General features: G+C 41.2%; 2 protein-coding genes across 6 annotated transcripts; one reads left to right on the top strand and one right to left on the bottom strand.

Moving 5' to 3' along the window:
- Window positions 1-38,904: 38,904 nt before the first annotated feature.
- Window positions 38,905-86,609, top strand: HEATR1 (HEAT repeat containing 1). 3 transcript variants are annotated; one of them, XM_004271557.4, is made up of 45 exons: window positions 38,905-39,032; window positions 39,334-39,507; window positions 40,075-40,291; window positions 42,140-42,281; window positions 43,799-43,900; window positions 44,339-44,479; window positions 45,269-45,480; window positions 45,636-45,769; window positions 47,014-47,116; window positions 48,018-48,128; window positions 48,534-48,651; window positions 49,745-49,852; window positions 52,429-52,524; window positions 52,965-53,053; window positions 54,137-54,348; window positions 54,688-54,809; window positions 55,387-55,578; window positions 57,230-57,413; window positions 57,564-57,700; window positions 58,455-58,647; window positions 63,136-63,305; window positions 63,895-64,053; window positions 65,408-65,650; window positions 65,909-66,040; window positions 67,173-67,276; window positions 67,448-67,591; window positions 68,693-68,811; window positions 68,907-69,028; window positions 70,563-70,691; window positions 72,145-72,375; window positions 73,138-73,264; window positions 74,687-74,847; window positions 77,466-77,512; window positions 77,618-77,741; window positions 78,332-78,472; window positions 78,987-79,276; window positions 79,930-80,080; window positions 81,044-81,202; window positions 81,364-81,498; window positions 81,625-81,729; window positions 81,815-81,983; window positions 82,712-82,866; window positions 83,408-83,566; window positions 85,225-85,333; window positions 86,310-86,609. In XM_004271557.4, exons 2-45 carry the CDS (start codon window positions 39,366-39,368, stop codon window positions 86,396-86,398), a joined length of 6,429 nt encoding a protein of 2,142 aa, XP_004271605.2. In that variant the 5' UTR covers window positions 38,905-39,032; window positions 39,334-39,365; the 3' UTR covers window positions 86,399-86,609. The 3 variants fall into 3 exon arrangements, with proteins under 3 accessions (XP_004271605.2, XP_033287195.2, XP_049553297.1); XM_033431304.2 differs by lacking the exons at window positions 38,905-39,032; window positions 39,334-39,507; window positions 40,075-40,291; ... (1 more) ...; window positions 43,799-43,900; window positions 44,339-44,479 and adding an exon at window positions 45,136-45,153; XM_049697340.1 differs by lacking the exons at window positions 38,905-39,032; window positions 39,334-39,507; window positions 40,075-40,291; ... (10 more) ...; window positions 52,965-53,053; window positions 54,137-54,348 and having other exon boundaries at window positions 54,688-54,813.
- Window positions 84,097-114,850, bottom strand: LGALS8 (galectin 8). 3 transcript variants are annotated; one of them, XM_049697346.1, is made up of 11 exons: window positions 114,685-114,838; window positions 107,884-108,046; window positions 97,735-97,823; window positions 96,944-97,062; window positions 96,616-96,826; window positions 95,565-95,684; window positions 94,677-94,733; window positions 93,879-93,905; window positions 93,061-93,149; window positions 92,162-92,327; window positions 84,097-89,416 (listed from the first exon to the last, which is right to left on the bottom strand). In XM_049697346.1, coding segments are annotated over exons 4-11 (822 nt in total). In that variant the 5' UTR covers window positions 96,946-97,062; window positions 97,735-97,823; window positions 107,884-108,046; window positions 114,685-114,838; the 3' UTR covers window positions 84,097-89,266. The 3 variants fall into 3 exon arrangements, with proteins under 3 accessions (XP_049553303.1, XP_033287197.1, XP_004271604.1); XM_033431306.2 differs by lacking the exon at window positions 96,944-97,062 and having other exon boundaries at window positions 114,685-114,837; XM_004271556.4 differs by lacking the exons at window positions 96,944-97,062; window positions 107,884-108,046 and having other exon boundaries at window positions 114,685-114,850.
- Between the last annotated feature and the right edge of the window lie 21,420 nt (window positions 114,851-136,270).

Genomic DNA, 136,270 nt, shown 5'->3' with positions numbered 1-136,270 from the left:
TCCTGGACCAGGGCACGAACCCGTGTCCCCTGCATTGGCAGGCGGACTCTCAACCACTGCGCCACCAGGGAAGCCCTACCCAAGTTCTTAAGTGTGAAGAAAAGTAGGGGAAAAAAATAATTTGAAGTTGAGAGAATCCTATCCATTAAATTATCATTTTCTGAAAGTTAAGAAACAGTTACCATTCTTTGAATTTACCAGCAGGACATTTGAGTTCAGCATTGGAGCAACAGAGTTTTTGCAGGAGCATAGGTTGAGATCCACTTCAGAATGTGGGTCTTACATGATGTTTGTGGGGCACATAAGACATTTTCAGAAGAAGGTGACCAAAAATAGAACCCAGAATCAAAATTCAATCAAACCGAGTTATAAGAGGATTAACATTTATATCAGCATGCTGGTACCTGGGGTAAGATTTATCTTCCAAAGCAACAAGATATTATTTAGGTTCCAGCAAAGAGTTGGCTTTTATTCTGGAGCACAGGGTTAATTGAACATACCACTCACCTCTGAAACTTTGTGCTTTTCAAAATGTATCTAAGCATACTGAACGCTACCATAACATTGCTTGTGCCAAAAATATACATACTCCAGGAGGGGAAATCTGGCCACAAGAGTCAATTCTGAATCCTCCCGTCCTGTAACAGTTTTGTCTCCTCTAAGTCTGAACTGAGTGCAATTCTCACATGAAGAGTTCTTAGACTCACACAGGTACCCAACTCAAAGGCAGCCCTCTGCACATGGAGGATAAAATGGCCTCCACCACTGCCAGAGATTTCTCACAAATTGTGCCTATTGCCAAAAGGGCCATGCTAAATTCAGATCAAAGCAATGTCTGCTATTTTCAGAGGGATTGAAACCAGACTCTAAATCCTCAAATCACATTGCTTGGGTGGATCACATCTTAGATGACTGCTTAGGGACTAAATAGAATTTTAATTTCTTAATCCCTTTGATACCAATGATAATTGACATCCGAAAGCACATCTTCCTTGTGCCAGTCATTATAATGATGTTTTAAAATATCAGAGAATTAATTGCTGTCTTATTGTGTCACCTGCTGATTTTACACTGTGCTTACATTCAGGCTCAAAGGGTTAGCTCAGGCTACTTGAAGAATATCGAGTTTGTTCCGGGTTGCCTCTGTGCCAACCTGCTTCTGCCCTTGTCTCCACCAGCTAAGCCGAAAAGAGAACAACCATATTTTGCATACAGCTTTTCAGGAGATGCTTCTCTCATCCTAACATACTGCTGGACTTGAAAGGAAAATTACAATTCTATCTTTCTATGTGAAAGAACCGCTAATGAATGCTTTTGTTTTGTTTTCAAAAACAAACATCAAAAATCTGGCTGTGACATGGAGAAAGGAAAGGAAGAGTGGAAAAAGAAGCCAGATAAAAGGCAGCGTGAAGGATGCTTCTGCACCATGATCACCATCCACAATCACTTATTCATAGAGTGACCAGAAAATTTGTTGTCCAAACTGGGATACATCTGAAAATGAAAGGGGAGGCTGTTGTTATGGTAGGGACAAGTACCCTATTGATGGAGCATTCCTTGCATGCAGAGATTGTGTTACGTGTTGGGATTTACAAAGAGGACACAGTGTATTTTCTTCCATACAAGGCTAAAATTTAGTTGGGAAAGAGAAGATATTTACAAAAAATAAATACACCATGAAGCAGCTGAATCAGGTACATTGACCATAAGAAAGTGATTATTAAAAGCTGAGAAATTTTTGGTTGAAGACACTTTTATTAGTTTATTAGATTTCATATCTTACAATTGTTATTTATACTTTTTAAAACCCCTGCATTTTTATTAGTTATTAAATATTACATTTGTATTGTTCTTTACACTACAGACATAGCTCAATTGCTCCTCATTTTCTTATTAGTCTGCCTTTTTATTAGTTATTAAATCTTACCACTGTATTGTTATTTACACTTTCTAAAACCCCTGCAGACATAGCTCAATTACTCCTCATAGCAACCTGGAGAGGTTGGCAAGGTGAAAATCTTCTGTCTGTCTCACAGGTGAGACAGTAGAATCCAAGGACTTGGATTTGCCGGCCAACATCACTGCTAGTAAATGACAGAATGGAGAACAGAGACCAGATGCTCTGAAACGGGGTCTAATGCCCTCTTACAGCACTCAACAGGGAGGAGGGCAGCATGGTCCCTAGAATCCCAGGAACGAGAGTGGACTGTTGGGAGCAAAACCTAATAGAGTTTGTCTAGAAAACAACTCAAGTACATAGTGGGAGATAATATTAAAACCCCAGTTTAGGTAGCAGTGAAATTATTCAAAGTCTTGACTGCTGGCTAAACCTGTTAAATGCAGGCTTCTGAAAAAAAATATGGGTGGGTGAAGGATGATACATGTGAAGTCACATCTTAGGAAGACCCACCATGGAATAGCAGAACAGGAAGAAACTAGAAACCAACAGACTGTAGTACTTCAACGTGAGTGCTGTGCTATGGATTGGAATTAAGATGGCAGATCTTGAAGAAAGGACTACGTGACTCTAGATGTGAGGAGACAAAGGGAGGTGAGAGGCTTCCCTGGTGGCGCAGTGGTTGAGAGCCCGCCTGCCAATGCAGGGGACACGGGTTTGTGCCCCGGTCCGGGAAGATCCTACATGCCGCGGAGCGGCTGGGCCCGTGAGCCATGGCCGCTGAGCCTGCTTGTCCAGAGCCTGTGCTCCGCAACGGGAGAGGCCGCAGCAGTGAGAAGACCGCGTACCGGAAAAAAAAAAGGGAGGTGAGCCTGTGTTACTAGAAGAGTGGACTACTGTGAACACGAAGAGGGACGCTTAGAAGGAGCATTGCTTAATGGCATGTCTTAGAGGTCTTTTACACGAGGCCATGTAGATATTCTGCATTCTTTTCTAATTGCTGTATTGTTATTCCATGGTATAATGTACCAAAGTTTGTTGTTGTTTTTTTAATTGAAGTATAGTTTATTTACAATGTTGTGTTAGTTTCAGGTGTACAGCAAAGTGATTCATTTATATATATATATATTCTTTATATGTATTCTTTTTCAGATTCTTTTCCATTATATGTTCTTACAAGATATTGGATATAGCTCACTGTGCTATAGAGTGGGTCCTTGTTTATCTATTTTATATATAGTAGTTTGTATCTGTTAATCCCAAACACCTAATTTATCCCTCCCCACCAAAATTTTTTTTAAACTTAATTCAATCGTGATCTCACCCTTTTGTCAAGATTTACACTTTCAACTATAAATGAAAATCTTGCACTTGTGTATCCTTACCTTATGAATAAGTATCAGAAGAAAACTTGTAATTTGGTAACTATATTCTTTTTTTTAAAATTTTATTTATTTATTTATTTATGGCTGAGTTGGGTCTTCGTTTCTGCGCGAGGGCTTTCTCCAGTTGCGGCAAGCGGGGGCCGCTGTTCATCGCGGTGCATGGGCCTCTCACTATCGTGGCCTCTCTTGTTGCCGAGCACAGGCTCCAGGCGCGCAGGCTCAGCAATTGTGGCTCACGGGCCTAGTTGCTCCGCGGCATGTGGGATCCTCCCAGACCAGATCTCGAACCCGTGTCCCCTGCATTGGCAGGCAGACTGTCAACCACTGCGCCACCAGGGAAGCCCGGTAGCTATATTCTTTTAGGACATTGTACATGTGGCGTGAAAAAAACATATCAAAAGTCATCTATAAAGTTTGACTCTGTAAATCAAATTTTTATATTCAAAAAACATTTATTGAGTTATTCCTATGTGCAAATCACAGGTAATGGTACTGTATGCTTGACTTCAAGGAATTTAGATTCAAATAAAGGAGATACACATGCAAAAAAATATAATACAAAAATAAGAATGAAAAACCACACTAGAGGTATAAGCAAAATGCTACAAGAACATTGAAGATGAAGGAATCACTTCTAAAAGCAGAAGGTAGATTGTAAATAACTTTGTAGGGCTTCCCTTGTGGCACAGAATCTGCCTGCCAATGCAGGGGACATGGGTTTGAGCCCTGGTCCGGGAAGATCCCAAATGCCACAGAGCAACTAAACCCGTGCAGCACAACTACTAAAGCCTGTGTGCCACAACTACTGAAGCCTGCGTGCCTAGAGCCCGTGCTCCACAACAAGAGAAGCCACCACAATGAGGAGCCTGCACACCACAATCAAGAGTAGCCCCCGCTCGCCGCAACTAGAGAAAGCCCGTGCGCAGCAACGAAGACCCAACACAGCCAAAAATAAAATAAATAAAATAAGTAAATTAAAAAAATAATAATAACCTTATAGATTATGAATTGGCTTTTTCGTCCTCCAAATCTGAAGTGTACAATAGTAACTGAGCCATTCAGGAAATGCATATTGATCGGTTAATCCCAAGATTAGAACATAAACAGCTAAAGTTTATGAAGCATGTACTATGTGCCAACACAATGCAGTGTGCATTGCTTATGTCACCTCATTTAATCAAATGATGAAAAGCAGATTGGAAAGAGAAAACATTCACTTTGCTTAGTCACGCATTCATGTGCATTCCAATAGTATGCTGAAACGACATCTCTGTATAATTGCATTTCTTAGTAATTCCATAAATTCAGGAAAGCTATTAATTTATATATGTAATTATACATATTATAATTAAATATTTTCTAATTAGACATAAATGGCAAATGATCTAGGAAATTATATTTATAATTACATACTGATTGTGAATGTACATATATATAGCATATTACCATATATTACTAGTTATATTTAAAATGTAATTTTACTACACATTAGATGCATCATTTCTGCTTCTGCTTGTTGCTTCCTCTTACCCTTTTCTTCTTGTTCTTCTTACTCTTTTTCTTCTCTTCCTCCTCCTCTTCGCCTTCCTCCTTCTCCTTCAGTGCTGTCTTTAACTACAATAAAATAAGTATTCAAGTTCCATTTTTCCTGTTACTTATGGTAATCCTTATGGACAAAAGAATATTCCCATAGCTTTGAGAATTAGCTTTTAGTCTGTCTCTTATTATTAACCTAAAAGAAACCCCTTAATCTTCTTTCTTTGTCCAGTGATTTTTTTCTTTCTAACACATTTCCTTTTTCCAATACCAAATTACATGGAAACGTCAGTTCTACCTAGCACCTAGATTTTTTTTTTTTTTTAGGCCGTGCCATGCAGCATGCGGGATCTTGCACGTTGAGCAGCCAGTTTTCCTGTGTGCGGCCCCTCACAGTTGCAATACAGCTGCCTCAGCCCAGGCATTCCAGGCAAGAGGGAGAGGACAGGGTCATGTCAGCATGTCCTTGTCTCTTACCTGGACCTTTTGGGAGGAAGCAGAAGCTTTCTCAGAAACAACTTTCACCTACTTTTAGGTCTCATTGGTGAGAACTCAGACACATGGCCACTGGATGCAAGGATGCTGGATGCAAGGTAAGTCAGGAAAGCAAATATCTATTTCCTGTTTGTTTTCCCCACTTTCTATAGTGGAACCATAATGAGCTTTTATTTCTGTGGCTTATATCTCTCAATATTTACCATAGCAGATATAAAAACTGAGAAATTCTGTGATATGTACTTACACGGGTATATTATTCAGCCTTAAAAAGGAATGAAATTCTGATGCAACACAGATGAATCTTGAAGACGTTAAATGATGGAAGCCAGACAGAAAATGACAAACACTGTATGATTCCACTTACATGAGGTACCTGGTATAGTCAAATTGATGGAAACAAAGTTGAATAGTGGTTACCAGGGACTGGGAGAAAGGGACATTGGCAAGTTATTGTTTCATGGGGACAGAGTTTATTTTGGGATAATGAAAAAGTTCTGAATATGGATAGTGGTGACGGTTGTACAATAATATGAATGTACTTAATGCCACTGAACTTGCACACTTAAAATAGTTAAAATGTTAAATTGTGATGTATATTTTATACATAATAATAATTTTAAAAAGAAAGCTCAGAAATGTTAAGAATATTTCTTAATTCATTTTAGAATAACAATAACAAACCCATAATATAGGTTTCACACAAAGAATATATTTTTATGGATTTCCCTGGTGGCGCAGTGGTTGAGAATCTGCCTGCTAATGCAGGGGACACGGGTTCGAGCCCTGATCTGGGAGGATCCCACATGCCGTGGAGCAACTGGGCCTGTGAGCCACAACGACTGAGCCTGCGCGTCTGGAGCCTGTGCTCCACAACAAGAGAGGCCGCGATAGTGAGAGGCCCATGCACCGCGATGAAGAGTGGCCCCCGCTTGCCACAACTAGAGAAAGCCCTCACGCAGAAACGAAGACCCAACACAGCAAAAATAAATAAATATATTAATAAACTCCTACCCCCAACATCTTAAAAATATATATATATTTTTATGAAACATAACTTTTTTTAAATGACTTTTTTCTTTTAATTAATTTATTTGTTTTTATTTTTGGCTGTTTTGGGTCTTTGTTGCTGTGTGCGGGCTTTCTCTAGTTGCGGTGAGCTGGGGCTACTCTTTGTTGTGGTGCGCGGGCTTCTCATTGCAGTGGCTTCTCTTGTTGTGGAGCGCGGGCTCTAGGCGCGCAGGCTTCAGTAGTTGTGGCACGCGAGCTCAGTAGTTGTGGCTCGCAGGCTTTAGAGTACAGGTCAGTAGTTGTGGCACACGGGCTTAGTTGCTCCGTGGCATGTGGGATTTTCACAAGCCAGGGCTTGAACCTGTGTCCCTTGCATTGGCAGGCAGATTCTTAACCACTGAGCCACCAGGGAAGCCCCATAACTGTATTTTCCAAAAAAACTGAAAAAAAATGGGTGGGCACAGTAGCATTGTTTTGCCTTTTTTGCACATCTCTTTATTATGTATCTTTTTTTTTTTTTTTTGCGGTACGCGGGCCTCTCACTGTTGTGGCCTCTCCCGTTGCGCAGCACAGGCTCCGGACGCGCAGGCTCAGCGGCCATGGCTCACGGGTCTAGCTGCTCTGCGGCATTTGGGATCTTCCTGGACCGGGGCATGAACCCGTGTCCCCTGGATCGGCAGGCGGACTCTCAACCACTGCGCCACCAGGGAAACCCTATTACGTATCTTAATAGAAGACAGCTGGATTCTTCTATTGGCTCCTGCAATGTTTCATTATCACATGTCATATAACGTCAGGAAAATGTGACTGTACACTTGTGAAGGGATGGGAGTGGCAAAGGCAAGTATTGTCTTCGTGTTGGAAGAAATAGTTCCAGCTTCACAGACCCCCTGAAAGGGTTCCAGGACCACTTTGAGAACCAGTGCAGCATAAATGTGGTCTTTAGTTGGGAAGCCCTGGGTTAGCCATCGAGGGGTGTCTGCCATGGTCTCATTTTCCAATTTGCGGCTTTGCCTTTTATTTGCATAACTAAATGGTCAATTCAAGTGTTAACCTCAGAACCAAGGAACAGTCTTCCCCACGATTATGTGCAGCTCTTAACGGCTTACCAAACAGAAAACGACCGGCAGTTTTTTTTTTTTTTTTTTTTTTTTTTTTTGCGGTACGAGGGCCTCTCACTGTTGTGGCCTCTCCCGTTGCGGAGCACAGGCTCCGGACGCGCAGGCTCAGCGGCCATGGCTCACGGGCCCAGCTGCCCCGCGGCACGCGGGATCCTCCCGGACCGGGGCACGAACCCGTGTCCCCTGCATCGGCAGGCGGACTCTCAACCACTGCGCCACCAAGGGAGCCCCCCACGACCGGCAGTTTTGTAGTTACAGGCTCATTTTGGTTTCCCTAATATGCATTTGGATTCAGAAAGTCATAGGGTCTTTTCAGTCACGGGTCAAATAAATGTTGCCTGGGCTTTCCTTCTTCCCTTCTCTGCAAGAAGGAAGCTTCCCTCCCAAGCTCATGGCACGAGAGAAGGATATGGAGCAGGAAGATGTGCCTGAGATGGGACAGTAGAAGGATGCATCTGCCTCCACCGTCAGCCCTTCGCTTCAGGCTATGCAACCATCCGTGTTCTGTAGGGATTATGGAAGACGTGATTGATGACATCCAAATTTCCATTTGAAATCTTCGGCAGCTCCAAGGAATAAACCTAAGACATTCAGTCAGTTGTTGTCAATATTGAATTATACCCACCTCATTCTCTGTATGCTATTCAGCCTCCTTAGTTACGCTCTCCTAAGTGTGAGAAAGTTCACAGGGCAGCATTGGGGGAGGGAGGCTTAGGTCATCTTCCTTAAGTGCTTCAGAAGTTAACTCCGAAATGTCAGGAGCATTGTGGGCAAATTGCAGAAAAAGCTAGAGAGGCCCTCCACCAGCATCCAAGATCTGTGCCAGTGGTTTTCTGAAGAGGCATTGGGGTTTGCAGGTGGGATGCAGAGTCACCTGGGGAACTTTCTCAAAGTACACGTGCTGGTTCCTTCCCCCAACCCCCTGGAGATGGATCTTGTCTCACCACCAGCCCGGCTGAAAATCACTGATATGGGTTGTTAGGAAAGAGCTTCATTAAATTTAAATTTAGCATGTGAGGCTGTGGATAACCCCATCTCTGTTTCTGAGAAACAACTGTTTACCATTCTAGCACTCTGGAAACCTGGCAACCAGCTAAGGGAGTGCTGGCAACCCTGAGCTCCTGAAGCTTCTGTGCAGCTGCTCTGTAAGGGACCCCTGCCCTGAGGGCTCCCACCTGCCCAGCTTGGTGTTCAAGTTAGGAGGGGTACAAGACCGAGAACTTTGCAGGACCCAAAAGGGCAGCCGGGACCTATTTTTGATGATCCTGAGGATTATTAAGAAAGGAAATTCCACAAAGTCCATGTAACTCTCAGAAAGTATTTTGTTCCATTGCTTGCTTTCTTTGTCCCTCCGATTTTATTTCTGGATTTCCGTCTTTACGTTTCTGTGTCTGGAACTGAATAGCAATGAAGTGAAAGTGATTGTCCTAAAGAGATATTCCCGGGTGGAAAAATAGGTTACTAAAAATCCCTGCTGCTACCCATGGGATGGTAATCTTGATGGAATTTCAGGAGGACTTGAAGGACAGTTGGAGCCCTGGCTACTCAGAGGGGGACTTTTTATCCTACTGTCTCTTACTGTAGGGAAAAGGTGATGTGGGTTACAGCTACCTAGGTATTTGGACTGAATTTGTTGCTGAACACTGAGAAATTGCCTTGCTCACACTTCCTTTTTGTATTTTTTTTTTATTGAAGTATAGTTGATTTACAATGTTGTGTTAGTTTCAGGTGTACAGCACAGTGATTCAGTTATATATATATCTTATAACTATATACTTCCATTATAGTTTATTACAAGATATTGAATATAGTTCCCTGTGCTATACAGTAGGACCTTGTTGTTTATCTGTTTTATATTTAGTAGTGTATATCTGCTAATCCCACTCTCCTAATTTATCCCTCCCCCCTCTACCCCTTTGGTAACCATAAGTTTGTTCTCTATGTCTCACACTTCCTTTTTGAAAAGTTTGCTGCAGGCAAAGCCTTCTGCTCAGATGCCCTTCTGCTAAATCACACACACGGTACATGACACGGGGTGTTGGAGTGGGGGCACTGGACAGTAGACGCAAAACAGTCCTGGTATCTCTGCAAGTGACGTGATAGACACACTGCATGATCCCCGCAGCTAAAATGGGACTCCAGGCGCCGGAAGGAATGGAAAGTGATGACGCGGGTTGCCTGAACGGTATCTTAACCTCAGAGGACGTTCACAGCCAGTGCTATACAAGCTGAATGGACTGGAGCCCAGTGCGTATGACGCCATCGTGGACAGAGAATGTAATGACGTCGCCTGTTATTCCCTGCTTCAAGTGTCCTGTCTAACGAACCTACCCATTAAGGAGAAAATAAAGCTTTAGTTCATCACCATTTGATGTTGGAAATGCACTCTGGAAGAGGATAGAGTTTACTCATTTAAAGGGTATGTTTTAGCCAAACTTGTCCAAACCCAGCTTTTCTGTGGTCATCTTTACCACTTTTGTCCAGCAGGCAACAAACAACGAATTAGTCCTAACTATGGTCAAGGCAGTGTCCTAAAAAATCAGACAAATAACAAAGATAAAACAGACATGGAACCTGCCCTAAAGAGCATCACAAGCCAGCAGGAGAGGACATAGGCATAAAGTGTTATTCTGCATGTACACATATAAGTATATACTTACGTATCTGACGTCTCAGAGTAGTGGCCACAGCACCTTCCATCAAGTAGGTTGTACACAAACAAGTGAATCATACACATGTGAGCAGCGCTATTTTAATGGAGGATGCACAGAAATAACGCTTCTAGAAAAATTTTCCCCAAGAATTCTGGAAGCCAGGGCAAGATTCCAGAACCTTCTTTTTAATAGATATTGGTAGTATAACAAAACAAACCGTGAAATATAATGCTCAAAAAATTAATAAACCCTAGTTATAAGCTTATGTGTATTCCTTACATAATTGAATGGATGATATCTTTTATTTTTGAGGTTTTTGCTCTTTCTCCATCTGTCTTTTTTTAACCATTTTTTAAATTGAAGTATAGTTAATTTACAATGTTATGTTAGTTTCAGGTGTACAACAAAGTGATTATATATATGAATATATATTCATATATATGAATATATATTCATATATATGAATATATATTCAGCTTTAATGTTTCAATTCTATGAAAAAGTACTGGTATTGTATAACCACATAGTTCTTATACTTTGACTTTACAATATATATACGTATTATATTTATCTAAATACTGTTCATTTATGAGGTTTCAATAATTAAACTGACTCCATTAAAATTTAAGTTTAAACAGTTACTTCTAATAGTAATGGAATGAGGTCTTGGTGGAGAAGGCAACTTTTGAAATCCAAAATCTTTTTTGTGCTGTTTTAGGAAAACAGTGCATAGAAGTGGAACTAGTCTAGGAGTTTGGTGAAAAGGCTTAAAAGCAAATTTGTAATATGTCTTCTAAGCTTCTTAATTAAAAAAAAAAAAGCAATCTGACCAGCAAATGACTAGCATACTTTTCTCTAATTTACACCCTCTTGGTCCTGCCGTAGGGGAGCCAGTACCAGTTCTGTGGGAGTGCATCAAGAAGTTCTTGGCAAGAACCTCCGAAGCCACCGCAGTAGAACCACGGAGCCATTTCATGTGCCTTCCCATCTGCTAGGTGGCTCCGGCCCTGGGCTGCCGGTCCCTGACAGCATGACATTAATCTATGCTGCCCCTTGTACCTGCCTCTTTCCCTCCCACCCACCTCCCCAACTGGGTGATTCCAGAGATTCCCTCTCCCTCACTTCATAACCCTGGAGGTTCGCGTGCATGCGCGCACACACACACACGCTTTGCCTCTCTTTGCCCAGTTCCTTTGCCATTGCAGAATCATCGCTGCATCGCACCATGTCTGAGGTTAGCCATGTCTCCCGTGTGACGACCCCGCCCCCAACTCCTCTCCTTGGTTCTACTGTGAGTATCTGTTGAAAATAGGACCGGACATCCCTGGTGATGCAGTGGTTAAGAATCCGCCTGCCACTGCAGGGGACACGGGTTCGAGCCCTGGTTCAGGAAGATCCCACATGCCACGGAGCAACTAAGCCTGTGCGCCACAAGTACTGAGCCTGCGCTCTAGAACCCGCGAGCCACAACTACTGAGCCCACGTGCCACAACTACTGAAGCCCGCGTGCCTAGAGCCCGTGCTCCACAACAAGAGAAGCCACCGCAACGAGAAGCCCACGCACTGCATCGAAGAGTAGCCCCCGCTCGCCGCAACTAGAGAAAAGACCGCGCGCAGCAACAAAGACCCAACACAGCCAAAAATAGATAGATAGATAGATAGATAGATAGATAGAAATAGAAAATAGGACCTTTGGTGGAGGAAAGGGGGAGAGAGCTTCCCTCTCCACCTCCACCTCACCCCACTCCCTCTGTTCCTCTCTCCCCAACACTAGTCCCTGGTATTGAATGTGGAAAGGAAAGTCTCTCACCGACGTCCTGCCACTGCACCTCCCTCTCCTCCCCACCACCTCGTGCCTGCCACGTGTCCATGGTGAGAAGAACGAGAGGAAGATGTGAAAAGATTGACCCAAGGAGGTTGGGGCACAGTGCTGTCCCTCACGGCCCCTGACCCCCTGGACCACACCATTACTCAGCACCCACAGGGCCCTCTGCCCACCACCCTTGTCCAGTCTTCCCCCAGCCCTTCTTTGCTCCCACATCTCCTGCCATAGTCCCTTCCTCCTTAGGGTCCCCAATCCTTGTTCCCCACTTCTTCCCAGCTTCTGAGGCTCAGTAACTTCTGCCCTGGGCCATGAGATCCTTGCTAGTGGTGTACACCTGGGAGGTTCTCAATCCATTTCTAGGACTGCAGCGGAGGAGACGTAAGTTCCTGACATTCAGAATTAGGTCTCTGTCAAAGTGGGGTTTGCGGGCTTCCCTGGTGGCGCAGTGGTTGAGAGTCTGCCTGCCGATGCAGGGGACACGGGTTCGTGCCCTGGTCCGGGAAGATCCCACATGCTGTGGAGTGGCTGGGCCCGTGAGCCATGGCCGCTGAGCCTGTGTGTCCAGAGCCTGTGCTCCGCAACGGGAGAGGCCACAACAGTGAGAGGCCTGCGTACCGAAAAAAAAAAAAAAAAAAGTTCGACAGGGACTTCCCTAGTGGTCCAGTGGTAGAGAATGTGCCTTACAATGCAGGGGATGCGGGTTCGATCCCTGGTCAGGGAACTAAGATCCCACCTGCCGTGGGGCAACTAAGCCCATGCACCACACCTACTGAGCTTGTGCACCACAACTGCTCAGCTCCTGTGCCTCAACTAGAGGGCCTGCGTGCTGCAAGCTACAGAGCCCACGCACCCTGGAGCCTGCGTGCCACGACTGGAGAGAGAAAACCTGCAAGCCACAACTAGAGAGAAGCCCGCACACTGCAATGAAAGATCCCGCATACCTCAACAAAGATCCCGTGTGCCACAACTAAGATCCAATGCAGCCAAAAATAAATTAAATAAATAAATAATAAATCTTAAAAAAAAAAAAAAAGAAAAGTTCGACAATGTAGGTGTATTGTAGATTATTCATTAGATTAAAATTTACACCTACCACATGCTGGGAACTATTCCAGACATCAGAGAAACAGCCATAAAAGTGACAGGTAAGTTGCCCATCGTCGTGGTCATCACATGGGGGGAGATGGGCAAAGAAACAAGTAAACAAACAAATAGAATCATTTCAGAGAGATTTCAGTTCTGTGAATGAAACACTACAGGGTGATGTGGTGGAGTGGCCAGGAGGCATACTTTACAACTGGGTGGTCAGGGTAAGCCATGCTGAGGAAATATTAGTGACGTTTTCTCTGAGATGAATGATAAGAAGGAAACGGTGAAGGTCTGGGTGGCACAACATTTCAGACAGGGAACAGCAGTTACACAGCCCAAGGTAGGAATGAGTGTGTCATGTTTGAGAAACTGAAAACTTAGTGGTGATGGAGAAAAATGAGAGAGGGAGTGCTGTGGACTGAGTTACATCCTCCCAAGCTTCCTATGTTGAGGCCCTAACTCTCTTTATGATGGTATTTGGAGGTGGGGTCTTTGGGAGATAATTAGGGTTAGATGAGGTCATGAGAGTGGGGCCCTTGTGATGGCATCAGTGACCTCATAAGAAGAGACGGCAGAGAGCTCATGTGTTTTATCTCTTTGTCTTGTGAGGACACAGCGAGAAGGTGGCCATCTGCAAGCCAGGAAGCAGCCTCACTGGAAACTGAACCTTGACCTTGAACTTCCAGCCTCCGCAACTGTGAGAAAATTAATTTCTGTTGTTTAAGCCTCCCAGTCTGTGGTATTTTGTTATAGCAGCCCCAGCTAACTAGCACGGGGAGTAATACCAGAGGAAGTAAGAACAGCAGGCGGAGGAACAGATCTTTTAGGACCTTGTGCACTGGGGTAAGGAATATGAAAATGTCATACCATCTGTGTGCTGCCTAGGGCTAGGTATTTCAGCCATCTCTTTCTGCACGAAAACCAGCTGAACCCTTAGTGTCTTGAAGCAAACACCACCATTTATTTGCTCCTGATTTTGCAGTCTAGGCAGGGCTCCGTGGGGATGGCTTGGCTCTGTTCCATGAGGTATTGGCTGAGGTCCCGCATGCAGCTGTGCTCAGCTGGGGGCTCCCCTGGGGCTGGAACCACAAAGAAGTTAACTGTGTGTTAGGACCACACACTGCAACCAATGAAGCTGGATGGCTGGGGACTGGCTGGGCCTTTTGCTATCTATGTGGTTTCTCATCATTTAGTGGTCTATCTTGAACTCCTTTTTAGGTAACTGGATCCCAAGAGGGTGAAAGCAGAAACCACAATGCCTTTTTAAGTGCTGAGACGGGAAGTCCCAGAATGTCATTTCCTCCACATCTGCCAATATTCAAAGGGGCTGGAGATGCTGAAAATAAGAAATAGTTTTATTTTCCAACCCAACAAATCGAGAAATATCTCCTCTAACTTTTGCTTGAAAAGAGGACAGGTGTTTTTTGTTTGTTTGGTTGGTTGTTTTTTGGCCATGCTGTGTGGCATGTGGGATCTTAGCTCCCCAACCAGGAATCGAACCCACACCCCCTGCCGTGGAAGCTCAGAGTCTTAACCACTGGATCGCCAGGGAAGTGGTTCTCTCTCTCTCTCTTTTTTTTTAAATGGTTAGGATAGTCGAATTTATGTTATATGTTTTTTACCACAAGGAAAAAAGTGATACAGCTTATGCCTGGTTCTCTTGGGATCCTTAGCCATGTTGTGAGGAAGCCCAGACCAGCCCTGGCAGAGGGACCACGTGGAGAGATCTCCCCACGTATGGGGTCCAGCCCCACTGAGGTCCCAGCCACCAACCAGCATCATGAGTTAAGGCAACAGCAAGTCTCCCCTGCCTTCCAGGCTTCCCAGCCCTAACACTGCTGGAGCAGAGACTAGCCAATTCCCTTATTAACTATAGACACCATGCTGTACATTGCATCCCCAGGGCTTACTTATTTTATAACTGGAAGTTTGTACCTCTTGACTCCCTTCACCCATTTCTCCCATCCTCCCACCCTCTCACCCCCATCTCTGGCAACCACCAGTCTATCTATGAGTTCAGTTGTTTGTTTGTTTTCAGATTCCACATATAAGCAAGATCATATAGTATTTGTCTTCTCCGTCTGACTTACTTCACTTAGCATAACGCCCTCAGAATCCATCCATGCTGTTGCAAATGGCAAGATTTCCTTCTCTTTCTATGGCTGAGTAATCTTGCATAAGATTTTTATGAGTAATAAAATATAAATATATAAAATATACTTTACACCATAATATATAGCACATTTTTCTTTATCCACTTATCCATTAATGGACTTTTAGGTTGTTTCCTTACCTTGGCTGGTGTAAATCATGCTGCAATGAACATTGGGGTGCATGTATCTTTTCAGGTTAAGGTTTTTGTTTTCTTTGGGTAAATACCCAGAAGCGGATTTGCTAGATCATTTGGTAGTTCTATTTTTTATTTTTTGAGGAATGTCTATACTGTTTTCCATAGTGGCTGCACCAATTTACATTCCCATTGACAGCACACAAGTGTTCCATTTTCTCCACGTCCTTGCCAACACTTGTTATTTCTTGTCTTTTTTTAAATTTATTTTTTAAAGTAGAGTTGAATTACAATGTTGTGTTAATTACTGCTGTACAGCACAGTGACTCAGTTATGCACATATATACATTCTTTTTCATATTCTTTTCCATTATGGTTTATCACAGGATATTGAGTATAGGTCCCTGTGCTATACAGTAGGACCTGTTGTGTATCCATTCTCTCTATATATAACAGTTTGCATCTGCTAACCCCAAGCTCCCAGTCATTTCCTCCCCCACCCTCTCCCCCTTGGCAACCACCAGTCTATTCTCTATGTTCCTGCTTCTGTTTCTGTTTCATAGATAGGTTCATTTGTGTCATATTTTAGATTCCACATGTAAGTGATATCATATGTTATTTGCCTTTCTCTTTCTGACTCTGAGCACATTTTCATATACCTGTTGGCCATTTGTATGTCTTCTTTGGGAAAATGTCTATTTAGATCCTCTGACCATCTTTAACTTGGACTGTTTTTTTTTTTTTTTACTACTGAGTTGTGTGAGTTCTTTATCTCTTTTGGATATTAACCCCTTATCAGATATATACTTTGCAAATATTTTCTCCCATTTGGTAGGCTGCTTTTTCATTTTGTTGATGGATTCCTTTGCTGTGCAGAAATTTCTTAGTTTGATATAGTCCCACTTATTTATTTTTGCTTTTGTCACCTTTGCTTTTGGTGTCAAATCCAAAACATCATTGCCAAGGCTGATGTCAAGGAGCTTACTGACTATGTTTTCTTCTAGGAATTTTATAGTTTCAGGCCTTATGTCCAAGTCTTTAAACCATTTTGAGTTACTTTTTGTGTGTGGTGTAAGAGAGTGGTCCAGTTTTATTCTTCTGCGTGTAGCTGTACAGTTTTCCCAAGACCATTTATTGAAGAGACTACCCCTTCCCTATTGTACGTTCTTGTCTCTTTTGTCATAAATTAATTGATAATATATGTGTAGATCTGTTTCTGGGCTGTCAATTCTGTTCTGCCGTTCTTGTCTCTTTTGTCATAAATTAATTGATAATATATGTGTAGATCTGTTTCTGGGCTGTGAATTCTGTTCCGCCGATCTATGTATCTGTTTATTTTCCAATACCATTCTATTTCCAGTCTTCCCACTGTTAGCCATTCTGGGGGATATGTAGTAAAATCTCACCGTGGCTTTAGTTTGACTGTTTATAATCGATGCTAAGAACATATCCATATATTTATTACACATTTAGAGACTGTCTTTTTTGAAATGACTGTTAAAGACTTCTGCCCAGTTTTCTATTGGGTTGTCTATCTTTTCTTTTTGATTTGAAGCCGTTCCCTAAATATTCTGCATATGAGCCATTTGTCAGATATACATATGGCAAATGTTTTCTCTCTAATCTTTGGCCTGCCTTTGCACTATCTTAGTGGTGTTTTTCGAGAAACTTGTCTTTTAAGTATCACTACTCCTAGATGGCCAATTGCTAAACTCGACTTCCCAGTGGGGTCCCCCCATTTCTCTGGGTTCTCTCTAACCTAACTGCTGCCTGTGCCATTGCTTTCAGGACAATGTCTCCTGCTGGCTACGTTGAACACCCTGGGAGTGCAGTGCACCTGTTCCTGTCCTTTCGGGACCTGCCCCATCTCAGTGGGCAGATCTGGTTCCAAGTTCTGGTATTTTCCGGTCTTCTCAGACTCCCTGCAGTTAACTAGCTGTGCCCAATTGTGTTCTGAAAATAAGTTCAGGATGTCCAAACAATTGACTTATAAATGAACTTTGGAGCCCACGACTTTGTTCATTGGGGTAGCCCTAGATATTCTATTTCCTTCTGCCTTAGTCACTTAGGATCAAGTATCAATACTTCTAGCCAAAAGGAACTGAAATATTAAAACCATAATTGTGGATCATCAAGACACCTCTGCAACTTAGTACCAGCCTACCAATCTATGGGAGAAGTTACACTATGAGAAAATGAAACTTTTAAGCCAAGTTGAGAAATTCAACAAGTAATGATTGACATGTGTCAGTCACTGTTCCAAACTCTACAGAAGTAACAAAAGAAAAAAAACCAGACACCAATCCATGCATACACGACACATATTTTAGATGGAGCAACAGATAGCAAACAAGCTAAATAAGTAAAACATTTAGCACGTTAGGTAATAAGTGCTAAGGGGAGGTAGGTGTGTCATGACAGAGGAGTTGGGTTGATAGTTTTAGATGGAATTTCCAGGTAAGGGCTCACCAAAAGAGTGATATTTGAGCAAAGACCTGAAAAAAGGGAAAGAGCCATGGAGATATCTGGGGGAAGAACATTTAAGGCAGAGGAAACAGCAAGTACAGAGGCCCTGAGATGGAAGTGTATCTCTTGCATTGGAAAAGCAGCGAGCATCAAAGAAGCAAATGTGGCTGAAATCAAGAGAGAAAAGAAGAGAGAAATAGGAGAAGAAGCCAAAGAAATGTAAGGGGTAAGTAGGGCCTTATAGGTCATTGACTTACAATACGCATAAGACTACACCAATTTGGTATGGTGATGTTCAGAGGCCAAGTTCACCTCGTGTGTAGATAAGAAGGATGGTTGTAATTTGGGAGTCGTTAGGAAAAGCATGCTGCAGCCCTGACAGAAAAAGGAAAAATGAGCCATGGAAAGGGAAGGGCTAGAGGCTGCACTACTGGATCAAGGGTTTGGCTGGGGGTAAGTGAGGAACACTGAGATCCTGAGTCCACAGAGACAAGAAGATTCAAGGAAAGGCCAGGACATAGGGCAGAATTAACAAACTCCAGACACAGAGGTTCAGCAGTGCCTGGCTGGCTTCCTGCAGAGAATTAATAAATGAGGAAATGGGCTGAGGTCACATTAAGAGATCTTACTGGTACATGGCTCATTATTCAAGGATCAAGTTCTCTGCAGTGTCTGCCTGCTATGGGTCAGTCTCTAGTCCCTTAAATTATTAGGTTTTTAAAAAATACTTTGTGAAGATGTAATGATTTTTATCAGCAAAAAAATTAGTCCATCTTAGGTACTATACCAGTACTGGAAGTGAGACTTCTTTATTACTTTTTTTAAATTCAAGATGTTGGCTGTCATCTTCAGCAACATGTGTTTTGTTAGTTCTGACTTAAACTCCTCTTTTTGGTAATTCTTCTGAAATAAGATGTATTTTTCTTCGTTGGCTTATTGGGCTCTGGTCTGATATTAGATTGCCTAAGTTGATAGCTCCCTCTGTGTAATAAAAGCTGAAGCTGTCTCTCCTCCTATGGCCTGACAATACAGAACAAGGTAGGTAGACAGTCCCATTGAGGATCACAGACAAAATCTTTCTGTTCTCAGTTTCTTCTTATTTCCTAGCCTCAGGATCAGTGATGACTCAGGACATTATTGAACTGTGTATCAGTAATCGTTGCTAGGTACCAATATTACTGCAAACAGTGGTTTAAAACAACACATTTATTATCTCACACTTTCTGTGGGTCAGAAATCCAGGCACAGCCAGGCTGGGTCATCTGCTTCAGCATCTCACAAACCTGCAATTAAAGTGTCAGCAGGGGGGCTTCCCTGGTGGTGCAGTGGTTGAGAGTCCGCCTGCCGATGCAGGGGACACGGGTTCGTGCCCCGGTCCGGGAAGATCCCATATGCCGCGGAGCGGCTAGGCCCGTGAGCCATGGCCACTGAGCCTGCACGTCCAGAGCCTGTGCTCCGCAACGGGAGAGGCCACAACAGTGAGAGGCCTGCGTACCGGGGGAAAAAAAAAGAAAAGGATCAGCAGGGGCTTAGGGCTCATCTAAGGCTCAAGGGAAGGACCCATGTCCAAGCTCCTGTGGTTGTCGGCAGCATTCATTTCTTTGTGGGCTGTTGGACTGAAGGCCTCCATTTCTCTCTGGCTGTCAGCTGGAGGCTGCCCTAAGTTCCTTGCCAGGTGGGTCTTCCCAACAGTTCCTTGTTTCCTCAAAGCCAACAAGGAGGCGAGTCTCCTGGCAAGATTAATGTCACAATTGTATGCAATGTAATCACACATATCTTGTCACCATTGCCATATTCTGTTGGTTAGAAGCAAGTCATAGGTCTCATCTTCACTCAAAAGGAGAGTGTTATATAAAGGCATGAGGACAAGTACAGGGGCTATGGGGACCACTTTAGGACCTGTCTGCCTCTTGGGGCCAGGAAGACCAGACACACTCATGCATTCGAAGTCAACCTACCATAGGAAGTAACATCGATTTTAGCAGTACATGTTCTACCCAGGAGCCTCTCCTTTGTGGTCTTCACGTAAGAGTTTCCTGATATCTTAGCCTCCATGCTCTTCCCTGGTACCTGGAGAGCAGCTCACCCTCACACATGGCAAACGGTCTACTTCTCCTAGCTGCTGCTACAGCTACCTGGTCCAGGTGAGGCACAGAAAGTGAAGTTACAAGTGAGCCTCCCTCAGGTGGCACATACCCAGAATTCTCTCTTAAATATATTTTTTAGTAACATGGAATATTTTCCACAGCTTAAGTGTTTGGAAAATAGTTAAATAAATTTGACACCCATAAATTATAGTACACTCAAATTATGTCGCTATTAACAGAGATTTTACCATGGAAAAATGTTCCTGGAGAGGGGGGAACAGTTTGAAACAACAGTAGATATTTCAAACATGATTCCTTTTAAATATATGCATGTATGTGTCTATAAATGTTAAAAGTGGTTATCTCTAGGTGATAAGGATAATAGGTGATTTTATAGTTCTTCTTTTGACTTAGCTATATCAAAAAATACAGTGAAATGTATTACTTTTGTATTGAAAGTCCAAGCTTTAGAAGTTTTTGCTCATTTTTATTTGAGGGTGTGATCTACTGGAGATTGAGCACTGTGTTATGTATCTCTGTATTTCTAGCAAAACTCCCTTGGACATATTAAGCTCTTAATAAATGTTTTTTGACAAACATATGGGTTTCAGAAGATTTAAAACCAATGTCAAGATATTCTGTGGAGATATGCAGCAAGACTAATTTATATGCAGTGTTACAAACAAAAAAAATATCTCCAAAACTTGCACTCCACTTCTTCTAAGGAACCAACTCCACTCCACCTTCCCCAATGCAATCAACTATTATAGGAGGCAAAGGTGGCAGATGGCATGGTTCCTGGTTAAGGATAGTTTAGACAAGTGAAATTCACAGATAATCTAGTTTTTCTTGTTTTAATCTATAGTTTCAACCGTCTTCCTCGATATGACTTCTGAAATGAGTACTAAGAAGAAAAATGGAAGGAATTGTCATTACATTTCCTATTTCGGACCACCACTCTAGGAGTTGGTAATAAGTATACAATTGATTTTGAACTTTAGGATGAATGAGGAGGAAAAATAAGGAACCAAGTAAATAACCCTTGTAATATTGGGAACTTACTATAAATAATTCCTTGTTATTTTTTACTTCACCCAAAACAAACTGTTTTTCACCAGGAGTGAGTGGGCTAGAGAATTTTTCCCCAAGAGTACTAGATGGTAACATATCACGATATGTTTATAAGTTGTTATTTCAGCACTGAATTTTAATGCTTACACTATTTTTAAGGAATATGGGCAAGTATAACTTGGGTCCTATTTTACAGAGGGGAATATCAAAGCATGGAAAGAGGCTAAAAAATTTTTACAAGATGGAAAAGTCAATGGCCTATTAAATAATAGATATTAATATTTTTACTTTGAAAGTGGTCCATCAAATAATAGCTATTAATATCATTGATCAATCTGTCTTTAGTATGACTAAGACCTTTTTACCTCCTACTCAATGTTTTCTTTCTTTTTTTTTTTTTGCGGTACGTGGGCCTCTCACTGTTGTGGCCTCTCCCGTTGTGGACCACAGGCTCCGGACACGCAGGCTCAGCGGCCATGGCTCACGGGCCCAGCCGCTCCGCAGCATGTGGGATCTTCCCGGACCAAGGCACGAACCCGTGTCCCCTGCATCGGCAGGTGGACTCTCAACCACTGCGCCACCAGGGAAGCCCTCTTTTTTTAATGTATGAAAAAAAATTTTTAATTTTATTGAAGTATAGATGATTTACAATGTTGTGTTAATTTCTGCTGTACAGCAAAGTGATTGTTATACATATATATATTCTTTTCCATTATGGTTTACCCCAGGATATTGAATATAGTTCTTTGTGCTATACAGTAGGACCTTGTTGTTTATCCATCCTATATGTAATAGTTTGCATCTGCTAATCCCACACTCCCAATCCTTCTCTCTCCCCGTCGTTGGCAACAAGTCTGTTATCTATGTCTGTGAGTCTGTTTCCATTTCGTAAATAAGTTCGTTTGTGTCCTATTTTAGATGACACATATAAGTGATATCATATGGTATTTGTCTTCCTCTTTCTGACTTACCTCACTTAGTATGATAATCTCTAGGTCCATCCATGCTACTCAACGTTTTCTTGATTCCTAGGAAAATAAAACAACAAATCAATAATTAGATCATTGGTCTTTTCTTTTTCCTTCTACAATCCTAATATTTTATGATGATTAGCTCAGTTTCCCCTTTTTAGTCTACTCGTTGCCTAATCGTTTTCTCAGGACCCAAGACGGGGCTTTCAGTTACAGACTCTTCAGCCTTGGCTTAGTAACAGAGCTGTCCACCAACATCATGATCCCAGCAAGAGTTTGCTGGTGTGTTCCATCTTGGGTTTTCCCATATAATTGTAGCTACGACCTCAATCTCATCTAGGTTCGAACAGCTGCTGCACTTTCCTCATTTATCATCCCTAAAAAAAAAAAAAGACCCTGCCATGTACTAGACACTGTGTAAGGCCTGGCTGAAGGATGGGGTGAGGAAAGGAAAACCCAGTTACAGCTGCTGCTTTCCTGTGGCCAGAATTTTTTTCCTTTCCCTTTCACTCTATAACACACCTTCTTTCTCTACCATCTTCCACAAGTCCCTGCTTGCAAGTCCCCCGGCTTTGTACGTCCTATGTTTGAAATCTGAGCTCCACCCAGGCAAATCAACAGTCTGCTTACCTCTTTTCTCTCTTTCCTTGTCTTTTAGTCTCCTTTTCTCTCTCTCTATTGAAGTCCACTTTTTCTTTAAAAAGGTCAAACTTCAATTAGACCTTGCCTCATATTAACAAATTAATATGAGGTTATGTCATGCCCTTCCAGGAGTGCCTAAAGTTGACTATTGTTCTCAGAAATGACATTCAGGGGACTTCCCTGGTGGCGCAGTGGTTAAGACTCCACCTGCCAATGCAGGGGACACGGGTTCGAACCCTGGTCTGGGAAGATCCCACATGCCGCGGAGCAACTAAGCCCGTGCGCTGCAACTACTCACCCTGCATTCTTGAGCCCGTGAGCCACAACTACTGAGCCCATGTGCCACAACTACTGAAGCCCGTGCACCTAGAGCCCGTGCTCCACAACGAGAGAAGCCACAGCAATGAGAAGACCACGCACCACAGTGAAGAGTAGCCCATGCTCGCTGCAACTAGAGAAAGCCCACGTGCAGCAATGAAGACCCAACGCAGCCAAAAATAAATTAATTTTTTTAAAAAAGAAATGACATTCAGGAAGTATTGTTTTAAGTTAAATTGGCTTCCAGGTCTTCAAACATTTTTTTCTGATGTCAAAAGTAAACATTCTTTCAACAAAACCAGAAACTGCAAGGAACACAGAGAAGAAAACAGAGTTTCATCATCCTGAGTTAATGCTAATATTGGCATACATTTCTTTCAAGATCTTATTTTATGCATGTATGATTGCATATAAAAATATATGTTTACTGGGCTTCCCTGGTGGCGCAGTGGTTGAGAGTCCGCCTGCCGATACAGGGGACGCGGGTTCGTGCCCTGGTCCGGGAGGATCCCACATGTCGCGGAGCGGCTGGGCCCGTGAGCGATGGCCGCTGAGCCTACGCAGCCGGAGCCTGTGCTCTGCCACGGGAGAGACCACAACAGTGAGAGGCCCATCGTACCGCAAAAAAAAAAAAAAAACAAAAAAACATGTTTACTGAGTAGGGATAATTTGAGATACACACTTTTGGTATCTTTTTTTATTTAGCATAGAGACATTTTCCAACATAATTAACTGTTCAATTAAACAGGCAATTACCCTTGAATTACTTTCAGATGTTTCTCTTCATCTATTAATTGGGAAAAAGATCAGCTCAATAATTATGGCCATTCCTAAAGTTTGAAAATTCTAACTCCACACTGGGAAATTTTTAATCACTAAAAGTAACTTAAAACTTAAACATATGGAAAAAGCTACTATTACTATAGATTTTAAACAAAGATTTCATATATTTTATTTTACTTAATGCTGCCATTCATCATGAATACCAAAATGCAGCTAAAAATAACAACAATAGTAAGACTGCAGAAGATATTCTAAGGGCAGATGAGGAAGCATGATAGCAAATACCTCTGTAGTTTGAGAATAGACTTTTCAGCTCTGTTGGAAAGCCTGTGTCTTCTGTTCAACTATGAAATAATATCCAGGTTAATTTCGATCCTGTCTTTGTGGGCTAGTGGTTAGGGAAATGGTCAGAACTGGTCATCTGAGTAAAATATGGTAACCATCAATGAATATTTCCATGATGATTACAATAGTACATAGAGAAAAATTTTTTGAGAAGGATATATTGTTGTTTAAGAGACCCAAAAATTTATGTGCCTTGATAAAAGCAGGAAACCACACATTTTACCTACTTTCTTAAGAAATATGAGATCTGACTAGATCTGTGGGAAGCTAGATGTTCAGGTAGTCTCTCAAGGCCTTGCTGTAGGAGAAAAAGCATCTGATTGGGATTAGAAAACCTGGGTTCTCGTCCTGTCATCTTCACTAACCATTTGAGTGATTTGAACAAGTTACTTCACTTATCTGAGGCTCAGATTTTTTTTCCAAAAAAATAAAAAGGAAAAAGAAAAGACAAAAATAATGCATGCTTATTCTAAAATTTTAAGCAATATTTAAGTATGTAAAGTAAAAATGTACTTTGCCTCACTCTCTGAGTCTACTCCATGGTATAACCACTGTTTAAAATTTGGTGTACATCACTCTATACATTTCTTTATAAGCAGTTAAATATATTTTTAAAATAAAAATAGGATCAAACTCTATTCTTTTTTTTAACATCTTTATTGGAGTATAATTGCTTTACAATGGTGTGTTAGTTTCTGCTTTACAACAAAATGAATCAGTTATATATATATACATATGTTCCCATATCTCCTCCCTCTTGCGTCTCCCTCCCTCCCACCCTCCCTATCCCACCCCTCCAGGCGGTCACAAAGCACCGAGCTGATCTCCCTGTGCCATGCAGCTGCTTCCCACTAGCTATCTACCTTACGTTTGGTAGTGTATATATGTCCATGCCACTCTCTCACTTTGTCACAGCTCACCCTTCCCCCTCCCCATATCCTCAAGTCCATGCTCTAGTAGGTCTGTGTCTTTATTCCTGTCTTACCCCTAGGTTCTTCATGACATTTTTTTTCTTAAATTCTATATATATGTGTTAGCATACGGTATTTGTCTCTCTCTTTCTGACTTACTTCACTCTGTATGACAGACTCTAGGTCTATCCACCTCATTACAAATAGCTCAATTTCGTTTCTTTTTATGGCTGAGTAATATTCCATTGTATATATGTGCCACATCTTCTTTATCCATTCATCCGATGATGGACACTTAGGTTGTTTCCATCTCCGGGCTATTGTAAATAGAGCTGCAATGAACATTTTGGTACATGACTCTTTTTGAATTATGGTTTTCTCAGGGTATATGCCCAGTAGTGGGATTGCTGGGTAATATGGTAGTTCTATTTGTAGTTTTTTTTTTTTTTTTTTTTTTTTTTTTTTGCGGTACGCGGGCCTCTCACTGTTGTGACCTCTCCCGTTGCGGAGCAGGCTCCGGACGCGCAGGCTCAGTGGCCATGGCTCACGGGCCCCCCGCTCCACGGCATGTGGGATCTTCCCGGACCGGGGCACGAACCTGTGTCCCCTGCATTGGCAGGCGGACTCTCAACCACTGCACCACCAGGGAAGCCCTATTTGTAGTTTTTTAAGGAACTTCCATACTGTTCTCCACAGTGGCTGTATCAATTTACATTCCCACCAACAGTGCAAGAGGGTTCGTGGACATTCCAACTGCAGTCTTATATTTCGTGGTACAGAGATACCCTAATTGGTGAAACAATTTCCATTACTGATGGGCATTTACTTTGACCCCAATTTTTCACCATCTAAAAGTCATGAAACAGGGACTTCCCTGGAGGTCCAACGGTTAAGGCTCCATGCTTCCACTGCAGGGGGTGTGGGTTTGATCCCTGGTTGGGGAACTAGGATCTTGTGTGCCTAGCGGCATGGCCAAAAAGTAAAAAATAAAAAATCATGAAACAAGCACATTGGAACATATATTCTCATGTGTATGTATTAGGTTCCGTTAGGATAGCTTTTTAAAAATGAGCCAAAAGGTATATATATTTTAAGTTTGTGTAGGTGGTGAGAAACTGTGCTCCAAAATCATACCATTTGATGTTTCCCCTAATTCCCCCTGCACACTTTAACCAACATTAAATATCACATATCTTCTTATATTCTGCCAGTCTGATCAGTGAAAATGGAACCTTATTGAAACTTTCTTAATCTATAAAAGGAAGAGTTGGATTGCATGATCTCTAAGGACGTCTGGGTTCTAAAATGTTACATGTGGAATTATGTGGAAAACATAATTGCTTTCCCTAAAGACATAAATGTCTGTCATCATAATGGACTTTTCCGAGCCCTTCCTGACCTATCTGCAAAACTATAATGCACAGTCCTGAGAGTTTCTGCTGAGGGTTCCAGAGGAGGTTGGACATCTATTTAGAGATATGGAACCTGACAATCTCATCTGAAGTGAACGAAGACAATTGTTGCTATTTTCAGCAATTTTAACTAAAAGGGAGGAAACAGTACCAAAAAAAAAAAAAAGTAACAAAAAGGCTAAAAATATATAATCCTTCCTTCAATACTGTATGTTATAAATAAACCAAGGACAATAGCTCGGTACTTAAGATCTAGCATTTGACAGGGACTCTGTAACTATTGGTAATAATTCTACTGATGAAACTATCTCTGTTAATGTCTTCTTTCTGGCTAAACTTTAGATATATAGATATTAGGCTAATGCTAATAAAACTTTCAGTTAGCCCTAGGGGGAAAAAGATTATGACAGAGCAATGGAAAATCTACCCAGGGGAAGGTTAATTTGATTGATGTGCCCTTCTGGCTTTGGCACTCAATTGCTCTATTAAGAGTTACGAGAAACTAACACACCATTGTAAAGCAATTATACCCCAATAAAGATGTTTAAAAAAAAAAAAAAAAAAAAGTTACGTCTTGCAAGTAGCAGTTTGGAAGCTGTCTCCTAGATTTAAGGTACTCCTGAGTTTCCCTCCAGCTCCGAAAGTTGGTAAAGGCTTATGTCTTAATTACCATTGGTTTTTGTTTAATGCTTTCCTTTCAGGTAGCTCTTTTTTTTTTTTTTTTGCGGTACACGGGCCTCTCACTGCTGTGGCCTCTCCCGCTGCGGAGCACAGGCTCCAGACGCGCAGGCTCAGCGGCCATGGCTCACGGGCCTAGCCGCTCCGCGGCATGTGGGATCTTCCCGGACCGGGGCACGAACCCGTGTCCCCTGCATCTGCAGGCGGACTCTAAAGCATTGCGCCACCAGGGAAGCCCCAGGTAGCTCTTTTTATTTCATAAAATCCTTGTGCAGTTTTAAAACTTTTACCTTTCAAATTTTCAATCAATCATACTATAAAAATGGAGGAAATAATTTCTAAACGGCACCTGTAGGGATTTTTTAAAATATTTTATTTATTTATTTATTTTTGGCTGAGTTGGGTCTTAGTTGCGTTGCACAGGCTCCAGAGTGCGTGGGCTCTGTAGTTGCGGCACCTGGGCTCTCTAGCTGTGGCCCACGGGCTCAGTAGTTGCTGTGCGCGGGTTTCGTTGCCCCGCAGCATATGGGATCTGAGTTCCTAGACCAAGGATCGAACTTCAGTCCCCTGCACTGGAAGGTGATTCTTAACCACTGGACCACCAGGGAAGTCCCTGTAGGGAAATTTATTAAAATGTTAACATAACCCCAGGACTGAACCATTATAATCACGTCCTACTGGCCTCTCTGCCACCAGCCTTCGCTCCTTTGACCCAACCTACAACGTCCCTGCCTTATGGAAGATTTGGCTTAGAGCATCTTCCGTATCTGATCTTGGTCTCCCGATCCCACTTCCTTCCTTGCCTTTTTCCTTCTAGCATACCCCACGTTCTGGGCATGTCAGCCTGGCAGTTCTCCGAATTCTCTATTCTGTATCTCCATGCCTTTTCACAGGTGGACCCACTACCCAGAATGACTTGTCCCCCGGCATGTCATCCCCTTGTTTGTTTCTATTCAACGTTTCAAGATGCAGCTCAAATGTCACCTTCTCTGGGCAGATGACCTCCCCAGGGAAAGCTGACCCCTTTTGTGCCCTCAATGTCTGGTCTCGTGCCTGTTAAACAGATGGCAGAGGTTATTTTCAATGGCTGCTTTCTGTACTAGACTCTGCTAATGCCTCTTTCTGGGTAAATACAGGCTCTGTGTATTGGTCATCTTTCCAGCATTTATCAAAGTGCCGGGCATACTGTACGGACATAATTAGTGTTCATTGAATTGACTTGAATTGAATGACATAGTGGCAAATCTGAGTGTATTTGGAGACTCATTTTATTGGCGATCATGGAATAAGTTCCAAGAAAGCATTGTCATATAAACTACACTTATAAATCATGCAAACTCCGAACGAATCACATCTGTGGCACAGTGATCCTAGTCCCCTTATTATTGGGAGAAGGAGGTAAGAGAAAGATTTCATTCTGTTATTTTTAGTCTTCTTTGATGTACTTCTTGTACAATAGCCATGGTTCCCTAAAGATTCTGTGTCTTTTGAGCTGTTTGAAAGCACATTCAATGAAAACACAAGACTAACCACATGTGTGAAGTAAAATACAATTTGCTTTGTTAGTTTTCATCCAATTAATTTTTTAAAGGTATACCACCATCCCCAACCTTTAAAATGTTCAAAGAATTTTGACGTGACCAATTTTGGAGTTTTAATGGAATGGATTCCCCCTCTACCTATCTGACAGTCCAAAATAATAACTGCCTATACATAAATACCTCACCCTTTAATCTAAGGCCTTCAATTCCTTAATGTCTGCAATTATGCTGATAGCTTAACATTTTTGTAAGTATAATGACTTTTACAGAAAAGTCCTCTGAGATACATACTGAAAAATTTCTCAGTGTCTTTATAAGTATATTAAATGGAGTTAATTCATTTCATTACTCCGTCTGTAATAGAAACCTGATTCCCAGAATGGAATGTCTTTTTCAAAGTATGCTGTTTGTTCCCAGGCTAAAGAAAAGCCTTTAAAAAAGAATAGCATAAGGTGTAAACTTCCGGTTATAAAATAAATAAGTACTAAGGTTGTAATGTACAACATGGTGACTATAGTTAACACTGCTTTATGATATATAGGAAAATTAAGAGAATAAATCCTGAGTTCTCATCATAAGAAGAAAAATTTTTCCTTTTTTCTTTCCTTTTACTGTATCTATCTACACGAGAAGATGGATTTTAGCTGTACCTAATGTGGTGGTAGGTTAATTATTTCTCAATCAAACTGGAAAAAAATAGCATATCACAAAATGTCCATTTTTATTTAAATACTTGTTAATAGATATTCTCTAATCAATTATATGGAGTTATTTATGAAGAAAAATGTTAACTATATTAAGGTTTAAATATTAGAGGCTGACTTAAAATGGAAAATGACATGTAAAAATGGTTTGTATGCATAGATAAATTAGAAAAAGACCTTTGATTATATTTTTCATTTTTAGTTGATCTTTGATTATTTTTGTTTAAAACTATCAAATTATAGTTTTAAGTTTATAATTTAAATTTTATACTTATATTAACTGTATATTTAATTATATATAATTATGCTTTTTAAAATCTACCATTCCACACAATAAAGTGACAACAGTCTGTTTACAGCTGTGGAATGTTGGATTGTTACAGACTTCCAGATATGGAATTGGGAAGTTAACAGGTCCAAACATATTTTGAATTCCTGATGCATATTTCCGAATTGCTTCTGAAAGGGTGACACCACATTATAGTATCACTGGTAATGCATGAAAAGATAAATTAAAAATCTGCTTTTTCCAGGAATAAACAATATTACTTTGTAAAAAAAGTTTGCTAATTTAGTAGATATTTGGTGCATTATTTTAATCTACATTGTTTGCTTTCTAACAGAGTTCAACATTTTCCTGTAAATTTAATAATTGGATTTTGTGTGTGTGAATCATTTGTTTCTGATTTTTGGCTGTTTGTCTATTGAAATCTTAGTGTTTTTCTCATTATTATTATGAGCTATGTGTTATATGCATACATATATACATATATAATATCTTTTATCTTCTATATTTGCTGTTTTCTCACTCTGTTGATTGTCTTTTAAAAGTTGTTTAGTTTGTTTACATGTTATTTTAGAAAGCAGAACTACTTAAATTTGTAATTTATATGTAGTTATACCTGCTGACCTTCTCCTCAGTAATTGTTTTCTGAAACTTCTAGGAAGTCCTCTCTCATGACGTCCCCCAAATTGATAAATACGCAATTCCATTATTTTCTGGGTTTTCTAATATTTAAGTTTTTATATAAATTTTTGCCATGTGATTATGATGAGACTTGGTGTCATCTTCTTCTTGTTTCTTGTGTGGGTGTTTATTGAGCTTCCTAGATCTATGGATTCATCATGGTTCATCAATTTGGAAAATGTCCAGCCATTATCTCTTCAAATGTTTTTTCTGCCTGCTCCCTTCCTTTGGGGAGTCCAATTACAAACACATTGTCCAATTGAAGTTGTCCCATAGTTTACTGATGCTTTGTTCATTTTTTAAAATAATTTTCTTTGCCCTGGGTGTTTCATTTGAATAGTTTCTATTGCTATGCTTTCAAATTCACTAATCTTTTCTTCTGTGATATCTACTTTGCCATTATACCCATGCAGTGTATTTTTCATCTCACACATTGTAGTTTCCTTCTCGAGTAGTTCAATGTAGGTCTTTTTCTTTTCTTTCTAATATCCCATGTCTCTTTTAACTTATTGAACATACGGAATATAGTTATAACAATTGTTTATTGTCCTTGTCTGCTAATTCTAACACCTGTGTTAGTTCTGTGTCTGTTTCAATTGATGTTTCTCCTCACTGCATGTTGTGTTTTCTTCCTTTTTTTGCATGCCTCATAATTTTTTTTTATTGCATGTCTCAGACATTGTGAAATTTACCTCGTTGGGTGCTGGCTGTTTTTGTTTTCCTTTAGACATGCTTGAGTTTTGCTCTGGAATGTGGTTAGGTTACTTGGAAACAGTTTCATCTTCCATGTCTTGCTGTTAAGATGTTAGGTGGGATTGGAGCAGTGGTCAGTCAGGGGCAATTATTCCCCACTTCTGAGGCAAGATCTTTCCATGAATTCTACCCAGTCATGAGACTTTCATCTCGCTGGTGACATGAGTGAGATGAAAGCCTCATGATTGGATAGAATTTCATTCCTGGTGAATACAGATATTGTTCCCTCTGATCCTTTCAGATGACTCTTTCCTCAGCTTGAGATAGCTTCCTCACAAGCAAGTGCTGACCATTACCTGAGGCAGACCCTCTGCATATCTTCAGAGCCCTCTCTGAGGTTTTTTCTTCTTCATACTCTGACCCACAATCTCCAGCCACCTTGTCCTCCCTGGACTCTTAGCTCCATTTCTTCAACTCAGAGGGTCCGTTGTGTTCTGCCTGGGTTTCCTCTTCTTGGGCTGCAGCCAGGAGACTCTCCCAAGGCAGTAAACTGGGACAACCATGGGGCTCACTTCGTTTATGTCATGTCTTTCTAGGATCACTGGCAGCTTAGTTGCCTGATGTACAGTGTCTTGAAAACCATTGTTTCATATATTTTGTCCTCGTTTTGGTTGTTTCCAGTGAGAGTGTAAAAATGGTACCTGTTACTCCGTTCAGTTCAGAACTATAATTTCTTTAGGTATCTGGAATCCCTTCTTTCATATGGGTTGAAGTGCATATCTATTTTGATTTTTTTTTTTACTCCATCCAAATTATTTACCCCAACAGTAATTAGTGAAAATTTTCTTCCCTGATTGTTGTTGATATTTACATTGCACTATTTTAAACACGCACTTAAATTGGGGTTTATTTCTGGATCACCTCTTGGGTACTGGGGATCTATTTGTCTAATTTTGCCCCAGAGCTATGCTCTTTTACTGACAGGTGCTTTGTCATATATTTTTAATATGTGATAATGCTAATCTTCCCTATTATACTTTTCCATTAAGTGTTCCTCTGAGAATTTTTAATTTTATTCTGTTATTCTTTTATATCCGTTTAAGAGACATTTTGTCAAATTTAAAAAACCATTCTGGGATTTTTCTTAAGACTGAATTAAATATGGAAATTAACTTGAGGATGGCCCACAGACATTTTATATAATATTTGTCTTCCTATCCAGGAGCATAATATAGCTATCAATCTTCACCACTCATTCAAATCTTTCATTTTAATTTTCTAAAGGTTTTTATAGTTTCTTCACAAAGATCTTGTGAATATAAGTTTTCTCTCAGGTACTTCTGTGTATGTGTTTGCTATTGGAAATTGACCTTTATTTTTTTAAATTTTTTTAGAACATGTTGGGGGTAGGAGTTTATTAATTAATTTATTTATTTATTTATTTTTGCTGTGTTGGGTCTTCGTTTCTGTGTGAGGGCTTTCTCTAGTTGTGGCAAGCGGGGGCCACTCTTCATTGCGGTGCACGGGCCTCCCACTATCGCGGCCTCTCTTGTTGCGGAGCACAGGCTCCAGACGCGCAGGCTCAGCAGTTGTGGCTCACAGACCCAGTTGCTCTGCGGCATGTGGGATCTTCCCAGACCAGGGCTCGAACCCATGTCCCCTACATTAGCAGGCAGATTCTCAACCACTGCGCCACCAGGGAAGCCCGGAAATTGACCTTTATTTTGTCAATTTGTTTTGCTACAATTACAGATAAAATGTTCTTGACGCCGCATGTGTGCCTGTGCGTCTGTGTGTATATACTTGCACTGATCTGGCTTCCCATATTCCATACTATATCCAGTTGTTTTTAGAACTGAACCCTTGACTTTTCTAGGTATATAATCATGTCACTAGGAAATAATGGTATTTTTGTCACTTTATTTACAATACTTAAATAATTCCATAAAATGGGTCGTGAAACTGGCTACAACATAGAGTTACACTACAAGAAATATTAGTCTGGATCCCAAATTGAACTGAAAATAAATTGAAATCTTCATAGAATCCTTTTAAAAATACCAAAGGAAGAATCCAAATGTAACACAAAATGAAAGATTTTTATTTTTTCTATTTACTTCTTGTCTACCTAATATCATCTCACACAGGGAACTGCTCTTCAATTTATCCCCAAAACTCCTCTCTCTGCCCCACATTCTTCTTCAAATCCAGCTCACACAGAGCCAAGTCCTTCCCCCACCAGCACCACCCAAAGTTTCCTGGATTTTCTGATAACCCTATTAATTCCACTTCGCTGGCTTTCTTGGTTCTCTACATCACCATTACCCTACCCAACAAAAAAAAATCTTTCCAGTGGCAAATATTCAATGGAATTTAAGTTAGGATGGGCCTGGGGCAGGGGCAGGAGGTGGATTCAGGCTACCCACACCTACCGTTTAGTGTACTTATCAAACAGATGACTTTGAATGCTTCTCATTAGCTAAGAAACTATAAACATTTTAAAGTCCCGTGGTTCTCTAAAATAATGTTGAAAACATTATTTTTTATTACATGTTATAATATATGGAAGAGTTAATGAACCAATTTTTATATGATTGTACATAATTTTCAAATTTAAAAAGTTTGAAAACTGCTCCACAGAAGGTACCTGGAGGTATAGCTGAATGCACTCCGGGGTCAGGAAAATGCTCTGGTGCCATCTGCTGGTTCCTGAAATTATACCAGTTGCTCTGGTTGATTTCCAAACCACTTCTTTCAACTCCCAGCTCCCTACCAATGGCTTTCAAAATAACCAGAAAAATCATTGCAATTTTGGGTGGCAAGACCACAGTGCTCAACCTCATAATAACGTAGATTACTTTGTTTGGGACACAACATGAAGAAACAAATTCTTAACTTCTCAGTCATTGAACTAGTCATGTATCTGTTGGCCCTTGACTAAAATGTAGATTTCACATGCTGCATTTACAGTGCTAATTAGGTACATCTTACTTGGTTTGTCATCAATAGATACATTTTCAAGGAGACAGTATGCCATCAGTTGTAATATATGATGCAAATAATCTGCTAAAAATACAATTTTGAATTTTCTGAATGATTTACTTTTATTATAGTTAGAATAATTCTAAGTTATTCCTGTAACAATGCTACTCTTACTTGCATTCTGATACATATTTCCTGAACAGGAAGGAGATACAGATAGAGCTTACACACATTTACATTCATTCATTCATTTGTTCAGCTCATAAATATTTATTGTCAACCATACACCATGCACTTTACTGTGTAGCATGGATTCAGCCATAAACTTGAGGAAGCCCTGTCTTCAACACCATCCTTGGACCAGCATAAGGTCTGAACATGGATATCACAAATACATAAGAAATAATTTTTTTTTTAATGTGGAAGCCTGTCCCTCAAAAACTGCCACTTAGGTCTGCACATCCTATAACTCTGAATTTCCAGTCTCTGATTTTTGTATTTAAATTTCAGGGAAACATGTCTCTTAACCTGTGTCCTCAAATAAAAGAAAAAAGCCTGTTTGAATGTTCTGGTTTGTGGATTGTACTGTTTCTGGACACTGCTTCAGAGTAGGGGGAAGATTTGAATCTGGAAGTGCTTAGATAAGAGAAAGGATAAATTGATGAACTTGTCACAATCTTCCTTTCAGACTGCATGTACACATTAGATTTTTGTATAGTAAAGTATTATTCCTAAGTAGTTCCAAACATGTAGTTTCTTGTTTCCTTTTTTTTTTTTGCGGTAAGCGGGCCTCTCACTGCTGTGGCCTCTCCTGTTGCGGAGCAGAGGCTCCGGACGCGCAGGCTCAGCGGCCATGGCTCATGGGCCCAGCCACTCCGCATCATGTGGGATCTTACCAGACCGGGGTACGAACCTGTGTCCCCTGCATCGGCAGGCGGACACTCAACCACTGCGCCACCAGGGAAGCCCATCTTGTTTCCTTTTGTTTTCCAATTTATGGTTCTGGAGGTACTCAGGAATTACTGTACTACATGTTCTCAAAAATTGGATGTGGTAGCTGAGGATCCTTTAACCACATTAAACAATTCATAGGACTCTTACATTTAAAAATAGGTAGATATAGATATTACATGAATGAAGGGTGATACTGATTCTTTACACTGGCAACTAGAAGGACATGGATTAATAAACTTGTGAATAATTTTTTATGAAAATATTTTATTGAAATAAGGTTATAAAATTTTCCAAAAAATTAAAAAAAAACTTTAACTTAATTTAATTTAAAACGTTCTCATTATAATCTGTACTTTTGCATTCTTGAAGATAGTTCTCTTGAAAACAAGTGAAAAATAATGTGTTTATTTTTACATAATTTATATTTTATGAAAATATATTCAAATTTTGTACACTTTGAATGTAATTAAATTTTATTTTTAAATCTCTTTTATCATTTTTGCCAATAGAACACAAATAATACAAGTCTGGATTAAACAACATAATTGGTAATTTTGCTGAAATGAAGGCAAAATTTTATGGGCTAAATATATTGGATATGTATTAGCTCTACATATCTTTATTACTCATCCACAATCATCAGCCAATCAATATTGTACCCAGACACTTACAATGGTAATTAAATGCTGCCATCTTTTGTATTTTGCTGTCTTTCGGCCGTATGAAAACATTTTCATGTTATCATTACAATTGTTTACTTGTCAAAATTGGAGGTTATAACATATCCGAGGTAACAGTGTGTGAGGTTGATTTATAACTCTTAAGTATTTAGACTGACAGGTGTGTGCCCCTCTGTATCCTTGCCCTGGCTCCAATATCATAGGGGCAGGCTCCATGCCAGCCTATATGGAGACAGTATTCTAGTGAGGGGATACAAGAAATAAATAGATATGCAAACAAATCAGATCATTTCAGGTAGCCGTAAGTGACATGAGGAAAATACGAGCATGGTGTATTTGATGGGCAGAAATTAGCCCTCTTGTGATTGGAGTAAATGTCAAGATCAACCCTAGCTGAGATATCTCCACTTTATCAAGAATTGTCACTCAGGTCTTAGCATAAATGTTCCCTCCTCAGAGGGTACTTCTCCAACCACTCAGACTAATGATGCCCTCCCTCTGTGACCCCTATCATATGGCTTTGTATTATTGTCATCAGACCCCGTATTACATTGCCTGATGGTTTTCCGATTTATCTGTTTGCCTTTTATCTGTCTCTTCCTGGTGGGATGTAAGCTCCACAAGAGTAGAGAACTTACCTGTCTTGTTCACCACCATATGCCTAGCCTGGTATAAAGTACACATGGAATGAATCAAAGTATCCGTGCTCTGGATTAAAGGGGAGTGGAGTGAGGAAGGGCTTTTTAAAAGTCCTTTTTAAAAATCCTTTTAAAAAGAACTCATTCATTCAAATCACTTATGAATTTGCTTTTTGGGGGTAGAGTCCTTGCTATGAAGAGTGATTGAAATAAGGAGTAGAATCATCACTCTGCCATATGACATCCCCCATAAGATGTAAGAATGCATGGTTAAAATACCGTCTCTGAAAACAATGTTTACACTTGCATCAAGACATATGTATCATGGGCTTCCCTGGTGGCGCAGTGGTTGAGAGTCCGCCTGCCGATGCAGGTGACGCGGGTTCGTGCCCTGGTCCGGGAAGATCCCACATGCCGCGGAACGGCTGGGCCCGTGAGCCATGGCCGCTGACCCTGTGCGTCCGGAGCCTGTGCTCCGCAACGGGAGAAGCCACAAGAGGCCCGCGTACCGCAAAAAAAGAAAAAAAAGAAAAAAAAAGAAATATGTATCACTACGGCTAAAATTTTGGATTTAATGAATGTAAAATGGCACAAGGCATTAAAAGGATTATAAGATAGGAGGAATTGCAGAGCTACAGATGATCTATAACCAATATTTTAAATTCACATAACAACTGAGAAAGGACACTTGCTCTGGTCCTCGGCTGAATAATCAAACCAGGAGACAGGCTTATAATCACAAAAACTGAGGTGGTAATAATCAGAAAACAATTAGGACTATATCAAAAGAATTCTTTTTAAATTCTGGAGAAATTAGATGAGAATTCTAGAGAAATTCTGGAGAATAAGATGCAACTGAAGATCACGGCATATTTTTTTAAATCAAAGGTTTTTGAAATGAATATTACGTTTATGGATCTCTGACTTGTTCTTTTTACTTTGCTAGCTTACTTCTTTTTAAAAAAATATATTTATTTATTTTTGGCTGTGTTGGGTCTTTGTTGCTGTGCGTGGGCTTTCTCTAGTTGCGGCGAGCGGGGCTATTCTTTGTTGCGGTGCGTGGGCTTCTCATTGCGGTGGCTTCTCTTGTTGCAGAGCACGGGCTCTAGGCATGCGGGCTTCAGTAGTTGTGGAACGTGGGCTCAGAAGTTGTGGCTCGCGGGCTCTAGAGCACAGGCTCAGTAGTTGTGACGCACGGGCTTAGTTGCTCCGTGGCACACGGGATCTTCCCTGACCAGGGCTCGGGCCCGTGTCCCCTGCATTGGCAGGCGGATTCTTAACCACTGTGCCACCAGGGAAGCCCTGCTAGTTTGCTTCTAAAGTAAAATTCACACGGTACCATACACTATTGGAACTGACATAAAAATGGTTGAACCAAATACTTGCGGTAACTTTCCATTTATTTTCACTTTGATGAAGCTTTTAAAAATATGAGAATTTTTTTTTTTTAGGCAAAAAACCAAATATGTCTTTGTGGATAAAAATAGGCCTGATTTTCATTTCTCACTACTTTCACTTCTCCCCAAACTGACTGCTTTTGTAAAGAAAAAAAAATTCCTTTGAGAGATCTGTTGTTAAGGATGAAAGAGATACCACAAGAACTTGAAAAACCACACTACAAGGCAATCAACACCACATGCAAAAGGAGATTATTAACTCTGTAGAAATAACTGAAAAGATTTTTTTGGTTGTTTTAAATGCTGTTAAAGCAAAGCACAACAGAAGATTGTGTTCACAAAAGGGAGAGATCGGCACGGAGTATAGAAGTGAGCCCCCCAAACTGTAACTCTGTTTCCAACAGTCTCCAGGGAGGAATACTGACACCCTGGCATCGAAGAGCTCCACATCCTAAGAGAAACGAATGCATCCAAAAAAGATAGGTAGGATATCCAATTTCACTCCTGTGTCCTGTGCAGCTTCTTGGAGAGGCCAGTTCACTCCATTTGGGCACATACTGCTGCTTTGGGAACAGATTGTTGTATATCCATATGGGACACTCGTCAGCAACACCAATCTATAGTGACACCAAGAAGACCAATGGTTATCTGAGGCCGGCAGTGGGGTGGGCATCATAGCAAAGGGGCAAGAGGGAACTTTTTAGGGGCGATGGAAACTTTCTATGTCTTGAATGGGGAGATAGTGTTACCTGCTTATTCTTTTGTTAAAACTCATCGAATTGCTAAACTGAAGTGTGTGATTTCATTTGTAAATTACTTCTCACCAGGCTTAGTTTAAACCAACCAACCAACAAACAAAAAACAATGCGTGGCCTCCAAGAATGCAAAGTGGAGGAAGGGATGGCCCCCAAGCCCCTAAACGGGTGTGTCCAGAATGTGCGGAGCGGCTCGCACCGCAATCAGTAGCTCATCGGCTGAAATTCGTAGCTTCTTTTCGTTTTATAGAGGAGGTAAGAAACAGAGAGATGAGAATTCGGTGTAGCTCACACCGCCCAAAGGCGTTAGCGTGGGTATACGAACCCGGGCTGTGACATCACTGCGCGATGCTGCCGGTACCTAGTAAAAGCTGGATACGTATATGTTGAATGAATGATTCCGGCTACAGAACTTTAAAGCACACAAAAGACCCGCCCAGAAACTGAAACTTCCAGCCACAAGCCAAAAACGGACCACTAGCTCCCAGCTGGCGGACCGCAGATCCTGAGCCTGAAGTCCCGCGCGGCGGAGGGGCGGGGCTTCACTGCCTGGGGGCGGAGTCGCCTTTTTTCATTCCGGCAAGCTTGTACCTCTTCACTTGCCGTAGTGCCTGAAACCGGAAGTTCGCCCGAGGAGTGGTCCACATTTCCGGGCGAGAGCTGGACTTATTGGTACCACGTGGGAGCTGCTGAGAAGATTCGTTGGCCTCTGAGTCCTGCCCCAAGTCGAGCTCCGGGTGAGCAGGAGCTGTGGGTCGGAGTGGTATACAGGGGAGCGTAAGGTGCCCGCGGGTTTTCGAGTCTCCGTGGAGTCGGGGCTGAGAAACGTTCGGCGCGGCCCCGGGGCTGTAATTAGCTGTTAACGCTGTTGCTTTAGTGTTTCTACCTCCGGCGTCCGCGAGCCCCTGGGCAGCAGGTGATGTGCTCGCGACCGCGTTGAGTACGGAGGAAAGTTGCTTGTACGTGAGACATTTGCTGCTTACTGTTAAGCCACCTTCTTAATTTTGTAGCGGCTTCTCACGGGGTTATGTTTCTTAGCCTGTGTGTTTAGAAATCCGCTGGCCTGAAAGATGACGTCCTTAGCTCAGCAGCTCCAACGACTCGCCCTCCCTCAAAGTGATCCCAGCCTCTTATCTAGAGATGAAGTTGCCTCTTTGTTGTTTGACCCCAAGGAAGCGGCCACCATCGACAGGGACACCGCCTTTGCCATTGGTGAGCTACCCTTTAACTTAGGAAAGCTCTGGGAAGCGTGTGTTTCCAGGATGTTGGTGTATTTTCTTGTTTTCTTTTCTGACCCGCCCTCTTCCTTAGCGGTTTCTAACTTGCTAACCTCATTTACGTTGTTAAGGGGAAAGAGAATAACAAAAAGCCATGCGCTAGATGCGTGAAATGTATATAGGCAGCGGCATCTGAATGTCACAGGTGATAAACAAGGTTGGGGGGTCGTCTAAGCTGTAGAAAGGAGGAACAGTCAAAAGGGGCGGGAGGCTGTGGCTGGAGGGTTGGGGAGGAGCCTTCCTAGGACTGGCCTAATTATTGTATTGAAATTGTATTGAAAAAAGAAAAAAGGCCCCCTGCCAGAAGGTACTTTCTGTTCTCCTAGTTGGTGAGATGAGATTTATTCTCTATGTTGGAAACTAGAAATCTGTGTTTGGGACTGTATTACAGATTATATATGCTAAAAGAATTCAGAGAGTTTTAGGCGAAAGTAACACTGTAAAAGAGGGGTGAGATGAGTTTGCTCACAAAGAATTGTTAAATAAAGTGGCCTTTTCCTAGGATGCACTGGCCTGGAAGAGCTGCTTGGTATCGATCCTTCCTTTGAGCGTTTTGAAGCACCGTTGTTCAGCCAGCTAGCAAAAACCTTGGAGCGGAGCGTTCAGACCAAGGCAGTGAACAAACAGCTGGATGAAAACATTTCATTATTTCTTATCCACCTATCTCCTTACTTCCTGCTGAAGCCAGCACAGAAGTGTCTGGAGTGGTTGATCCACAGGTAGCAAATGGAATTACGGAAATAATTATGGGCTAATAACATTGATTTTTTTAAATTTAAAGTTTAAAGTTGAAAAATCAGGTGTATTAAGAGATTAACACAATTTGTATTGGGTGAGGTAAGCATGCCCTTCTACTGTTGAACTCATTTCTGTTGATACTAAGAAGTAGAACTACTGAAGATCTTGAGTAAATAGTTAGTCTAGCCTCATTAGTTCTGAGGGGCTTGTGTCAGTTTGCCGTTACAAATTGTTACTGCATATTTGGGGCAAAGAGTGTTGTTAAACTTCTTGCCAAAATAACAAAAAAAAAAAAGGTTTGGGAACAGGGTAAGAGTATTCTCTAAAATACCATAACTTAAGAAAAACAATAATAGCTAATATGTATTGAACATTTGTACACCAGGCCTTCTGGTAAGCACTATGTGTGCATTATCTCAGCGCTCACGACATTCCTGTGGGGAGATGCTTCTCTTATCCCCATTTTACAGTTGAGAAGACAGGTGTAGAAGAGTTAAGTTGGCTGAGTCACATGACTGGTAAGCAGAGATGCAAATTTTGTTTCCAAGGTCTGATCTTTACTTTGGAAATTGTCTCAGTAAGTTTATTCAGTTTATTTTCTCATTTATTTGTATTACATTGGTATTACATCATAGTTGACACATTTTAATTTTTTCTCCTATGTATGTTTTAAAAGTAGAAAGGCTTCCACTTCATTAATTAGAGGCATGGGGGTAAGGGAAGCCAGTGAATCATTGAGAAAACATAAGTGTAACCTGGGTCTTCTCATTATCGTATCATTAGATTCATCAGACAAAAAAAAATCAAACCTGTACTATTTTCCTCTGTCTTCTAGCATTTAATTTACCCCAAATAGATCGTTACTGTAAGGAGTACTTTTTGCGTTTGGTTTTGCATTTATTAATTCAGGTAACGTATTTATTTAGCAAACAGTAAGTTCAATACAAGGATGAATAGGCTGCCCTTTCTTACTCTTTTGAAAGAAATGCCACTATAAGGGTGTATACAAAGTTTGGGGCATGTGGTGCTGCCTGAAGTAGTTGAGGAAAGCTTCATGGAGAAAGTGATGTCTTGGCTAGTACTAAAGCCATATTATAGAACTAATAAAAGGCAAGGGGTGTGGTGCTGTAAGAAAGGTACAGGTGAAAGGATAGGAGAGTTTAGACAGATGTAAGAGGGATCACCTGGCTGGGAGAATTAAGAAAAGCATCTTGAAAAAGAATGCATTTGAGCTAGATCTTAAAGACTAGACAGGATGTAATGGATCTGACAGAGTTAATAAATCTGTTTTACATTATTAGGGTGGCGTGACCAATACCAAGTTTTGTAAAGTTCATGTACAAATTAAATATGGTTGTAATTTGATCTTTTTGTTTTATTCAGAGAAGATAATATGATTTTCTTTATAATTAGTCTTCTGGTTTTAGGATTATGATAGTTAGGTGAGGTGAGGAAACTAAGCTGTGGAAGGTGAACTTTGGAGCATGGAGAGAAGCTGAGTGTTGCTGCCTACTTGACCAGTTTGGTTTTCTGTTGGTTTGACTGCAATGATCCCAAAGTCACGTTAATGTAATAATGGATTTAAAAAAAAGTTGAGAGACAGTGAATGGATGTCAATTTTGATAGTGAATATTTTAAAATGCTACTGCATGAGAATTGGCAAACCCTGTTGAGTACTTTCATGCCTATGCTTTAAGTGAGCTATACCTTGCGTATAGTTGTATGGTTGCTTTAAGTGGGTTTAGCTCATTGATACACCATTTGGACATGTAAGGAAATACACGCTTGTAAGTTTTGTGTCAGTTAGAATTGTTTGCTTTTTCCCCCAGGTTCCACATCCATCTTTATAATCAGGATAGCCTCATTGCCTGTGTCCTCCCATACCACGAGACAAGAATATTTGTGCGGGTTATACAGCTTCTAAAAATCAATAATTCAAAGCACAAGTGGTTCTGGTTATTGCCAATTAAGGTATGATTGTTGAATGACATGTATCTATAATCATTGCAAACCTTCATTAAAGGTATAATTTGGAAAAAATTAAGTCTTTGGTGCTCCTGAGAGTAGACCAAGTATTACCTCCATCACTTTTATTTCCTAACTTCCAGTTGAAACTGTTATGAATAATAGCTGGCTTTCATTTAGTACCTGATATCAGGATAGGCAATTTGTATTATCTTGGATTCTCACAAAATTCTATTTTTACAGATGAGGACAGGTTCAGAGAATTAAGTTACTTGCCAAAGTTCATGTAACTCTAAAGTGGCAGAGTTGGGATTTGAATCCAGATCTGATTGTAAAGCTTGTCTTTCCACTATACTGTGCTGTCTGGCATTTTAAATTTTGGAACTGAGAAGCTTAAAACAAGTTAGAGGTGAAGAAAGGCATAAAATACTTACAAAAATTAAAGGGATAAGGATAACTTGAAGGACTTTGGAAATTATTAAAGTTGTGAAGAAGATGCTAGAAAATTAATTTATAGATGAATAATAGGATGGTTGTCTTACAGGATAGCTCTGGCTGAGATCAGATAGCATGATTTTGTAGTAAAACAACTGACTTGCCATTATCACTTTGTTTGCATCTATAGTAGAGGAAAGCAGATGTATGTTGTTAGCAAGAGTTTTACTGAATGTTGAGCACGGAGATTCAGGCCAGCAGGAGGGCAAATGGGGATGAAAGTAGGTTAACAGGCTGGGCCTGTGGAATGAGTTAACTTGATGGGTGATGACAGGAGGTCCATGGTCAGAATTAGTAAAAAGAAAGGGAATGGGAATTTTTAATTAGAAGAAAAATTTAAGTGTTTGAATGTAAAGCACTTGAACCTAAAGAATGTTCAAGAAGAGAAGTCCAACCTAAAATAAAGCTTCTTAATCCAACTACTCGACGTTCACTCTGCTAATAACATCAAAATTATTTTTCCCCTAGTCTACACACAGACCCTGCTGTTCTCTAGGCACACTTGTTTCAGGTATCCAAACCCCCCTTATCTATTAAAGTTCACTTCAAATTATTTTTTCATTGATTTATTCAAAATTTATTGAGCACTAGTACATGCCATGCACAGTGCTAGGCAGTGGGAAGAGCAGTATAAGTTGACCGTGTTCCTCTCTATTTCTATTACTAGTGTTATTGTGAAGCAGTGACAGAACCATAGCACATTGGCTCAAAAACCAAATTTAACCAGTAGAGTTACTAAGAATCTAGAGAATCCAGATTTAGATAAATACATATCAAAATGCAACACGTGATAAGTAAGCGTTTTTCACTGAGTACATCCACACTCATTGCTTGGCCTTCTCTTGAATTTCTAAAGTTTGCACAATTTTATGTGTTAATTTCATCTTTACCAACAGCGATAAGGAAAGACTATATTTCGTATTTATGAACTGCAGCAGTTTGAAGCTGTTACTTTGGTAGGAACTTTAAAAATAATGATGAGTTGATGAATGTCTTAAGTAATAGCTGGTCCTTTCTGTCTATAATAGCAATCTGGAGTGCCCTTAGCTAAAGGAACTTTGGTTACCCACTGCTACAAAGATCTCGGATTCATGGATTTCATTTGTAGTCTGGTGACAAAATCCGTGAAGGTGAGTAGTAAATTGTTTCATGAACATATAATTCCATTAGAAGGTTGCTTCCTCTTCATACAGAAAACAAATGAAGACCTTCTCTATAATGGTGGGACTTTGAAGAAGTGCCCTTTTTTTAAAGGATCTGCTGTTTTGGAGCATGAGCAGTGATCAGTCTTTCATCAGCAAAGCTGTTTTTCTACAAAAATAAATTATTCTCTTCCTGGCCAGATTCTATTTACAGTGACTAAACAAAGACACAGTCTAAAAATGTCAGGAAGGTTGTTCATGCTTGTCATATTTCATTGAACTGTTAGATATGTTTATGTAATGTTACATATGGTAAAATTAAAGTGTCAGCCTGAAGTAGTTGAGGAGAGCTGTAAATATTTTTATACTTTCATCTGATTGGCCTTTCACTCTTAAAACTGTGTGTGGTTTGTGGTTTTTTTCCAGGTTTTTGCTGAGTATCCTGGGAGCTCAGCTCAGTTGAGGGTGCTCTTAACTTTCTATGCTTCTACCATCGTGTCTGCCCTGGTGACCGCCGAGGACTTATCCGACAATATAGTCGCCAAGCTGTTCCCATATGTTCAAAAGGTTGGCCCTGCTCATGTGTAAAGTAGATTTTTTTGTACCTGAAGGAATTTTCTTGCTTTTGAAAATTTCACGTAGACATCAGTGTTTTCACATTGACAATTTATTTCAGGTGGTTAATGAGATTTAATTTATAGGTAAAAAATATGACTTCTTAAAAACTTACCAGAGTGGGATCTTAGGGCTCCTTAGGGATGAATGTTGGCTGTTTGGCCCTGCCATCTTCTCCCAGATCTGTTTTCTTAGCAGTCATGTTACCTCAGCGGAAAGAGAAAGGATTAGAAAATCTCTTCAGGGCAGAGGCTCTCTTACCATTCCGTGTGCATTGACTTCTGCTTCTCAGTGTTTCTTCTCCCCAAGTGCCTCATGGCCTCCCACCGTCCCGGATTCCCGATGGAGGAACTGCTTTGCTTCCCACCAGTGTCCCAAAATGATTGTCTTTAATTAGGCACTGTTTTGTTCCTGATTGAAGTCTCCCTTACACAGGTGGATGTTTTCATATAAAAGAAGACTCCTTGGCTCCTCTTAGGATGTGTTGTGGAGGTTTGAGTTGGGAGACCTTCTGAGATCCCTTCTGTCATTCAAGAGACTTGTCTCATTTCCATGTCCCCTCAGGAAAAGGGGCCAACATCTTGATTTTTCACTTCCGAGGAGTGTTGACTCTCAGTGTGTGTTAGGTTGTATTAATCTCTAATTTATGACGTTTCCAATTTGTCAAAGTAAAGTAACATTTTAAGTAGAATAAAATAACACAGTTTGTCATTTTTCCCTTATATTTTAAAATATATTTAGGGATTGAAATCATCTTTACCAGATTACAGAGCTGCAACGTACATGATAATATGTCAGATTTCGGTGAAAGTGACCATGGAAGATACCTTCGTCAATTCCTTGGCTTCACAGATCATCAAAACACTGACCAGAATTCCCTCTCTGATCAAGGATGGATTGGGGTGCTTGATAGTGCTCCTGCAGAGACAGAAGCCAGAGAGCCTGGGGAAAAAGTACGTATAATTGAATTGGCAATGATAATAATTACAAGTGAATGGAGTTATTTTGAATAGTTTTTTTTCATAAGACAAATTTTACACTATTTTTAAAAATTGCCATTCATTGTCTAACTTGTGCAGTCAACATCTTATGTCTTCCTTCTTCAAAGGCCATTTCCTCACTTATGTACTGTTCCTGATCTTGTTACACTACTTCACGGGATTTCTGAAACATACGACATCAGTCCTCTTCTGCGTTACATGCTTCCCCATCTGGTTGTCTCCATTGTTAATCATGTTACAGGTATGTGGTTTTACATGTTGTGTCCAGAAACTTCCTTTCTCAGATGCGATTCTCTTAAAATAGGAACCATATCCTTGTTAATATCGTTAAGATATTTAGAGTTTCTGCTAATTGTTTTTGTGTAATGTATCTATTTTTATGAATAGAGAAACATTTGAGGTGGGGAGCAGGTTTAAAGGAAATCCTTGTTAAATGAGTAATATGCTCTTTTTTTTTTTTTTTTTAATATGTGTTCTCACACAGTCTCTACATGAAAAAGACTGGAATTATTTTAAAACAGAACACTACTCAGTACAACTTTCCCTTCTCATTTAGGTATTTAATGAACTTTAGTGATTCATTTACAATAAATATCCAGTTGCCAAAACAGTTTTTCTCCCTTGAGTCATTGAAAATATAAAATCAAGAAAATCTCATGCATGAAAATTCAAATTTAAAAAAAGCCCAAAAGTTAATTAGAAGGTGATTATTTGCATTATACTTTTTTCACCCTTCAATAAATATAGAAAGACAAGGAAGAAATACTTGGTCCTGTTGCTCCTGGACTAAGAAAGACTACTAAGAAAGTCATTTCTAAAGTTATATCCATTTATTGGAAAATAAGATTTGCTTAACTCCATCTCAGTGTAAACGTGAGTTTCAGAAACATGACTAGCACGAATGAAAGTGTACTTTTCCTGTTCTGATGGTGATGAGTAATGAAGCCAGGGCTCACATTGATTCATAAATGTGGAATGGAAGATGACAGCTCTTGGTTCGGTAAGGAGGCTTTGAGATGAAGTTTAGCCTGTATTCAGGATAGTTTATTGAGATGTAGATTCAGATCCCAACTTCACTGCTTGTAGTGTGGCCTGGGGAAAGACTGTATTCTTTGGACTTCTGTTTCATTCACGAGAGAGGCAAGATAGTACTTGTTTTTTTTGTTTTTTATATTTTTATTTATTTATTTTTACATCTTTATTGGAGTATAATTGCTTTATGATGGATAGTACTTGTTTTGAAAAAATGTAGAGAATTTCAGGTAAAGGATAAATGAGGGTAATGTATACAAAAGTGGTTTGAAAAGATATAAATGACTAAACAGGTGAAGTACACTTTTGAAAATAGGTAAAAAGCTGGATGTCGTTATATATATGTTTTAAAGTTATTCCTGTAGAAAGATTTTCTGCTGTAAAAAAACTTAATAGCATACACATGTGGGAAAAGTTTTCCCCAATCAGTTTTAATTTGTTGTATATGCTTAGGGGAAGAAACTGAAGAGATGGATGGTCAAATCTATAGGAGACTCTTAGAAGCCATACTTACAAATATATACCTGAAGAACAACTTAGACCATTTGTTGGCTAGGTAAGCTGTTACTTTTGACATGCTTTTGATTTGTATTTTTGTGGCTTAGTATACTTTTGAGGGTCGGCTAACAGTTTTCCATTATCCCTTTATAATGTATTTCTTGCTTTGTCCATGCCATTTCATCTAATTATAAGTACTTAGTCCAATAATTGTGGCAACAGAAAATGTAATTTCTCTTGTTTGTCTTTAGTGCTTATATGTGGTCATGGAAAGTTAATAGTGAAACTAAATTTGGGTTATACTACATGTAATTTGTGGTTGTTTAAAGTTTCCTAGTACTAAGTGGACCAAAATGCCTGAAACAATACATCACAGTTGGTAATCAGTAAATATCCATTAGAAACTTAATATTGAGGGTTGGCATGAAGTAAAGATAGTTCAGCCTCCTGTTTTCTTTTCTTATTTGAAGGGCAACTCGATGCATTGAAAACAATGTAGTCATGGTGGTCAGATGTAGGTTTAAATCTTATCGCCTCCGGCTAGTAGAATAGTAAGTTCTGACAGTCAGGCTGCGTGGCTCTCGGTTTGCCCTTGGGCAGGTACCTATCTGGTGGGCGTGTCATTTGTGTCTCTTGCTCCCTTAGTTGGCTTGTGAATTCAATGAGGTTAAATATGCAAAGTACTGTTGAGAGCTTGGCTCTGGACTCAGACAGGGGTGGAAAACCTGCTCTACTTTTTATGGCTCAGTAGGGCTCACTGAGTATTGCCTCTTGTTGCTGTTCTTGTTTGACCTCAGGCAAATTATAAGACTTCTTAGTCTGAGTTTTTGTATCTGTAAAATGAGTCTAATTTCTATCTTGTAGATGTCTGACAGAGAATATTTCTAAAGTACCTAGAACGTAGTAGGTATTCAATAAATAGTAACTGTCATGTCTGCGTTATTTGTTTTGTTCTGCAGCCGCCTTTTTGAGGAGTATATTGCATATAGCTCACAGGAAGAAATCGATTCTAATAAAGTATCTTTGCTTAATGAGCAGTTTCTTCCACTTATCAGACTTGTAGAAAGCAGGTGAGTTGTGTGTGTGTTTGTGCCCTTCTTAACGTGTACCTCTTGTTTTATAAAGAGATGATTCACAAGTCACAACTTAATATGGTGAATGAATTGTAAAGATACTGTTCTCCTTTTCAGGAAGGGACAATTATAGGATTTAAATATATTTGAAATATAAGGGAAAATAGGGGTTGTGTGGGGACTATGCAGAGTATAATTTTTTTTATATAGACTTTCTGTTGTTGAAAGAGTCATAGTAACAAACTTGATCGATATCATTTAGTTTTATATGTTCCATTTGTCAAAAATTTAAGTCTCAATCTCAGTAATTTAAAAAATTATATATATTTTTTATACATATATGGTGTGTGTGGTTAATAACTTTGTTACGAATAATGAACTAACTCTTTAATTTCATCCCAGATATCCCAAAACATTAGATGCCGTATTAGAGGAACGCCTAAAGGAAATTACAGACCTAAAAAAACAGGAGCTTTTCCACCAATTTATCTCTCTTTCTGCAAGTGGTGGAAAGTATCAGGTAACTTTTTTCAGGGGAATTATGACACTTATGGGTATTTATGTGGTTGGTTGAAAAGCTCTGGAAGGAAATTTGCTACTTCACTTTTGTTTGGGAAGTTTCATAGAGAGAGAAGATTTTATACAATTTGCCTAGTTAGCTGAAGTAAGACTCTGAGGCAGGAATTAAATAATTGGAGAAGGGTACAGTGACTTTTAGATAACTGTGAACCTGATACTTATTTCTGGAAAAGCGTTGGGAAATTTTGTATATGATGCCCATCAGCAATCACCAAAAGATGGCCTAACGTAAGTCTCTAGTGTTCCTTATCCTTCTCCTGTACCCTTATCTTCCCAGTGCAGAACCCACCAGCCACGTGTGGCTTTTTAAGTCATTGATTAGGAAAAGAGAAGTGGATTTTGTTTCATGATTACGTTAGAACTTCAGAAATTTTCTGGTGATTCGCCCTAAGTCTTTATACTAGAAATTAGACATTTAAGTAGTTCTTATAATTAGCCTTGAAAATAAATGTTAGGAAGAGAAATATGATTGTTTGGGTTTTTCTCTTCCATAATTAGACTTTCGTCTTTCATGGTATTTCATTTCCAAAACCATATGTTGATAGACTTCCTTCGTAGTCTAATTATCAATACATAAATAAAGTAGTCACTAATTTGAGTGTCACTGTTACATCATTTAGATGAATTGCATTCTCTTCAGTGATCAATTTTTTTGATTTATATTTTCATTTAGGCGCTAATACAGTGATTTATCTTAGGTGCTTTTCACCTTGGAATCAGATATACGTAAAGAATACAAAATTACTTCATAGAATTACTTCACTAATTTAAATCTACATGTAGACACAAGTATACATGAAATCGCAACATTCACAAAACAAATTTTTATCTGCTGTTACTCATACTATGTTCTGGAGACAAAGATTTTTGCTTTACTTTTTACTTTCAGTTTGGTGTACTTTTTGGTTTCTGAAATTAGATGGTTGTTACTGAATAAGTTGGGCAGCTCGGGGTGGTTTTCTCTGGTTCTTCTTGATCATGTGCTGCTCAGATTGAATGGCGAGATCATGTGGTAATTGTGCTGAATCCTGTAGTTTTTAGCAGATTCTGATACCTCCTTGATGCTCAGTCTGAATCATCCACTTGCTCCTGTGAGACTTCTGGCCGTTAATCATCTGAAAAATGTCATGACAACATCAAAGGTTTGTGTCAGATAGCCTTCATTTGTGATGTTTTTACCCTTATGATGAGCAGTGTAATTCTAGAATAAGAAATTGAAGTTACCACCTAGAATCAATACTGTTTAATTATAGAGATAAGCCTAATAAAGAATATGGGCATTCACTGGACAAAGATTTAGGACCATACATGCCAGAAGCCACCATTTTAACCTGTATATGTTTCCACGTTGCAGATGATTAGGTTAGCTTTAGTTGAGAGTTTTTCAACCTGGGATTTATAGATTAATTTACAGAGGGTCATAAATTATCTGAGAATTTTTTAGTTTTGAAATTTGAATTTGATAGTCTTAAGTTTAACATGAGCGTGTTTGGGGACATCAGAATGATAGCTTTTGGAGCCCTGTTCATGATTTCGGTACCTGCCAGTTGCATTTGGCTTTAAAATTTTGGTGGCTCCTAATAGTAAGTACAGAAGCTGACTTAATTTGTAAATAAAGCCTTTAGAACAAAATGATATTTTACAAAGACTTTGCAGTGATTCAAATAGAGCAGTATTTTCCAAACTTTAGTCATTCAAGCAAATATTTTGCTGTATTAGCTGACCACTGATGTTATTTTTTTTAAAATTTTTCTTTAGTTTCTTTTAAATGGACTCATTTTTTCACATACCTTTCTTTTTTTTAAATTGAGTTATGGTTGATTTACAATATTATATTTCAAGTGTACAACGTAGTAATTCAATATTTTTATAGATTATATACTTCATACAAAGTAAATACAAAATTTTGACTATATTCCCTGTGCTATGCATTATATCCTTGTAACTTAATTTATACCTAGTAGTTTATACTTCTTTATCCTCTTCATCTTTTTCATAGCTTTTAAATCATGCGTTTGAAGTGCTAATTGTATGTACATTTTACTGTAGGTAATACAGTTTGAAATAAGAATGTTCATCTGTTAATATCTAAAATCATCTCATGTACTACCGTTTGCATATTTGGAAAATTTCTAGACTAGATAAAAATGCTACCAGAGTTTAGTTTCTCCATAGCACATAGTAGTATAAACACACTGAACTCTAAACTTGTGTCATGGCCATTAAAACCAGATTCATATTACAAGTAGAATTTAATTTCAGCTAATCATAATTACCATGTTAAGTTTATTTAATTTTAAATTTTACTGTTTTTTCTTTAGTTTTTTTACTTTTCAATTGGTAATTTTAAAAACATTTTTAAAATATTTTTGTTCTCTTATATTTTTAAAGAGTTATACATAATTTTTAAAATGGTAGACGTATTCAAATTTGAAAAATATTGCTTGGCTTGATTCATTTCTGATCTGGTACAAATTATGTTTCTTTCATAAATTGCTGGTAGGTTTGTCTCATTGATTTGTTGGATAATTAAACTCAGTGAATACTGTTCTTTGTTGTAATAGGAAGATTTCAGCGCCTAGAATAAAAAGCGAGATTCCTGGAATCTCTTAATATTCTTGAAGCCATTCTTATCCTTCCTGCTTTTACTCTTAATCCCGTCCTACCCTGTCCTCCTCTGGATTTGTTAGTTTTTTCAGTGAAGGGCAGTGTGTACATTCAACTTACAGACTTTAGTATTGTAATTGCAGTTAATGTCTGTCTTTGCATGCTTTGATTTCCTTTTCCCTTCACTGTTAATGTCTGGACATAGGTTCTGTTCTGTTCTCGAATTCCAGATTGAGCTATTTGGCTACTTGTTAGCTTTTGAGAAAATTTTGGCATTTGGCATTAAACTTTGACTTCAGTTTTATGAATTTTAGGGATTTTACTTTTTGTCTCCCAATGTTCCGACATAAATTATCTTTTGTGGGATTATTTACTTGTTTTTTTTTCTTTTCACCACCTACAGGTAGAGATATATTCAGTTTGGTTAGCAGTCTTATTTTTCTGTTATTGTGAATGATTTTATGCTTTATTTTCTTTTGTTACTTAAAAGAAAAATATGAACTTTTGGGGGCAGACTGCACTGTCATCAGCACTTGTCATCATCCTTGTAAAAACCTGGAAAATTAAAAGCTAACTTTTAACACTGCTTACTATGTCTAAAGTACTGTTTTAAGTATTGATATGTATTATTTGATCCTGTAACAACCCTTTGAGGTAGGTATTATTATTAGCCCTATTTTATAGATGAGAATAATGAGACCTAGGAAGGTTATGTAACTTGCTCAAGGTCGCACAGCTAGTAAGTGGTGGAACTGGGATTTAAACTTAGACATTCTGGTTCTTTAGTTTGTGCTCTCCCAAAATCTAGGTTCTCATTTTAACAAGATGAACTCTTTAATGCAAAATTGTATTTTAATTGCACATCTTATTATATTTTCAATGGAAACTGGAAAGAGTTTGTACCAACCAATTATTCATCTAAAAAGGACTTCTAGAGTTTGCCTAGTTCAACGCAAGTGTGCTTAGTTTTGAATTCGCATCTGGGGCAGCAGAACCTGTGTTCCTTAACTGGAATTTTGGAGTGCTTTTCACAAAACCATACTTTCTTTCTAATGTAAAGTCTTCAGAGGTTTTAGCAACAACTAAATTAATATTTTTTTCTATTGCTCAGGAGAGTATCGATGAGTCTTTCATTAAAGAAGCTATTTTAACCCGATTAGGTGATGATAGCATAGATGTTGTCTTGTCAGCTATAAGTGCATTTGAGGTGAGTGAATTTGTTGTTCATTGATGTGCATGTTTTGTTTGTAAATTTTTACTTACCCTTCTCACATGAATCTCTGCTCTAGGCAGCAGCGTATTTGGAAATTATTCTTTCACTGGAAATTTGTTCTGTTGAGAGCACAGACTTAAGCCTGGTTGGGGAAAGCACATGGGAGTAATTAGATCATACAACTTTATATATTTGGAAGTTCTTTTAAAAAGGAAAAGTGCTTGTGAGTTTTTACCAGTAGTAAACACGTAGGGATCCTGGGAAATTGGATCCTAAATGGCACTTTTGCAAAATTGCTCTCATAGAACTTTTAAATTATACTGGAATTCTTGGGAGATAAATTCTTTATAATTCATAATTTTTTTAACTTCGTTTAACAAGCACCATATTTGAAGCAAGCAAAAATTTACTTATGGGTATTTTTTTCTCTCTAGATTTTCAAACAACGGTTTAGTTCAGAAGTGACAGTTTCAACTCTCCTGAATCTCTTTCAAAGAGCAGAACTTTCAAAAAATAAGGGATGGTATGTATTTGTATCTCCTCATACAAATAAATTAATGAAATTCTTTTCTTTTTAATATATTTATTTATTTATTTATATTTGCCTGCATTGGGTCTTCGTTGATGGGCGCAGGCTTTCTCTAGTTTTAGCGAGTGGGCTTCTCATTGCGGTGGCTTGTTTTGTTGCAGAGCACGGGCTCTGGGCGCACGGACTCACTCGTTGTGGCTCGCGGGCTCTAGAGCGCAGGGTCAGTAGCTGTGGCGCACGGGCTTAGTTGCTTCACGGCACGTGGGATCTTCCCGGACCAGGGATTGAACCCGTGTCCCCTGCATTGGCAGGTGGATTCTTAACCACTGCGCCACCAGGGAAGTGCCTGAAATTCTTATATTAAGTTCACTTTTATTTGTGTTTGTATGGATTTGTTGTAATATTCTCTATGTTTGAAATTTTTCTTAATAAAATGGAAAAAGAAGTGTATAATGTATGATATAATACTGAGATCTGGGAAGTAGGATGGGAAGGAGCTTTAATTTTTTACTTCATATAATGTATTTCTATTTTACAAGGATAATATATTATACTTTATAATTAAAACAGTTACAAACATATTAAGTAAAAAATAAGCTCAGAATCACCTGATACCTTCTGTAATGTTTTGATGAGCTTTTGTTATTTCATTTTTGGCACCTAAGCTTTTTGCATGAAAAAGTGACTAAGCTCCTTAGAGGATGAGAGCATGTCTTACAGGTTTTTGTGTCCTATTTAGTTCTTAACATATAGTATGTGTTCAGATAATATTTTTTGAACTGATGAGTGAATCTCTGCTCTCTAGTGGAGTTGAGATGTATAGTGTGATACGTTTTATGTTATAGTTAACCTAATGATTTCTCAAAAAGAAAGATTTGACAGAGTTGGTTTAAAATTAATGTCCCAAATAACTCCTTTGTTAGCATGGATTTTAAGTGTTATCTTGATGTTTCTCAATAATGTGTTTGGTAAAGAGACTAGGATGGTGTCAGTTGAGCTGGAAAGATGTAACGATGATTTTTTGCTGAACTGAAGTCTCTAATGTGTCTCAACCAAATGTGTTTATGTATCTTTTAGGTACAATGTGCTTGAGATAGCAGCAGACATACTAATTAAAGCAGAGATACTGAGTGAAAATGATCAGTTGTCGAATCAGGTGGTGGTGCACCTGCTGCCATTTATGGTCATCAACAATGATGATATGGAATCTGCTGAGACGAAAATGGCTATATATTTATCAAAATCAGGAATTTGCTCTCTGCATCCTTTATTAAGAGGCTGGAAAGAAGGTAAGAAATTCAGTTGCTTTTTAGAAAAAGTGAACAGGTGACACTTTAAAAAAAGATAACCATAATTAAAAATTGGCAGTGATTGTTATTTGAAATTGTTCATTGTGTTACATGCCAGCAAGATACTTAAAAATTTTTGCTAATATGGAAAGTATACAGTGAAAAGGACACTGACCCACTGAAGAATTCGTAATTTTATGAAAAGAAAAATAAAAAGCAAACCTTCGTAGGAAAATTGTAAAACTTTTGCCTAAATTCATTACTTGACATGATATTTAGGTGAGTGTTAGTAACATAAGGGCCCTCTGGTGTTCAATTCCTTTTTTTTTTTTTAAACAGCTCTTGAAAATGTGATTAAAAGCACAAACTCCGGAGAACTAATTGGTGTAGCAAGTCAGAAGATGATTGAGTTGCTGGCTGACAATATAAATTCAGGGGATCCCTCTTCAATGTTAAAGATGGTAGGTATGTTGTCGAAGTCAACCCCCTGGGTTTCCTTCTCATAATCTTATTGGATCCTCAGTGTTTGCTTTACTAGATTCTTCTAGTTATTTTAAAATAACTTTTCCATTCTTGAGTACTTTGTTTTGTTTTAAAAACATAGTGTTTAGTATATTTTGCAGATTGTTTGAAATCCTTAACATTTTATGTAATTTATTTCATCCTGGTTGTATATTGGACCAGTAGGAATATAATGTCTACTTTTTAACCTTTTTTCCTCTCATTTAAAATATTGAAGTCATATTTTTTGTTAAAATAGCAAAATATCTAAAAGAGGAGAAATTTTCTTTTGCCTTAGTAAATCTTTTAAAGGCATAAAAACATCCAGTTGGCAAGTGCAGTTGTGTTTGTTATAATTTCTGAAATTATTTATTTTTATGGTTACCCAGAAATCAATGCTTACTACTTTTTTAAGGTTTTATATTTATCATCTCACTCTAAATATGAAATACATGATACCTAGATATGCAGAGGTAGAAAAAATTGTTTTTATGCAAACCAAGAGCTACCATTCACGGAGTCTGTCTATTTTTCAAGGTGGAGGATTTAATAAGTGTTGGAGAAAAGGAGTCCTTTAGCCTGAAGCAGAAAGTGACTTTTCACGTGATCATGGCTGTACTTGTCTCCTGCTGTTCGTCTTTAAAAGAAACTCATTTTCCATTTGCGACAAGAGTCTTCAGTTTGTTGCAGAAAAAAATAAAGAAGCTCGAAAGTGTCATTACTACAGTGGTAAGGAGTGCAAACTCTCTGGAAAGTTGAATGTTAGAAAAGTGACTGCCTGGCCTGTTAATCGCAGCAGAACTGAAAATCGGGGGCTGAGATGCTGAGTCTTTGGATTCTAGGGGTGAAATGTGAGTCAGCCTTGGGTAGTAGTAGATAGTGGATTAGGTGCTGTCTTCCTTTTGCAAGAAATTTAATTGAATCATGGAATTTCACGTTTGTGGTGTTTGTGTCTGATAGTTGACTCTCCCCTGTATCATCTTTATTGGGTAAGTATCCAAGCTATACTTAACTACGTCTAGTGGTGAGGAATTCACTAGATATATTAGTGCTTGAATAAAGTATTGTTTCATTCTGTTGTTTACTAGAATAGATCTTTTGTATTATTTTAATTTGGATTTTGCCAGCATACTATTATCTTTGACAGTCTTACTAAGGAACATGTTTCAGTTGTTGATATTTTTACGAAACACCACACCTTGGGGTTATAGATTATTTCTTTTAATACCTGCCATGGAATAGTGTCTTGTATTTAATAGTGTCTTGATTTTATTTGTTTTCCAGACTTCAGAGGGTTCCTTGTTGTAGGAGATGCTCAACAAATCCCATCTTTTTGACGTTCACTTATACTCTCAGGATTTTATAAGTTCTGGTCATAGCCATTATAGCTAAATTTATGTAAACTTTAAGAGACTGAATCTTCATATTTTAAAAAATAGCCCAGGGAATTCCCTGGCAGTCCAGGGGTTAGGACTCGGCACTCTTTTACTACCAGGGCCCAGGTTTGATCTCTGGTCGCGGAACTAAGATCCTGCAAGCCACGTAGCGTGGCAAATAAATACATACGTACACACCCACATACCCAGATGAGCCCTTCTTAACTTCTTTCTTTATTTTTTGAAAGTGTGGTGACCCGGACTGTATTTGTTCTCAGTGGTAAAGTGTGGACAAATCGAGTGTTTTATACACACGTAGATAACAGGTGGTTTTATATTTGATGCCCTTTCTGAGAGACCCGAGCATCTTTTCGGCAGTAGCAGCACTTTGAGCCAATGAAATCCCTCACTAGAGTTATTATCTTAAAAGTCTGGCTTTGGGTTATTTTACTACCAAGTTATTATTCTGCGCTCACCTACATGGAGTCTCGTTTGTTGTTTTCCTGCACCATTTCTCATGCTTCCTTTTGGCGCTTGTAGTGTAACATCTAAACACCTTAACGTTTTGCTTCTTGTTTAGAATCATCTGCAAGTTTGGGGATTTGACCATGTACCTTCTTCAGATAAGCAGGAAAAGTATGAAATGAGAAAAGTCCCTTTAAGGATCTCTTGGAAATCCAGTACCTTATTTTTCTGTTTAGAAACGTGCCTACCCTTTATTTGACAAGGATAAATTACATGAATAACATTTGTTTTTAGAGATGATGTTTTAAGAAAACATAGATAAAATGAAGCCATGATGAACTTATTTGTGTCTTGTGAATAGTGATGGTTAGATCTCTTTAAAAATCTGATTAAAACTATTATTCCTCTCCCCACCCAAATACACATATAGACAAAATTTTGCATATTACCCAGTCATATAGCCATTGCAGTCCATCTGTATAACCCATGTTCAGAACCCCTTTAAACTTGTGCTATTTTTGCTTCCTTTAACATTTCAGGAGATCCCCTCAGAATGGAATTTTGAGCTGATGATGGACAGAGGGATACCATTGGAGCTGTGGGCACATTATGTAGAACAGCTCAAGACTGCCCGGAGGATTGCTGTGGAGGACTCAGTTTTATTCGTGTTTTCACTGAAAAATTTTATTCATGCACTAAAGGCTCCTAAATCTTTTCCTAAAGGTAGAACAAGCTGTGAATCCTTTCAATGTGATACTATGGAAAACTGAGTTATTGATTCCACAACTTGTTCTTTGTCTTGAATGAGAAGTTCTCAGCGGTGTATTTGCATAAGTTTATGCACCGTTTCTCCTTCTCTTAACGTCCCCGTAGACGATACCTGGTGGAATCCTGAGCAGCTGAAAGAAGACAGCAGAGACTACTTGTGCTTGCTCATTGGGCTCTTCGAGCTGGTTCTCAGTGGTGCTGACACCGTCCATTTTCGGGTTCTGATGAAACTTTTCATGAAGGTACTAGCTCACCTTTTTCAGGCAGACTCTCCCCTTGAAGAAGATGTTGTAGATTCTTTGAGTTATGACAGTTTTTAATGAACGTGAAAGTAGACTTTTAGACAGTGACGAGCGTGTGGTGATGGATGCAGACCCTGTAAAGCAGTGCTGATTCGTGACACCTGTCGGTAGGTTGGATGGAGACTGACATTGCTGCCGGCCTCCTCATGCGTTAGGCCTGCTCAGGTGTTTAGTAATCGCAATGGCCAGATATGTTCGGTTGACTACTGTCATTACCAATGAGAAACTGCAGTTCAGAGAGGTGATTTAGGATATGCAGTCGCTTGGTGAAGAGATTTCATCACGGCACCGTGACCTCTGTGCTGCCACGCCCAGTGGTCAGTTCTTTGCTCTTGTCTTACCTGCCCTCTCGACAGCATTTGACACAGTTGACACTGCTCACTCCACCTCACGGTACTTTCTTAGTGAGGCTTCCCGACATCACTTTTGTCTTGGTTTTCTGCCTGGCAACCTCATGCTTTCCATTGTTGTTAAATGTGTTCAAGTGCAAAATTATAGTGAGTCGTCCGAATTCTTTCACACCCTTCCCAGTCGGTTAAAGTACCAAGCAGAGAATAATTTTAAGTGACTAGACAAAGCAAAACGTTGCGATAAATTGTTTTCTGTAATTGTACACTAGTGGAAAGAGGATTTGGAACCAGCTTATGTGAGTAAAAATTAAATTAAACTTCACTGTGTTTTGTTTTTAATTTAGGTACATCTAGAAGATGTTTTCCAGTTATTCAAGTTCTTTTCTGTTTTATGGACCTATGGTTCTAGCCTTTCAAATCCACTTAACTGCAGGGTGACAACAGTGCTGCAGACTCAAGCTCTTTATGTGGGCTTTGCAATGCTCTCTTCTCAGAAAGCTCAGTGTAAACATCAGCTGGCATCCGCATCTTCTCCAGGTACTACAAGTAGCATCGTTCCGTTCTGTCGTGACCAGATGGTAATTCTTTCTCCACGTGTGGTGTGTGAAGGTCGTAGTTTGGAGAATTTCTTTTTATTTTTTTATTAGTGTGGGTGGATACTCTTTCTGTCTGTGTATGTATGTATTTGTGTGCGTATCTATTTTTGTGTATTTGTAGACTGTTTTTGGTTACTTCTGAGTATTGCTTTTAAGTTCTAAACGTCAGTGGCAAAATCTCACCAAAACAGATAATAAAAATGGCAAGTGGTTAATCATGGGTTTTTAATATCCATCTGTTCATTTTTTGAATAGTAACTGGGCTGTCTAGGGAAGCCAAACCATCATAATACAATTCAGCATTCAACTGATTAATTATTAAATTGGTCTCCATTCAAGCAACCCTCCTGGATTTATCTCTTTTATCAGGTATCTCTTTTATCAGGTTGGACGCTCACTAATGAAACACCCAAAAATAAAACTTCTGTTTTTATAAAGTAAATTGTAAATTTTGCAAAAGATGCAGAATTTCATAAAGTTGATAAATATGCTGTTGAGAAGTGGATTGACTTGCAAAGCTATTGACAAATGAGAGGATCTGTCAGAATTAGACCCTATAGTGATTGACGATGAGAAAGTTGATGAGGATGATGGAATCATTTAAGTATCAGAGGAATGAGAGTGGCCTGTGGAGAATTTGAACATGCTCTTGATTAAGGTTTTTATTCCCAAATCACTTGTTATAAATTTTCTATGAAAGCAAAGTGAATGATCATACATTTTCCCCAGAACAATTTCTCAATATTTATCTTTTATTAGCTTCTTGAAAGAGCACATAATTAACAGTTGTAACCAAAATTTTGTTATATGTGAGATAGATATACAATTTTAAGTTTTACTTACACAATAAAATCCCACGAATGTAATTTTTTCTCCACTACTTACTGAAATATTGCAGTCCCTTTTTAAGGTGGATTTACTTTTAAGAAGGTTTATTCAGGTTTTTCGGATGTGAATTTCCTGGACTTTTTTTTTTTTAACATCTTTATTGGACTATAATTGCTTTACAGTGTTGTGTTAGTTTCTGCTGTAAAGCAAAGTGAATCAGCTATATGTATACATATATCCCCATATCCGCTCCCTCTTGCGTCTCTCTCCCACCCTCCTTATCCCACCTCTCTAGGTGGTTGCAAAGCACCGAGCTGATCTCCCTGTGCTATGCAGCCGCTTCCCACTAGCTATCTATTTTACATTTGGTAGTGTATATATGTCCAGGCTACTCTCGCTTTGTCCCAGCTTGCCCTTCCCCCTCCCTGTGTCCTCAAGTCCATTCTCTACATCTGTGTCTTTATTCCTGTCCTGCCCTTAGGTTCATCAGAACCTTTTCTTTTTGTTTTTTAGATTCCATATATATGTGTTAGCATACGGTATTTGTTTTTCTCTTTCTGACTTACTTCACTCTGTATGACAGACTCTAGGTCCATCCACCTCACTACAAATAACTCAATTTTGTTTCTTTTTATGGCTGAGTATTCCATTATATATATGTGCCATATCTTCTTTATCCGTTCATCTGTTGATGGACACTTAGGTTGCTTCCATGTCCTGGATATTGTAAATAGTGCTGCAGTGAACATTGTGGTACATGACTCTTTTTGAATTATGGTTTTCTCAGGGTATATGTCCTGGGCATTTTTTAAACTTTTTGAATGAATACATTGTAAGCATCTTTCTATATTAATAAATATAGAATTATATATATTTTTTAAATGTCTGCAGAATATTTTGTGTGAAGATACCATAGTTTATTAAAATAGTTATCTACTGTTAAACTTACGAGTTTTCAAAAAAACGAAGTCATAAGTAGTTAGATTTTCTAATTAGGTGTGAAATGTGCTATCCTTTGGCATCAAAGGCAGTGGCTTTTGAGGAATATATGCCTCTTTGTACATAGCATGACCAAAGGACCTAACTTTTCCTCTGGTATTGCTGCAAGATGGGCTCCCTTTCTACCCCTGCTGTTTTGCCTTCTGTCACCTCTCCACTTCCTGAAGTACTTTTGCATTTATGCTGCCTAGATATGTCACAGTTACTCCACTGAAAACAGGAGAGATGCACTCTGTTCTTCATGGAAGCTCAAGGACCACTAGAGTCCCCCAGGGCCTCAAGCAGAGGGCTGCTTCCTCATTGCACCTGTCCTCAGAGCACTCCACTGTGAATCCACAGTGAGCTTCTAGCCATACCTTTTCCCTTAGGAGTCTAGGAAGTGTTGGCTGGTATTTGTTTTCATATATTTACAAGAAAATGTTATGCTGTGCAAAAGAAAAAGGGTTTGCAATATTAATATAATTGTATGAGTTAACTTTTTGTCAGTGGCTTGGGAATCTAACCAGTTTTTTTACTTTCTTTGCAAATATGTATTCCAGCTCAGGCTTGCATAGAGCAAGTCTTTGCTAAATGAATAAGAGTTTAACGTTTGTAAGCTGGAGGCTGCTGTTGGTTTGTTATGCCTTATCAATATAGTAAGTTTATCTACATGTTTAAAAGCAAAACTCAAGTATTTTTTTCAGCTTTTATGTAAAATATGCTATTTCAAATCTGAAAAAAATTAGTTGGGAGAATGAAGTCACATAGACTTTTAAGTGGAAGGACATACTTAACAGCTGATTGCTTAAATAATGTAGTTTAACCCACCTTGGGTTCCAGTTACTTACTTGAACATAGTAACCATAGTAGTTAGTACTTTGTTTTTGAATTTGGCTTTTTCTGAAAGCTCTGCCCCACTCTACTGGGAATTTTAGCAAACAGATACCTTGGCCTGATGCTGCCCTTTGTATGAATTCAACTTCTCAGCTGTTCATATTTGGCTTTACTTTATAAATTAATGTCATGGAGACCAGGAAGGATTTCCAGCTTTCATAGGACCTTCTTGGAAGAGTATGAAAGCTTATCACACTCTTCCTTAGCATTCCAGAAGTAGTGTATGTAGAATGGATCATTTCCAGCAAGATAAAAATCACCAAAATTTGCCCCAGTAAGTAGTATGGAATAAAGCTTAAATAACTAATTACCATAAAAGGATTTTAGATGTCTCTTTATCCTGGAGACTTTTCTTCAAAAAACCCTGATTCACTTGATTTCTACCAGGTCCTTGAAGCCGGTTATTTCAGTGTTATTGAAGTGGGCAGGGCATAGAACCAAGGAAAACTTCCAGATTCTTTGTCTAAAACCAGCACAACATCCTTACAGATAAAAGGCGATCGCTGTATTTAATAATGATGCAAAAATTCTAAATAAAATACTTGCTGGGTCCAGCAACATTATTTTAGAAAATAAACATTTCCCCAGAGTTCATTCCAAAATACAAAGTTGGTTCAAAACAAGGTATTCTATTATATAACTGGCTAGAGAAAACCCATATAATCATGTCCAAAGATCTGAAAAGGCATGAGATAAAAATCAGTAATTACTCCTAATTAAGTGACAGCAGAGTAGGAGTAACATGATGAAAATACTTCTCAAATCAAAAGCTAGTATTTTTGCCACGTAATTGGCGAAACAGAAGCATTCCTGTTAAGTGCATCATTTTTACTGAACATGGTTCTAGAAGTATAGTTGGCAAAAATAGATACGTTTCAGATACTGATGAGATGTATGAATGGCAAAGCTGATATCCCAGGTCTGTGGGGTTCTTAGGTTGACTGTTACATAGGACATCTGCTAGCCATTTGCAAACATTAAAGAAGCTTGACTCCAACCTTATTCTTTAGACAAAAATTTCACCTGAACTAAAGATTTCACATTAAAAAACACTTAGTTTTAGTGTTAGAAGAAAATATGGAATACTAGAGGTAGATACTTTTAAAACTCTTTTAGAGTGGGGAGCACCTTTCAAAGCAGCATGTAAAACTGGAAGAAAAATTCTTCTATAAAGCTATAAAATTTCCACATCAAAAAGAAAGTGAAAACAAACATCTATTCAGGACAAAATATCTGCAAAGTGTCATGCACAGATGGGTTATTTCCTCTGCACTCTTGTGCAAGGATGTATGTACAGGGTGTTTGTTGCAGCAGTTTTAATGCCAAAAGACTAGAAACAATCTAAACTTTTACCAGTAAGGTAAAATCCAGTAACCAGTAAAGTAAAATACAATGGAGCATTTGTGTACGGTTTTAAAAGGATACTTAACGCAGATATGTATGTACTTACATGGAAAACCTTTCCAGTATACATTGAGATGTGATAGCAGTTGGTGCAGAACAGGGTATGTATGCTGTGGTCTCATTTGTGTGTTTTCAAAAGAATATAACAGAAAATGTCTAACACTTCTCTAGAATAGAAAACAAATAATTAAACAGTGACTGGTCTTCAGAGAGGGAGCTGGAGCTGAGAGGAAAACTTGCATCATGCACCCTTTGGTACTATTGAAGTTTTACACTGTTTCAGTGTTTTGAATCGTTACTTAAATTTTTTTCCCTTTGGTTTTAGTGGTGACATCTCTACTCGTTAATCTGGGAAGCCCCATAAAAGAAGTACGTAGGGCTGCCATTCATTGTCTCCAGGCCCTCAGCGGAGTGGCATCCCAGTTTCACCTGATCATAGATCACGTGGTTCCTAAAGCAGAGGAGATCACCTCAGATGCCACCTATGTCGCTCAGGTAAACTCAGTAGCAAAGAAGATTGAGAGTGTGTATGCCCGTGTGGACACATGAACCTTTTTCTCCTTTCTTGACATTCTGCTTTGCAGGGATTTTTTTTTTTTTGCGGTACGCGGGCCTCTCACTGTTGTGGCCTCTCCCGTTCAGGCTCCGGACGCGCAGGCTCAGCGGCCATGGCTCACGGGCCCAGCCGCTCCGCGGCATGTGGGATCCTCCCAGACCGGGGCATGAACCCGTGTCCCCTGCATCGGCAGGCGGACTCTCAACCACTGCGCCACCAGGGAAGCCCTGCAGGGATTTTTATTGACTAAGTCATTGAATTTAGAAATTGATACGTCAGTGTCTGCACGTCTTTCTTCCCCCATTTAAAAAAGATAGCAATGCCATGTTTCATTTCTGCTATCTTTTTACTGGCTAAAAGGCCAGTGTTTAGCTTTTGATAGTAAGCTACCTGATGGGTAGTGATACCCTTTCCTATTAAGGGTATTGAAAATCATGAGCAGTGTCGCATCATTTGGCAAAGAATCTTCCATAAGTAGTACATGTAACTTTTTTTTTTCCAATCTGGTTTTCTTTTTTTGTATACTAGGATTTGGCTACTTTATTTGAGGAACTACAGAGAGAAAAGAAGCTGAAATCTCATCAGAAGTTGTCTGAAACTTTGAAAAACCTACTTTATTGTGTATATAGTTGCCCATCTTATATTGCAAAAGATTTGATGAAAGTACTTCAGGACGTCAGCAGTGAGGTATGTGCAGTTTAAGTGGGCTGTCCAATCCATGTGATGTTACTAAAGATTATTGTAACTGCTCACATGTGCGTAAGACTTTGTGAGAGTTGCATGTATACACTCAGATGTGAACATTTTATTAATTTGGGAGGGGGAAGAGTTGAGGTGGAGAAAAGAGATACAGGATACAAAAAGCAAATATTAGTGAGTTTCTTTCCATTTTAAAATTGTGTGTTATCCCTGTCTCATCACTGATGTGATTTTAAATGAATTTTACAGTTTCACAGGGAAAAACACTGGCAATGCACTGCTGAAAAACTGTTAGTTTTTGTTTGTTCTTCAGGTGAAAATCCTCCACAAAATAATATATTTGAACATAAAAGTCTGTGCACATTCCAAAATCATTTACTCATTTTTAAAATGTATGTGGCTGTACATTTTTCTGTGGAGAGAATCCAAAGCTTTCATTATGTTGTCAAGGAAGCCTGTGATTCAAAAGAAAGAGGTTGTGAATCACATGTTTGTGTGGTGGTTTGTGCTGGTACAGAAAAACTGCTTCTCATCCTTGTGTTCCAAAAACGCCCATGGACCTTACCATTCTTGGACTGACTGCAACTTGAACTAAAAGAGGGATCAAATGGAGTAAAAGCCATTTGATTATATTGTCTTGTTGTAAGCAAACAGATGGCCTTTATCAGCTCTGTGTCGTCCCTGGTATAAACAAGGAATTGACAGTCTTGGTCTGTAAAAAACCAAGTAGTAAATATTTTAGGCTCTGTGGGCCATACAGAATGTGTTGCAGCCACTTAGTTCTGCCATTGTATTGCGAAAGCAGCCTCAGACAGTATGTAAACAAATGAGCATGCCTGTGTTTCAGTAAACAAAATTGACAAAAACAGATGGTCCTCTGGACTTGGCCTGCAAGCCGTAATTTGCTGACTCCTGGTTGAGTTATTAAAGACTTCAGATACATAATTTGAATTAATATTAATTACACAGCATTGGAAATGTAGTGTAGAAAAAGTACAATTTATTTTTATAGTCCAAAACTTGAGTTTGTATTTCCTATTTTCAGAAAGTGTTAGGATGCTCACAGATTATTTTTCTTGTCATCTCTAAAGGGTTTGGAGCTTTTGACTGTTACAGACTGAACTGTCAGAGGGGACCTGGGTGCCTTAGTTGGAGGCACTTAGGTGCCTTAGTGTCCCAGACACAGTACATCCCTGTGTCTTAAGAGGTCATTATTTTATTGGTTTTTTTTCTCCGGGCTAAGCTTCCAGTCTTGCAGCATATCTTCGGATATCTTTGTACAGCTAGCAAAAACTTGTATCCATATAGATAACTATTTACTAATAAATTTTCCAAACTTTAGATGGTACTTTCTCAGCTGTTGCCTGTGATTGAGCAACTGTTAGAAAAGATCCAGAAGGAGCCCACAGTTGTCCTGAAAGATGAGGTCATTGCTCTGCATCTCATTCTGGGAAAATATAATGAATATTCAGCTTCCCTTTTACATAAGGACCCGAAGAGTCTAGATATATTTATAAAAGCTGTGCACACAACAAAGGAACTTTGCACAGGAATGCCAACCATTCAGATTACAGCCCTCGAAAAGGTCAGTGATTTCTGTCAGAAACTAAAGCATGTTCAGGGTTTCAAAGATCTGTAATGTCTTACTTCAAGAAAATAGACTGGGCATATCTTAAAGGAATATGATATATTTGACCCATTTTGCAAAACTGAATGATGTACATGAGTCATTTAAACTGACAAAATGGAGACCAGTTTCACATTGTAAAAGAGAATGATAGAAAGATCATGTTTGGAATTGAAGTTTGTTCATTTATCTCAATTGCCTTTTTTCTGCCTCTAGATTACGAAGCCATTTTTTGCAGCTATTTCAGATGAAAGGGTTCAGCAGAAGCTTTTGTGCACATTGTTTGATTTATTGGTGAACTGTAAAAACTCACATTGTGCTCAGACTGTTAGCAGTGTTTTTAAAGGGGTAAGTTGCAAACTTCCTGCCATTTGTTTATTGATGTTTACTCTCTTCCAAGTAACACCATGTTTAAGTTTCCTCCATTTTATAATGCTTTTAGGAAGTCAGATGTTCCCATTAACCAGAATCATGGAAAAGGAAGTCATAGAGAAAGTGCAAAATCAACGTTATAAGTCTTCATCATTATTTTATTATTATTATTTTTTGCGGTACGTGGGCCTGTCACTGTTGTGGCCTCTCCTGTTGCGGAGCACAGGCTCCGGACGCGCAGGCTCAGCGGCCATGGCTCACAGGCCCAGCTGCTCCGCGGCATGTGGGATCTTCCCAGACCGGGGCACGAACCCGTGTCCCCTGCATCGGCAGGCGGACTCTCAACCACTGCGCCACCAGGGAAGCCCCATCATTATTTTTACTGTATGAAATAATTATAGTTTTGAACACGTAGGGTGTATGTTAGTTTGGATCTTACTCATATTAGGGAGGATCTCCCTCTTATGCAAGAACAGGAATGAATGGTGGCTTCATGTTCAGCTGGGTCGTGGATTATTCTGCTTGATTTAAATAGCTGTTTAATGACATATAGAATGGAATTGAGAATCTGCTCATTGGTTTATATGTATCTTGGAACCTAGCTGTAGATCAGAATAACCACCTAGTTACTTAGTGTTTTGTTTTGTTGTGCTTTTTTAGGAAAATACTTTCACAAAAATAGATAATAGTGTGGTAAAGTCTTAGTATCCAGATTCTGCAGTTTTCAGAATTTTAACATAATTACTTAGATTTCTAAGATGAGTTAAGTGGAACAAATTAAGGCACAGAGCAGTGTACATAATATGCTCCTCTGTGAGAGTGTGTGTGTGTGTGTGTGTGTGTGTGTGTGTGTGTGTGTGTCTGTCTGTCTGTTTGTCTGTCTGTCTGTGTTTAATCTTTATAGAGCTGTTGGTATATGGAAAATTTCCCAAACAATACATAAGAAATTGTCAGTGATATTTGCCTTTGGCCATTGGACTGGGCTGTAGGGTTGTAGGGGGACAAAGTGGACAGAAACATGTTCATTGTATCTGTTTGAATCAACGTAAACTGCTCTAATTTTAACCCATGGAATCCTGTCATCACCCATTCTTCCTTCATATTCCAGATTTCCGTTAATGCTGAACAAGTCAGAATAGAACTGGAGCCACCAGATAAAACTAAGTCCTTAGGCACAATTCAGCAAACAAGGAGGCAGAAAATGCAGCAGAAGTAAGAGCCATGAATGCAGTGAGAACACTGTTGTCCCCCAGGCCTTGGATGTTTTGGAACCATTGTGATTTTTTGATACCCATCAATTGGGCATAATAGGATACAATCATTTTTACTTATTAGCGTTGATAATGTTTACTCTTCTAACTTTTTGTCTTGTCTGTTTCCCAGAAAATCACAAGATCTAGAATCTGTTCAGGAAGTTGGAGGTTCTTACTGGCAAAGAGCAACCCTCATCCTAGAATTACTGCAGCACAAAAAGAAACTCAAAAGTCCTCAGATATTGATACCGACTCTTTTTAACCTGCTGTCAAGGTAATGACACTTGCCTTTGATCTGTGAGAGAATGAGATTCTAATTCTTGCCCATCTTATTTTATTTAACATTCTCTTTTCACATTCACTTCTTGCTTAGCTAGTCTGTAAAATAGAGCAAGTTGAATACTATAGTTGAAAGATTTAAAGAATGATTATAGGAACCCATTGCCAGGGCCCGAAACTAACCTTCATCCTGTATTACGTAATAAATGAGCGCTTTCTCCAGCTTACTTTCCTTCCTCACTTTCAACACCATGTCCCCGGGGGCATCATTACTTGTATTTAAGGATATAGTGTGACACCCACTATATTTTTTAGGTGTGCGTTATTAGATAGCTGTAGTGTATGCGTTGCATCGCGGATGTGTGCTCTCGTCCAAAAAGAAAGTAATTCCCAAGGTTGTCCTCTAAGGAGATTTAAAATAGGTTGATGGAAGGTGCGATAGAGAGGAGAGGTAATGTGACATAAGCGCCTGCCTGCACTAGAAGAATCAGAGTTAGAAATCTTACATCATGTTTATAGACTTGATGTTTTTTGGTTTTTTAAATGTTTATTTATTTATTTTTGGCTGCGTTTGGTGTTTGTTGCTCCTCGCAGGCTTTCTGTAGATGTGTCTAGCAGGGGCTCTAGGCACGTGAGCTTCAGTAGTTGTAGCATACGGGCTCAGTAGCTGTGGCTTGTGGGCTTTAGAGCGCAGGCTCTAGACTTGATTTTTTTTTGTTTTTTTTTTTTGCGGTCTGCGGGCCTCTCACTGTTGTGCCCTCTCCCTTTGCGGAGCACAGGCTCTGGACGCGTAGGCTCAGCGGCCATGGCTCACGGGCCCAGCCGCTCCGCAGCATGTGGAATCTTCCCGGACCGGGGCACGAACCCGTGTCCCCTGCATCGGCAGGCAGACTCTCAACCACTGCGCCACCAGGGAAGCCCTAGACTTGATGTTTAAATAATGTTAATATTTTATTAGCATTAAATGTTTAATGTTAATGTTTTATTTTAAATTAAATGTTTATTTAATATATGTTCTGGACAGTGGTCATTAATGCAGCACTGAAATTGTACAACTCTTTCATTTCCCATCACTTCTCTTCCGGGCATCCTGAAGGTGTTTAGAGCCTTTGCCACTGGAGCAGGGAAGTATGGAATACACCAAACAGTTAATTCTAAGTTGTTTGCTTAACATCTGCCAAAAACTCTCTCCAGATGGCGGCAAAATACCAAAAGGTGTGTAATTTGTTGGAAGGAAAGGGGGGAAGGATTATCTACTCTGAGTATGAATGTACCTACCACTTAGAGATTTTTTATTTCTCACTCTGTAGATGTTCTCGATGAGGAGAAGTTCAACGTGGAATTGATAGTTCAGTGCATCCGCGTTTCCGAGATGCCTCAGACCCATCACCATGCCCTTTTACTTTTGGGTACTGTTGCTGGAATATTTCCTGTAAGTGTTAATGATTTAAGACTTAAGCAGATATTTTTTTCCATGGAAATGCGTAGGCCTGCACTGTTCTGAATTCAGTGGACATTCTGGGTCTTACAGTGCTGATGGGACTCTTGGCCCTGCTTCTTTAATAGCTGAGACAGTAAGCTGGTTGATCTTACTAAGCTTTGGTTCCCCTTTTTGTGAAGTGGAGAATAATAGTAACCTTCTTCGTAGGATTGTTGTGAGAATGGGATTGGATAATTTATTGTTAGCACTTAGCACGGTGCTAGGTGCAACGTAGCTATCCAATAAGTGGTGGTATTAGTGTTATTTGGAAAAAATCCCGTGAATCCTCAGGTAATCCTCACACAGCTTTCAACCAGTGACTTAAAATTAATTTGATTATAAAGTACCTCAGTTAAAGAAATTGTGTTCCTTATAGAAATACGTCATTTAAAAAATTTTGAAGAGATTGAAAATATTTTCATGTAGGGGATTTAGGTCAGATGTACTAACCTGGAGTTGGTTCTCCATGACCTTTAGCGGGTCTCTTAATCTACTAAAATCATATACAAGATTTAATGTGTATGGGTTTTTTTTCCCCTTGGTGTAGAGTCAATAGATCTCAAAGGGGTAGATATTCCAGAAAAAATTAAGAATCATTGATATTTTTCTTTTGTTTTTATTGAAATATAGTTCGTATGCCATATGAATATATAGTTAAATGCCACCCATTTAAAGTATACGATTCAGTGGTTTTACTTTATTCACAGAATTGTACACTCATCACCATTATGTACTTCCTAAACGTTTTCATCAACCCCAGAAAGAAACCCCGTGTGCATTAGCATTCACTGCCTGTTTCCTTTACCACCAGCAACCCTGATCTACCTTCCCTATCCTAGACGTTTCCTGTAATGGAATCTTATAATACGTGGCCATTTTTGTGTCTGTTTTGCACTTCATGTAACGTTTCCAAGGTTCATCCGTTTTGAAGCTTGAATCAGTATTCTTTTTATGGCTGGATAATATACCATTGTACGTGTATACCATATTTTGTTTATCATTAGTTTACGGACATTTAAGTTGTTTCCACTTTTTGGCTGTTAACAGTTACGCTGCTGTGAACACTCGTATAGGAGATTTTATGTGAATATGTTTTCAGTATTTTCAATAGGAGTGGAATTGCTGGGTCATAGGCCAACTTAACTTTCTGAGAAACTGTCAGACTATTTGCCAGAGCAAATTGTACCCACCAAGTAGTGTCTGAGGTTCTATGTCCCCACTCCCTCACAGCTGTTATTGTCTTACTATAGTCATCCTAGTGGGTATGAAGTGGTGTCTTCTGATTTGGATTTTGCATTTTCTTAATAAGTGATATTGATCATCTTTTCATGTGCTTATTGACCGTTTGTTTATTTGTGGAGAAATGTCTTTGCGAATCCTTTGCCTATTTTTAATTTGAGTTATTTCTTTTTATTGCTGATTTTAATGAATCTTGATACTTGATGTGCTTAAAATGGAAAATATGGAAAAATGTGTTTTCTTTCAGGATAAAGTTCTACACAACATCATGTCTATTTTTACATTTATGGGAGCCAATGTGATGCGTCTAGATGATACTTACAGTTTTCAAGTTATTAACAAGACAGTGAAAATGGTAATTCCAGCACTTATGCAGGTAAGCTGTCTTTCCACCATTATGGGTGTTATTTTTCTGATTTTTAAGATTTTACATAGCATGAAATTCAAGTAGTGGTAAATACATGACATGAAAAGCCTTTCTGAAATGCTCAGTTATTTATGCCCCTTAAATTTTAAAGTGGTGAAGCTAAGGAGTACTCTTGGAAATAATGTCTTTTCCAGAAATACCTATAAACATGCCGAGCTGGTTCTGCTGTACTGCCAGTATAACTATACAAGTGCCTTAACATTCCTCTGACAAAGTGCATTTACATTTACCGTGTATCTCAGGATGTTGCGTCAGTTTGATAAGACCCCTGTGTAGGTCGATGAAATAGGAAGTTTTAGAGCAAATGTGTTAACATACAATTCAACAAACATTTACCAAGCATTCCCTTGAGAGCTCAGTACGCAAAGAGATGAGTGAGACCTGGTCTCTGCTGGACTAGTCTCAGCAAGGAGTGAAGACTTTGAAACTAAAAAGTAGCCTTGAACATGAATGGGCATGGCTGTCCGCTTGCGTTTTCTGTTTACCCCCACTGTTGTCACTGTCTTTCCTCATGCTATTGACCATTTCAGCGATGACCATATCCAGCACCTCCTCCTTTTAATCTTGGTACAAGGTTGGTATTCTCTGTCCAGCAAGTTAGCCACTACAGGAGACGTATATAAAAAGGAAAATAACGATATGCGTTAATATGGTATATGCCAGTGGTATTTGATAAACACTGAAGAGTTCAGGATAGGGGAAGGTCCACGTGGGCCAGGATGACCACACAGACTTTATTAAGAAGTGGACTTTGAATGGGTCTGAAGAGGAGATAGGATTTGCCCCCTGAAAGGGCAGGCAGTCCCGGCCTGGGGGTGGTGTGCGCAGTGTGTGTGAGGGACGTGGAGAGCCGAAGCGGGTGGAAGTAGGGGCACCGGGCTAGCCATTCGTGCAGGTGTCTGTTCCTTCATCCTTTCATCCATTAGGCTGTTACCTTCTGAGTACCCACACCAGGTGGTTTGAACTTTATTCTGAAAGCAGCAGGGAGCTGATGGCCTTGCCACACTCTGCTCTTCAGATGAAACCGTTCTCGAGGCACAACTCAAATCCTGCTTGGTTTTTGCAGGACGGCCCGAGAGCAGCCTTGCTCTCAGGGCCCGTCTTTGGCATCTGCCATCTAGTGCCTCCTGTTAACCTTTTCACAAGTGTGTTGTGTCTCGTGGAGATGATACATCTCCTTTGGGGACGTGCTCACGCCGTGCACTTTGTAGTCCCCTCAGGGCCACAGAGTGCCGAGGACATTATATATGCTCCTTGGATACTTACCGATTGGTCTTTGATTATTAGAATTCCTTTGATAACGTTTTGGGGGCACATCTGAAGGCCTTTTCGTGTCTGCTTATAGCTTGTCTCTCGGAGGGTTATTTGCTTCTACTCAGTGTCCCTGCTTGCTGTCCTGCAGTCTGATGGTGGCGACTCTGCAGAAGTCACGAGGAACGTGGAGGGCATCGTGGTCAAGATCATGAACGTGTTTGTGGACGCGCTGCCCCACGTGCCCGAGCACAGGCGCTTGCCTGTCCTCGTCCAGCTTGTTGGCACCCTGGGCGCAGAGAGATTCCTCTGGGTTCTCCTCCTCCTGCTGTTTGAACAGTATGTCACCAAAACAGTGCTGGTGGCTGCCTTCGGAGAAAAGGTCAGAGCGTAGGGTGCGGTGACAAGGAAAAACGGGGGGTGTTTCACACAGGTTTTGTGTTACTCTCCACTTTAAACGTGGGGCTGGTGGTGCTTAGTGTGCACTACTTAACGGTGTGTGCTCAGAAGGGCTTTTAAGGTGTTTCTAGCATTCTCTGAAATTGCTTCCAGAGCCTGAGGCACTGAATGCCCTCAGGAGCAACAGGGCTTCTCCTGAGGGCGACTTGACTTTTCTAAGAAACTAGGCTGGTGCCATGCTGGGTGGGTGTATTTTAATTAAGCCCCAAAGAGGACAGCTGTACAGGAATTAAGCTGTGTCCTGAACATGGTGTTGAAGGCCTTTTAGGGGGCAGGGGAGGAGGGTCGGTGTCACTGAAGTCAGTGACATGCAGGTGACAGTTTTGAAGAGCCCTGTTTTGAAGAGAGATGAAGTTACACGTCCAGGGCTGTTTTTAAATGGCTTCTTAGACGTGGGATCCAGGAATAGATCTAGAGCCTACTCCAAGTAAAGTAATATGTTCATTTCTGCCAGATATCATAATGCAGTTTATCCTGGAATTATGCCTCATAATTCTCATAAATTGGCTTTTTTATGTAAGAAGCTCAGTACCTGATTCCTCTGGTCATACACGTGCCATAAGGAACAGCGTGGAGTGGCTTTCTGTGCGAAGAAGTACTTTTAAAACGTTTCCCTTATTTGTACTTACTAAGTAACATAAATTGGAGAGGTACAGTTTACGACCTGTTTCTCTCCTCTACACAGGATGCTGTTTTAGAGGCAGACACTGAATTTTGGATTTCAGTCTGTTGTGAATTTACTGTGCAGCATCAGATCCAAAGCTTGATGAATATCCTTGAGTACTTAATGAAGCTGCCAGAGGAAAAAGAAGGTGGGCATTAAGTCCGATGTTAATTACTGTTTAATCTGGAAGCTTGAGAGAGGGAGAAGGTAATGCAGCTTGTCTTCAGAACCCATGGTGCGTCCTTAGAAGGATTTTTTAAAGTTAGTAATTTTTATTCGAGTATACGGTTGTTACCTTCTCAAATGTTTATGGAAAACACTAAGTGGGATTTCTGCTTGCTGTTCCTCACACGTTGACTTTCAGACCTCTGTGCCTCTGTGCCTCTGTGTGGGCTGTGGAGTTTTCCAAGTGTCTGGGATGAATTGATGGTAAAGTGACAGCAAGTTAGCAGCATCTTATTAGCTGTATCTTAGTTTCCCCTTAAAATGTGAAGCTTTTTTTTTTTGTTTTTTGTCCTCGCCGTGTGGCTTGAGGGATCTTAGTTCCCCAACCAGGGATTGAACCTGGGCCACGGCAGTGAAAGCGCGGAGTCCTAACCACTGGCCCGCCAGGGAGTTCCCGTGAAGACCTTTATAAGAAGAAAAATAAAGCAGGTACCACAGCAGTGGTAACTAAATATGAAAATTTTATCACGTAGGGGTCTTGAAGAAAATTCCGCTAATTACAGCACCGATGAGGTTGGCTTAAGAAAGGGCTGACGTGTTGACTGTTCTTAGTTCTCTGCCCTTTGGAGCAGAACAGTGAGGTACATTAGAAAGAAGGGTCTGAAGACTCCACAGGGACTGTTTGGGTGACCGGCCGTTTACCTTGTCTGCCCTGCTTGGCCGGGTTTGGGAGGGACAGAGCTGGGAGGCGCCGGTGAGCTGTGTGTGGTGACGTGCTGAGGACGAAGCCTTCATTCTGAGTCACTCTCTAGGACAGTGGTTTTTAAGTGGCCCACCACGGACCCCCAGCCATGGCACCCCAACCTCTTTCATATTTGATACATTTGAATGTGGGATTCTACAGAGTTTTAGGACAGACATCTGCAGCTTTTAGAGTTAAATGTTGAAGGCAGCTTTAGTCTGTTGTGGGCCATCAAAGTAAATGTCTCTGCAGCTTTGGAAATGGGGCATGGAGCCAGTTCAGACTCCTTTTGCAGTATCTTTGTCTTCTATTTATTTGTCTGTTACCTTATTTTTTGTTTGGTTGGTTTTGTCTTACATACTCTATTCTCAGGGCTGTTTGGGTACTTTCTTGGTAAATATACTCCTATCTTTCACTGATTTAGAAGAGGAAAAACTGGGTATAACAAATTATATATACACATGCATATGTATAATAATATACATATTGTATATTATGTGTATAACAGAGTAACAGATTTCTTTCTAAAAATTGTATGCATTTGAATGTGGGATTCAAATTTGAATTCAGATTCAAATTACCCTGCTCATTATGTCTGTATCTATATACCAAAGAATCAGGTCGAAGATGAGTGAGGTCACTTGTTTTGTTGCTCTTTTTCAGAAACCCTTCCCATATCAGTATCTTACAAGAGCGAATCACAGGAAGAAATGCTACAGGTTTTTAACATAGATGCTCACACTAGCAAGCAACTGCGGCATTTTAAATTTTTGTCAGTGTCCTTCATGTCTCAGCTCCTGGCTTCCAATAATTTTATCAGAAAGGTGAGATGTTCTTTAAATGTGTTTGCTTTTTCTGAAGGAACTGTGTTTTAGGCTAGTAAAAACAGCTCGGCAAGTCTCTCATGAAAACGTGAGGCATGCCTGTAATAGAAACAGGTAGTGCTCTTCACCTCAACATGAACACCCGTTGGGCACGATCTACTAAGACTGTATATACGTAAACCCTGTGGCTCAGCAGTTCTGTTCTCAAGTGGTATATACCCGCAGAAGTGTGTGAACATGCGCACCAAAAGACATCGACAAGAATGTTCGTGGTAGCATTGTTCATGGTGCCCAGAACTGGCCACAACCCAAGTGTCCATCATCATGGAGTGCACAGAGCGTCTCGTCATAGCTGGACGTGGGTGAACCTCAGTGACACACAGCATAACATCGAAGGAGAGAAGGCAGACCCACAGGAATGCATCCTGTGATTCCGGTCGTATGAAGTTCAGGAACAGGCAAAGCACACCTGTGGTTTTAGACGTGACAACAGTGTCTATCTTTGGGAAGGAGGAAAGGGCAGGGTCAAGTAGCGGAAGGATTCTGAGGTGCTGCTAACATGCTGTTCCTTCACCCAGATATAGTGAGCTCTACACATGACTCGTGCACCTTTCTGTTTGTGTGCTAAACTTTAAATTAGAGAGAAAGAAGGAAATACAGAAACAAAACGAAGAAATAAAGAAACAGAAAGGAGGATCCAGGGCCATGACCAGGAACGTAAGAATGGCTGAGCATTCAAATATCTGTATTCTGTTTCTGTTATAATGCATGAACAGATCCGGGGGGAAACCTATGATCATTGAAATATTTAGAGAAAGAATGTAGTGAATCCAGCGCTTATTCGTGATTTCAGAAAAATAATCCTCACCACTGTGAGATGGACAGAACTCCTCAGCCTGATAAAGACATCCGTCAGAAGCCTGTGGTTTACAGCACACTTCACGATGAGACATTAACATGTGCCTGTTAAAGTCTGGAACAAAAGTGCCCTCTGTCACTATTCCTACTCAGCAAAAGAAATGAAGTGTAAGAATCAGAAAAAAAGAGACTTGATGAACTTGTACAACTGGTAATTAGCTCAGCAAGCTCACTTGAGAGTGATCAGCGTAGACATTGCTCTGTGTCCAGCAGGCTTGCCGAGGACGGCGGTGCTTCCCAAGCACGCGGGCGGGTCAGTGTGATTGGACTTGAGAGTGATCAGCGTAGACATTGCTCTGTGTCCAGCAGGCTTGCCGAGGATGGCGGTGCTTCCCAAGCACGCAGGCGGGTCAGTGTGACTGGACATCAGGCGGACACACCCATGCGATATAAGAAACGTGCTCCATGGCTGGTAGCACCACATGGCAGTGGGGCGAGAAAAGGTCCAAGAACTAGAGCTGGCATGGTCTGTTTTCCAAGTGGGGGGAAGAAAGACTGATCTTACATATAAACAAAAGACAGTTTTAGGTGGATTAAAAACTTCAGTGTGAAAAGAATTACTTAGCACTTTGAGAAGAAAACCAAGGGAAAAACATCGTTGTACCTGGAGGGTGGAAAAGAATTTCTTAAGAACTTGAACCAAAAGCCACCATAAACAATGAAAAGAAAGCCACAGACTAAAAGAAGGGTATTGCTGTTATAAATCAAGAAGTATCCATTTCTGTTAGGACAACTGGCAAAGAATATGAATTCATTGAAGAGGAATCACAAATGGCCAATGTGACAAAACAACCTCCCTAGTAAGAAGGAAAATTCAGATTATAGAGGATATCACCATGATGTTATCAGGCTGGCGGGAAGTTTAAAGTTGTTAATACAAGAAGTGGCAAGGCTGGGGGACACGGTCATTTTTGTACAGTGGTGGGTAGCAGGAGTTGGTACAGCCACTTCAGAAAGTGCGGGGCAGTGTCCATTCAAAGTGAAGATGCTCACCCCTGCTATCTAGCAGTTTCCTTTCTCTATGAAAACTTGCCTAGATGCTCAAGGAGAAAGGTTCTTTTTTAGCACTGTTACTAAAGGGGGAAAAAAAGGGCCATAAAACTAAATATCTACCAAGAGAGGTGAATGAATAAATAAGTCGTGGTACATGGAGAGGAATACTGTGTGCAGTTAAAACGAATGAACTAGAACAACATAAGTTACCATAGATAGATCTCAAAAATCTAATATAATCAAGAAGGCATGTTGCCGGCTGATACGTACTCTTTGATAACATTCAGCCACAGATTCAAGTTTGTGGGGCTTGGGGTGGAAGGAGATCGGGATTAGGGAATGATACAGAGGGGACTACAGCCGTGTCCTTAAGCTTAATATCTTAAAATTAGATATGGGCTAACGAAAGATTAGCACTTCAGAAAACTAATAGGTGTTAATCGTTTGCTGTATTTTTCTGAATCTTTGTAGTACTTTACAGATAGTTTGAATATCTATAGAATGTAATCAAAATAAGTGAAAAGACTAATTAAATTAAGGGAAATGGAGTTATTACAGTATGACGGGGTGATCTGGACCTGATTAAATTGTAATGTCAGAAAACACTGGGGAGTGAGTTGGTCGGTCTCTGATGTTTCATTGCACTTCAAGTGATTTTTCATCATCGGCTGTCATATTGTTCTAACGATGCCTTCTTTAAAAATTAGGTAGTTGAAAGTGGCGGTCCTCAGGTGTTGACAGGCCTTGAACAGAGGTATGTTACTTTTTAAAATTCGTATTTGGAAATAATTTCAAATTTTTAATCAAAAAGCTGGAAGAATAGTACACAAGACTCTCTTACGAGTCTCCTGTGTTTCAGGTTGCTGGAAATGGTTCTCGGCTACATTAATGCTGTAGCACAGTCCATGGAAAGAAACGCAGACAAGCTCACCGGGAAGTTTTGGCGAGCACTCCTCAGTAAAGCTTACGACATGCTGGACAAGGTGGGTGTTTATTTCCCCCTGTCTTCTGTGTTTTGTTGCTGTTCTATGTCACCGTAAAGTTATTTAACAAAGTTTTACTTTAAGAGTAAACTTAGCAGTAGCTTAACAGAAGGCAGCCCAGATTTTTCTTGGAAAAGAATCTCTTGATGACTGGAGATCACTTTATCTGGAAAACAGTTGTTTCCCTACCAATTATGAGAACATGTGCCTCAATAAATATGATGCTTTAAATATTGATTCATGTCCCGCTGTATAATGTTCGCTTTATTCAAGTGGAATAAAAGATACCTATTCAGTGGAGTTTCTAGTTCATCAGTAAAATCACTGGCCAAGACCACTGTTTAAGGTCTAGCTGAATTGCTTAGCTCCACGGCATTGAGCAGTTCACTTAGTGTGAGCATCCTTTTGTTGTTGTTTGATAAATGTGGTTAGTAATGCCTCCCTAAAAGGTTAGTCTAACAACTAGATAGTGAGTGAAAATGCCTCGCACCTAGAAGGTGTGCAGCAAATGGAAGTCTGTCTTAAATGAGTCATCTTCCCTTTTGTATTTTTTATTTTCCTTTTTTGTTAAATGTAAAACTGCTGTGTAGGTCAATGCCTTGCTGCCCACAGAAACCTTCATCCCTGTGATCAGAGGGCTGCTGGAGAACCCACTGCCTTCTGTTCGCCGGAAAGCTTTGGATCTTTTGAACAACAAATTACAGCAGAAAACCTCCTGGAAGAAGAAAATTGTAAGTGAAGACTGTGCTACAGACCCACTTCCCATTCTTTGCTTTATCAGAGCTGCATTTAACTGCTTGAAGTTTCTCCAGCGGTACAATTTAAATAAGTGTATTATTATCCAAATACAATGCTGTGATGCATGTGTGTTTAAAATGTGATGCTAATTTTGATAGGAGCCACGTATATACGTGTTATAAGAGCTCTTAGAGTGGAATTGCACCCTAGCAGTATTCTTGCTTAATATGGACCATATGTTGCCTTAACTTTAGCACGATTCTAATCCTCTTTCACTCCACACGGGTAGGGTGCTTTATATAAATACAGAATCGGTCACAAGCACATGCGTCCATTTATCAGTAAATAAAGCAGATGGAGAAAAGGTCGCTTGTGTTTAATCGTGTGGCGCAGGACGTCTTGGTCTGATCTCCATTTAGGCAGAGTCTCAAGCAGTAAAACTGGAGAAAAGGACTAGCATTTTGTTTGTAGCTTTAGTTATGTGGGACGGTGGGCTGTCTTTTTCAGGTTTACCACTTCCTGGAACTGGTCCCAGTCCTTGTGGCCATGGTGAAGCATAAAAGAAAGACATTAGAAGAACAACCGATCAACAGACAGACAGCTTTATACACCTTAAAGCTTTTATGCAAGAATTTTGGTGCAGAAAATCCAGAGCCTTTTGTCCCTGTGCTGAACACTGCCGTGAGGCTGATTGCTCTAGGAACAAAGGAGGAGAAGAACGTCCTGGGGGGTGCCCTGCTGTGTGTGGCCGAGGTGGTCTCCACGCTGGAAGCCCTGGTCATCCCTCAGCTCCCCAGGTATGTCGAGGGGACCGGACACAAGACCACCGCACGAGGTTTCTGGTATCAGCTGGAAAATAAAACCTTAGTGACTTTTTCCCGAGTGTCAGTAGAAGTTTCATAAAATTAGATTTGTTAGAGAAGTGACCTTTTCTTCAAACTGGAAAATAATAACATTCTCGTTTACCTGATGTGTATTGTCCCCCAGTTTTTGCTCCCCTTTGACCAGCGTTCCTCGGAAGCAGTAGGTGACAACACTGCTTCGTAGAGGGGCCCAGCCGGTTGGGCCACAGCTGCCAGGTGCTGGCTCTCTCGTCGGCTCTGGTGTTTGCCAGCGTGCAGCCTCGCCAGCTGGCCAGGGTTACACAGCCTGTTAGAGCTTTGCCGTCTACAAATCGAGGCAGCACCAACCTCACAGGATGCCCGTGGGGCAGTGCGTGCAGGGCTTTTTTGCCCGACACACAGCAAGTGTTAAACTGCAAGGTGGTGGTGTTATTTAAGGTGATGTTGTGTCAGTCCTGTGGGCACTGGGAGAGCTCTCGCTCTCGGTCACGTAAACCGTGTAGACGTTTTGTGGGACGTCAGAGATGTAACGGACACAGTTATTTGGATTTTTTCAGAGTGACTTCTGCTCCGTTCTCCTCAAAGAAACTTGTGCCCTTTCTTTCCAGCCTGATGCCGCCATTACTGACAACCATGAGGCGCGCCCGCGACCTGGCCTCGGGCGAGGTCTACCTGCTCAGCGCCCTGGTGGCCTTGCAGAAGGTGGCTGGGACCCTGCCACACTTCATCAGCCCCTACCTGGAAGATGTCTTGTTGCAGGTGAGCTGGTGACCACAGGGGGGGAAGGGGAAAGCTTACAGATTTGATCGTTTTATTTGTGCTTGACGTCTTTCGTTTGGCAGGAGGATTCTTATTTCTGAAAAGAGGTGCTTGTTTTTAGTGAATGTGTCCCTTTTTCACTGCCATCATCCCTGTTTAGTCGTGATGTTGGTATGGGTGTCACTCTGTAATGAGGCTCTTCTCTTTTTTGACTTTGCAGGATGTATTTCATTGCTTTCCCCCCCGTGAGCTCCTTGGCCTTGGTCTGGTAGAGCTTCTTGTAGAAACAGGCATGCCCACTTAGTTCTTCACGACCCTAAGGCGTCTGTCAGGGCGGAATGCCTGTGTTGCAGTCCAGACGGTGGGCTAATGGCATTTCCAACTGAATGCAAATGCCGGAGAGTGGCCTCCCGCCCCGCCCCAAGCTGTTGCATTGATCACTGGCCGTTTATGAGGTTAGGAGCCTTAAGTGCCGTGATGCAGATGACTTAAAACCGAGTCACATACTCTCCAGCCAGGCCTTGAAGGTAGACTTCTTATAGAAAGGGGCCTCTGCATCTGAGGAGCTTTCTAGATTCTTCAGCAAAGGAGAACGTGACTGTCTCTCCTCACGGGCCCCGGATTCCTGTTCTCTGAGATGGTCGTTCTGAGAGCTCTGTGTCCTGCCTTCCACCATCTGCCTGCATCCCTGACTCCCTCTTCGAAAGAGGCATCCGTCCATTTTTATCTATTTAATTTATATTAAATACTACAAATAAATATTTATTTTTATTTATTTTATTTTAACATTCGGGGTTGGCATTAAAAGGAATCCTGTGTTGATGCTGAGTGCACTGAGCTTTCCCAGTCACCAGCGTTTGGACTGGCTTTTCCATCCTTACCAGGACTTTCTGTAAGTGTGTAGACAGATGCTCCCGGCGAGGACCCGTGGTGGCCTTGATCGTTGTTGTTATATTCCTACAGGTGATTCACTTGGAGAAAGTCACTAGTGAAATAGCTCCTGCCTCCCAGGCTAATGTCCATCTCATGTCCCTTAAAAAGACCCTGGCTACCACGCTGTCACCCCGAGTCTTACTGCCAGCCATCAACAAGACATACAAGCAGATTGAGAAGAACTGGAAGGTTAGACCGTACTGGGTATTAGACTTTGGAGGAGGGAGATGTGGTACTGGAATGTTTAGATTTTCACTTAAAGAAGAATATGGTGGTTTAATTCCATTATAAATGCATTAATGAACTAGAGGAATATTAACAACTGGCATGTCTCTTGACTGTGTTTTCAGAATCTCATGGGCCCATTTATGAGCATCTTGTGCGAGCACATCGGGGTGATGAGGAAGGAGGAGCTCGCCTCCCACCAGCCCCAGCTCACCACGTTCTTCCTGGAGGCCCTGGACTTCCGCGCCCAGCACTCTGAGGTAGGCGTGTTCCCCGCCCCCAGCCCCCCGACCTAAACTTCTCACCTGACTCAGACCTGTTGTACTTGTCAAAGTTAGGGCTAGATGTCACTACTCTGGCTAACAAATCAGCTTTTCTGTTTTCAGAATGATCCTGAGGAAATTGGAAAAACGGAAAATTACATCATTGACTGTCTCATGGCCATGGTTGTAAAACTTTCTGAGGTCACATTCAGACCCCTGTTCTTCAAGGTGAGCTCTTTTCCTCTACTTCTCCTTTTACTCACGTATCAGTTATAAGATCTGAAGAAGAAACTAATGCTACTTTGTCTTTTAGCTGTTTGATTGGGCTAAAACAGAGGACGCCCCAAAGGACAGACTGTTGACATTTTACAACTTGGCAGATTGCATTGCTGAAAAACTGAAAGGGCTTTTTACCCTGTTTGCTGGCCACTTAGTGAAGCCTTTCGCTGACACCTTGAACCAGGTGAACATCTCCAAAACAGGTAGGTAGCTGACTCCAGGTCAGCTGGTGCCCTTGCTCTGTGCACCTTAGCGGGATGCAGTAAGTGTAAGGAAGGTGAATTCTTCATAGTCAGTTGTCAGACACTGAAGTGTTTTAGCACTTTTCCTTTAGCAGTTAATTAATGTTATTAACTGACTCACTTGGGAGGAAGAATAAATGGGCAGTCCTGTGTTATTGGAAGTAACTCTAAAACATTAAGATTGGTTTATTTTTTAATGCTAATAAGCAGTCTACTTGCCAAACTAAACAATCTTAATAACCAAGAATCTTTTTTTTTTTTTTTTTTGCGGTACGTGGGCCTCTCACTGTTGTGGCCTCTCCCGTTGCGGAGCACAGGCTCCGGATGCGCAGGCTCAGCGGCCATGGCTCACGGGCCCAGCCGCTCCGCGGCATGTGGGATCTTCCCGGACCGGGGCACGAACCTGCGTCCCCCGCATCGGCAGGTGGACTCTCAACCGCTGCGCCTCCAGGGAAGCCCTTAATAACCAAAAATCTTAACAACTCTGAAAGAACAGATCACTCCCCCGAGAGACCGTCCATTTAATTTGTGCTCTGCCTTCATCCTGATTGTGATTTCTAGATCATTTTAGAAATAACCTTCTGGTTATAGTTGTTAATAGCGATTTGAAGTTAAACACTGGAGATCAAATTGTGAAATTCAGTTTTTTGTTATTTTTGTTTCCATTTGTTTCTCTCCCCTATCTACAGATGAAGCGTTTTTTGACTCTGAAAGTGACCCTGAAAAGTGCTGCTTGCTACTGCAGTTTATTCTGAACTGTTTATATAAAATCTTCCTCTTTGACACCCAGCATTTTCTAAGTAGAGAGAGAGCAGAAGCCTTGATGATGCCCCTGGTGGATCAGGTAACCAGTGGAATCATCTTTTGTTAAAAGATAAGGAAGCCATCAGTGTTACATGCCTGCAGGGTTTATATCAACCAGAACCACAGTTTGCTGGTGTTTTTTTCCTTTTCATGAAATTTTTATTTCAAAATTGATTTCTCATTTTTCATGGATATATTAATAACTTACCTTTGTAGTGGCATTTACCAAGTTTTACTTTAAATTTTTTCAAATAAGAGATATGATGTAAGGTGTATTAAGTTTTTAATTCTTAAAAACTGGGTTCATTGAGAATGTGTCAGGGTCTGGCTGCCCTCCTCTCAGAGGTTCTGCAGGGGGAAAGGGATGATGCTAAGGGCTGTGATTCCACTTGAGTTCTTATACGGTAGTAAATTTGCTCTCTTTCTCTTGAGAGCAAATAGTACCTGGTTTTTGAGACTAAACAGCACCTTGGTTTTTGAGCCTGCTGATACCAGGAAGGGTAGTAAAGTACTATATACATTGAGTATTTTCTCAAACAGCAATGAGACCCGTTGCTCAGTCCTTGTCTCACTGTTAACAGCTGGAAAACAGGCTTGGAGGAGAAGAGACGTTCCAGGAACGGGTGACGAAGCACCTGATCCCGTGCCTTGCACAGTTCGCAGTGGCCATGGCAGACGACTCGCTTTGGAAACCATTGAACTACCAGATCCTGCTGAAGATGAGGGACTCCTCACCAAAGGTTAGGAGGCGCAGGGCCAGCAGGGATGCTGTGCGCTCTCCCTGGGGCCTCACCGGTCTGCACTGCTGCGTGTCTTCTAGCACCAGGGTTTGGCTGTGTCAGGCAGAAGGTTGAGCCTGAGAAACTTGGTTTTCTCTTACAGGCCATTTATAAATAATGGCAGTCCTCCCCCACCCCCATGGTGTGCTAGGCACGAGCACTAAAATACTTTACACTTTTAAATATTGAAAAGACTTGAACTCCTCATGTTTCTTATGCACCATTTAAATGTCAGTGTGCTCCCAGAGACAGCATGCTTTGTCTACAGAACATTCCTTTGAGTTAGAGCAGAGTCCCTGTTGTGTATCAATCTCAGGCATAGGACTTGGTGGAGTAATGCACGGTAAGGGCTAGCGGTTGATGCCCATTAACGTGGGGGTGGGGAATGAGCGGAAGTTTGGAAGTTTTCAAACTGTTCTAGCAATGAATCGCCATTCCTCAAGCTAATTATCACACTAGAACCTCAGGGGATAAAACAGACTGAAGCAGAATTTTGTTAATAAATTTATTAGTTGAAATTCACAGCATTTATTAGGAAGTAATGAAAACAATGAGGCTGTTTCGATGAACCCCCAAATTTTATTTTATTTATTATTTTTCAGATTAATGTTTTTACTACTTTAATTTTTTCTAGTTCAGTTTCCTTTTTACACATGAAAGGATCACAGTGCCCAAAGTTTTCTTTTTCTACATTGGCTTGAAAGGTCTTGGAAGTAAAATGTAATTAACAAAATGTATTTTTCTTCTTATTATGCTAATTCTTCTTCACAGATGTATGGATGGGAACCCCCAAATTTTAAATTGTAGGATCTTAACAAAGTTGCATTAAATTTGTTGTTTTGTAATATGTTGTTTTGATTGTACAATATCAAGAAAATCCTGATTGAACATAGGCAGTAACAAACGTTTTTTCAACAACTCACTTTGCTCTATCCAAATATTCTTTACCAGAATTACCCAAAACCAGAAAGAAGACTAACATAGCTTTTGTTTCAAAGTGAATCACTAACAAAACAAACAACTGGTTGCATTCCTTGTCAGAGACAAGTCGTGAGCAACACTCCAATCTTTTAAGTTCCAAAACTAGGACATTTATGACACAATGAGTGTGTTTTTTAGTCAGGCTGAGGTGAGGTTGTGGCCAGAGCCGGCACCTGGCCCCTCACACAACCATACTGTGACCCCAGTCAGGGTCCTGAGGACGGGAGTCCTGCCTGCAGTGGCCGGGGACGCGGTCCTGCCAGGTCAGCATCACCAGCGGCCAGGCCAGCTGGCGGCTCCAGTGCAGTCACATTTGATGACACACTTGAATTTGCAGGTGGCATTTTTACTGGTTTGTTTTAAGAAAAATGTTATAAAAAGACATTCACATGAAAGGCTTGTAATTCTAGAACACAGATTGAAAAGCACTGATATATAAGGTTGCCCATATTATAGATGGATCCTGAATTGTTAAACAAACTGGTATTCCAAGATGAAAGTTGGCCAGAAAGTGAAATAAACTCACGTGAGGCTAACAGTTTAAAATTCGGAGCTCATCTCAAGTTAGATCATAAAGTAATACAAGAATACTAGTTCTTTTTTTTTTAATTATTCTTCACCTTTTTTATCCCTTTCAGGTTCGATTTGCTGCTCTGATTACGGTGCTGGCACTGGCTGAAAAGCTAAGAGAGAATTATATCGTCTTGTTACCAGAATCCATTCCTTTCTTAGCTGAATTGATGGAAGGTAATTCCCAAACTATTAAGAAATAATTAGAGTGAACTTCTGTGGGAATGTGCCCAATGAGAATGCACATTTGGATAGCCTGTGATGAGCTCGTGTCTCCAGCCCTCTGTGCAGAGGCTGAGCTCCTGGTTTGAGTGGGGTGCACGGGCTGCCTCATTGTCATTTGAGATTTGTTTATAGCATAATCTCACTATCTTTACTTTTGTGTTTTTTTGCTGACGGTGCAGACTATGATACTGTTTTTCTTTAACCTCACGCATGTCTGTGATTGAATGTTTTGGTCCACAGATCTAGGGTTATTATACCAAAACATCCAGTGCCACTAAGGCTGCAATGGGGTGGCTGCCTGTTAATGACCAGCACTTACTCTGTGCTCTACGTGGATGATGTCGTTAATCCTCACAAGGCATATGCCGTTATCCCCCTTTTATAAAGGAAAAAACTAGAGGCTTTAAGAGATTAAGTAATCTAGCTGATAGAAATGTGTGACAGGTGGAACTGGGGTTTAAGTCCAGGTTTGCGCAGTTCTGGACCGACGGCAGAACGAGCACTGTGCCACCACGCAGCCCAAGAAGTAACAGTGCAGCTTATTAGCGGGGTGATGGAGGCGAGTAGACAGATGCCTTCACGTTAGCGGTTCACTGCTGATCCAAAACCAGGTGCCTGCACCTTTGTTTCCTCCCTCCTGGAGAGGGGCTGTGTGAACTACTAAGAGTGGCATCGCTAGGCATCTGGAATTTTCGTTTGTGTACCACTCTTTTGGGGTCTGTCTTATTCTGCTTCCCCAGTCCTAGACCGAAAGAAGGGAATGAAGGCAGGAAGGAGGAAGGCAGAGGAGGGGTTTCCAGGATGGCTTCCGCCTCAGGACTGTGCTTCATTTCTCTCTTCTGACTGACGGCCAGCGAATGCGAGATGTGAGGAACCAGGCTCTGAGAACTGAGGCAGGAAGACTGACTCATTTTGATTTTGTTTTTAGATGAATGTGAAGAGGTGGAGCATCAGTGCCAGAAGACTGTTCAGCGGCTGGAAACGATCCTGGGAGAGCCGCTCCAGAGCTACTTCTAAAGCCCTGATCTCTGGTATTTCATGCTGTTCAGAGGTCAGACTGACTTTTCATATTTTTATTTTGGGTGTTTAGGACCATATTACTTTTGGTGCCGCTAACACCTACTTGGACTTCTTTACAAAATTCCCACCTGGTTTGTGCTACCACATAAGCCTCTCCTGCCAGTTGTACAGAATATACAAAAAGAGTAAATGATACATGGTATTTTTATACAGACTGCTGTTTGTTTAATTAAGACCATCGATGGTGGGCTTTTCTGAGTGATGTTATTACCATTACATACATGATTAATTTTAGCACCCACAGCTAACCCCCATTTAGACTGTAAAGCCTTAACTTTCCTGGTAAAGGACTATCTTTTGTACGTAGCATCCGTGTCAGAGATTTCACTCAAAGCAGCTCTTTACTTCAAGAAAATGAGAGTTATTCAGCACCCAACAAGAATGCTTTGAACTGTAAAGCCATTTGGACTTTTACTTTTCATTTTGGGTAGATGACACTTCAGTCTTAATTTTTGCGTGTGCTCATGGAGGGGAGTAGTTGTGGGATGCATTTTCTGCTCTAGAATATGATCGTCTCTCCTTAATCCTTCAGTCTTTTGGGGGGCAGGGGGTGGAAGCAGTAGGCTGTTTATAAAACAGCCACACCTCACTGCTCCCACAAATAACGAGGGCTCAGAACCACCAGGTGGTAAGAGGGAGCCCCTTCAGGGTTAGAAATGCTCACATTTCTATCGGTGGTTAACCAAGGATTACTTTTATGAGGAAAAAAGTAAACAACAGATTTTTTTTCAAAGCTTTGAAGTTCTCTAATCTCTATACTATGTCATGGTGAAGCTGCAAAGTGAGGGTGCAAATAAAAGTAAACAAATCTGCCTTTATTTTGTTTAAGGCATTTTATTTATTTATGCCTTTTTAAAATTTAAGGCCTCTAAGCACTGTTCCATAGGTGTTCAAATCAAGTCTGAAAGCCCTTGATCTAATTTAATACAGAAACTTAGTGTGGAATCGTGACAAGCAAAGGCTGATTTGCAGTCTGGAGACGGAGTTTGCTAGGAACACATATTTCTCTTTATGAAACATCTCAACAGGATTCATTAATAAGTGCTAATGGCTTCTTTTCAAAAACAATCTTAAGATTTTATATTTATTCTATCAAAGAAATGGTCAGACTTCTTAGTATCATCCACATAAAATGAAAATGAACTATGTTTAAGACTTACAGGAAACAAGGTAAGTGGGCTTTTCTTTTTTCCTAAGTGGTCCACCGTTTCTACCATCTGCCAGGCCCTCTGATGTTCTTTTCTGGAGGAAAAAAAAACCTTGGGGGATACTAGACCCTTCTTGCCTTCTACAGCTTTCCCAACATCCTCTCCTCCACCAGTGTTTTTTTGTTTGTTTTAGCTTGGCAAGACTGGGCATAATAAATTAATATGACAAGGTGGAAAAGAATTAAGTGCTACACTGAGTACTTTTTAAAAGTAAGACTGGTAACAGTATTTTTTCCACTATAGGGATACAAATAATACCTAACCAAAAGCTGTTATGAAAATATTCCCAAATCCTGGCAGAATTCAGCCCAGCGATTTAATATAAAATGATCTGACTGATCTAGCTTTTTACCTCCCCACTCCCAAGGCTTTGAAATTCCCTGTGACAAGATCTGACCTGTAAGAATTCTACAAAGAACTTCTGCCAACTCTCTTCAAAGAATAACAGAAAAAATTACAGAAATGCAACAATAGTTTAACTTGCTGATACAGGTTTGATTTTAATCACTGAAGGGAGAACAGCGTTTTGATCTCAGTCACTAACGATGATGGGGTCGTCTTAGAAGAGGAGAGGCAGTGCTGGTCTGCGTGCAGACAAGCAACAGGCACACACGGCCTCCCTCTACTTCACTGGTCTCTGCTGGTGTATTTTACTTTCTGATAGGGCCTGTTCTATAATCAATCATTAAGTCTAATCTTGACATTGCTTTGTTACCCACAAACATTTTACAAATTGAATCCATCTCTTGTCTACCTTAAACTTTCAGAGGAGACCTCTGACTCACCCTAAATTCCAATATTCTAAAATAACCATTTACTGGTACAGAAGATCAGTGGCCTGGAGATTGACATCAAGTTAATTTCAGTACCATTTGGTTTTGTTCGTTTTGCTTTGTTTTTTGCCTCTATCTTGTGCTGTGTTCCGATCTCATAATGATAATTATTTGGTAATGCTTACAGCTAGAAGATATAAATATTATGCTAAAGAAAACTGCCAGATGTAGGTCAACATCAATCCTCTCAATTACAGGATACGATCAAACACTGGGTATGAAGGGCAGCACTGCAGGAAGAGTGGTGTCGCCTATAGTGTCCTCAGGTGATCTAACAGAATAATTCTTTTAAGTGCCTGGTGAGTTTATGTAGTGCGTGGAGGAGAAACAATGGCACAGTGGCAAAGCACGGAAGGTTCTGAGCTGAACAGAACAGGGAACGTACGTGCCTCACTGTGTCCTCCCAGCTCCCAGCACAGTGCTGGCAAAAGACAAGCGCTCCATGCAGGGTGGCTACTGTGTTACAGCAGGCTCTTAATAAACACTTGTTGAATGTGAAGTAGGTTTAAAAAAGAGGCGGCCAGGGTACAGGAGAGAGAGCAGAAAGGCCTGTTATAATAATGGCTATAAGCTGCTGTTGCCTCAAATGTCCTCACTTTTTGCTTGACAAAGTCTCACTGCGTGACATGGACTGAGGACACCCAGTAGGACTTACAGCTCATTTTAACAATATATATAAACCGTATCATGAGAGTAAGATGCATTTTAACAAGCCAGTGTTACAGAAGTCACCTGTATTTCAGTTTTTGTAGCACACCTGTCAGCTACCAGCTCCTTACTTCCAGTAAGTGGATATCGCCATCGATTTCCAGCGTGTCGATATGACTCAGGTCTTTAAATCTGTGTCTGTACTCCAGGCTGTGTACACCGTTTACTGCAACCTTGAATTCTCTAACATCACAATAAATTATCATCTGGAAGGAAAGTATACACAACATTAGTGGTGCCCCTGGGCTTAAGAGTTTGTTTCCCGCACACGAACAGGCATGTCAAGTAAACCATTTGGTTTCCTCTCCCAGCCTGCCAGCGCCGACTCCCTGCTGCAGTTTCCAGGATCTGACTAACGTGTATCTGTAGTGGCACTTTCTGCCTTGTCCCACTCCAGGAAGTGGCTCTTATGTGCCTGGACCCTCACACTGTCCCCAGGGCCTGCTGGCTTCCTGTCCTCAGCACGCGCCCTCTCCTGCCCTGTGCTCCTGGGGAAGTGGCAAGCCGCCCTCCTCGCCGACACTTGGGAAGGAGAAAGTGGCTGACTGTGACACTCGTTCACAGAAGAGCTGGTTCCCAGTCACAGGCTGGTACCAAGGGGCTTGGATCCTCACTTTGCTGCCTCAAACTCTAGGGTCTTGGGCAACTCGGACAATATGAAATCTCAGAAGTTTAGGTCAGTTGCTAGGGATTGCAGAGCTGCTTGGTGACCCTGATTCCCATCCTGGCTCAGCACCTCTTGTCTGTTTCTCCAAAGCTCTTCAAAGCTCAGTGTTCTATGAACCTCTGAGTTTTGGAAGAGATTCAGTTCAGAGTCCTCACTGGTGTTAGCCCTTCAGAGTTAACTGCGATCCTTTTAAATTGCTCGTACACCTAAACCTCTTACTTCTGCTACCATGTTCCCCGTGCCAGTCTGGCCACTGACTACCATTTGTTTCCCACCCACACTGCAGAGGCCAGTTGGGTGAACCCACACTGTGCTCTCCCCGGCACTCCCCGCCTCCATCCCCGGAGGCCAGACTGAGGCACAAAATCTGGATCTGCAAAGCAGCCAACGGAGTGTCTTTTTTCTTTTGCTAGGACTAGTGGAAACGGCTGCTGGGGGAGATTAGGAAGAGGGGGAAATTCCATGGATAACAGCAATAACTGACACAGATGAAGGCGCAGGGCTATACAGAGAACTGGGGAAAATAGCCATAACTGGGGATTATATGCCCACAACAATGGTGGAAATCCCAGTTTCAACCAGGTGGAAGGGACCTTTGGTGATGGACATTTAACAAAATCTCAAGAGAACACAAAACACACAGCCTTATGCTCAGAAGGGAAAACAAACTGGCATTAGACAGATGCAGTGGGAAAAGAGTTCTCTAGACTAAGAGCAAGTGCAGAGCCAGCACCTTATGTTACAAATGGAAGAGAAATGGCAGGCAGCCTAGTGGACACACTGTTGCAAAACAAAGTACATACATGCAAACATGGAACACCAAGATCCCTCAATCACCTGAACAGCTCCTAAGAACATGAATTTGATAAAGAGCTCACAGATGACATTACAAAACCGAAAGATAGTTTTTAAATGATTCCAGCTGGAACTAACAAGTGAGTCTGAAATGCCATGGAACAGAAGATACTGTTTAAAAGCAAAGCAATGGCTTTAATGGAAAGATCTGAGAATCTCAATGAAAGCCTATTAAAAAGGCAGGAGTTTAAAGCTATCACTACAAAAAAACTGACAACAGTGATCCCACATGAGGACAACTACTCTTGCTGAAGTAGAAAACTAACAAAAGGAAAAGATTATTTAAGAGAATGTGTTATTTTCCTCTTTTATTTTGATACAGTAGTCGCAAACTTGGGGCTCAAATAGGCCAGAAAACAGGTCACGAGTTTCCAGTCACCAACCACAAGGATCAGCTTCCTGCCGGAGCAGCCACCTCTCCCTCCAGTGAACCCACGTCACCCTTCACACCCTGACTGCTGCCTAGTCAGCAACCCCTGTGCCGCCCTTCTGACCTCCAGCGACTTGTCCGTATCATCCCCGAAATCTGTAAAACCTTCACACCCCCACCTCCTTCTGAATTCCAAACGAGTACCCCCCACTTCCAGGGAACCTGTGATGAGCTCGCTCCTGTCTATCACTCCCCAAACCAGGGCACTGCATTAGACAGGAACTTACGGATAAATATTAATGCCAAATCACCACCTTCTGTTCAGCCTGATGTTCACACTTGTAACAACTCTGAGGAGTCTTGCGAGCTCCAACCGTCCAGAGCATGTGACAGTTTAAAATGCTGGAGAAGCCACGACCAAAATCAGTGACCCTAAATGACCACGTGAGCAGTGAGTCACGTAAGCTGGTGAGGGCACCCAGCCAACCCTGCAGCATCCACGTGGCGAGACTCCCCGGAAGCACATCTGGGGAGAGGCTGTGTTAGAACATTCGCACCTTTGGGGGCTCAGGACTACATGCCTTCAAGTCCCGGTAGTCTAAATGTGTCTTTCTTTGAATATATACAAACAGGACCGCCTGGAACAGAGTACTGCCACCTAAGCTGTGTGTCACCGAGACGACAGATAGTGCCGGCAGTCTCATGGCTCCTACGTCCTCACGTTCACTTAGGATTAAATGCGCTACTCCCGCCCTGAGACAAGGTTCCTGTTCAAATTCCTATTAACTAATATGGGGTTACACAGAAATTGTCATTATGGAAACATGTCAGATAATTCCAATGCAAATAACGTGGCACTGGACTGGCTTGGCCATTTATGCTGATTATTTGCGTTATAAAAGACGGCATTCAAAATACAATCTCCAAATAAACAAAAACCACACACAACCTCCACATATTAAGCTGGACTCAATTTAAATGGACCATTTATCTTGCATCTTACCCCTGCCCGCAGGATTCTTTTTCCTGTCCCATTTTCAAAAGAGATAATCATCTCACCTCAAAGTACATCCCAGGACTAAAAGGGAAACAGGTAATATTTCTCTCTTCTTCTCCCCAGGACTCCTGAAGAAAAGAATTTCTTACAAATGCTTTAATATTCAGGCGTGGGTTCAGGTGGAGAGCAATATCCCTGGATTTTCCTGATAGTAGATCAACAGCAAAGCTTTTGAGAGAATTTTAAAAAACTAATTAGCCAAGTAGAAGAGAGGAGTCGAGTTTCTGCAATTTTAACAATCAGAATTAAACTCTGATTACACAAAACATGTACACACAAGGACCCAGGAATGCCGACGAAGGTGAAATTTAAAATTCCGAGTCAGCACACCGTTGGTATAAGTATGTTATTTGCAAAATAAAAATATGAAAAGCTTTAAAATCCACGTTTAAGGCTACAGGAAGAAATTAAATGGTTAGAGCAAGCGACCCAAAGGATCACGTCTGCTGCAAGAACAGGGTCCTTCCAAGCAGGAAGTCTCAGCATTTACAATACCCTGTTCTTCAAAGTGTACTACTTGCTAGGAAATAGCTCTCATTTCAAGCTTTCAGAACTCTGAACACCTCTGGAAAAGGTTCTAAAAGCAGGAATCTTATAAGACCCATGGCAAGGGGAACGAGCCCTAATAAAAGTGATCTGCTCTCACAGAGCTGCCCTGCAGTTCTACAAGGGTGGGCCTCGTGGACAAAAATGCCACCCTCCTGTCTGGCCACAAAAAGCCTAGGTGCCGCCAACTGCTAGTTGTCAGCAGTCTAACTTCATCTGGCTTTAACAGTCTCACTTTTCAAATGAAGCTTATGACATTAGCCCGACTTACACCTCACGAGATTGTTGACAGGGTTACAGCTGTAAGAGACACGCAGCAGCAGCCGCGTTATTACGGCCGCTTACTGATACTGACCCTTTGGCGTTTGTATTTACTTCTCCTTTTATGACAACAGTCCGTCCAGGGCCCATTGAGGAGTTCAACCTCGCTACGAATGGCAGAGTCTGCAAAGAAATCCCAGTTAGCATCAGGAAGCCTGCAAAAAGGGATCTTGAGGCAAAACTGCCAGAAGACACTGGGAAATGTTTAAAGGCCGTGAACCCCATGAAGGGACAGACCAAGTCTGCCTTGGTCCCAGGTGGGTCCCTGGCTCACAGCAAACACTCCATTTTTCAGATAATGAAATGAATGGATGTGGGGAGGGACCTGACATCCTCTGCCTGAGTGAAATGTCCTCTGAGAAAGTCACCTCGGCTGGCCTGAAGCGTGCACTGCCTTCAGCCCGGAGGGGAAGCGGCTGAGGTAGGGGGAGCTACAGAAACACACTAACGGCTCAGGGACCTGATGTCCGGTTGACTGATAGCCGTCCAGGACACCAGTGCAAACACAGAGTGGCTGCTTTGGGCTTGTACTGAGGGTAGCAGTTACGCATATCAGCTAACTAACATTAAATACTTGTTAGACAGAATTAAGAAAATTTTGGCTCTTCAAACCTTTGACAGTCGGTAGGTAGTATTTTGGAGCAAGTCAAAGTGTGATTGGCTGGCGAACCTTTGCTCTTGGTGTAGACAGTTCTGGGGACGATTTTAGAAATGTCTCCTCTATTACTAGGCTGTAGGGAAACAGTTCTGCAATAAGGTATGGAGTGAATGAACCTGTCTTCCAAGGCTTCAACTATTCGTTTCCTGGGCAATCTTATAAAAGGTTCCACAGGTTATAGCAAAAATACTTACAAACGGTGACGTGCCAGACTTCTGTACCTATTGGAAGAGAAAGACAAAATACAGATGATTGACAGGGAAGAAATACGTTTTATAACATGAGCAGTTGGATCTTACTGGCTGTACCACCCAGAGCCTGGGCCGGTAGTGCCTGCTCCACTCCGGTGGGGGGACATGCAGGTAGCCAGTGCTTCCTGACCAAGTGCTTTGGAGCTGCAGAGTGCCACTCAGGCTGGGAACAGACTGACTGTCCTGTTCATCTGAATCCTATAGCCTCCGCCACAAGCTGAGCCTTTCCCGAAGGCCACATGTGGGCTTCAAACACATTTTCCTTGTTCTTCCCAGGGTGCTCCCCAAATGCTGAGATTCTAGTCTGTCTAGGAACGTGCTGAGATCAGTAAGGCCTCACTTTCTCCACACTAATAACAGCAAAAAATGTCTGAACTGCAGTTGTTTCCACAGGGGGAGAAGATACACGTGGAAGTTCGTTTGCCCATGCACTGGCTGTGCTCACTATTTATAAACACCTCCGAACAGCCCTATTCAGCAGTTCAGAGAGTTCTTTGTACAGAAGATTGGTGGGTAGTGGTCAGATCCACTGAGAGTCTAAACAGCAAAACTTATAGCACCTGGCACCCTGAAGTATATGCCTCAGTTTTCGAACGATTACTTCCAGCCTGTTAATTACTAAAAATATAAGTTTTCATATTAAAAACATAGTGTTTTTAAAACTCAGCCTGCCTGCCACCTAATTTACATGGCAACTAAAAAAACATTTTTAAACTGGTGGTTAAGAGATTTAATATTTACATTTTCTTCACTTATCTTTGTCCATTCCAGAGTAGATGCTTGGCTACTTCTTAAATCCTGAAGAAAAGTTCAGATTAATATTTAACATCCATCAGAATTCTAAATATAACCTGCTTGACATATCAAAAAAAATTATAAATGGTATTAAACATGAAAATATGACAGAAAATTATCCAAAAATGCATGAACAATAGCAACCTTCTCCCCTCTGTCAAGCTGGCAAATGTTAAAATCAGAACTAATGTCAAGAAGAATGTGAGCAGGGGCTTCCCTGGTGGCGCAGTGGTTGAGAGTCCGCCTGCCGATGCAGGGGACACGGGTTCGTGCCCCGGTCCGGGAAGATCCCACGTGCCGCAGAGCGGCTGGGCCCGTGAGCCATGGCTGCTGAGCCTGCGCGTCCGGAGCCTGTGCTCCGCAACAGGAGAGGCCACAGCAGTGAGAGGCCCGCGTACCGCAAAAAAAAAAAAAAAAAAAAGAAGAAGAGGAAGAATGTGAGCAAATGAATACAGATCTTGAGACTACTTTGTTTTACTCTCTCTGGAGGGCACGTTAGCAATTTCAGTCCTAACTTAAAATGCAGGTACCCTTTGACTCCCGCTTCTAGGAAACAATCCTAGCGAACTGCTCCACTACGCTCCTGCATCAAGGAAACGGCCCCTCTCCAGCTGTAAAGGCTGTTTGTTTTGTTGTTACTGTTTGGGTTTTTGTTGGAACCATGCTAGATTTGAGATCCTACAGACAAGCAAGCCCTGGTCAATGATTAGCATCCTACTAGTCTGAAAGATTTACTTCCAAGAAATTAACACACTAACGAGGGACATATTTACACAGTTTTCAAGAAAACATCACCAAAGACCCTCTTGCCGCCCCCCATGGAAGGGGACTGACCGAGCTGAAGCTGAAACCCACGGAGTGAATGATAACTTTGCCATAAATGCCCAGGGTGTTGATCTTCTCTAGGCTGATCCTGTGGGCGTAGATCAGGGTATGTTTTCCATTGACAGCCACCTGGACAAACACAGAAGACACCCCCCCCCCCAACGAATAAAACAGTTAATAAATGCATTTTAGCGGGTACCAGTGCACAGGGTGCCTCCCTCTCCCGCCAGATGTCAGTACTTGTAGGAGTGTCGGGAAGACACGCCGAACACAGTACAGTCTGATCTCAAGGAGCTGAAAATCCCATTGGCGGGCAAAAGAAACACAGGAAAAAACCAAAGCTCAAGAGCACGGACAAGCATTAAAAAGAACGATCCAGACCCAAGTACTCCAATGGCCAGAGGAGGGATGAGGGGAGAGAGGAGGTTTAGGGGAGAAGTGCTGGTGGGAGCAGGCTCTGAGGGTCAGAGGGGTCTGCACCTCGGGTGGGGAGTCTCCACCTGAGCCGTCAAGTCCTCCACAGGCTCGTGGGCCAGGAGGTGGAGGCGCCTCCAGGACCACACACACCCGAGGAAGCAGCGGGAGCACTGACGACACGCAGCGGGGTTGCTATGAGCTCCTCTGGGTCTAGAATCTCAAGATCCTACGGGACTAGGCTGCGGCAGGATGCAACTTTACAAACCCCGACTCCTACGCCAGGATCCCATCTGTCAGTTCAGACTCTCCCACCCTGCGGGTCCTGCTGCCTGGGGTTTACTTTCCCATCCTGAGTGTAAGGCTGTGCCAGGTCAGAAGGGAGCTCAGCCCTGCGAGGAGCAACAATCTAACAAAATCCCGCTGCGCTGGCCTCGCCCTCTGCCAGCACGGCGACCCCGGCAGGGATGCTGGCTGTGCCCGCCTCACAGCAAGGGCCCCGCCGGGCCCTCCTCTAGAGGAACATGATAAAGGCAAACTCTTTCTCTGGATTTAGGACACGCAAGGGTGAGTTCACTCATGTGAAAAGCTTCCCTCGTGCTTATTCTCATGAATGAGGATCTAACCCCTGTTCTCCAAAACCTGCCTGGAATTTGTCTTTCAGCACCATGATCACGATCTCAAAAGATTTTTCTTTATTGAAAGGCATGTCATAGGTGATCTCTTCCCAGCCCCACTTCTCATTTTTCAGAGTGTTGCAAACAATGCAGTTGGCCCTTCTGAACCGTGGATTGAAATGAAAGGCCACGTCCGCTCGAGGTTTCACGCTGCTGCCACACTGTAAGTCCACCTGGAACCTGAGGAGGGGAGGAAACACAGGCCGCGTGAGGACTCAGGGAGGAAGGCGGCCTCGCAGGCCCGGCAGCGCAGAAACCCAGGCCGAGTGACAGCTGACGGATCTTCTGTTCACTCACATGCTTCTGGTGGCAGTCCACCACAAGCACCCACATTGCCCAGTCTCCCCGCAGGTGCGTTCGCCCAGGTGCCCCAAGCTCTGCTGATGGGGTAGAAGTGAAGTGTGCAAGGAAGATTCCTGGAAACGGTCTCTAAAGGCAGTTGGCATCTGCCTTCTGTCCACCCGCCACCCCTTCCCCCCAAATAGCACACGGTCCCAGGCAGCTACCCAAACACAACGTGAGGACCAGAGTCCTAGCTTCCAGGAACCACGAGAAAGAGGACCTCACCCTGGCATGGCAGGGTGAGAGTGTGAAGAGGCCCACTCCTCCAACAGCTTGCTGGCGCGCACCCTCAGCCCTCCGGACCGTCCCCTTTAGATGTCACGTTCACATCTTATTTAAACCACTGTTGTTCAGGCATCCACCACACAGAGCCGAGCCCAACTCTAGCTGATACAGCCTCGTCCAGACTCTACCCAAAGCAAGCATTAGATAAAACCACCCAGAACAGGCCTTAAGAGATGGTGTGGAAATGTTACACTGTAACTAGACTGTGTCCCTGTCATCTGACCACAGTTCCCTTCATTAACCGTATCTCTAATTCTTTATACTAAAATCAGACTTACAGCAACAAAAAGTCCAAATAACCTGTATTTCAGTTTTTCATTCCAATTTCCTCAGCACCTTGGCCGGGGCTGCTATGAAAGCAAATCAGGCCTCCGAGTATCCAAGTGGTCTCTCCCTCATGATTTTTTTTGTTCCACAATCACAACGAGTTTATTCTTGTTCTTTTAACAGAATGACTTTACCTGTCTGAGTCACTAGGAACATGCCCACGTAGTACAATCAAAGTTCCAGGCTCCAACTGCTCAGAAATGGTCCCAACATAGGGGATTATCTAGGGAAAAAATAATTTTAACAAATGTTCATTTACAGAATCAAAAGACTACATTCTTAAAGGCTGCACATAAATATTACTCAGCCATAAAAAAGAACAAAACTGTGCCATTTGCAGAGACGTGGCTAGACCTAGAGACTGTCATACAGAGTGAAGTAAGTCAGAAAGAGAAAAACAAATGTTGTATAGTATCGCTTATATGTGGAATCTAGAAAAACGATACAGATGAACTCATTTGCAAAGCAGAAATAGAGGCACAGACGTAGAGGACATATGGGTAACAGTGGGAAAGGGGGGGTGGGATGAATTGGGACGAGGGGATTGACACATATACACTACTATGTATAAAATAGATAACCAATGAGAACCTACTGTATAGCACAGGGAATTCTACTCAGTGCTCTCTGGTGACCTAAATGGGAAGGAAATCCAAAAAGGAGGGGATATATGTATATATATAACTGATTCACTTTGCTGTAGAGCAGAAACTAACACAACATTGTAAAGCAACTATACTCCAATAAAAATTAATTTAAAAAAAAAAAAAAGGCTGCACACAAGTCTGCTCAGACCCTAGCATTTTCCAGGTCCTTCCTCCCCACCATTCACACAGCTACACCGGAACAACATGGCTAGGAGGCTCGCAACACCTGCACACCACTCTGAGTTCTTTAGGAAAAGACACATATTATTCCCAGTACTTTTTATGTGGCTGGGGGTTCTGTGACATGCCACACCCCACCCCTCCGTCCTTCCTAAAGTTCCACTGATCCCAACAGCAGGATCCAGAAGAGGCCAGGCCCTAGGCCAGTGCTGACAGAGATAATGACAAGCACTTACTGCCTGCAGAGGGTGCTCCAAATGCAGCCACTCTGCTGCAACTGGGATTGCGTGCCTCGCCTTCCCTGCTGGGCTTCCAAGCTGCACCCCACAGGGTACTGCCAGGAACCAGAGAACTGCTTGATCTGAAGGACGTGCTGTGGGTGCCCGTGGATCTCTCAAGACACAGCACCTCCATGCCCCGACTGGTGGTCCACACAGGATTCGGGTCTCCCCCTCCTCCCTAATCAGCTGGAAGCCAGCCGCTCTGTCTCGGGCCTGACATGATCAGATCTTGTCACTCCCCTCCCCCAGGTGATCCGCCATCCTCCCGGGCCACTGGCTATGTGGATGCATCTCCTGCACCACAACCACCTCCCTCTTCCCCCTGGGAGCCTCTGACCGCACCAAGCAGGCCAGACACCAGCATACCTTACACCAAGCTCACCCGGGCTACATCTATGCTAAAATTGATCCAGGGTAGCTCTGATTGTCAAGAAGAAAGAAATAAAACAAGAGAGGTCGTATAAAAGTAGTTGTAAATCAGTGGCTCATCGGCTGAAGATCTCAGCTCAAGCACAATCTCCTCTGTGGAGCCTTGCTCAGACTCCCTGGGCCAACTGAGTTGGCCGCCCTCTGAGGGTCAATCACGGCACTCTGTACTCTGTTCACTTGCAAACAAATGCCTACACTGCGAGCTGCATGGGGCAGGACTGGGGCATCACCTTTACACCCCCAGGACAGAGGTCAAGAGATGATCAATAATCACCTGGTGAATGAAGGAGCTCTCACCAGCCCGGAAGCTGGGCTCTGGCAGGCCTCACATGTGCAAAGGAGCAGCAACTAAGCCGCTGCTGAATGGAGCGTTGCTGCCTTAAGCAATAAGACAAGAAATCACCAATCCAGTTGTCACCTGGTGTCACGGCAACTGCTGAAAGCAGCATGGGGGAGATGAGCAAGCTTATCAGACCAGAAAACGAAAAGCATAACAGAGGTATAGAGCATGACTACAGCGGCACCTCAGAGTGGATGGTTTTCACGTGTAGAGAATGTGGAAGCAATTACTCCTCTTGGCCACAGCCCAGGAATAAATAGCAGCATGTTCCATTTTCTAAATCTCTTAATAAAATGAGAACAGTTTTTGTGACTTGAGATTTTTTTATATGTTCAACTTGTATTTATGCCAATTATTTAATAACACAAAAATGTCAGTGATATAATTATCAGTGAGAAAGTGGCCTACAAAACCCCATACAGTACGGTCTTAACCAAGTTAATAATAAACATGAAAAGGGAAAAAGAAAACACTGTAAAGAAATAAGCCAAAAGGGAGCTTCAAGATGGCGGAAGAGTAAGACGCAGAGATTACCTTCCTCCCCACAGATACATCAGAAATACATCTACATGTGGAACAACTCCTACAGAACACCTACTGAACGCTGGCAGAAGACCTCAGACCTCCCAAAAGGTAAGAAACTCCCCAGGTAGGGCAAAAGAAAAATGAAAAAAGAGACAAAAGAATAGGGACGGGACCTGCACCAGTGGGAGGGAGCTGTGAAGGAAGAAAGGTTTCCACACACTAGGAGCCCCTTCGCGGGCAGAGACTGCGGGCGGTGGAGGGGGGGAAGCGTCGGAGCCGTGGAGGAGAGCACAGCAACAGGTGCGGAGGGCAAAGCAGAGAGATTCACGCACAGAGGATCAGTGCTGACCAGCACTCATCAGTGCAAGAGGCTTGTTTGCTCACCCTCCGGGGTGGGCGGGGGCTGGGAGCTGAGGCTCGGGCTTCGGAGGTCAAATCCCAGGGAGAGGACTGGGGTTGGCTGCGTGAACACAGCCCGAAGGGGGCTAGTGCGCCTCAGCTAGCCGGGAGGGAGTCCGGGAAAAGGTCTGGAGATGCCGAAGAGGCAAGAGACTTTTTCTTCCCTCTTTGTTTCCTGGTGCGCGAGGAGAGGGGATTCAGAGCGCTGCTTAAAGGAGCTCCAGAGACGGGCGCAAGCCACGGCTAACAGCGCACACCCCAGAGACGGGCATGAGACGCTAAGGCTGCTGCTGCCGCCACCAAGAAGCCTGTGTGCGAGCACAGGTCACTCTCCACACCTCCCTTCCAGGGAGCCTGTGCAGCCCGCCACTGTCAGGGTCCCGGGATCCAGGGACAACTTCCCCGGGAGAACGCACAGCACGCCTCAGGCTGGTGCAACAACACGCCGGCCTCTGCCACCGCAGGCTCACCCCGCATCTGTACCCCTCCCTCCTCCTGGCCTGAGTGAGCCAGAGCCCCCAAAGCAGCTGCTCCTTTAACCCTGTCCTGTGTGAGCCAAGAACAGACGCCCTCAGGCAACCTACACGCAGAGGCGGGGCCAAATCCAAAGCTGAACCCCGGGAGCTGTGCGAACAAAGAAGAGAAAGGGAAATGTCTCCCAGCAGCCTCAGGAGCAGCGGATTAAATCTCCACAATCAACTTGATGTGCCCTGCATCTGTGGAAAACCTAAACAGACCATGAATCATCCCAAATTGAGGAGATGGACTTTGGGAGCAAAGATGTATTATTTTTTCCCCTTTTCCTCTTTTTGTGAGTGTGTATGTGTATGCTTCTGTGTGAGATTTTCTCTGTATAGCTTTTGCTTTCACCATTTGTGCTAGGATTCTATCCCTCCGTTTTGTTGTTGTTGTTTTTTACTTAAAAATGTTTTTCTTAATATTTTTTAGTTTAATAACTATATTTTATTTTATCCTCTTTCTTTCTATTTTTTCTCCCTTTTATTCTGAGCATGTGGATGACAGGTGCTTGGTGCTGCAGCCAGGAGTCAGTGCTGTGCCTCTGAGGTGGGAGAGCCAACTTCAGGACCCTGGTCCAGAAGAGACCTCCCAGCTCCACGTCATATCAAACGGCGAAAATCTCCCAGAGATCTCCATCTCAACGCCAAAACCCAGCTTCACTCAACGACCAGCAAGCTACAGTGCTGGACACCCTATGCCACACAACTAGCAAGACAGGAACACAACCCCACCCATTAGCAGAGAGGCTGCCTAAAATCATAATAAGGCCACAGACACCCAAAAACACACCACCAGACGTGGACCTGCCCACCAGAAAGACAAGATCCAGCCTCATCCACCAGAACACAGGCACTAGTCCCCTCCACCAGGAAGCCTACACAACCCACCGAACCAACCTTAGCCACTGGGAACAGACACCAAAAACAATGGGAACTACGAACCTGCAGCCTGCAAAAAGGAGACCCCAAACACAGTAAGTTAAGCAAAATGAGAAGACAGAAAAACACACAGCAGATGAAGGAGCAAGATAAAAACCCACCAGACCTAACAAATGAAGAGGAAATAGGCAGTCTACCTGAAAAAGAATTCAGAATAATGATAGTAAAGATGATCCAAAATCTTGCAAATAGAATAGAGAAAATACAAGAAACATTTAACAAGGACCTAGAAGAACTAAAGAGCAAACAAACAATGATGAACAACACAATAAATGAAATTAAAAATTCTCTAGAAGGGATCAATAGCAGAATAACTGAGGCAGAAGAAAGGATAAGTGACCTGGAAGATAAAATAGTGGAAATAACTACTGCAGAGCAGAGTAAAGAAAAAAGAATTAGAACTGAGGACAGTCTCAGAGACCTCTGGGACAACCTTAAACACACCAACATTCGAATTATAGGGGTCCCAGAAGAAGAAGAGAAAAAGAAAGGGACTAAGAAAATATTTGAAGAGATTATAGTTGAAAACTTCCCTAATATGGGAAAGGAAATAGTTAATCAAGTCCAGGAAGCACAGAGAGTCCCATACAGGATAAATCCAAGGAGAAACATGCCAAGACACATATTAATCAAACTGTTAAAAATTAAATACAAAGAAAACATATTTAAAGCAGCAAGGGAAAAACAACAAATAACACACAAGGGAATCCCCATAAGGTTAACAGCTGATCTTTCAGCAGAAACTCTGCAAGCCAGAAGGGAGTGGCAGGACATATTTAAAGTGATGAAGGAGAAAAACCTGCAACCAAGATTACCCAGCAAGGATCTCATTCAGATTTGATGGAGAAATTAAAACCTTTACAGACAAGCAAAAGCTGAGAGAGTTCAGCACCACCAAACCAGCTTTACAACAAATGCTAAAGGAACTTCTCTAGGCAAGAAACACAAGAGAAGGAAAAGACCTACAATAACGAACCCAAAACAATTTAGAAAATGGGAATAGGAACATACATATCGATAATTACCTTAAATGTAAATGGATTAAATGCTCCCACCAAAAGACACAGACTGGCTGAATGGATACAAAAACAAGACCCATATATTTGCTGTCTACAAGAGACCCACTTCAGACCTAGAGACACATACAGACTGAAAGTGAGGGGCTGGAAAAAGATCTTCCATGCAAATGGAAATCAAAAGAAAGCCGGAGTAGCAATTCTCGTATCAGACAAAATAGACTTTAAAATAAAGACTATTAGAAGAGACAAAGAAGGACACTACATAATGATTAAGGGATTGATCCAAGAAGAAGATATAACAATTGTAAATATTTATGCACCCAACAGAGGAGCACCTCAATGCATAAAGCAAATACTAACAGCCATAAAAGGGGAAATCGACAGTAACACAATCATAGTAGGGGACTTTAACACTCCACTTTCACCAATGGACAGATCATCCAAAATGAAAATAAATAAACACAAGCTTTAAATGATACATTAAACAAGATGGACTTAATTGATATTTATAGGACATTCCATCCAAAAACAACAGAATACACATTCTTCTCAAGTGCTGATGCAACATTCTCCACGATAGATCATATCTTGGGTCACAAATCAAGCCTTGGTAAAATTAAGAAAATTGAAATCATATCAAGTATCTTTTCTGAACACAACGCTATGAAACTAGATATCAATTACAGGAAAAGATCTGTAAAAAATACAAACACATGGAGGCTAAACAATACACTACTTAATAACGAAGTGATCACTGAAGAAATCAAAGAGGAAATCAAAAAATATCTAGAAACAAATGACAATGGAGACACGACGACCCAATACCTATGGGATGCAGCAAAAGCATTTCTAAGAGGGAAGTTTATAGTGATACAATCCTACCTTAAGAAACAGGAAACATCTCAAATAAACAACCTAACCTTGCATCTAAAGCAATTAGAGAAAGAAGAAAAAAAAACTCCCAAAGTTAGCAGAAGGAAAGAAATCATAAAGATCAGATCAGAAATAAATGAAAAAGAAATGAAGGAAACGATAGCAAAGATCAGTAGAACTAAAAGCTGGTTCTTTGAGAAGATAAACAAAATTGATAAACCATTAGCCAGACTCATCAAGAAAAAAGGGAGAAGACTCAAATCAACAGAATTAGAAATGAAAAAGAAGTAACAACTGACACTGCAGAAATGAAAAGGATCATGAGAGTTTACTACAAGCAACTGTATGACAATAAAATGGACAGTAGGATACGACCAGGAAGAAATGGACAAATTCTTAGAAATGCACAACCTGCCGAGCCTGAACCAGGAAGAAATAGAAAATATGAAAAGACCAATCACAAGCACTGAAATTGAAACTGTGATTAAAAATCTTCCAACAAACATGGTCTTCCCTGGTGGCGCACTGGTTGAGAGTCAGCCTGCTGATGCAGGGAACACGGGTTCGTGCCCCGGTCCGGGAAGATCCCACGTGCCGCAGAGCGGCTGGGCCCGTGAGCCATGGCCACTGAGCCTGCGCGTCTGGAGCCTGTGCTCCGCAACAGGAGAGGCCACAACAGTGAGAGGCCCGCATACCACAAAAAAAAAAAAAAAAAAAAAATCTTCCAACAAACAAAAGCCCAGGACCAGATGCCTTCACAGGCGAATTCTATCAACCATTTAGAGAAGAGCTAACACCTATCCTTCTCAAACTCTTCCAAAATATAGCAGAGGGAGGAACACTCCCAAACTCATTCTACGAGGCCACCATCACCCTGATACCAAAACTAGACAAAGATGTCACAAAGAAAGAAAACTGCAGGCCAATATCACTGATGAACATAGATGCAAAAATCCTCAACAAAATACTAGCAAACAGAATCCAACAGCACATTAAAAGTATCACACACCATGATCAAATGGGGTTTATTCCAGGAATGCAAGGAGTCTTCAATATACGCAAATCAATGTGATACACCATATTAACAAATTGAAGGAGAAAAACCATATGATCATCTCAATAGATGCAGAGAAAGCTTTCAACAAAATTCAACACCCATTTATGATAAAAACCCTGCAGAAAGTAGGCATAGAGGGAACTTTCCTCAACATAATAAAGGCCATATATGACAAACCCACAGCCAACATCATCCTCAATGGTGAAAAACTGAAACCATTTCCACTAAGATCAGGAACAAGACAAGGTCGCCCACTCGCACCACTATTATTCAACATAGTTTTGGAAGTTTTAGCCACAGCAATCAGAGAAGAAAAAGAAATAAAAGGAATGCAAATTGGAAAAGAAAAAGTAAAGCTGTCACTGTTTGCAGATGACATGATACTATACATAGAGAATCCTAAAGATGCTACCAGAAAACTACTAGAGCTAATCAATGAATTCGGTAAAGTAGCAGGATCCAAAATTAATGCACATAAATCTCTGGCATTCCTATACACGAATGATGAAAACTCTGAAAGTGAAATTAAGAAAACACTCCCATTTACTACTGCAACAAAAAGAATAAAATATCTAGGAATAAACCTACCTAGGGAGACAAAAGACCTGTATGCAGAGAATTATAAGACACTGATGAAAGAAATTAAAGGTGATACAAATAGATGGAGAGAGATACCATGTTCTTGGAATGGAAGAATCAACATTGTGAAAATGACTATACTACCCAAAGCAATCTACAGATTTAATGCAATCCCTATCACACTACCACTGGCATTTTTCACAGAACTGGAACAAAAAATTTCACCATTTGTATGGAAACACAGAAGACCCAGAATAGCCAAAGCAATCTGGAGAACAAAAAATGGAGCTGGAGGAATCAGGCTCCCTGACTTCAGACTATACTACAAAGCTACAGTAATCAAGACGGTATGGTACTGGCACAAAAACAGAAATATAGATCAGTGGAATAGAACAGAAAGCCCAGAGATAAACCCATGCACATATGGTCACCTTATCTTTGATAAAGGAGACAAGAATATACAGTGGAGAAAAGGCAGCCTCTTCAATAAGTGGTGCTGGGAAAACCGGACAGGTACATGTAAAAGTATGAAATTAGAACACTCTGTAACACCATACACAAAAATAACCTCAAAATGGATTAAAGACCTAAATGTAAGGCCAGACACTATCACACTCTTAGAGGAAAACATAGGCAGAACACTCTATGATATAAATCACAGCAAGATCCTTTTTGACCCACCTCCTAGAGAAATGGGAATAAAAACAAAAATAAACAAATGGGACCTAATGAAACTTAAAAGCTTTTGCACAGCAAAGGAAACCATAAACAAGACCAAAAGACAACCCTTAGAATGGGAGAAAATATTTGCAAATGAAGCAACTGACAAAGGATTAATCTTCAAAATTTACAAGCAGCTCATGCAGCTCAATATCAAAAAAACAAACAACCCAATCCAAAAATGGGCAGAAGACCTAAACAGACATTTCTCCAAAGAAGATATACACATTGCCAACAAACACATGAAAGAATGCTCAACATCATTAATCATTAGAGAAATGCAAATCAAAACTACAATGAGATATCATCTCACACCGGTCAGAATGGCCATCATCAAAAAATCTAGAAAAAATAAATGCTGGAGAGGGTGTGGAGAAAAGGGAACCCTCTTGCACTGTTGGTGGGAATGTAAATTGATACAGCCACTATGGAGAACAGTATGGAGGTTCCTTACAAAACTAAAAATAGAACTACCATACGACCCAGCAATCCCACTACTGGGCATATACCCTGAGAAAACCATAATTCAAAAAGTCATGTACCAAAATGTTCATTGCAGCTCTATTTACAATAGCCAGGACATGGAAGCAACCTAAGTGTCCATCAAGAGATGAATGGATAAAGAAGATGTGGCACATATGTACAATGGAATATTACTCAGCCATAAAAGGAAACGAAATTGAGTTATTTGTAATGAGGTGGATAGACCTAGAGTCTGTCATACAGAGTGAAGTAAGTCAGAAAGAGAAAAACAAATACCATATGCTAACACATATATATGGAATCTAAGAAAAAAAAAAGGTCATGAAGAACCTAGGGGCAAGATGGGAATAAAGACACAGACCTACTAGAGCATGGACTTGAGGATATGGGGAGGGGGAAGGGTAAGCTGTGACAAAGTGAGAGAGTGTCATGGACATATATACACTACCAAACGTAAGGTAGATAGCTAGTGGGAGGCAGCCGCATAGCATACGGAGATCAGCTCGGTGCTTTGTGACCACCTAGAGGGCTGGGATAGCGAGGGTGGGAGGGAGGGAGACACAAGAGGGAAGAGATATGGGAACATATGTATAACTGATTCACTTTGTTAAAAAGCAGAAACTAACACCATTGTAAGGCAATTATACTCCAATAAAGATGTTAAAAAAAAAAGAGATAAGCCAAAAATATTACAGCACTTTTCTTGAGGGATGACATTTTAATTTTCTTCTTCATATAGCTGTATATTTTCCAGATTTATATAATAAGTACTTATAATGTTTATAACCACAGATTTTTTATTATATATTTAATTTTAGGGTGAGAGTTTTTCCTTTTAATTTAAGTATAGTTGATTTACAATGCTGTCCCCATGTCTGCTGTACAGCAAAGTGCAAAGAGCTTTTTGAGACCAACCATCTATTCCCATCACTGCTAATAGATTGTTACAACTGTTAATGAGTTGTTCCAGTCTGAGAAACAACTGCGCTGCAAACTTGGGCCATTTGCTGTTTCAGTTGTCCATATTAACGCTGTCTACTTAGGAAAGTACCCTAACTTATATCAACAATACTCAACTTTTTTTGGACCATGTGAAGGAAACAAATGCCCGACAGCCCGCTCACTTACTCACAAATATTGCTCCTGAGGAAAGGGAGAAGGGTGGTTTTCTAGGCAACTCTAAGCTTTGAGGCTTTGTTGTTTCAAAAATAATTGATGTAAAACAATAAAGTACAGATCTGAACACGCTAGAGACAATACCATAAGCTTAAGCCCTAGTTAGGTTTGGTGTTACCTGCCCAAGCATCCTAGCTGATTCATATTGCTTTGCCTTTTTTATGTCATTCATTAAATGTCTGCTCTACACCAGGGTCATGTTAAGGTAGCCTGCAGCTGGAAAGAAGTATGAGTCCCGTCCATCCGGGAGGAGCTGATACAGTTGGGAAGAAGTCAGATACCTATGGAAAGATTAGAAAGGAAATGTGACACTGTTTAGCGGTTCAAATTGGAATCTCCTTCCACAGGTGGAAAATCCTCTACCTTATAAACATGAGACCTCATCTGAACTGTGGTGAGAGCATACGATGAAAATCTGTCCATCAGTACCCCCAGCTCAGACTCTGCGTTAGAACTCTTGACAAGCAGCAGCCAGAATCATGCAGTATTCACTCTGGCCAGGGGGCAGCAGCTACATCTAGGGTCAGAGGCAGCAGTGGCACCGGTGGTGTCGCCAGTGCAAGAAGTACCACGTTTGTTCAGTGGTGGCGACAGACGTCTCTTAGTGAGAACAGCCCTGCAGCCTGATTTTGGCTGTTGTCTGTGATGCTGTAGTTGACAAGCCTGGTTCTTCAGTCCTGCCTGCTGATAGATATCACTTAATAAATTCCTTTTCTGCTTAAATTAGGGGTTGGCTTCCATGTTTACAACCACAAACCCTGACCAATTCAACATCCACAGAAATGGGGCAGTAAGTAAGTGTCGAATAAATGCTTCAGAAAAATGTATAAACAATAATAACTGAGGTGGCCCAAGCTTATAACGAGGTATGATTTGAGCTGGGAAGAATATGGTTAGGCAGAGAGGAGAAAGAAGCCAGTTCAGGTAGAAATGTCCGTTTACAAAAGCAGAGAGGCAGGAAAAGACAAAACGTATCTGGGAGCCAGTAAATAGTAAGGGAGCAATTAAAGACAGACAGAGTTAGGGTCAGATTTTGGAAGGACATAAGGAAAGTGGGGGTTGGGAACAACAATCCAGTGGGGGTAAAATTCACTGGAGGGCAGGGGATTATTTGTGAGACTGACTCCTTCCGGGAAGCCTAGCACAAGGAGATAAGGACATAATCCAGGCTGATGGCGGCAGACACTGAGGGGGAAGGGGAGGCAGGAGATAAACACGAGCTATTTCAAAGGAAGCTGTCTATCCCGGGCCACCACCTACAATGGTAACACTGGGGAAGAAAGATTTCAGAGGGAAGATGCTGAGTTTGGCTTGGAATACTTTTAGTGTAAAGGGTTGGCAGGACATCTAAAGGAGTGGAACACTCAGGACCAACATTAAGTGAATGGCCAAGACTCAGAAGTCAGAGTAGAGATGATTACTAAGTACAATGAGAGCTACTAGATAAACTGAGAGAGAGGAAAAGTCAGGAGCAAAGCCTCAAAGGCTGTCAGATTAGGGGGTGTGCAGAAAGAGTTAACACAGCATACCTGGCTGCTATCTTTGAAAGGCCTCCGTCCAAGGCTGGCCCATAGCTGCTGTCTAGGAACTTGGATTTGGAGAGAGCACCCACCACCCTAGGTGAGAAGGGTGGGTTACCCACCTAAACTGTTTGTGCAAACACTATGGTTTATGCTTTCCTGTTTAGAGTCTGGAGTTTGGGTATGTGCTAGGCAGACGCTATCTACGCATCAAGCCCTCAATAAAAACCCTGGGCAGTGAGTCCCTAATGAGCTTCCCTGGTAAAGAACATTTCACACGTGCTGTCACAACTAGTTGCTGGGAGATTTAAGTCCATCGTGTGTGACTCCACTGGCCGAATACCCTTGAAATCCTGCGCTGTTTCCCCCTGGACTTCGCCCCATGTGCCTTTTCCCTTTGTGGTTTTACTTTACATCCTTTCACTGGGATATATCATAGCCATGGGTATGACTCTATGCTGGTGAATCATCAAAACTGAGGGTGTGTGGGAGACCTCGATGCAGGGGGTGAGAAGAGAAAGAAGAGAGAAGGATCCATCAGAGAGGGCAGGTGTATCAAGGAAGTCGATTTCAAAAACGGGAGGACTGTCAATGTCTTTAACATGGAAAAATAAGGAAGATCCCCCCGGCTGCCCCCCAAATGATACTAAAATGGATATCATACCCTCTGATCCAGTCATTCCACTTCTACAGATTTATCCTGTAAAATACTAGCACATGCACAGAAAGATGCATCTACAAGGATGTACAGCACAGCACTGGATACAATCATGAAAGGAAATAGCTCTTTAACAGGGGACTGGTTAAATAAGTTACAGTACCTCCATACAGTGGACAAATTATGCAGCCATTAAAAATAAGTGAGTAAACTCTAAACATGCTGGTATCTGCAAAATGTGTTAAATGAAAAAAAGCAAGGTATAGCAGTTTATATGGTATGATACATGCATGTAAAGAAACAGGGTATACAAAAGGTGACACACACAACACATGCACACACAACACACATATTCTCAGGAAGGATATACAAAAATGTGGGAGGAAATGATTGCCTTTAGGGAGGGCAACTGAGCACCAGGTAGAAGGAAAATTCATGTTTTAATGAAACCCTAAAATACTGCTTGAATTTTTAAAAATGATTTACACATATTTTCTTTATACTTTTAAAATAATAATAAAAAAGGAAAAGCCACTCAGTTTGATGACATCAATGAATTTAAAATTTTAAAGACAGATTATCTTCAAACTGTTAGGGGCTTGACAGCGTGGAAGGACACTGAGCGAAATGGAAAACCACAAAACGGAAGCTGGTTTGGGAAGGATGATGGGAGTTTCATTTTGAACTCACAGTCTTCAAGGGCTGGCAGGGCATCTAAGAGGGCTGGAGATTCACCCTGGGTGAGAGGGCAGAACTGTACGCAGACTGTATGCAAACTGTATTCATATTCTGGTCAGTAAAGACATCAGAGAAATAAAGACAGACACTGAAGACAAGATTGATAAAGAAATTAAGAGAGTAAAAAATCAGAGGGCAGGGAGGGATAAATTAGGCGCTTGGGATTAATAGATACACACTATTATATATAAAATAGATAATCAACAAAGACCTACTGTAGAGCACAGGGAACTCTACTCAATATTCTGTAATAACCTATGTGGGAAAAGAATCTGAAAAAGAATAGATATGTGTGTATGTAAAACTGATTCACTGTGCTGTATACCTAAAACTAAAAGAACATTGTAAATCAACCGTACTCCAATATAAAATTAGAATAAAAAAAAAGAATTAGGATTCAGAAAAAAAAAATCAGAGGGCAGAGCCATGGTGAGGAAATTAAGGCAGCAGAAATCGACTCTCTCAAGATGGAGGTCAGGGACTTCCCTGGTGGTCCAGTGGTAAAGAATCCGGCTCCTGAGGCAGGGCACGCGGGTTCGATCCCTGGTGGGGGAGCTAAGGTCCCACGTGCCGTGGGGCAACTAAGCCCGAGTGCCACAAACTACAAGGCCCACACGCTCTGGAGCCTGCGCCCCACAACTAGAGAGAGAAAACCCACACAACTCTAGTCACAACTAGAGAGAAGCCCGCGCACCACAACGAAAGATCCCGCGTGCTGCAACTAAGACCCAACACAGCCAAAATTAAAAATAAAAAATAAATAAAATATTAAAAAAACAAAAAAGGTAAGTCAGCAAAAGAAGAACAAGGGAACAAAGACGGGGAAGGACCTTCAGAGGTTAAAAAGAAAAGATTTTATTGTTTTGTTTTGTAAGGTTAAATTGCAAGGTAGAAACGGAAGTACTTAGAATACTAAGGAAAAAAGGATCAGTGTGGAAGTAAGGTTCTGAAGGAAATTGGAACAGATGAGCTTTTCAGGGCCAGGTGGGATTAATGTTAATAAGTGGTTTGTTAATTAGGAGTGACAACCAATCGGTTTAATTTCTAAATAACTTCTCAACTAACACTTAATCACATTTTAACTCTATAAACAGCAATAATAAAATATTTAAGCAGATATTGAGTTGCCAAACAAGAGATTTCACTGAGGGCATTTCTGGTATGAAGATACCGTCTTCCAAATTATTCACTCAATTTGAGCGGAAAGAAAACTGAGCCGGGCTCCTCTGGTGGTGCAGTGGTTAAGAATGCACCTGCCAATGCAGGGGACACAGGTTCGAGCCCTGGTCCAGGAAGATCCCACATGCCGCGGAGCAACTAAGCCTGTGCACCACAACTACTGAGCCTGTGCTCTAGAGCCCATGAGCCACAACTACTGAGCCCGCGTGTCACAACTACTGAAGCCCATGCACCTAGAGCCCATGCCCCTCAACAAGAGAAGCCACCACAATGAGAAGCCCGTGCTCTGCAACGAAGAGTAGCCCTCGCTTGCCACAACTGGAGAAAGCCCACATGCAGCAACAAAGACCCAACGCAGCCAAAAATAAAATAAAATTAATTAATTTTTTTAAAAAAAGGAAAAGAAAAGTGAGCCGGACTTTTTTAAGTCTTGGAATTCTATCAACTGAACTAGTCAATGAAATATACTAAGTAGGAAAAAATTACACAGGCCAGTTATACAATTTATCTTTTCCAAGAGTTAATATGGACAGAGGGCTTCCCTGGTGGCGCAGTGGTTGAGAGTCTGCCTGCCGATGCAGGGGACACGGGTTCATGGCCCGGTCCGGGATGATCCCACATGCCGCGGAGCGGCTGGGCCCATGAGCCATGGCCGCTGAGCCTGCGTGTCCGGAGCCTGTGCTCCATAATGGGAGAGGCCACAACAGTGAGAGGCCCGCGTACCACAAAAAAATATATATATATCTATATGGACAGAATTTGTCTACCACAATTTTTAAAATATATTTTAAGTCATTTTTATTGAATTAATTTTAATAACACTGTTTTACCTGGTTGGCAGCTGCCCCAAACCAAACTAAAACAAAGTCATTGTGAATGCTATTCAACATCCTCAAAGTAATCCAGCTTGTTTTTGGAATACATTGTTACAATAGTTGCACTTTTTTAAAAAAATAGTTACACTTTCGACATCACATAAGTAAATCGAGCATACTATATTATTCAAAAAGATTTTACGCATTTCATTTAAAAAATCATTCTGCAAGAGGCTTCAGCTTTATCATTGACACATTCTATACTTCATGCTCTCAAAATAAAAAAGTGCCCTAAAGCTAAGTTTTTTACTGACATTAATGAATAGTATTCAGGGTTATACGCACTAAAATTTAACATTTTACGGTATAAGAGGCAATAAATGTGGACCAAAACTTTGGAAACATTAAGAAATAAAAACAGAAAGATGGCAGTTCCCTGTCTTCACAAGGCTTAATAAAGAGTATAGCAGAAACTCAATAAACACTTCCTTGTTGTTGAACTGATCTCTAACAAAGTAACCAGAATGCAACAAAATATTTACCTTGGAAAGTTATCATGACCTATCCTCAGAACAGCACAAGGCCACCGGGAGCCCTGAATGCAGCTGCTGCTCGAAAGCAGCACTACTTCTGCAGGCCCCTGTCCTCAGGAAATGAAACATCAGCTGATTTTTGTTTCAACTCTGTAGTCAAGGGTGCTAACCCCAGAAATTACAGGAATCATCATTACACTCTAATACCAAGACATGCAGGAATTTTAAGCTATAAAATTATTTTCTAAATAACATTCAAATAAGACATCTCTGTGATGAAGGGCAGGGCTGAAGGGCATTAACCCGACCATCCAAGCCTCCTGGCTTGCACCAACATTACTTCAGTCCCCCTTGGCAGGCAGCGTTTTTTTTTTTTTTAAATCTTCGCAGAAAGTCAGTCTACAACTTTGAGATGTTTTTAACTCTTAAGATGCGCAAAATTATTTTAAATGCCTAGCTGACTTCAAATTCATCAAGTCTTCCTTTTTAAACATACTACGATTGAAGGCTATTTCTTCTAAGCCTCATTCCTGCACAACGACAGTAAACCTTAGGGGGAAAAAAAAGAGCTACAGCTACAAAGTAAATAACAAAAAATTGAATCCACTTACACTAATAAGACTGGTTTAAAGCCTTACTTGAAGCCTTACCAAGAATCTCCTATAAAGGGTTTACAAGAAAAAACAAAAAATGGCAGCAACTTTATCTCAGACCTAAATTCAGGATTCAGCTTCAGACACATGGAAACTAGACATTTCTAAAGATTCTCACACCACATGAAACTGAACAAGTTCATTACTTCCCAGGACATACACTGAAATTTCCAGCAATTACATTCAGGGGTTCCTGGACCAGCCTGAGGCTGGGACGTGACCATTAGTTTTTCTCATTCTCCATCTCACCACTGGATTTTGATCTTCCCCTGCTCAACTACCAAGCAGGATTTGAAAGGCAGAGGGAAAAGCTGAGAAATTAACTTCTCGTGAACAGGTCTAATTTAAAAAGAAAATTAAAATGTGTAGACAAAGAAATCCACTTTCCCCTGAAAATTATGTCTTAGGATGGTCTGAGCCTTCCCTCCACTGTCCTCCCAAGTTCTCCGTTCATAACACGTCTTATCGTCTTATACAGTTGACCCTTGAACAACACAGGTTTGAACTGTGCAGGTTTGAATCCACTTATACTCAGATTTTTTTCAATAAACACACACCACCTGATGGGCGGTTGGCTGAATCCTCAGATGCAGAACCTTGGGTACCGAGGAGGGCTGACTAGGGAACTTAAACATCTGTGGAGCTCCAAGGGCTGGATCTGGTTTTCAGTCAGGGCGCACTGCAGTCCCACCACATAGCAGGTGCTTTATGTTTACTGAATTTTACTTCTGCCCCTACCCCCCAGCAGTGGATAATTACTATCCAGTTGGACTTGCTCTCAACCCTAGCATAGGCAAAAAGTGATTTTATAGAAATTACTTACCGGGTTACAGACGACATTCTGTAGACTGTTTAAGGACAACATCATTCTTTTCCACCTTACTGTTGACTGGGGTCTCTCTTTTGGGTATGGTCTAAGATTTTAAACAAGTTTCATTTAAAGAATTCCCAGATTGAAACTGAGGCACCTGTGTAAAATCAAAATAGAGGGAAAGGAAAATAAGCACCATTTTTCTTCATAACTATTTTTAAGTACATAAATTATTTTACTGATATTTACCAAATAACAGGATGCTATAACAAAGATCTGACTCCAGTTCTTATCTAATGTACTTTACTAAATAATTTTGGATTATGAGTACAGGAAATATTGATTTTAAAACTACATCAGTAGAAAACTTCTAATTTGGAAAATTTATTAAAAATACTTATTACTGGGAGTTCCCTGGTGGCCTAGTGGTTTCACTGCTGTGGTCTGTGTTCAATCCCTGGTCGGGGTACAGGGATCCCGCAAGCCAGGCGGCACAGCCAAAAAACACAGGAACAAAAACTTGCTATTAAAATACTATATCAAATAATAGCAAATACTCCTGTACAGCTCTCTGAGATATTCATTTAACTTTTCTCATCTGTATAATGAGAATAACAGTATTCACCTCACAGGTTTGTTCTGCGGATTAAATGAATTAATAAAGCAATGGAATAGTACGTGCTTTATAAGTTTTATCTATTGTTATTAGTAGAAGGGATTGCTCTTCCTCCTCCAAATTAAACAAGTCAAAAGGAAAAAAAAATCCACTGCCTCAAATATTAATTTCCATGTGGCTAAAAAAAAGATAAAAGCTTTAAAGGTAAAAGTACCCATCAGTACTACATATAACAGCTCCAGGGAAGACGTGAAGACTAAGCAGAACCAAAAGAGAAATGAAACTCAAGCTTCCTACATTTTACTTCCTCCGATTCTGTCATTATACCAAAGGGCAATATGCACTGATCACATGTATTACTTTTTCTCTATTAAGAAAAAACTGCATCTCCAACCCTGGATGTAACATAAACTGAGTGGTTAAGTTACAGCAAGAGGTGTTAGCTGAGCAGATGCAGGTTGTGAAAGAATTCACAGAAGTATTAACAAGGGAAGAAAAGAAAGTTCTTATTCACTTTCCAAGGGAGGAAAGGGGCCAGACACATAGAGTGGCATCGGCCCTGAAGGGTGGCGGTCTGAGTCTTTTAACGGGTTTCAAAGGGCAAAGTGCAGGAAAGAGCGGGTGGGTTCACATCTATTTTGGCCCACAGTTGTATTCTGGCTTGCTGTGTTTCTATAGGATGTGGTTTTTCTGAGAATCTGTAACTTTTTGTCTTCAGTAATTTTTCAGTCCTTGGGTGTCTCAAAGAGACATGATAGTGGCCTTTGACAGGCATTACTCTATTTTGAACAATGTCAGATGGGCTCACAAGAGGGATTTTGCAGGTGTAATTAACATCAGCTGATGTCAAGATAGGGCGATTGTCCTGGATTAACTGGTGGGCCCAATGTAATTACATGAGTCCTTAATAAACAAAGAAGCCTGAGAGATGCAGTAGCAGAAGAAATCAGAGATTTGAAGCCTGAGAAGGATTCAACACATTCTTGGTGGCATTTCGATGGAGTGCGGGTGGGCATACACGGAAACTGCAAGAAGGAAACAAACCTGGAAAACAAACTAAAGTATCCCGGAAGTTGATTCTTCCCCAGAGAATAGAGCCCAAACTGGATAACACCTGAACTTCAGCTTGTGACACCCTAATCAGAGTACTCAGCCTGTTCTGCCTAATTTTATTTTTGGTCCCCCTAATTTTTGATCTAAGATCTATTAAGAAAATAAGTGGGTGTAATCAAAACATCAAGTTTTATGCGCTAAATGTATACAATTTCTATTTGTCACATATACCCCAGTAAAGCTGGGAAAACAAAAACCCTGCAACCCTCTTGGTTTATAAATGTAACCCCATCTATTAACTTACACATTAGTCAAAACCTCAAAACTGTTTTGCTCCATCAAACTCGGGAAGCATCAACAAGAGCAAAAACAAAGGATACAGAGATGCCACAGCCACATTCATAATTTACATCGTTAGTAGACAGTGACCCAATTTAAGCCACGGGCCCGCGTGAAACCAGTCATTCCCAGAAACATCCACAGGCACGGGTCCTGGTGTTTATTAACTCTTCGTTCGCTTCCCAAGAAGCCATCACGATGCTGTTGCAATTCAGAGGACAAACGTTTCCTAACGTTTCTTACTGCAGTAAATGACTCTGCATCTCAAAAGAGGATGTTCAGAGCCCGGGAGGGCCACGGAGGTCTGTCATTAAATTTAAAGAACCCGTCATTTAAAACACCAAGAAAGAAACGTCCCCGGATTCCACTGCGCGAAGGCGACTCTCGCTCCCGGGCGAGGAGGTCGCACGTGCCAAGACAGCACCGGACGAGGCGGTGGTCGACAGCGGGGCTTCCTCCGGGGACAGCGCCGGTTTGCCCGAGGGCTGCGACTCCCGACCATCCCTCGTTCCCGGGGCGCAGCGCGCGGGGCACTGCCAGCCGCCCAGCCCGACCCTCCGCGGTGAAGACCCGCGCGACAGGGTTACCGGAGCCGGTCCCGCCCGTCTGACTCTGACACGGGGCCAGAAACACCGCATCCCCTCCTCGGCCGACGAGCCCACCGCCGCGACCGCCCTCAGACTCACCCCGGCACTGGCGTCGCGCTCGGCGTAGGAGGCTGTTCTGCGGCCGCGGCGCGTTGTCCGGGTTCCCGGCCGGGCGTGCGCGGGAGAGAACGGGAAGCGAGAGGAGTCAGTCCGCCGCCATTTCCTGGTTCGCGCGCCCCTGGCGTCGCCGTCGGCCTTGCGTCTGCGTGCGGGGCGCGCTGGCGGCTCCGCTGGGCTAGTGGCTGGTCCGCTGCTGGCCGCTCCCCCGGCGGGGCGCCCTGCAAGGCCTCGGGGACTCGGACCGCCAGTGGCTTGCTGCGAGACGAGCAGAGAGGGAGGGGGCAGAGTGTGTGCTTCCAAAATTCCCGGGTGGATCTGGCCGCCTCTGCCCCGCCGCCGGGGTTGGGGGGCCGGGAAATGGGGAAGAGAGAAGGAGAGACCTTCTGCTCCCTCGGCCCGCGTGTCCCCGGCCTGCAGGGCCGGTGTGGACTTCGCACAGGCCCCGCCTCGACCCGGTGATGGCCGAGAGGGGCCCACGCGGCCAGAGGGGCCGTCTGTGACCTTCCCTGGTCGCCCGGCTCAGCGGGGTCAGTGCCAGGTATTTATCAAGGTCTGCTTCCTTGTCTGCCATGGGTTAGAGTCCAAACAGTACATACAGTGCAATAAAAGAGAAGCTGAATTGGAGGCATCCCGGTGTTTTGTTTGCCACACCTTTGGGTGTAAATAAAATGCGGGGGGAAATGGGTTCAGTATAGCTGGACTGAGTCCAGCCCGGAGCCCCCATCCAGTGAGTCTAACTTGGACTTCAGCCACTGCGGCTTATCTGCCAATTTTGTGTGTTGTTGTTTTCTAAATTATATACTACCCCGGGGGAAATGTCAGCAGTATAGAGCACAATTCTGAGCACGGTAGATGTTCAGAAATAACCAACTTTTCAGGCAAGTGCCCATAATGACTGCCAGTTTGACCTGTTGGCTGTAAAAAACGTCAGCGAGAAATACAAATAAAGTTATGTAAGCTACCTTGAACAGCTGGTACAGTTTGTTTTCTGTTAGGGATCACAAAGTTCTTATCTTCCTACTTGTCTCTACTTGATTTTTATCCACGTTTCCTTTGAGAGACATGTTTTGGTGTCCCTACTCTGGGCTTTCTCCTCTGTAGCTTTGGGTTTTATTATTTTTTATTTAAATTGAGAAATTCATTACACACCCAATACCATCGAACTCACATTCTGATTCCCTATTACTTTGCTCTCCTATTCATTTTCTAACTTTGCTTCACTCTTTAGGATCCAACTTCAATAGCTGTATTTAACCCTTAACATACACTGCCTGTGATTTGTACTTATCTTTCTGTGTGTTGTGTTTTATCTATCCAACTCGAATTTAAATTGAGAAGAGCATGTCGTGAATATTCCCCAATGCCTAGTGTAATGCTTTGCATGAAGTAGACATTCTGTAAATATTAGGTTGAAATGATAGGTTATTGATAAAGTGAGGAGCAATTGAATGTCTTCACAACTTTGCCTGGGTTGATTACCTCCCCCATACAAAGTAAGCTGAAATAAATACACATCAATGCTCCACTTCTTTGGTAAGTAGAATTTCGGTATAAATAGGACTGTGCAAAAGGGCCAGAAATCCTGTATTGGTGCAGTAATTCTGGATTAAAAGATCCACAAATCCAGAGAATTTATCTTAGAAAAACCCCTTCGTTGGTCCGGTTTTGTTCAATGAGCTCCGTATGTTTTTTATATCTTTTAGAATCAACACGTATGTACTCGATATCCGCCATGACAAGGCACAGTGATAAGTATACAAAGGGCTTTGTAACATTTGCCGTACCGAGCCGGGCCCTCTAGACGCAGAGAAGCGATATAAATATACGGAAGTCCCACTCCTCTTCCTTGGATTATTACAATAGCCTCTTCATTGATTTCCCTGCTTTTTTTTTTTTGCGGTACGCGGGCCTCTTATTGCTGTGGCCCCTCCCATCGCGGAGCACAGGCTCCATTCGCGCAGGCCCAGCGGCCATGGCTCACGGGCCCAGCCGCCCAGCGGCATGTGGGATCTTCCCGGACCAGGGCACGAACCCGTGTCCCCTGCATCGGCAGGCGGACTCCCAACCACTGCGCCACCAGGGAAGCCCAGATCTCCCTGCTTTTACCCTTCCCCCTGCAGTCTGTTCTCAACACAACAGTCAGAGAGATCATGGGGAAACACAGCCTAAACAAAGTTACTTTGCTCAAACCTTCCACTAGCTTTTGCTCGTTCCTTGAGTAAAGATCCAAGTCCTTACACTTCATGACCCGCCTCCACCTCCACACGCTCTGACTTCATTTCCTACTACATTCCTCCTCCCTTGTTCTGTAACAACCGTACTGGCCTTTGTGGTGTTCTTACCGCCTGCCTGTCACACTCCCAGCTCAGAACTTTTGCATGTGATGTTTCCTTTACCTCCTTAAAATTGAGTAATGACAGTGAGTAATGTCGATTCTTAGTGAGGCCCTTCCTGACCACCGTATTTAAAATTGCAAACACCCTCCCAAAACACACACACACACACACAATCCCTATCACTCTTTCTTGCTTTATTTCTCTCTAGCATTTACCACATTCTAATATGCTACATTATTTACCTTTTTATTTTATATTACTTCATCCACCAGACTGCAAACTCCATGAGGACAGGGAGTTTTTCGTTTGTTTTTTTGTTTCTTTGCGGTACGCGGGCCTCTCACTGTTGTGGCCTCTCCCGTTGCGGAGCACAGGCTCCATTCGCGCAGGCTCAGCGGCCATGGCTCACAGGCCCAGCCGCTCCGCGGCACGTGGGATCTTCCCGGACCGGAGCACTAACCTGCATCCCCTGCATCAGCAGGCGGACTCTCAACCACTACGCCACCAGGGAAGCCCAGACAGAGAGTTTTGACTGTTGTTTCAATGGTGCTTAATCCAGTGGGGGACACAGATGGTGATACATTCCGGAGAAGATTAAGATAGGATGATGGCGCTTCCCTGGTGGCGCTGTAGTTGACAGTCCGCCTGCCGATGCAGGGGACACGGGTTCGTGCCCCGGTCTGGGAGGATCCCACGTGCCGCGGAGCAGCTGGGCCTGTGAGCCATGGCCGCTGAGCCTGCGCGAACAGAGCCTGTGCTCCACAACGGGAGAGGCCACAACAGTGAGAGGGGCCCACGTACTGAAAAAAAAAAAAAAAAAAAAAGATAGGATGATGTATAATTGGGAGCACTTGGGTGTCTACATTAGTTGCATGCCTAGGAAAGCTTCTCCAAAGAGGTGAAGTCTAAGTTGCTAGTGAATGAAAGAGAGATAGCTAACCAAAAGGAAAAGACAGCTTATGGCATGGGAGAAATATTTGCAAACAATGCAACCGACAAGGGCTTAATTTCCAAAATATATAAACAGCTCAATATCAAAAAAACAAAAAACCCAACAACCCAATCAAAAAATGGGCAGAAGACCGAAATAGTCATTTCTCTAAAGAAGACATACAGATGGCCAACAGGCACATGAAAAGATGTTCAACATCTCTAAGAGAAATGCAAATCAGAGGTATCACCTCACACCAGTCAGAATGGCCATCATCAAAAAGTCCACAAGTAACAAATGCTGGAGAGGGTGTGGAGAAAAGGGAACCCTCCTTCACTGTTGATGGCAATGTGAATTGGTGCAGCCACTATGGAAAACAGTATGGAGGTTCCTTAAAAACTAAAAAAAGAACTACCATATGATCAAGCAATCTCACTCCTGGGCATGTATCCGGAAAAGACAAAAACTCTGATTTGAAAAGATACATGCACCCCAATGTTCATAGCAGCACTATTTACAATAGCCAAGACATGGAGACAACCTAACTGTCCACTGACAGATGAATGGATAAAGAAGATCTGGTTCATATATACAATGGATTACTCAGCCATAAAAAAGAATGAAATAATGCCGTTTGCAGCAATATGGATGGACCTAGAGATTATCATACTAAGTGAAGTAAGTCAGAGAAAGACAAATGTATCACTTCTATGTGGAATCTAACAAAAATAATACAAATGAACTTATTTACAAAACAGAAACAGACTCACAGACATAGAAAAAAAATTTATGGTTACCAAAGGGGAAAAGGGGGGAGGGATAAATTAGGAGTTTGGGATTAACAGATACACAGTACTATATATAAAATAGATAAACAACAAGGTCCTACTGTATAGCACAGGGAACTATATTCAACATCTTATAATAACCTATAATGGAAAAGAATCTGAAAAAGGATACGTATATGAATCACTTTGCTGTACACCTGAAACTAACACAACATTGTAAATCAACCATACTTCAATTAAAAAAAAGAAAAGAAAAGAAAGAAAGGAGGCAGCTACATGAAGATCTTAGGGGAGAGCATTCTCAGCTGAAGGAACAGCTAATGCAAAGTCTCTAAGGCTCTTGAGAATACATTTAGTGTGTTCAGGCACAGAGAGGCCACCAGCATGGCTAAGCATAATAAAAGAGGGGGAAATTATATGACATGAAGTCATGGAATTGGATGAGGTCACCTGGGCGAGTAGATAGACGGAGGAGTTGACCTAGGACAGAGCCCTAGGGAGATTAAAAAACAAAACAATAAAAGAGGCTGGGAAGAGGCAACCATGGAGACCTGCTGAAAATGTGTCTTAGCAACCAAAGAAAGGAAGTGTTTCAAGAGAGTAGAACAACCAGTTGTGGTGTTAAGAGGTCAAGGAACACAGAAGTAACCAATAGATTTAGCAACATGGAGGTCATTGGGGACTGACTCTGAAGTGGGTTGAGACGTGAGGTAAAGAAGTAGTGGGACTAATGACTATAAATATCTCAAGAAATGTCACTGTGAAGAGGAGCAAAGAAGTGCAGAGGCTAGGGAAGCAGTGGGGTAAAGGGAATATTTTGATCGTCTTGTTTTGTTTGTTTTTTAAAAGAGAAGATACTACAGTGGTGTCTTTTAGACTTTTATCAAGTAAACCACAATAAGAAATAAATACATTTAGGGAACCTAAATGTATTTAGTCCAGTGGTTTAGTCCTAAATTTAGTCCAGTGGTTAGGACTCCGTGCTTTCACCGCAAGGGCCCAGGTTTGATCCCTGGTCAGGGAACTAATATCCCACAAGCCATGCGGTGCGGCCAAAAAACTAAAACTAAAAATAAATACATTTACATTGTGACTTGTTACATATGTACTTAAAATCATGGAAACAAAAATTTCACAAAACGATACTCTTATTATGCATGAAGCATTCTAATTTTTCTTTTTTTTTTTGCGGTATGCGGGCCTCTCACTGCTGTGGCCTCTCCCGCCGCGGAGCACTGGCTCCTGACGCGCAGGCCCAGCGGCCACGGCTCACGGGCCCAGCCGCTCCGCAGCACGCAAGATCCTCCCGGACCGGGGCACGAACCCGTGTCCCCTGCATCGGCAGGCGGACTCTCAACCACTGCACCACCAGGGAAGTCCTCTAATTTTTCATTTTAAAAAAATATTGTTTATAACTCACTAAAATGTTTGCAAGACTAGATGTTACAAATTATTTGTAGATAATTGCCTTAGACTTCCAGAGATGAAGGGATCATTTCTGGTTGGATCAATTTCTTTTCCATCTATCTTTTTTTTTTTTTTGGTACCTGGGCCTCTCACTGTCGTGGCCTCTCCCGTTGAGGAGCACAGGCTCCGGACGCGCAGGCTCAGCGGCCATGGCTCACGGGCCCAGCCGCTCCGCGGCATGTGGGATCCTCCCGGACCGGGGCACGAACCCATGTCCCCTGCATCGGCAGGCGGACTCCCAACCACTGCGCCACCAGGGAAGCCCCTCCATCTATCTTTATTGTCCTCTTTCCTTACCCAAGAAGCCACATTCACAAAGTACAAATTTAGAAATAGTGTGATATAAAAATATTAAATATACACACACTACTATATATAAAATAGATATACAACAAGGAGCTACTGTATAGTACAGGGAATTATATTCAATATTCTGTAGTAACCTACAATGGAAAAGAATATGAAAAAGAATATATATATAACAACAAATCACTTTGATGTAAATCTGAAACTAAACATTGTAAATCAACTATACTTCAATTAAAAAAATTAAAATGTGAAGTAATATACAGCCCCAATTTTCAAAAAACTAGTAAAAAACAAATCACATGATTTTAGACTTACAAATTGAAACTGTATATACACTTGCTACTTGGCAGGATTAGTTGACTAAACAAATTCCTGCCATATTTTGTCAACAATGTGAACTATGTTGTTTCAAGCTAGGAAACACCTCTGGTAGTGATTTTGCTTATTGTTGTGTTGCTGTGTTATTTTTGTTATTATAATAATAGTAATTTTTTAAAATGTTGGCCTTCCATTCATTAAATCGTGGTGCCATTGATGGGAAAATATGCTCCCAAATCAATAAGTCTGAAATACAAGTTAGATGTGATAAAACATTGTGAAGAACTTTAAATAATTACTTCTTTTTCACTATGAACTTGGGAGCCAGAACTCTAGAACCTTTAGCAATAATAATGATAAATAAAAGCGATATTAAAGTAAAAATTTGCCACAAAAGTTATAGACTTATGAACTCTGAGAATACATACTCTGTTCCATTTATTCCCATGGAAAAATTAGTCTTGAACTATGCAGGTTTTAAATTATGCAGTCTTTAGGAGTGCATTCTTTACAGAATCACAGCACTCATGCATATGTCTACTTCCCAGGGAAGTTTTCATGGTTGGCGTCATCTTCCTCCTCTATCTTCCCCATTCCCAGTGGACTCATTTCCTCTTTGAATCGTCATGCTTTTAACTAATGTCTCCCACACACCAATACTAGTACCACCTATAAGGACTCAAACTCTTTTCTCACCCTCCAGACACCCTGTGTTCAGACTGATCGGGCTTACCTCTTATGTTGTACAGGATCATGTCCCAAATCTAGTCTTTTCAGGTGTGAGAAACAAGCTTCTAGAACTATGGCTCTGTCATAAAATAAAAGAATCTTGGAGATGGGAGAAATCTTCAGAGTAGTGTGGATTAATTTATCCCAGTGGCTCAAAGAATGAGATGCTGTCCCATTTTTAAAATACTTTTCTTGAATGGCTTGGCACACTATGGTATGTTAACTAGAAAATGTTGTATTGTTATTTGACATGAAAATATATCTGAAATTATCTAAAAGTCAAAACAAAATAGAATCCTTTAAAAGTTTATATATATATATATATAAATTGGGCAACATGTTAGGCTCTAGAGACAGGGTAGGTAAAAAATATAGCTTTCCTGGAGCTTAAATCCAGTAGGAGTTAGACATTCAGTAATCACACATATGGATTTTTAAAAGTGCAAAAGAGTGCTATTAGTAACTGTTAATGTTCATTGTGATCTTTGTTCCTGCAAAGTTGCTGCAACTCATAAAACCATTAAAAGGCCTCCCTCAGCCTCGCTCTCTCAATATTTAACCAACCCGCCATGCACATAGCTAATCTCCTTCCAGCTTGTATTTATACAGCTCATTATAAAATAAACTGACAAGTGAAACCTCAAGGGAAGAATTTCTGTGACAGGTTGAAGCAAGTAAGAAATCCAGGTGGTTTTTCCAAATAGAAAAAGGTTATTAAGTCCAAATACTTAATTTTTTATTTTGGAAATTTCAAAACATACACATAAGAGATAGTGTGATGAATTCCCATCCACTCACGGTCCAGCTCCAAAATGGACATATCTTATCAACATGCCCTATCTTGGTTCACCTACTCCTCACCTACTGTCTCCCCACCCCGGCCCACTTTGAAGCAAATCTCAGACTTCATTTAATCTATAAAACTTCAAAACTGGTTGTTAGACTGTAAGGTTAATAAGACCCAGGTTCAGTTTTTTTGGCCAGAAGACTTCATAGGTGGTATGTATTTCCAATCGCAAGTCAGCAGGAGAAACTGAAGGTCTGGTTTTTCTATTAGCAATAATCACTCCTTGGATAAACCTCACTGGCGATGACATTGCAACTACGCAACACTGGTGGTTTTTCTTTGTATGATATCAAGACTGGTCAGTGGTTTCCGCTGTTCTCAGCCTGATCCATTCATCTGTTACAAAGTTCCCATCAGTTTTTGATCAAATGGTTTTAGCAGCTGCTATTCATGTTCACTGCCTAGAGCCATTATTTCACTAAAAATTGAAAAGTGGTGATACATCAATTCCAACATTCCTCCTGCATTTATGAGTTAGAGTTCTTCTATAAGGAAATATTGTTTCCTATTTGGTGACCCCAAGGTGAAGTTTATGCCAGAAAGGCAGGCCAAAAGCTTGATTCCTTCCCTTTACTTAGGAGTTTTCTTAATAATAAGCTGCTTTCCTAGCCTCCACAAAAGGTAACCAATGAGTTGGTTTTTTAAAATGTCATTATGAATTCATGAATATTAATATATTTGATGTGTTTCTTTTTTTCCTGATACTTAAATTATCCCATCTATAACCAAACGGGACCCCTTTCAGCTGGCATCTGTCTTCTTTTGACACAACATAGTAACCTTAGTTTCCTTGCTTCCTGGTATGACAAAATATCCCAAGATATCATTTTCATTTCCTGCCAAACTTGGACTTAGCAGTTTCTCCAAGGAAAGTTTTAGTGGGAAATGGTATAGAGAGACTACAATTTTGGAAAGGAGTGTTCATGGCAACTGGGTTGGTTTCTAGACTTCCTCAGTGGATAGAGCTAGGAAAAAAGTTTTTTGATTTTTGTTTTTAATATCTGAGTTTATACTGATTTCACTCAATTTAGGATTACAATGTTTTCATTTAGCTTTTTTATTTTATATTTATACCTCATTTTTCTTATGAAAATCTTAGTTTCTAACAAAATTACTTATTTGCTTTATCCTGTCATATATAATAGTTTCAGGATAAAAAGATAAATATTATCATAACAATATGATTACATAACCAAACTAAGGTTTATTTGCCATCTTTTTCTCTCCTGAGGCTATATCTCATAAGATACATATAATCATATTTTTGTGTTTTAAAGTAATTTGACAATACTACCCAAAATGATCTATAGATTCACTGCAATCATTATCAAAATCCCAACAGCATTTTTTCAGAAATAGAAAAAAAGAATCCAAAAAGTTATATGAAATCTCAAGGGAACCTGAAAAACCAAAACAGCCTTGAACATAAAAGAACATAAAAGTTGGAGGCCTCACGCTTCCCGATTTCAAAACATATTACAAAGTTAGTAAGCAAACCAGGGTAGTACGGGCATAAAGTCAGACACACAGACCAACATGACAGAATAGAGAACCTTGAAATGAACCTTCGTGTATATGGTCAAATGATCTTCAACAAGGGTGCCAAGACCACTCAACAGAGGAAACACAGTCTCTTCAACAAATGACACTGGGAAAATTGGATGTCCACATGCAAAAGAATGAATTTGGATCCTTACCATACCATATACAAAAATTAACTCAAAATGGATTGAAGAACTAAACAAAAACCTAAAACTATAAAATTCCTGGAAGAAAATAGGCAGAAAACCTCATGACATTGGATTTTGGCAACGATTTCTTAAATATGACACCAAAAGCATCGATAATAAATTAAAAAATAGACAAATAGGACTACATCAAACCTAAAAATTCTGTGCATAAAGGGCACAACCAACAGAGTGAAAAGGCAACCTGTGGAATGTGAGAAAATATTTGTAAATTATATACCTGATAAGGGGTTAATATCCAGAATATATAAAGAACCCCTACAACTCAACGGCAAAAAGACAAATAACCCAATTCAAAAATGTGCATAGGACTTTAATAGACATTTCTCCAAAGATGATATACAAATGACCAACAAGCATAAGAAAAGGTGCTCAACATCACTAGTAATTAGAGAAATGCAAACCAAAACCACGAGATACACCTCACACTCATTAGGATGGCTGTTATCAAAAAATAATAATAAGTGTTGGCAAGGATGTGGAAAATCATAATTCTTTTGCACTGTTGGGAATACAAAGTTGTGCACCCACTATGAAAACCAGTATGAAGGTTCCTCAAAAACTTAAAAATAGGGCTTCCCTGGTGGCGCAGTGGTTGAGAGTCCGCCTGCCGATGCAGGGGACACGGGTTCGTGCCCCAGTCTGGGAAGATCCCACATGCCGTGGAGCGGCTAGGCCTGTGGGCCATGGCCGCTGAGCCTGCGCATCCGGAGCCTGTGCTCCGCAGTGGGAGAGGCCACAACAGTGAGAGGCCCACGTACCGCAAAAAAAAAACACTTAAAAATAGAATTACCCTATGATCCAGCAATCTCACTTCTGGGTATATGTCCAGAAGAACTAAAAGCAGGATCTCAAAGAGATATTTTCATACCCATGTTCATAGCAGCATTATCCACAATAGCCAAGAGGTGGAAGCAACCCAAATGCCCATTGACAGATGAATGGTAAACCAAATGTCATATATTCAACCTTAAAAAAGGGAGGAAATTCTGTCACATGCTACAACACGGATGAATCTTGAGGATATTATGCTAAGTGAAATAACCCAGTCACGAAAAGACAAATACTGTGTGATTCTACTTATATGAGGCATCTAAAGTAATCAAATTCATAGAAACAGACAGTAGAATGGTAGTTGCCACTGACTGGGGGAAAGAGGAAATGGGAAGCTGTTTAATGGGTAGAGAGTTTCAGTTTTGAAAGTCTGGAGATTTGGTGCACAATAGTATGAATGTACTTAATACTACTGAACCTTACACTTAAAGATGGTTAAGATGGTAAATTTTATGTTATGTGTTAAACACAATTTTTTTAAAAAAGTAATTTGAAATAATGTATCTCTGTGAGGAAGCCACCTTCTCAATACACCATTAGACTCATTGGTTTCATCTTGCTTTCAGCTCCTGGGCCTTGCTTTTCATTTATTTCATTTTGGTTTATAATTTTGTGAAATATAGTACATGGTTTCAAAGCCAAATTTACAGACAAGATACATTCAAGGAAATCTAACTTCCACCCCTGTCCTCTCCATGCTGTTCCCTCCCTCTTTCTACAGGTAACATAGCTCTATGGTTACCTCTATCTCTATTCATATTCGCCCCTTAGACAAGAGGTGGCACTCCATGAATAGTTTTGCATTTGGCTTTTACTTCACATATAGCTTGAAGATCTCTCTGCACTAGTATACTACAGAGACATTCCTCATTTCTTTTCATAGCTTCATATTACTCCATGGTGTCAACATACCATAGTTTACTTAACCTGTGGACATTTGGATTGTTTATCTATCATAAGTAATGCTTCAGCACATAACTTTGTGTACATGTCCTTGTATATTTGCGACACTGCCTCTGTGGGATTCCTAGAAGTGGCATTTTTATGTCAAAGGTTAAATGCTATGTAATTTTGCTAGATATGACTTCAAGCACTTTTTGAGAATTCATTCAAATTCTCTGTCCCTACTCTACTATAGAAGAAGATCCAGGCTACTCTGATGGGAAAGGGGTATTGGAGGTGAGGCCTGAGAAGCTGTACTGAGAAACCTCTCACTGGAGATGAGAGAGGAACAGAAAAACCAAAGGAGTAAACAGGACCAGGAAACACATGGAAAGTCAAAGTCAAGAAGCCAGGAAGGAAATCTAGGGGAATTCAAATAGGGACCAGGAGGAGATATGGAAGCTTCAATGCAGGAACAGAAGTGTGGGAATAATGAATGCCCAAAGGTTGGGAGCAAATTGGGAAGTAGTCAAGGTAATTACCCAGAAGAGCAGCTGCTTTTCTCCATTCTCTTCTTGGCTGGCTGGAGCATAATGCAAAGTCACAGAGTCATTGCATACGTTCATAAAATGCACAAGGGCAATTAGCTGAAGGAAGACATGGTAGCTGAAACCCAGTTTGTACTTTACTCACCAAACCGATAAAGTGCTCCATCTTCAGGTGCAAAGGAATAGTGGTAGGGTGTAGACCACCTTTTTCTAACTTGTACAAAGGTGTCACATGGTCCAGCCACGGCCTTGCTCAAGTTAGCTGGGCTTACGGGCCATGCAGAATGGGCAACAATCACTCAAGATCTCCTCCCACCTTAGTAGTTATATTCATTCTTCTTCTATAATTTAGCTATAATATTGCACTTTTAAAGTGCAAGGAACTTTAGGAAAGTGAGGGTAAATTTTATAGTCTTTTGCACTTGAGCCATAAGTAGAGTTGTTTATTTTAATAAAATGGTTTGTTTTAATAACAATGGTTTCCAGGTTAAACAGCCAACTGGTTAAACCTTAGGGTTGTGTGAGGTGAGCCATGTTAGTACTTTTGTTTATTTGGAGACGGGAGAAGCAGGAAAAACAGCAAACCATGAGATACCTGGAGATGATATAGATCTTTATGCGTAAGATCTTGAGCTTTGGCATTGAGAGAGACAAGGAACTTAATCCTAGCTGGACCATACACTAGTTCAGGTAAGTGCTCTTTAAACACTTCTGCTCACATAACCTCTAACGGAATTTTGAAAAACTATGTAACCTTCCCTTTAACATTGTTCTGGAAGTCCTTGCTTACACAATGAGGAAAGAAAGGGAAATAAAAGGTATACAGCGGGGCTTCCCTGGTGGCGCAGTGGTTGAGAGTCCGCCTGCCGATGCAGGGGACACGGGTTCGTGCCTCGGCCCGGGAAGATCCCACATGCCGCGCAGCAGCTGGGCCCGTGAGCCATGGCTGCTGAGCCTGCGCGTCCGAAGCCTGTGCTCCGCAACAGGAGAGGCCACAACAGTGAGAGGCCCGCGTACCACACACACACACAAAAAAGGTATACAGGTTTGGAAGGAAGACATAAAACTGTCATTGTTCACAGATGACATGATCATCTATGTGGAAAATTTGAAAGAACTGGCAAAAAAATCTCCTGGAACTAATAAGTGATTATTTCAAGGCTGCAGATATAAGATTAATGTACAAAAGTTATTGCTTTCTAATATACTAACAATGAACACGTGGAATTTGAAATTAAAACCACAATATCATTTATATTAGCACTCCCGAAAATGAAATACTTAGGTATAAATCTAACAAAATATATATGAGGAAAACTACAAAACTCTGGTGAACGAAATCAAAGAACTAAATAAATGGAGAGATATTCCATGTTTATGGAAATGAAGACAATATTATCAAGATGTCAGTTTTTCTCTACTTGATCTATAGATTCAATGCAATCCCAATCAAAATTCCAGCGAGCTATTTTACGGATATTGACAAACTGATTCTAAAGTTTATATGGAGAGATAAAAGACCCAGAATAGCCAACACAATATTGAAGGAGAGAACAAAATTGAAGGACTGACACTACCCAAATTCAAGACTTCAAGCTACATTTATCAAGAATACCATGGTATTGGTGAAAGAATAGACAAATAGATCAATGGACAGAATAGAGAGCCCAGAAATAGAGCCATAAAAATATAGTCAACTGGTCTTTGACAAAAGAGCAAAGGGAATAAAGTGGAGTAAAGATAGTGTTTTCAGCAAATGGTGCTGGAACAATTGGACATCCACATGTAAAAAAATGAATCTAAATACAAACCTCATGCCCTTCACAAAAAATAGCTCAAAATGGATCTTAGACCTAAATGTTAAATGCAGAACTTTTATAAAACTCCCAGAAGATAATATTGGAGAAAACCTAGATGACCTTGGGTATGGTGATGCCTTTTTAGATACACCAAAGACACGATTCATGAAATAAATAATTGATAATCTGGACTTCAATAAAATTAAGGACTTCTTCTTGCAAAAGACAGTGTCAAGAGAATGAGAGGATAAGCCCTAGACTGGGAGAAAAAATTGTTGGCAAAGGATACCTCTGATAAAAGACTATTATCCAAAATATATAAAGAACTTTTAAAGCTTAACAACAAAAAAAAAACTACCCAATTTAAAAATGGATCAAAGACCTCAATAGACACCAAAATATACAAGGAACTATTAAAACTCAACAATAGGAAAATGAACAACCTGATTTTGAAACAGGCAAAAGACTTGAGCAAATACCTCACAGAAGAGGACATGCAGATGGCAAATAAGCGTACGAAAAGATGCACTACATCATGTGTCATCAGGACAATGCAAATTAAAACAACAATGAAATAACACTACATACCTATTAGAACGGCCAAAATCTGGAACACTAACACCACCAAATGCTGGTGAGGGTGTGGAGCAACAGGAATGCTCATATATTGCTGGTGGGAATGCAAAATGGTAGAGCGTCTTTGGAAGACAGCTGGGAAGTTTCTTTCAAAACTAAAGTCTTACCATATGATCCAGCAATTGCACTTCCTGGTATTTGCTCAAAGAGGCTGAAAACTTATGTCTACACAAAAAGCTGCACATAAATGTTTATACAGCAGTATAACTGTACTTATAACTGCCAAAGCTTGGAAGCAAACAAGATGTCCCTCAGTAGGTGAGTGGTTAAATAAACTGTGTTACAACCAGATAATCAGTGCTAGAAAGAAATGAGCTACCAGGGAATTCCCTGGCAATCCAGTGGTTAGGACTCTGCGCTTTCACTGTGGAAGGCGCAGGTTCGATCCCTCGTTGGGGCCTAAGATCCTGCAAGCCACGTGGCATGGCCAAAAAACCCCCCCAAAAACAGAAATGAGCTACCAAGCCATGTTCCCACTGACCTCTCCCTCACCCTCCTCCTTTAGACCTAAAGATGCCTACATCTGTTAGCTCCTCACTGGTTTCCTTTAACTCTTGTAATTAGTTCCTTTATTAAATTCCCCAGATGGAACTTACCATTTGTTTCTCCAAAAAGAAACTGACTGAAACAACTAGAAATTCTAAATTCTAGGTATCAAAGACAACCTTTAGCTTCCTAACAGAACAGCTGCCTGTCTTCTTGTCTGTCTTCATTCCTGGACTTGTTGGCCCCTTGAGGCTGGGGACTGCCAAGAGTTGTCATTACATTCTCAGAAGTGAGCTGACGGCCTGACCACAGTAAACGCTCAGTAAATGTTTGTTGACCGAACTAATGTGATTTCTTCTATTAGTGTCTTTTTTATTTTTTTGGCCACACCACACACGGGGTCTCAGTTCCCCCACCAGGGATCGAACCCGCATCCCCTGCAGTGGAAGCTTGGAGTCTTAACCACTGGACCGCCAGGGAATTCCTCTATTAATGTCTTTTTAACATTAAAACTAGAAACAAATCATCTAAAAGAGGTAAAATCTGTCCGAATCGGTCACTCCAGAAAAATAACCCTTTTTTTGATCTGGCTTGTTTCAGAGACATACATGTAGAGGAAGAACCAATTTTTGCCATTTATTTCTCTTCATTTACCTGGTCCGGTTGGTTCTCCCATGTTGTTATTTACTGAGTCCACAGCAAACATATGATGATCTTCTGTAACTGGGCCCAATCCCAACAGCTACTGCCCTGATCACTTTGGCCTCTTCGGTGTTTTGGCCTGTGCTGTCCCGGGAGAGGGCGGCAGGGCAAAGAGGTTAGATGGATGGTGGTATTTGGAGCAGGGTCCCTAGCTCCACAGACTGTCTGAGGAGCGGGATCTTCAGCTCCCCAGAGGACAGCAGGGGTCCAGAGCGCTCTCATCATCATAGCTGTCACCAAGGAGACGGAAGGCGCATTGTTTGGTTGGACTCACTGAGAAGTCCTCACGGGCTTCAAGACCAGCCTCTTCCTCACTTAGCCCTCCACCTTCACCCCACTCCCCTCAGCCACAGACGCCTGGCTCTGAGCTGGGAGCTGCTGTTTCTGCCTTACTCTCCCCTCTGGGAGCGGCTTTGGTTTTTTTTTTTAACGTTTTTATTGGAGTATAATTGCTTTACAATGGTGTGTTAGTTTCTGCTTTATAACAAAGTGAATCAGCTATACATATATATATATATATATATATATACCCCCATATCTCTTCCCTCTTGCGTCTCCCTCCCTTGCTTTGGTTATTTTTTATGTGTGTTTTTTTGTGGGTTTTTTTTTCCCCCAATTGGGATACAATTCACATAACATAAAATTCACCCTGTTAAGCATTTTAAGGTGTACAATTCAGGTGCTTTTTAGTATCTTCACAACGTTGTGCAAGATTCACTACCATCTAATTCTGGAACATTTTTGCTTTGATCTTTGAAGCCCAGAAAATGAACGAAACGGGTTGAACCTCATTGAAATAAAAGCTCCCCATGTCCGAGAAGCATTCATGGTTTGGTATGTAAACCCCCTCATTTTGTATTTATATTTATAAGCATTTTTCCTCCTCAAGGACCACGATATTGTAAAAAAAAAAAAAGTTTTTGCTTTTTTAGAGTATTAATTCATTAGTTCCATTTCATTATTTCAGCATATTTCCAATTGCTTCTGGATCAGAGGGTGCTGATGATACAGAGTGAACAGCGAACAAGACCCCTGTCCTCTGGGGTGTGCAGTCGGGCAGGGGTGAGACCAGTAATCAAGTTATTACTGTTGGGATGAGTGCTACGGGGTGACTAATAGGAAGGCAACCAAGTCTGGAAGTCAGGTGCCCTTTCCCTGAGAAAGTGGTGTTGACGGTGAGACCTGGGGGCTGAGGTGGCTGAGCTGGGGAAGGCTGGTGTGTCCAGGTCTGAGTGTGGCCAGGGTGTGGACGGGGCAGATGAGGCAGCTCGCAGTGAAGTCTTGGGTGGGAAAGGGACCTCACGGTTCAGTGTGGCTGAAGCATCAGGAGCTGTGGGCGAGTGGAGCACGACGACATGCCACACAGGCAAGTCACAGGGCCTTGGAGGCCACGCTGCCAATTTGGGACTTAATGTTCAATGAGAACCCATCAAAGGCGTTAATGTGGGGATGACAGGATCCGTCCACTGTATGGAGGCCACTTGGGAGACCGTCATCGGGTGAGAAAGCGTGGCTGCTTGGGTGAGGACGGTCATGACGATAGAAGGGAGGGAAGAGATTTAAGAGATATTTGGGAGGTGGGAGAGAGAGGGAAGGAGAGGGGGATTTGATGATGACTTAGAAACAAGGTGGATGGTACGATAGGGAACTCCGGTGAGGAACAAGTTTGGACGGAAGAGTCATGGGTTCCCTTTAGGACGGGTTGGGTTTGAGGTGCCTGGGAAACATCCGCATGCGTGGAGATGTCAAGCTGGTAGTTGTGGGTGTCTGGCAGCTCAGAGGACAAGCCTGGACCAGAGAGATAAAGTTAGGAGGGGCGGAAAGTAACCATGAAACCGCCCTTCACATATAGATATCACGGCATCTGAAGCACTTCGTCAGACTGCTTATTTACTTGTCTTTCTTTCTACGTCAGTGATTCTCACTTTGTTCTGCCCATTCCTGGACGGGTGTGGCATTTTCTCCAGGAACGTCTCTCATCGTGTACGATGACTCACTCTCCCTCGTCTAAGGTTCCTGGAGGGTAGGAAGGTGTTGTTCATCTTTGCATCCCCGGGACGCATTTTAGAAAGTCACTAGGTTTCTGACTGATGACTGACCAAGTGAACACATGAATCAACAACTGTGTTAGAATCTGCATAAAAGCACCAATTAGAGACATGGTTGACATCAATTTAATTTTGTAGCACCCGTTATTACAGTTTCAAATAATTTCTATTTATAAAGAAAACATAAAATCATGCAGGACATCAAAATGAAGGCAGCTTAAAAAGTACAGCACGAAGATATAGAAAGGATCACAAAAATTCAGTCGTTTAAAAGCATAGCTGAGGAAGTGTCCCCCATGGAGCTTCCAAGGATCTGCCTCAAAGGAAAATGGTCACTGGCGGTCACATCAAACAGGAGAGCATGGCTCAGCTCAGGAAGCCATGAGAAGCTACCCTCTACGTTTCCAAAAGGGTGGATAAACTCAATCATTTCGTTTCGAGTTGCACCGTTGACTACTTTGATCTCTTCGATTCAGCTGCGGAGTGATTTCCAGGAGGCATCCTCGGCCGAACATGGCCACGGGGAGAGAGAGAACAGCCTCTGCTCCTCTGCTGTGGGGCTTCCTCTGGGTGATCTGGACCCCCAGGTGTGGCCCCCCACTCGCCCGGCACTTGGATCAGCGTCACGGCCGTGACCCTCTAAACATGAGGGAAGCAAGACAGACCCTCTCATCCATTTATACCCAAGTGCACACGGTTCAGTAGGTGGAGTCGGAATTCCCAGGTAGGAAATCATAGAACAAAGGGGGAAACTGGTTCTCAGTCAGTTCCTTGGGTGCACGCAGCTCCGTATGTTTCAGTTACAAGGGCAGAAAACGGTTTCAACGTTCTTAGGGCCAAAGTGTCACTAAATATGAAAGACAATCCAATAAATTGTTTCTGCCTGTCTAAGTGAAAAAAGGAAGCCGATGTCAGCCCGTAGCTGGGAGAGAGAAGGCCACAGGCATACAGAAGAAATCTGATTCAAGGAGTGAGGAAATGGCCCTAAAACAAGCAACAGAGCAGAAACATGGACCTGAAGGAGCGGAAAATTCTAGAACAGAGAGGGCAGATGTGGAAAAATGTTATAAGGAGGATAGTCATGGCTCAAAACTAAATGAAACATATTCATTCATCTGAAAAAGGGAAAGAAAATTTGCTAGACCAGTTATTAGGACTGTATTTAAAATAATGTGTTTTTCTATCATGTATCATAGAGGAAGAGGAAAGTCTAGTACTTCTGGTTGAAGTTCGCTGTAACTGAGGGAGATCGATCCCTTTGTCTTTTTGCATAGAAGCCACTGTTCTCATGATGTTAGAGACGGAGCATCATTAAATTGAGAGCCAAAGAGACTAACTATCCCCAGACAGCTCACCTTAAAGCTCCACAGAAGAAAAGTCCTTCTGAGTGTTTAGGAAGAATCCCCAGAGTGAGGAACTGTTATGACGGGGACCTTCAGGGGAATGGAACCCTCATCTCAATCATGCAGGCCCCA

This window comes from Orcinus orca, chromosome 14 (genome assembly GCF_937001465.1).
Source record: "Orcinus orca chromosome 14, mOrcOrc1.1, whole genome shotgun sequence".
Classification (NCBI taxonomy): Eukaryota; Metazoa; Chordata; class Mammalia; order Artiodactyla; family Delphinidae; genus Orcinus; species Orcinus orca.
This window is presented reverse-complemented; position numbering and strand designations above follow the sequence as displayed.

Excerpts from the sequence above, each read along its gene's own strand:
- HEATR1 (XM_004271557.4), top strand. The coding sequence starts at position 39,366 with ATGACGTCCTTAGCTCAGCAGCTCCAACGACTCGCCCTCCCTCAAAGT. Across the intron at positions 55,579-57,229 it reads AAAGTGTCATTACTACAGTG|GAGATCCCCTCAGAATGGAA; the intron begins GTAAGGAGTGCA and ends TTAACATTTCAG. Across the intron at positions 78,473-78,986 it reads CCTCCTGGAAGAAGAAAATT|GTTTACCACTTCCTGGAACT; the intron begins GTAAGTGAAGAC and ends TGTCTTTTTCAG.
- LGALS8 (XM_033431306.2), bottom strand. The coding sequence starts at position 107,937 with ATGAATGACATAAAAAAGGCAAAGCAATATGAATCAGCTAGGATGCTT. Across the intron at positions 93,906-94,676 it reads CAAAGATAAGTGAAGAAAAT|GTACAGAAGTCTGGCACGTC; the intron begins GTAAATATTAAA and ends CTCTTCCAATAG. Across the intron at positions 89,417-92,161 it reads GTCCTGGGATGTACTTTGAG|ATGATAATTTATTGTGATGT; the intron begins GTGAGATGATTA and ends CTTTCCTTCCAG.